Source organism: Engystomops pustulosus, chromosome 2, assembly GCF_040894005.1.
Source record: "Engystomops pustulosus chromosome 2, aEngPut4.maternal, whole genome shotgun sequence".
NCBI classification, from domain to species: Eukaryota; Metazoa; Chordata; class Amphibia; order Anura; family Leptodactylidae; genus Engystomops; species Engystomops pustulosus.
The window spans coordinates 213997952-214119330 of NC_092412.1; the positions used below are offsets into that span (position 1 = coordinate 213997952).

A 121379-nucleotide genomic window follows, 5' to 3' on the forward strand; every position below is an offset into this window, starting at 1 on the left:
TGGCATCTCGATCTCTGCTACTAATCAATCGTGCAAGCATCGGCCTTGGTCTGGAGCCCGGAGGAGGGGGGCGAGCCGGGACTCTGTGGGCACGCTCGATGGCATACAGTGTCGACACGGAGGCCTCCGGTAGGACTTCTTTGAGCCAGGATTCCATGAAGGCCACCGGATCTCTGCCCTCAGCGCGTTCCGGGAGGCCCAAAATTCTCAAGTTATTGCGCCTCAGCCGATTTTCGGTGTCCTCCGCTCTTTGCATCCACTGGTTAGCCAACTGTTCCAGCGCTCTTATGCGCCCAGGTACCGGGGCTGAAGCGTCCTCTATCTGGGAGATTCGGGTCTCCGTTTCTGTGACCCGCTCCCTTAACTTCTGCATATCATTCCTGATGAGTCCCACATCGATTTTAACCTCCTCGATTCTAGTTGTCAGGGCAGTTGTGGACTCCTGTATGGCTGTGAGGAGCTGTGCAGTGACCTCTCGCAGTGTGGGTTCTCTGTCACTGTCCTCCATGTCAGCGTCTTGTTCCTCTCGTGGAGGAGTGAAGGCGCGCCTTTCGGCGGGAACAGGGCCGCGTTGTGGGTCCGTGCGGGCGAACGCTTTCAGGCGCTCCGCTGCCGCTGGCGGGGTCAGATTTTTCGTACCGCCCGACGCCCCTCTCACCGGGGCCCCCTTGGATCTTGCTCCAGGCATGGCTGCAGGCAATTTCGGCAGGATAAATGAAGAAACCCCTAGGTTGCTGACGGAGCTCAGTTACATGCGTCCGCTCATGTCGGCTGCAGGCCACGCCCCCCCATATCTCTATTCTTATCAATTTGTGGACGCATCAAACAGATGTTTCAATCCACTGCTAAATTTTCAAATAAATTATGGTTGCAATGTTATGTTTTAGGTTGATCATCCATTTGCTGACTGCCGACATCATCGGTTTTTATTGGCCTTTTCCATTCCTTCCATTGGTTGCTAAAAAAAAATACCTGAGTATTAAAAGTATTCATTCCCATTGATATACTGTATGATCCATAGATCCATGTAAAAGCCCTATATGAAGTGTTAAAGAGGACCTGTCACCCTGAAAATGACCTCCACCAAATGTGCCCCCCCCATAATCCTCTCCACAGCCCCTTTCTCCCCAGCCAGTTTTAAAAAAAATTTATGTGTCCGGCCGGTCGGTCATAAGGGGGCCTGCCAACACACCCCCAGCACGCCCCTGTCATCGGAGACCTGTAGGAGAACCCGTCAGCATCGCATATATTGCGAAATTTCTGCTGCCAATGTGAAGAAGAAAGTCTGCGGGCGCAGCCGCTGTCAGTGTGGGGGTCATTTTTGGGGTGACAGGTCCTCTTTAAATACAAAATCTAATCTGCTCAACTTTGGAATTGGTTCATATTTTTGTGATAACGTTTTGAGCCTTCATACGGCTCAGTGAATGTATATTGTGATTATTATGTGACGACGACGACGACAACCGTATATTATTACATCTGACAATGAAGAAAGGAATCAGTGTTGTTTAATATCAGACAATAAGGAATAAGCAGTCATCTTCCCGTCATTACAGATCTCTCAATACACTGCTCAATGCACACATTTTTCATTAGTGTTACTTGCAAAAACAATAAAATCAAAAAGTCAGTGCATACACAAGAATACTACCACTAGGATGTGCCTAAAAGAAATGTGGTGGAGTGACCTTATTTCCAAGAACTACATGTACATGTGCAGGAATATAAAACAGGGCCTGATCACTTTCTGGTGGTTTCTACAGTAAAATAGTAGCGTCCCCTCTCCTGACCGGTCTCTTTTAGAATATACTTGTATTTCCCCAAAATAATAATCCCTGTACTGTAATGGGCTGTCCCTTGTCATTCCACCTAGAAATGTATGAAAGAATTAAAAACATAACACTGTACACTCACTGCTTTGGTAAGGGGATTAGTAAAACCCTGTTTTACACATTTCTAGGATGAGGTGTAGGTCCTCTTTAAACGAAATCTACCATCAAAATCAAGCATAGATAAACCAGGGGCACGTACCCATAGATCCAGCCACTGTGACTGTGGTAATCGTCTTATATTTATTATCCATTGATTTCTTCCTTCTAAAATCAACCTTTAAAATTATGCTATTAGTCTGTCAGACTGCTCTCAGCACTTCCCCTCCTTTATTAACCTGGGCTCTCAGCACTTCCCCTCCCTTATGTGATCTCACTTCAGCAGGGAAAGTTTTAGCACACCCTTGGAGAGGGGGAAGTGCTGTGAAGCTACAGCACGAAGATGCTCTGGTAGCGCCCCCAGAATCCTTCTGGCTAATTACCATAATTTTTAAAGTTGATTTTAGAAGGAAGGAGGCCATGGGTAGTAAATATAAGAAGATTATCCGTGCCTGGATAATCATGCTAGATTTTAATGGTAAATTCCCTTTAAAGATGCAAACCAGCAATGAATTAACAGTAAGTGTATTTGCACACATTGCTTTCCTGTGAATCCACAGCATAATACAGTAGTATTGTAGTATATGGGAATTATGACAATCCCATACAAACGCCTTTCCTCTGGAGATATCTCTCTCTGTGGCTCATAGTACACCCCTATGCCGAATTATATGCATCAGAAACCAGTCTACTTTGGCTGCGGACTCAACGTTGGGGTAAACCTTGCGGCCATTATGCTATGTGTGCCATTACCCTAAGAAGATCCCTGCTCAGTATGTTCATATATTAACTAGACATGACAAGAGACGTCCGGATGGGTGACAGAGTATGCTTCCACGCATCCATCGATGCAGAGTTCAACAGGTGTCAGCTCTATCATATTTTTGGGAGTTTTCTACAAATTACAGTTTTATATTTGTTGTGACAAAATAAAACATTACTTCATACGTCAAGTGGTGTATAACATTTGCTGCATCTATTAAAATCTTCCCAATATAACGGGAGTCAACAATAAAAGGATCCTGTATAAAAGCAGTCTATGTAGCCCTTAGGTCGGGTCGGGTGATGTGACATAGAGAAACCTTGAATAATAACCTGTAGGCACAGGGAAAAAAGAAAGGCTTTCTGTTCTATTCTTTGGCTCGTGCTCAAGATCTTTTTGTCCATACCATCATCTTCTATAAGTGATATTTTATGGAAATGCTATAAAACAGTTATCCAACTTGGGCTGAGCTTGAAATAAAAACTAACGTCTAAAGCCTAAAAATCCAAGAACAAAGGCGCATTCAGTCCATTAGCACCAGCCTGACATCACAGCATTGGCTCACTTCTGGAAATCGGAGTCTCTTGCTCATTTCCATGTCAGCGCCTTGCAGCACAGGTTCGGTAGGTTTCAGATGGCCAGACAATGAGCCACCGAGGTGTCATTCAGATAAGACTGCAGTCCAGAGGTGACAAAACCAACACACCCACCTTCTTCTCCGTCAGGCGTGAATGGTGAATGGTTTTGTAAAAATAGAGGATGTCCTGAGGACCCTGTGGACAATCCTGTGTCATCTGTCTCTCTGAAGGCAGGCTACAGGGTGTACGCTGCAGGAGAGATGGATGGAAAGACATGTCTGCTGTGATAAGAAGAGGCTGAATGTGCTGCTGCTGATGGGAAACCTTGACCCGAACACCAAGTGCCGTCATAGGAGATCACTCAAAGCGTCGCAGGTGGTTGTAGAGGGACTGAACATAGGTGAACACACACATAGGGTCCGGCTTCCTGCCCATCATCAGCATGTCTTCAACTTCAATGAGTCGGTCACAATGAGCCATTGTTCTGAAATAACAAAATAAAGGCAATTATTTGTTGGAAGTATGGAAGCAGCAGGTAGCAAGGGTGCAGTGTCAACTTATACTGAGACCATAAAGATATTTATTTTATCTTCCTTAAGCATATTAGAGATCTACTTAAAAATGTATATCAGGCCTGGGGAGGATATATATATATATATATATATATATATATATATATATATATATATATATATATAATCTTATAATTGCTGTCACTGCTTTGCAACAGGTCACAATGTGGTGAGTACTTTGAGACTCACCGAACTGCGACCTGGCTCAGCTTTTTATGGAGAGGAGAGGGGTGAGGAGTGCTCCTGTCTCCTGCACCCAGCCACATGCTCGAACAGACTGTAACGTACGTGTGGAAGAGCCTTATGAAGTAGTGCAACACAATGTAAAATAATATACAAATGTACACAAATTGACGGCATATTATCCACAGCATATCAGAAAAATGTGTTAGTCATGGCATTGGAGGATAAGGCTAGTCATATGAAGAACCAAGCGTAAGCTCTCACATGTCCTGGACATTTCGGCCACCTTTGAACCTGAATGCATATCAGTCTACTCAAGCCTTGCATTGAACTAATCCACAGTTCCTCTGCTCTGAATCACTGCTGTAGTTATCAACTAGAAGCCGGCTACAGCTTTTACTCACAGGGGAGAGGCTTTCAAGCTGTTCAATCCAGAGAGCCAACAGGACAGCTACAAACTTGGAATATAAATACATTTTCACAGTCCTGCTGCTTCTGATGATGCACAGAAAAGGCATAATAAAACAGGGCTGCTACCTTGTAATCCTGCAGCAGACGATTACAGGGATCAGCAACACAGAATCCCAATGAAAACCACAGAAAGTTGACTTCAATCCCATGTGAATTGTGAATCAGAATCTATGCCAAAATCCATATGGAAATCCCACTGACAAGGCAGACAAGTTTCTGCAATTAATATTCCTATGGTTCCCATAAATAACTACATATCATGATAGAAAACTACGATACCAGGTTTACAGCTTTGCCCGTGCAATCTGAATTTCTATTAAGTACATAAAACCATTATTTCCGCCATCCCTTTAATACCTTAGCTTAGAGATGGCAATTTGGTCCACAAGACTTAACTTAGTTAATCAGATCTTAGGATTTATCATCATTTTGGAAAGTGAAAAAACACTTAATGGTTCCTTTGAAATGCAGCCCCTCATTAGCCGAACTAGCGCCAACACACTGGTGTAGATTGTTTTATCCTGTGCCACATTGTTCATGCTTTATTATAAGCACAGTGACACAACCTCTGGCCCAAACTGTAGATTAATATTCAGACCAGCAGGATTTCTGACACCGGGTGCTCCCAAATCTCTGATTACATGCACAGGATTATGCTGAGGTTTGATGAAGCGTTGGTAACAACGCCGCTCGCATCCACCTGCTCTTCATGTGCTTGGATTTAGCAAGCGCTGACAAGTCTGCAAAAACTTTTTTTGTAGTCCTGTCATTTCAGATAAGAGCATGCATGTGATGCTACCTAAAATAAAATGCCAGCTTATTATATTAATAGATCAAAAAATAACAGTAATTAAAGGGGTTGCTATGGTGGACATGTAAAATGGGTCAATAGTGAGATGATCAGAGACCCTCAGCTGGGATACCATAAAGAATACCAGTAAGGCTACATTCATTTCACGTTTTTATAATATGCTCAGCGAATACCAGGAAAGCTCCTGACGTATATACCGGCAGACAGAGGCATCATTTCTGCCTTTAACTGCATAGTAGAAGTTATATACTGTGGGAAACAAAGGAGGGAAAGACGCAGCAAGCTACAGCTTTCTATTCATCCTGCTCAAAGTTAACACTCAGCAGAGGCCATTAGAGTTTATGAGGGACGGATTGCAACAGTATTGCATCCATCTCAGACTTCCTCTGAAAGTACATTATGGGGGGGGCCCAGTGATGTAACTGTCCATATGAGTACAGTGTATAAGGACAGACCTGGGGAGACAAACTCAAACTCAACTCAAACAAATTCTAGCAGGGACTTGTGTTTTTTTAATGTATAATCAGATTACACATAATGAATGGTTACTTGCTAGAGGCATGCTGACACCACCACTTCATTACAAAGCCATTCTCTGATAAACACTACAAAGCATTAACATGTCAATCCTGCTTTTTACCATGGAAATCCTGTTCCTTTCAGGTAAGTGGTAGTAAACAGAGGAGTAATGTTGTCTCACTGGTGGTGAGTGACACATAAGAGAGGACTTATACATTGGAATGCCACCATACTATGCTGGTTAAAGGGAACCTACCACTTTCAAATTGTACTTCTAAGCATTACATACCGTGCACCAGCTCAGGGTGAGCTGGTGCCGCAGCATATCTTCGTTATTTTCATAATGCGCTATAATGCTTTTAAACACTTTTTTAATCTTTATATTCGAAGCAGCTTCGGCGCACGGTGGGACACGCTCGGTGTGGGGTAATGCAAAAACTAGGAGCTGGAGCGGGGCACGTGTACTTTTTTTTCTTCCCTTGGCCCTCTGAGGGTTTTCCATATTTAAGGAACATAAAATGAATGGAAACTGATCTGCAGTAACCTGGTATGACCACTACAGGGAGAACAGAGCCGTCTACTTCCTGTTCCATTCTCTGTGTGGGTGCCAGATGTGGAACCCCCACCAATCTGATATTGGGGACCTTTTCTATATAAAAGCTACCAATATTTCTAGCCAGGAACACTTTTTACAATTCTCGGATACTTTGTCTCTTTCACTCAGTCACGGGTAGTTAATTCTCTGTAACTCATTCCCACTGTATTAAACAGAAAGATGTTCCCTTTTAGTAAACTGCAGGTTGATGTATAACCGCCTGTAAGTGACAAGATACAACAAGGCTGCATACACTGTATAGCAGAAGTGTGCGATAGCCCGAAATATTATACATAGAAATCTACGTATAGATCAGACTCTGCCACATGAAAGCTGAATCCAAATAAATGGTCTAACAGTCACTTGTCAGGTTTCTATTCCTGGTACAGTGTGAATGAAGACCTTATTGTACAAGTTGTTCAAAGTTTCAGTCCCACCACATCAAGAAGTTTATGTTATGTTGTAATGAAACTAAATGCGATGTAAAGGAAGGGTTAAGAATGGCTACAGACAGAGGTACACATAGCACACATATGATCTGTAACTCCTTTGGGGGAGTATGGGAGGGGGGCTAAGATAGGATGAAGTCATAATGAAAACATTCCTGAAACACAAACATAATAACTGTGCTCGGGGCATGTGTACTAAGGGCAAAAGTGAGTACATGTGTCCGCCAGGGTTCACACCGATACAGGACAGACTGGTGCCCCCAAGTGCGAAGTACGTGCAGACCCCTGCAACCTCAAATTACTGTGGATCACAAGCGGTCATAGGCATAACCCCAGTATTTCCTCTCCTCTATAGTCACCTGAAATACTAATTGGACATATTTTCTTGTGTTAAAGCATAATCTCTCTTTGAAGTAAATTCTGTAGCCCATATACCCTCTAATGAAGTTGACTACAGCTACAGTTACTTGTTGAGTGAATCAAAATCCCTAAGAATAGTACAAGGTAATGTAACATTTACGTGATCCACAATTTTTTTCTCATTAAAAATACTTTTTCTTTGTATCCTATACTAATGGGATCTCCTATAATCACAGCAGCAGTTGTCCCTTTTACCCCTGATGCTACAACCTAAGCAATCTATTCCCATCACGGAAGTCAATGAAGACTCCACGGATCGCATTTCCATCGGACTTTTCAGATTTGCGCCACTGGGACAAGTATCTAGAAGGGGATTGTGTTGCACGCGATTGGATTTTCAGACGATCCAAATGATTCGGACTCAACGCGGGATTTAACATTCAAATTGTGTCGCATACAATGCACTTACATGCACCAGGAAGAAGATGGTGAACTTCGGCAGACCTGAGTGGGGAAGAGACACATCCAGGATATTGGGCGCACGATCTTAGTGAATCGTGGCAAAGTTCATTCTCGGCGGACAACGCACATCAGGGAACTCGCCAGGGACGGGTAAGTAAATGTGCCCCACTGTGTTCCATCAGTAAACAAAACTGACTAAGGACTGAAGATAAAAACCGGCGCATGGAACTTGTCACCATAAAATAGTGTTATCTGCCAGCAGCATGTTACACAGCAGGAGGGGGTGGAGCAGATTCTACATACTGTCCTATCTGCACGCAGCATGTTACAGCACAGGAGGGGATGAGCAGATTGTACATACTGTCCTATCTGCAGGCAGCGTGTTACAGCACAGGAGGGGATGAGCAGATTGTACAGCGTCCTATCTGCAGGCAGCATGTTACAGAGCAGGAGTAGCAGAGCAGTTTGTACATAGTATCCTATATGCAGGCACCATATTATAGAGCGGGTGGAGCTGAGAAAATTGTACATGGTGTCCTATTTGCAAGCATGTTACTGAGCAGGAGGAGCAGAGGCGATTGTAGTGTCCTTTCTGCAGGCGGCATGTTATAAAGCAGAAAAAGCGGAGCGTCTGGGGTGCAGAATGTTACAGACCTAGAGTAGTCAAGCAGATTGTAGATAGTGTCAGCATGTTATAGAGCAGGAGGAACTGAGCAGATTGAACATAGTGGTCCATATTTATAAAATAAAAGTGCAAACTGCACTAGCTGCAGTTTGCCTGTGATGTGATGTGAATAGTGGTGCACGTTCTTCATAAATCTGGTGGAACGCGCCTTTCAGTGCAGAATTTTGTGTTGCATTGGGTAAAGTGCAGCCGTGACAAAACTGAGCAGATAGTACATAGTATTATGGGTGGTTTTCTTTGTATGTATACAAGTATGTTCCGATGGTATTGTTGTTGTTTAATTGGAAAATGTTAAGAAAGATAACTTTAAAAAAATCTCTACTTTCTCTAGGTTTAGAAACAGTATTTAATCTTTTCTCTGTTGTCAGCTTCTCCTGCTCTATAACATGCTACCGATAAATGACATTGCAATTTTATAGTGACATGTTCCTATCAAAAGTAAAGGCTTCTACATTTCAGACTATGAACTTCTGTACAGCTGAGAGTAAAGTGCAGCCTCTGGTCACTATTCTGTGTGCAGCTTTACTACATTCGATAGACATCAGGTCTTAAGTATGTAAGAGAAGATGCGTCAGGTTTCACTAGCTTTTATTTTTAATAAATGAAAGAATCTGTAAACCTAACGTATCTGTAACAGTGTGTGGTAAATGGATACCTAAGGTATTCAGGGACATGACAAAATGATGACAATGTAGGTCATGCAGATCAGGCTAGAAACGAAGTTCTAGAATCCGTGTTCATGGGAATTTCTGTACATGCCGTTAACATGTGTTTTCTATTGCTTGTCTTGTTAAAACAACCAGACTGATTGCATCAAGATTTGTTTAACCTGACCCTCCTTACCCGTAAAGAGCTGACATCGCTTTCTGCAAAATACAATGAATATACAATACAACTGTAAGTAAAAAGTTTTATATAGATTAAACTGCCCTATGGTGAAAATCTACCCCACCACACTATCACACAGTGTATATAGTGCAGGCTCGGACTGGGTCGGCGGGGGGCCGGGGAATTCCCCGGTGGGCCCCGGTCCCAGACACCGACAGTCCGACAAGCCACAAAGTTGCAGGGGCCTCCGTTTGTATCGGAGGCCCCTGCCATAGTATACAGATGCGGCCGCGAGTGGTGTGTCGCCGGCGGCACCTGCTGACAGCCGGCCCCAGGCATTGTCATCTGCATCTTTAAGATGTAGATGACATGTCTGGTCCGGATTGTCGCCAGCCATCGCGGACATTGGTGGCCAGTGGGAAGCAGGCGCAGCTGCAGTAAGACTCGCGGTACTAGTACCGCAAGTCTGTCTGTCATCCAGACCCCGGATGTGCGGCGCGTAATGATGTCATTACGCGCCGCACATCCCGTCACCGCTCTTCACTCCGGACCCGAAGAACTGAAGGAGGAAGAAGCACCGCCGACTGTACTTAGGTACGTTTTTTTCCCCACACCTTCAGGCCAAAGAATGGGGGGCCCCCGGGGGTGCAATGTTTATTAAAGCATGGAGGGCAAAGGGGGCCAGTGTTTATAAAATGAATTTAGGACAAATGGGGCCCTGGGGGAGGGGGGGCAGTATTCATTAAAAGGACTGAGGGCAAAGATTGTGTATATGGAAGGGGTATTATATATATAGACAAGAGTACCCCCCAGAGGGAAACCCCTTACATTTTATATAAACCCCTAGGGCTTGTTTATATGAACAGAAACCCCTTTAATTTCATGTAAACCCTCTGGAGGACCCCCCAGAGTGGGGTTTATATAACATGACAGAAGGGATATATATACATCGTATATGCCAGTCCCCAGTAGTATACAGCCAGCCTGTCCCCAGTAGTATACAGCCTGCCCCATGTAGTATACAGCCAGCCCCATGTAGTATACAGCCAGCCCCATGTAGTATATAGCCAGCCCCATATAGTATGTAGTATACAGCCAGCCCCCAGTAGTATACAGCCGGCCAGCCCCCAGGAGTATACAGCCGGCCAGCCCCCAGTAGTATACAGCCGGCCAGCCCCCAGTAGTATACAGCCGGCCAGCCCCCAGGAGTATACAGCCGGCCAGCCCCCAGGAGTATACAGCCGGCCAGCCCCCAGGAGTATACAGCCGGCCAGCCCCCAGGAGTATACAGCCGGCCAGCCCCCAGGAGTATACAGCCGGCCAGCCCCCAGGAGTATACAGCCGGCCAGCCCCCAGGAGTATACAGCCGGCCAGCCCCCAGGAGTATACAGCCGGCCAGCCCCCAGGAGTATACAGCCGGCCAGCCCCCAGGAGTATACAGCCGGCCAGCCCCCAGGAGTATACAGCCGGCCAGCCCCCAGGAGTATACAGCCGGCCAGCCCCCAGGGGTATACAGCCAGCCCTCAGTAGTATACAGCCAGCCCCCAGTAGTATACAGCCAGCCCCATGTAGTATACAGCCAGCCCCATGTAGTATACAGCCAACCAGTCCCCAGTAGTATACAGCCAGCCCGCAGTAGTATACAGCCAGCCCGCAGTAGTATACAGCCAGCCCCCAGTAGTACACAGCCAGCCCCCAGTAGTACACAGCCAGCCAGCCCCCAGTAGTACACAGCCAGCCAGCCCCCAGTAGTACACAGCCAGCCAGCCCCCAGTAGTACACAGCCAGCCAGCCCCCAGTAGTACACAGCCAGCCAGCCCCCAGTATTATACAGCCAGCCAGCCCCCAGTATTATACAGCCAGCCACCAATAGTATACAGCCAGCCTGCCCCCATGTAGTATACAGCCAGCCAGCCCCCAGTAGTATACAGCCAGCCCCCAGTAGTATACAGCCAGCCAGCACCCAGTATTACACAGCCAGCCAGCCCCCAGTAGTATACAGCCAGCCAGCCCCCAGTAGTATACAGCCAGCCCCCAGTGGTATACAGCCAGCCTTTACTATACTGTAGTGGCCAAGACAATTGTATTTATGAGATGCGCTATAATCCACATGTCCATATGCGGAGGCCTAAAATAAATATTTAATATTTCCATGTAACAGATTTCACTGGTGGGCCCTTAGCACTCCAGTCCGACCCTGATATAGTGTATACGTGCCTAGTGCCTATACGCCACTACAAGCAGGACATCAAAGCATGTCTGTTCATTTACAGCAGGAAACAAGAGTGTCAGAAAACAAGTTATTCTTGGTATTGCTACAGATGAGGAAATTCTGTATCCTTCACTGGGTGAAGTTATCCTGAGGGTAGGGTCAAGGTAACAATACTGTAACTGAAATATATAGAATGACTTCACCGAGAAATTAAGCAATAGGGGCCTAGACTTGCCTTAGGCACTTTCATATACCCAGTATTGTACATCAGGATAAAATCTAGGTTTAAAACCTACATAGAAGTACAAACTACAATGGAAATCTGTACAATCTGATTCTGTAGCAACATTGTGATGGTGAATGTGGCCTAAGAATGATTAAGATATGATTGACCTGCAGCAAATCACAGTCACCTTACAATATAAAGTGGTTATCCAGATGGGACAAGTTATTTAACACATTTATTTACGTACAAAGAAATGTAAAAATAAAAAAATGTGCACATTTCTGACTGCAACTTTAACAGTAGATATCTCCAGTAAGGTGGCACCTAGAAACACAATCCTAATACAACATTAAAGGGGAGACACTCCTCTTTAAAATTACCCCTGAACTGTGTTTCTATGGTACAATAAAAAATATATATAGCAATTTGAACTGTGCCATTAATGACGTCTATATAAGTGTTATCTGCATGGGGTATGTGCAATTAGGACATGTATGGCAAGCATCAAAGGGTTAATATCAACCTCCTACTAAAGGAATGTATGTTCCTAGATTACATAGACTAGATTACAGGCAGTCCTCAGGTATCATAGAAGATAGGTTCCCTGGGTTTGTACTTAAGTTGAATTTGTATGCAAGTCAGAATTGTATATTTTATTGTAAGTTCATATTTAATTGTAGCTCCAGAAAAAAATTTTTTGTCCCAGTGACAATTGGATTTTCTAAATTTTGTGCTGTAATGGGACCAAGGATTATCAATAAAGCTTCATTACAGACACCGTACAGCTGATCATTACAGCCTGGGACTAAAGTAACATCCAGAGAGCTTCACCAGAGGTCAGAGGGGTCTGTCTGTAACTAGGCGTCATCTGTAAGTCAGGTGTCCTTAGGTAGGGGGTGCTTTAAACCATACATTATAGTCGGGGGCCTGGCACAGACTTTACACTGGGGCCCATCAGCTTCTAGTTACACCACTGTTAATATCAGTACACAGTAATAAAGATATAGAAAGGACACTTACTCGGCTGTAGAGAACGCTTGTTCAAAATTCTGTTTGTGATTTGAAGGCACCAGAGCATCATAATCGAAAGCTTCTGGGAAGAAAGAGTGGACCAGGGCACAGAAAGCCATCCCATCATTCCAGCTGGATGAAAAGTTCTGCAGGTCAATATTCTGAAATAGCAATCATAAAAGCAGCACGTTATGACCCATATAAAAATACAATGTACTATATCTGATACATGTTTGTAATAAAAATTACTCACAAATATGCCATTCTAAAGAAAAACCATCTATCCTAAACAATATCACAAAAAACACGAATGCATCCATGCACAAGGATAAAGAGTAGATGGAGTGATCTGGACTCCTGGCCATGAGGACACCTTAATGTGCTTTATGCATTTTTGTTTGCATTCACTTTTTGCTTATCTAGGACAAAGGTCAGATGATCAAATTTTGAACAAGTGTGTGGACATCATCGTCTCTTGAGCTGCTATATGCAACATACACATAAGGGTGTGCATTAAAGGGCACCTACCACCACAAATCTACCTATAAAGGTAGATCGGGTGGTAGGTGAATCAATGGGACGTGAGGATAGCCCTTTTAAGGGCTAATCCTCGCGTACCCACACTTTTTTGGAAACTTTTATTACCCTAATATGTAAATTTTGTTATGCGCATACTGGGGCGTGGAGTAGCCGCATCTGAGGTTATACGAGGCGGCTACTCCACGCCCCGGTAGCCACTTTACCCCTCCTACTCACCATCTTCAGCGCGCAGCTGCTCGTAGCTGCGCGCCCTCGTCCGACGATCCTGCCGTCTGCGCATGTGCAGAACAGCAGGCCCGCGCCTGTGCAGCCCCGGCTTCGGAGCAGTGACCGCGCAGGCGCGGGCCTGCTGTTCTGCGCATGCGCAGACGGCATGAACGTCGGACGAGGGCGCGCAGCTACGAGCAGCTGCGCGCCGTAGATGGTGAGTAGGAGGGGTAAAGTGGCTACCGGGGCGTGGAGTAGCCGCCTCGTGTAACCTCAGATGCGACTACTCCACGCCCCAGTAGCCGCATAACAAAATTTACATATTAGGGTAATAAAAGTTTCCAAAAAAGTGCGGGGCCGCGAGGATTAGCCCTTAAAAGGGCTATCCTCACGTCCCATTGATTCACCTACCACCCGATCTACCTTTATAGGTAGATTTGTGGTGGTAGGTTTCCTTTAAGTACCTGCCATGTGTTCCGATCCGAACCCGGTACGGACAGGAAACAGTAAAACATAAGTTTCTCATGAAATTACATTTTCAACTGATTTGTTATACTGTAAATGACCAGGACTCACAGTGCTGGAATCTAGGACCACCACCAAATTGTTAAAGCAAATCTAGCATTAAAATCGGACATGATAACTTAAACAATTATGTCTTCTTGGGTTGCTACCTGAGGACGTCTGGTCTCACTAATATAGAATATTTGTGCAAGTCACTTTTAATGGTCAGAAAATGTATTGCCCTAAGATGGTAGGACTCACATACACATGGCAAATGCTGAAATGTGTTTATAACATTCTCTCATTCCTGGATGTACAATTTTTGCGTATCTCTCTGTGCTCTGTTCACAATGTACTTGTGAATCTTTTTCTTCAATAAACAGTTTAAAAGAAAAAAAATCCATCATGATAAACCAGGGACACTTACTCATACATCCAGGCACTGTGACTGTGGTTATATTTGTTATTCATGGTCTCCTTCTTTCTAAAATCAAATTTTAAAAGTATGTTAATGAGCCTGAGTGTTTTTTGGGGGTTCTACCAGAGCCCCTCAATTCTGTGGCTTCACAGGCTGTTACACTGTGAGCTATGTGAGCTGTTAACTTCCTCTGCTGTGTGAAACTACATGAGACAGGGAGAGGGAGAAGGGCTCAGGGAGCAGTGGGGAGGGGGAGACAGTGAACTGTGAAGATACAGTAGCACAGAGGACCTCTAGTAACCCTCACCCTTCTGGTTCATTAGCATAATTTTAAGCCATGGATAATAAATACAGGAAGATTACCACAGTTACAGTGTCTGGATCTATGAGTCAGTGTCCCTGGTTTATTATACTTGATTTTTGATGGTAGATTTCCTTTAAACTAAGTCAAGGTTCATATATGGCAGTCCTTTTCATGAAATGGGAGTTTCAAGTTATACAAAACACAGAAGTTTAAGCATTTATTTGCCCGGACCCTGTGCATATTACTTTCCGTGGTGGGGATTTGTCAAGGCTTGTGATAGCCCACAATCCAAAAAAAGTCAAATTGCCCCTTCCATTCCTTACGCCACCCCCAGGGTAAGTTGGCAGGGAGGTGCATGGACTATTTCAAGCTACTCACAGGCGCCACTTCCTGATGCAGGTTATAGCACAATTCAACCTCAAGGTTGTTCATTGGATATACGCATAGGCGATGGATATTCCCCGCAACTTGCTGGGAAGTTGGAACTTCGGGAGATGGCGCAAGATGCACCCGTTCTTTAGAAATCCTCCCAATGTCTACACATTAAGTATTAATTTGGGAATTTTTATGGAAGTATTATATGGGCACTCAAAGACAGAATCGTGAATATGGCTTATTATGTGGATACTGTATGGCAGTATTATGACTGCTGCATATCACTGTACATGAAATATTATAGACATTGCCTGCTGCCCATGGCTCTATGGCTTTAAATATCATCACTGTAATTTTTCTGTGCTACACATACGGATGTAGGGAAGATGCTGGAGACTGATGTCTCTTTTATATCAGAAGTCATGCTTTTCATCTCACGTTTACTTCCTTTTCCACAGCTGTACAGACAAGTATCTGGCACAGACAAAGGTTTTGCGGGGGAGTCCAAATTTTACCTTGTAGCCAATCGTTTTAGAGCGGCACCATTCCAGGAGGATCTGCTTAATGCTGCTGGCACTGGCGACTCCAAAACTCTGAGACCTTTTCAGCTTCACCTTGGATTCCCCTTTGCCTCTAAAAATAGCAAAAAGGGGAGATTAATAATCAAAGACCCTGCTTACACAGCACAGGAGAAATAGCCTTCTCACACAGGAAATTAAAAAGGAAAAATATTCTATAAAGAAATAAATCAAACAAACAATAAAAGGTTTCTACAGGGAAAATAATTAAATATAAAACCGTCCCATCACCAGTTAAAATGAAAATAGTAAATACAACTTCTAAGGGAACCTGTCAGCAACAGGCACCGTTCTGCAGGTGATAATATATTAGATATAACTCTGGATTTAATACAACTATTAGTCTATTTTATCCCTTCCCTTCATAGTCTGCATGACCATAAAGAGAAAACTAGACCCCATAAAAGGCTGCCAGCTCACCAGCCACTGGATAAGGATATTGGTCTGACTAAGACCTTGAATTTTATATAGTACGAAGCACTTTCTTATGTGCTTTGTTTTGATGGCTATTACTGTGCAGTCCAAATGACATATTTGGGTCAATAAGACAAAACAGATATAACATTCTTGTATACTTTAGTTCTTGGAACTGTGTCAGGGTGATACCACACGTGCCGCTTTGTCTGCGTTTGCAAAATTAACGCAAAACACCGGCGGCTCGTTCCCGATCGCAGGAGTTTCCATAGAAACCCCGATGTGATCAGGCTGCGGCCCGTCCCGGTGGGTGCGGCTTTGCCTGCGTTTGCAAACGCAGACAAAGCGGCACGTGTGACATCACCCTAAGGTTTCATTTTTGGTTATTTAGTTAAAGGGGTTGTCCACTTTCAGCAAATCTTTGATATGGTTTGTGTAAGGAAACATGTGATGTGATGGAGGTACAGGAGTAGGAGCCGTTATTATCACCCAGCTTTTATTACCCTCTGTGATAATAATGGCTCCTGCACCTGCATGTCCATCACATCACATGGACAGATTTCTATCCACTGGAAGTAAACAAAGAAGCTTTTTTAGCAGGACAGCAAGCAGAGATCTAGAAAAACGTGAGAATTGATACAGAAAGTATATTTGAAAACTGGATAACTTTTCCTTACACAAACCATATCAAATATTTGCTGAATGTGGACAACCCCTTTAACCCCTTCCCGACATGTGACGTAGTATTACGTCACATGCCGGGTGTGGGTGCATGGAGTGGGCTCACGGGCTGAGCCGTCTCCATAGCCGGTAAGTCTTTGCTGCATATTGCAGCAAAGGCTTACCGGTAACACCCGCGATTGGTGCCAGCACCGATCGCGGGTGTTTTACCGCTGATCGCCGCCGTCGGCTTCAAAAAGATGGCGGTGCATGGGCGCCACCATCTTTCCGAGGATCTCTCGCCGTGACGTCATCGGGGAGCGGCGATCCATCGCCATGGCAGCCTCGGGTCTGGTACTTTTTTGCAATTTAAAAATAAATTTTAAATTCTATAAAAAGTGATTAAAAGGTCGTACAGTCCTAAAAATAATAACATTGTAAACGATATCAAAAACCGCAAAAATGACACCTCCTAAAGCTCCGTACACCAAAGTATAAAAAAGTTATTTGCTCCAGAAGAATATTTTTGAAAGTAGGGAGTGAAAAATGAAAACGCAAAAACGAAAAAAAGCTGCGGCGGGAAGGGGTTAACTGTTGTTTAGTTAGTTGATATTTAGTTAACTATACTGCTTTTTGTTCAGTTTTTAATTAATATTTTTATTGGTGGCAAAATGAGCGGTGTACACGGATTGCTGCAGAGGCGGAGCAAAACTCTCCCGCTAATAGAGATCTGTGCATGTGCAGGATTTGGAGTTCCAGTTGCACATTCATAAACTCTTCACATTACATAAACTCATATGCCTCACTAGTAAAAAAAAATAATTCTATCAAACAGAGCATTCCGCAAACATTATAAAGGTATGTTTGATTTATAAGTTCTATGGGGCAGTACAAGTGGTTCATAAGGCATTCTGGTGGTGGAAGGCTACCTTTAAGTTTCATAGAAAACTCCTCAAAAGCCCCGATGTCTCTGAACAACATCACATGAAAAGTTCACACATCTTGTACAAATGTTAATTTGTAAAACAAATGTCTCTGGCATAAAACTATCATCAAGCAACTATATAGCAAACGGTAATAATGTAACTGCTCGAGGCCACGTGAGGTCTAAAAGAAACCAGACTCAAATGTTTGGATTCACTTGTAATTGCAGTCAGCAAAAAGAAAAAGCCACAACTTGTGTGGTGAACCTCAACTGCTGGCGATCCATCCCTCCAGCCAAAACAATGACGTGTCTAATGTGTGAACCTCTATCAGCGAGTAAGCTGGGAATTTATCTGGCATCAAGTTCATATTACACAACCATGAAACATTAAACTGGTGCATCTACATTTCTAGAGCTCAGAATCAGTTTCCTGAAAGTATCCAGTAATAATGTAACACAAAAACATCGCTCTCAATATTTATCCATCAGATAAAAAAGGAAAAATGTCACTTTTTGTAATTTCCAATTTAGTTTATTTTTATTTCCTAAATATCACTATGTGGGGCAATAACTGTGCTGGAGCTGCAGTCGACAGCATGTTGAGAACATCTTTCCAGCAGTCACATTTGTAAAAATTAAACTTTAAGAAATTACCAAAGTGTTACTATGACAGGTTTCTTAAAGGAAATCACCATCAAAATCATGCATGGATAACCCAGTGACACTTAAATCGAGCACTGTGACTGTGGTAATCTTCTTATATTAGTTATCCATGGCCCCCGTCCTTCTAAAATGTACCATATATACTCGAGTATAAGCCGACCCGAGTATTTTACCACAAAAACTGGGAAAGCTTATTGACTTGAGTATAAGCCGAGGGTGGGAAATGCATTGGTCACAGCCTCCCCAGTATATAGCCAGCCAGCCCCTGTGTATATAGCCTGCCAGCCCCTGCCCCAGTGTATATATCCTGCCAGCCGCTGCCCCAGTGTAAATAGCCACCCTCCCCCTGTCGTGCAGCACAACAATACCATTGCAGCGGCTGCTGTTGATGTCAGATGATGTGATGTTGCACGAACCTGCCGCCTCTGCCGGATGGATCGCACAGAAGATCTAGGGGGGGGGCGCCGGAAAGGGGAGTTTTGATTTATTTATTTTTTTGACTCGAGTATAAGCCGAGTTTGGGGTTTTTAACACATTTTTGTGCTGAAAAACTAGGCTTATACTCGAGTATATAAGGTACTTTTTAAATTATGCTAAAGAAGCTGAAAGGCTACTGGGGTGGTTCCCAGAGCCCCTCTCTGCGGCAAATTCACATGCCGTTACACTGTTTCACCCTGCCCCCTGCTTTGAACTCCCCCTGCCTCTGCCTGATGTAATGTCATTGCAGCACAGGCAGTTTTAGCACATATTGTGTGGGGTTGGTAGAGGAGGGCTCATGCACAGTGTAATAGCTTGTGAAGGCACAGCATAATGGGGCTCTGGGAACCGCCCTAGTAGCAGTTCAGGCTCAATAGCATAATTTTAAAAATTTATTTTTAGAAGGAAGGAATAAAATCCTGTCACGCCGATATAGATGCAAAAGTAAATCAATTTTTATTGCGGCACAAAAAATAAGTGTGAATATTTTCGTCTCTTACACAGCCTTTATCGAACACCAACAGCCGCTGGTTGGAGGAACAGGCGTGGAATGATTGGCACAGCTAAATTCTATGCCACCATAATACAGACAGAGGTGCGATTGGAATAGATACAAGAAGGTTACCACAGTCATGGTGCCTGGATCTATGAGAAAGTGCCCCTGGTTTATCATGATGGATTTTGATGGTAGATTATCTTTAAAATAGAAGTTTAACCTAAAAACATGATTTAAGGAAGAGTTTTTTTTAAAACTTGCATTCGCATTAAGACAACTGGCTGGAGCAAGAGACGTCTGCTGTATTCTGTATACAGTGGTACTAAAAGATACATTATCTTTATCATTTTTTGTCCACATTTAGCACTTACATCAGGAAATTTCCTGACTTACATGCTAAAGGGGTGTATAGATTTAGAGGCAAAAAGAATACCCCTATCTGCCAGTATTTCTAAACAGTATACGTTGTATCCAGCAGGAAACACTGGATAATTTTTACCCGCTGTAGAGCGCAGTATACACTCAGCGGACACCATCAGAGGCTATGGGGGGTCGGATCTTCTTCTGCTGAGCCCAGACTCTGGCAAATTCCCCAATGATGTGACTGTCTATATAAGGAGCCTTGATTACGATGTAACTACTAAAACATGTAGGCTCCTTCTGCCAAACATGCCTATTTTTAATATTGCCATTTCAACTTTGATGACTTTCTTTTTAACTTTGTTTTGGAATAAAGCTCATGAAAACCCATTTACAGGATTGATCCTAAATCTCAAAATGAAAGCATACCAAAATGTTAATAAAGACGGATTTCTATCAACTGAAAGGTTTTTTTATTCTCCTTTGTGACACACATAACAATACGTCTTCAGGTAAAAATAACCAAGCTGCATTTTGCACTATTGCCTAGTAGCCTGTATATATGGCATGCACCATCCATAAGGCGAGTGGATCCTTTTGCCTCAGGCAGCACCACCTGCAGGAAGATGGGCGGCAGCATCGGAGGTGCCTCGTCACACATGCTGTCAGCACAGGTGTGAGAAACTGCATGGAGCACTCATTTACTAAAAAAATAACCTCATATTACTTCTGGAAGAAGCAGAGGGGGTGCAATTCTATATTGCTTGCCTAAGGAAGCAGAGAGTTTAGGTTCATCCCTGTATATGGCACATCACTATTTGGTGGTGTAAACAATTGTAAAATGTACTTTTGGGATTAATGAAATGAAAACAAACATCTCTCAATGGCCCCATAGATCATAAGGTTATTACACCCAACCACACAACTTGCACTTTCCATAGGATTGAACACTCCCAAGTTTACGTTTAACTTGCTGTAAATGTCTCCATGCATAATATAGCAGCTTATCATTTAATATAAACATATATCCAAACATGGGTGGTTTATAATAATGAATAGGAAAAGGCCACCCATGGGGTTGAAGGTACAGATGGTTTACGTCATGTGGAGAAGATCGGACAGTGCAGGCAGCACTGCAAGGGGGGGGGGGTAATATACAGTATATAGAGTGATAACTTCAATTAAACCCACATTTCAGAAATGACTTGGTTAATTTCTTGATTATGTCAATTCAAATGGTGGGAGCAGATGTCAAAAATTGTTAAAATAAAATAAACTGTAAACTTTATAAAAAATAATAACTAAAGATTATTTCAGAGTATTCATTAAATTTCAGTGATTGTGCCGTGGCCATGGAGCGGAGGTCACTGCATTGCATTCCATGTCACTATACTGTATAAAATAACTTTATATGCAGCACCTCATTTACTAACAGTATGTAGCTTTGATGAAGAGTATGGTTATTTGAAACGGGTAGAAAACTTTGGAATTTAATCAATCAATCTGATGCATTTTAAAATTTTCATTGTGCCCTATGCACCTTCCTAGGTGGATATCACAGTGGATATCACAGTGAACATTACCGTTTTCCTGGCCAATCATAGCCATGGCTAGCTGCATCAATTTGCCGGATTGACTGTTCGGCCATCAATCCGGCAATATGTATAACTATTAATAATGCATTAATCCATTAATGCAGCATAAACACCCTAATGGGTTCCAATGTCTTATTTTAGGTAAGTGCAGGAGACAGGAAAACAGTAAACTATGGATGCAATAAATCAGTCACACAGAAATATTTTTTAAGAACGTAATAACCGCTGGTGTATGAAATGCTAAATAATATGCAGTCATCTGAAATTCTCTAAGCATGTACTCACAAGATTAATATCCAGCGCATATTTACCCAAGAGATAATCATCCTGTACCTGTCTCTAAAAAATGTAGAACCTAACTGAGCTTGAATTGTATTGCCAAAAGGTAAATCTCCTTATATTCTGTGTGCACTTCCATATAGGCAAGAGGCAATGTATCATTCTTTATTGTAAATTTATTGTGTAATTTACACACAGATAAGACACAATATAGGTAAATGCCATAAGCGCTAGATTGTATTTTTACATTTCTATTTCCATTATCCATTTGTTTGCATACAGTAACATCGTTTTTTATCTTTACCATTAAAATCCAGCATGATAAACCAGGGGCACTTACTCCTAGATCCAAGCAATGTGACTGTGTTACTCTTCTTAAATTTGTTATCCGTGGCCTCATTCCTTCTAAAATCAAGTTAAAAAATATGCTAAAAAGTGCTATGTGCTATCCAGAGCCCTCCATGGTGTAGCTTCACAGGCTGCTACACTGTCTCCCCCTCACCATGCTCTGTTGGCACTTCCCCTCTCTGCCTGCTGTAAGCTCACACAGTGGGAGGGGAAACATGTGACAGCCTGTGTAGCTACAGCACCTAGGGGCTCTGGCAACGCCTCCAGAGCCTTTCTGGCACATCAGAATAATTTCAAAAGTTAATTTTTGAAGGAAGGAGGCCATGGATAACACATATTATCAAAGTCATGGTGCCTGGATATAAGAGTAAGTGTTCCTGGTGAATCCTGCTTGATTTTGATGCTAGATTTCCTTTAATCCTTTTTACGTTTCTATCTTTTATTTGAAGGCACGCCAGGCTCTAGTTCCTCTTATCCACAATTGTGTTGTTAAGCGTTTTGTTACACCCGTGATCCAATTTGATCAGTCTAACATTTGCAGCGAGGCATATGGGTCATTCATATGTGCATTTTGAAGTTTATAATACACTTTTTGTAGGGGTTCTCTTTACTTGCAGATTAAATTTAATGTACTTTTCTTACCAAGATCTCTTCAGCGAAAAGAGCATAAAAATATGATGCAGAATTATGGCACATTTCAACAGACTAAGGCCGGCTGAACATAAACGTGTTCGACCCACAGAAACGGAACCGCAAGCTGGTCACTTGGACTAAAAGCGCAGTGGGTGGGAGTCCTTGCATCACACAGAAATATGATGCAAGGATTCTCTGTTTGCTGGTCATACTGAAGGACCGAAACTGTAATAGTTGTTACATTACCAGCGATCATAACTCCAGTCTATAACAACTTAGTGTTTATGTGTTACAGAACAGGGTGAATGCAAATGGTTTTCTTACTTGCCACTTTCTTGTTCAAACTTCTCAAAGAAAGCTTTGCGAACTTGAGTTCCCGATGATCTTGGCAATGTCTGTGACCTCATTAGCTCACGTTTCTTCTCCGGTTGACGACTCAGAGCTGGAGGCGGAGAGTGAGATTTGGGAGTAACATCGAAATATCTGTCTGTGCTGCAAAGAAAAAAAAACAAAGACAACATTGACTAATGGGCTACAAGAACATCACATTACAAATAATGGGTTGCAGTCTGTAATATGAACAATAAATCCTATAAAATCATGGAAAGCAGATGTACCACCTACGGTCACAACAGAGGTCTTTATTCTTTTTGTGAACTTTACATCACTCACTACTGAAAAAGGTCATTGTATTAGCCAGAGAATCATAAGAATTCATACGAATACATAACTTTTTCCAAAGAATGTAATCACACTATTGTCTGAGCTGCCAAAATAGCACAACACATTTTTGTAGCCTGTTAAAGGATGGAAACAAAGAATTGATTAAAAGAATGTACTATAGCTGAACAAGATGCATAGAATAAGATTCGTAACTAGTAACGGTACGGTGCAGCGTCTCACGCCCATTGCCATCTCTGGGGGACGTTTATACAGCGTATATACGCCGGCTATATATACGTCCCCCATACGGCCGTGTGAATGTAGCCTAACTTTGTAGAAACACCGAAAGCGGCCAACACTATACGCTTGGTGCTCTCATACAGTTGAGTAGGAAAGGACTTGGCACTGAAGTGTGTTCCCAAATAGCTGCATAAACGCAGAGCTAGGGATAATGTCATAAATAGTCTAGATAGGAAAATACTAAATCCACAAAAAATTATATATTATTCTGCTCATCTCCTCCTGCTCTACAACATGCTGCCTGCAGATCTTATATGATAACTTCTTGTGACTCCTTGTGGTGAAGTTCATCACTTGTCAAAGGATGTCACCTGGAATCCCTAGTAAAAAGCATCATAAGATCCCTGATACAGAAGATCTATAGGCCAGAGCCAAGAACATTAAGAACCACCTGTCCTAATTATTAAATAGACACCAGGTCCATAAATGTTGCGTATTAGTATTCCTACTAATATAACAAGCACATTCGTTGGGCGGGGGGGGACAAGATATCCAAACTACAGAAGCCTTTACTACTATTCTAATTAACAATTTCTTCTCCGAATACCTTGCATTTGGTTAACATGGGATTTACAAGGTTTATTTTAGTTCTTGACAAGTGTTTTACATTCACTGACAGTGTGTTTAGCTTTGTCAATGGTGGTGTAATTATTACAATTGTGTGCAGGTACATGTGACAGACTGACAGCTTTTCTTTCCTTTTTTCATATGCCTGAGAGGTAAATTAAACAAAGTATAAACCACCTAATGGAAAACGACACGACGCCTCTTGCCGCTTGACTTAAAGGTATTGTAACAATGACATGCAAGGAAATGCAGGCGCACGTACCATAAAACACACTGCAACTTTACAAGGAATTGTAGCCGAGTTAGTAAAGAAACATTCCAGCCTGCAATAACATTACTCATGGGCAGATTGCAGATGTCATAGATGACTCCATGTTTTTAAGCAGTTAACCCCAAGTTAAGAGAATATATCACCTAATGATATACAGAAATATATATATTTTTCAGCAACCATGTGGCACCTAAGAACCTATAGACTGGAGAGAACACATATAGGTTTTATAAAGGGATGCTCAGGAACCACTGCAAAGATTATTCTACAAAGGGGAGGCGGCAACTTGGTATCATAACTTATAGTAACTTGTATTCCATCCCTCCCCAACAAGAGTTTTGAATACTCCTTAGTTATGTGCCCCCCCCTGGAGTTTGCCTCTCCAATATGCATAGTGTTCCCTATTATTAAATTCTAGTGCACAGTCTTCATGAAACTGGCGTACCCTGCTCTGCTCGGGAAGTGGGCACCAAGTTTCTTTTGGTGCACCGTTAACATAGAGCGCGTGTCACAATTCTGTTGAGTCACGGTGCGACTCTGCAACACAACTCCCATATAATACAAAGCAAAGGGTTCCACTCGCTTACAGTTTCGGAGGCTGCAACATATGATCCAGCATTTTGAGATAATAGCAACAAACTGTGACTTTTCTGTATTCCATTAAAAATGATGATTCATCAGATAGCACACAAGGTAGACAGCAACACCCCTTTAGGTGCAGAATTTTGGGAGGAGGCAGACACAGTGTGCAAACGGACACTGACGCAGACACTTTATAAATACATGTACAAGCAGTTTGTACATTCTTTTCAGTCCAAAGTCAGACAGAAAACTGGTGCAAACAATTTAATAAATGTGGGCCTTTGAGTATAAAATTATCCCTTATGTTACTTAAAAAACAAAAATAACATTGGTCAAATGTTGGTCAAAAATAGTGCGGCAGTTATTATAGGGGTTTGCTATTTAGCTAAATCTTGGCAAGGTCTGTAGGCGCAACCTAAAAAAAAAAAAGTACATTTTTGCTACTTTTTGGTGCAATTCAATAGTAAATCAAATGACAGCATCTGGAAGCAGATTACAGGCAGTGAATACCAAGATAAACAAGGCGCAAACCAGGACACTCAAAAACAATTACACCCAACAAGCATAAATCTGCCATTATGTCGTTGTCCTCGAGGACCTCCCAAGAAACAAAAAAAATCAGTGGGCATATTTATCAGGACGTCTGTGCCACGTCAGTGGAGCAAATGGTAGCGTATTGCTAGCACTTGCAACTATTTGGCTCTCTCAGTCACCTTCACACAAGTGGGGCGCGAAGGGGGGGGGGCGTGCCGCCGGCTTAGCGGAAGGCACAAAGGGACTGGGCCGGCGTTACCGTCCCGCGCTGGCGCACTCGCTGCCGTCGGCGACATAGAAGTCGTCAGCTGTGCTTATTTCTACGTCAGGCACTGCCCGGATACATCAAGAGGCGTCAGTAAGAGACCCAGCACCAGGATCTCTATTTTACATCACCAAAAACCTGAGACAGATTCTTTTTTACCAAACCATTCAAATATACAATGCTCTTAATATCACATGCCACCCCTCATTTCAGCACATACTATATATATATATGTATGCAACTTCTGTTTTTTCTTTAAATTACAGTCTTCAGCAAAGCGTAAAATTTATTACATGTTCAAACAATTCCAAGAAGCTCTTGTAAAGGGACCATTTCTCCTAAATAAGACATGTCCTAATCTACCGGCCAAGTCATCAATCACTCATTGTCAGCGGCTGCATTACATATCAGGAGAGACAGAGAACCATGCGAATACTTGAACATCCAGAATAACAAGTTTTGGGGTGGGATCTCTCTTTTGTTTTCACCATTTTTTAAAGGTTTTATGAAATTTTTGCTTTATGATTTTGAAACTGCCATCTTTACAGTTGAAGAGAGATGAAAGATTTTTTTTCTTTTGTGACAGGAATCCAGACTGACTGGGTGCAGAGAATGTGCCAACACTTGTGATAACTGGTTCAGGGATTTACGCTGTTTTTTTATTTTACAGGTTTTACCGATTTTTGTCTAAAGGACGGGATTAGGTACAAATCCGCTGCTCAGCAGATAGAATTGATAATATAAGCAACCCATAAACTACTTATACATGTAGAACATCCCAAGAAAACAGTAGCACTATGGTTTCTGGATATATTATGCAGGTTTGTATACAGCTTTTTTTATTTGTTTTTTTGGTTTTCTCCTCTCATGCACTACACGGCTGAACGTTCATGTAAGGCCACTTTACAACTGACAGTATTTCATATCAGGATTTGTAAACCACATTCCGAAGTGAAACCTTCACAGAAAAAAAAGGGAAAATGCAATGATCTTTATCAGTTACATGTTTTGGACTCCTTTCTGATTTTGGCTTACAAATACTATTGCAAAATACTGAACAAAAACTGACTGTGAAAGAGTCCTTAATGCTTTTTTAAGTGTACGGATAGAATTATAAATAAGAAGATGACATCAACTATTTATGTGGAACATTAAAGGGGTTGTGCAAATAATTGATATTGTTTGTGTAATGGATAGCAGTTATACAATTTTCCAAATTACCTTCAATATCAATTCCTCATGGTTTAGAAATAGAAATCCATGGATGGTCATGTGATGTCACACAGGTGCACCGCTTGTTAGTATCACATAGTAATCAGAGCGGTGTGTTAAAATGAGCCGTGCACCTGTGTGACCACTGACTGATGTCTGTCCACTAGACGTAAACAACGAAGCTTCCTTTGGAATAACAGAGAATAAAAAAAACGTGAGGAAAATATACAGAATGTACTTTGGAAAATTGTATAACTTTTCATTACACAAATATTATCAAAAATTTGGTGAATGTGCAAAACCCCTTTTACTGCATTTCATGTCTCTTGAATATACACAAGTTCATTTTCATATTTAACCTGGTGTAATAGTATTGGCAATTATATTATTCTACCAGTTTCACCTGCTGACACCACTGATTTGGGACCAAAAATGGCATGATTCATGAAAACTTTGAAAAGCAACATTCACCCCTATGCTTCTTCATGGGCAGTGATGGCTAACCTTTTAGCGGACGAGTGTCCAAAACCCCCCTTATTTATCGCGAGGTGCCAACCAAAACTTAAAGCAGTAACTTATTGCTCCCTGTAATTCAACTTTCAATCATATTGACCTCCGGAGGACAGCAACACAGTAGAAAGGTGGAAAATTTGCATCATTTTAGCTTCTTTCCAGTGTGCCTCTGTACACAGAGAATCATGGGGCCAGCAGAAGGTCCTCCAAAGATAAATCGGCCCTGTCTATTCATGCTCACTCTTCCTACACTCCCAAGTAGCGAAGTCAGTATCAAAATATGACTGAAAGCAGTATCTCTTAAGTTGCTTGGAACTGCAGGAAGATTCTTTGAGTCCTGTCTGGTGTGCTGGGGCGATGGCCCGGGTGCCCATAGAAAGGGCTCTGAGTGCCGCCTCTGGCACCAGTGCCATAGGTTCGCCACCACTGTTCATGGGTATTGTTCCTTTACAGGATCTTTCTGCACAACAATTTACCAATGCTTCTGGGTGAAACATTCAAGTTTTCCCCTGCAACAACTGCAAACCACAAAACTGCTGCACAATTCCTGGACAATATTTTTTCTTTTCTCTTTTTTTTATATTAAGTTTGAACTTGATATTTTATGCCCTTCAGGATTCTTTTCTTGTAGGGATATTTTTACAAATATACTTTCAACCTGTCACTGGTGTATACAATTTTGTTTGTACCTGGATATGACTGTAAATCTTCTGACTATGGTCGGATTCCTCTCATGAATAGCTTCTCTTGTCTGCACGATGCAGTGCTCTCTGCCTCCTGCCCTTCCCCCACTGCAAGACCAGCTTAGACACGGCACTTCCTGCTAGCAAGCAGCAGAGTGCAGAGACTTACTCTACAGGTCTTTATAACAGAGCTGACAGTGTGTTTTATTGCTTGGGTAAGGGAGCAGAGCTGAGAGTGTCATTTTGTTATATATCCATCTCATTGATCTCATCATCTCTCATGTTTGATCTGTCTCATTTCTATTTTTCTATGAGTCAGATACTAGTAGAATGTTCAGAAGTGTACATAAACCCTATACTATGACAATCTAAGCACATTGTCAGCACACAGCATCTCAAAGCACAGAGGAATCATAAAGTTTCTTCTCAGCTGGTGCTTGTCCACATTCTGGATTCTTACACTGACCTGTCTAGGGAGTGATAGGACCAAAAACAGCAATAAAACTAACACTGAAAAATAAGGAGTTAAAAATTATGTTTATTGTGTAAACATCACTAGGGGATACAAATTTTAGAACTTTCTTTCATGGGAAAACCCCTTTAGAGACTATACCTAAATAAAATTGTTTTGTTTTTGATACATTAATCTCAGGAGCAACAATCCCTACCTTTCAGAGATGACTGAAGAGCTTGAAACACTGTAACTTTGTGCAGATTTTGTAGTAGATGTGCTTTTTTCTGGAAAACAGAAAAATATCATAAATCTATTACCGGTAATTGAATGTTGCATTAAATTAAGACAAATACAATTGAAATCGGGTTTTATGGAAATTTCTGATTTCTGAGTAGCTCAGAAGTGAAGTAAAGCTTCAGGTTAAACTAAAATACACAAGCTCTTGTCTGTAAGGGCAGCAATCCTTAAAGGAAACCTACCACTTGAAGTGGCAGGTTTCCGATGGCAATACCGGGCACCAGCTCAGGGTGAGCTGGTGCCGGAGCTTATTTTAGTTAGTGTTTTAAACCGCGGTATCGCCGTTTTAATACACTTTTTAAACTGTATAGCCGGCGCAGGCAGGTACGTGCTCGGCGCTTACCATGCGCGCGGCTCTCATTCACTTCCTATGTAGCCGCGCGCACGGTAAGCGCCGAGCGCGTACCTGCCTGCGCCGGCTATAAAGTTTAAAAAGTGTTTTAAACCGCGATACCGCGGTTTAAAACACTAACTAAAATAAGCTCCGGCACCAGCTCAGCCTGAGCTGGTGCCCGGTATTGCCATCGGAAACCTGCCACTTCAAGTGGTAGGTTTCCTTTAAAGTTATATATTGGAGGGTGGCAGTTTTTATGGAATTTAAAGAGAACTTGTCAATATATCAGTGGAGCATCATTATATTTTTTCCTTAAATATATATTTCACGAAAAGGACACTAAAGAAGCCACAAAAGGCCACTTTTTACATTACAATATGTTATTTACAAGGCCAGAAAATAAGGGGCCCTTAAATGTTATAAAAAAAATTCTCTCTCTATATTTATTCACTTGCACATGCTGTCAATGTTCTTTTCAGGCATGAATTACCACAGACACAAAACACACTATTACATCATAACTTACACCAGGTTTATACTGAAAGAGGAGAAGGTTACTAAATGACAAGCACATGTAGATAAATTCCACCTTGCTGGGATTATGTGTTATAACTGGTGCCTGCAGCACATTAAAATAAGGTATCAACTGTGTTCCTAATAGTTTCTATGTAATGGCTATATTTCACATGTCATCAGATAATCCTCTGCCTTACGGCACAGAGTTTGAGTAGTAACACAAGGAGATTCTCACCAGAGTTTGTCGTTACACCCATTGTCCTGACAACGCTGGCATTCCACGTCCTGACAGCACCTAGCAGATACACAAAGCAGAGAGAAAAGATGGAATAAAGTGTTTAGATTCCTAGATTTCATCTGAACAGCATCCAGGCCATCAGCAAGTATTCACAATGATGTCATCTAAACAACACCTGTTTTATTGGGAAGGTGCAAGACTGTACCAGCGCAGCCTGGGGAGGGAGGAAGGGCTTTTTTTTTAAATAAAATGTTATATCCCTTTTCAAACAAATATCAATGCATTCTGGGATCTCACGGGGTTATGGTTTATGACAGGATTTAGCTGTATATATATCACAATTCAAAAAATGAGGCTGCGCTCCATGAAAATATTAACTTGTCAGGGTGTTGGTCAGCCTATGCTGATGGCATCATTGAGGGGGGAGGGTTTATCCATGGCACTTAAAAGTAAAGTTGGACATGTGACCTGCCAGAAGCAGGACTTCCTGTCACATCCTGTGTCCTGCTGGTTTCCAGTAGATGAAGGGGGATATTAATGGTTGGAAGGGCATGCAGATGTCCTTGGCACCCCTCCGACCACTGATACAGGAGTGGTTTTGATGGATGGGGCATGCAGACAGTAATGACTGCATGGCCCCTTCCATCCACTGCAAGTCAGCAGAACACGGGAGGTTACAGGAAGTCCAGACTCATTCCTGTGGGTCACGTGACAGACTCCTCCCGTGGACTTTTATATTAAAAGGGTTGGCCACTGATAACAAAGAGGGACTGCTAAAAAAAATGATTTTATAATCTACCTGAGGGGATGTTAGCTTATTTGAGTAAAAGTTGGTGACTATATAAGCCAGTAATGACGAACCTTTTAACGACAGAGTACCCAACCAATTACTAAAACCAACGTATATATTGCAAAGTGCCAACATGGCAATTTAAGCAGTAACTTATTGCTCCTTGCTCTGTCTCAGCTTTCAATAGTTTTTTCCAGCTCTTACCACATCCTAACTCCTTCTGTAGTCCCAGGTAGCCAAGGATGTGTTACTTTAAAATGGTGCCGCGTGTGGCACGTCCTGAGTTCTGTCTAGTTAACTCTGTGATGGGGAGAAGGCCTGGGTGCCCACAGAGAGCGCTCCTAGTGCCACCTCTGGCACCCGTGCCATAGGTTCGCCACCACTTATATAAGCTATCAATATACAAGTTACAAAGTTAAACTTAGAGTTAACATTCAGCATCAGACGCTTTAATAGACCTATTGCAGTTTGAGACCATCGTTGAACTTTGGAGTGTCTATCTTTTAGACACTTTATACTTTTGCCCCGTAAAGTTATATTTTCCATAATCATCTATTAGCATTGCTTTATATTTATATTAATTCTTGTTAACAGGAAGCCAATCGTACAACGTAAGTTACTGATAATACTGGTGACTATTCAAATTCTATGCAGGTGGAAGGACTCATAACTGTTCATAACTCAATGCCGTAACATGAAGTATCGTGATATTCCAGGGTCTTATATAAAAAATATATTTCACCCCATCGCTTACTTGTACATGTGCCAGTATACTCTGCTTGCTTCCACTATGTTTACCCTTTGGTTCACCAGTCGGTCAGCAGCTGAAAAGTTCTATTTGTTAGCCAGATTGGGTTTTAAAGCAGATTGTACTAGCCTGTCATATACACATAGGAAAATGTCACATACTTTATTCAGAGAGCCAATGCTGCACTTGACAAGTCTGACATTTTAGCATAATAAACCATATGTCAGATACATGGTGAGCAAATACTTAACTAAAAAGATATATATTGTTGTGGGCAAATTCCTGAAAATTTTAAAAAGAAAATGCAAAATAAACTGATTTTTATAGAGCTCATAACCAAAAGCTGGTTCAACAAGCCAATCCTGACAGCAAAAAGTTCTGCATTTCCCCAAATACCTGCACTGACCTGCAACTCAGGTGAGAATATATGCACGTATCAGCACATATGTACATACGCAGGGCTGCCACTAAGTTTGGGGCCCCTGACTGGCAAATATTGTGGGCCCCCTGACCCCCACAAAAAAATAATGCAACCCCCCCTGATGGCAGCCCTGCACATGCGCACATACCATCTTTCTGTCATTCTATTGAAAGCTTCTAGGTTTACTTCCAGTGGACAGAAATCTGACCATGGTCACACAGGTGCACTGCTCGTTATAATCAGAGAATAATCAGAGCTGTGCGTTTTAACAAGCTGTGCACCTGTGTGACCATGGTGAGAATTCTGTCCACTAGTAGTAAACCTAGAAGCTTTGTATAGAATGACAGCAAGCAGAGATCTAGAAATCTGTTAGGAATTGATACATAAAGTATTTTGGAAAAATGTCTAACTTTTCATTATACAAAGAATAGCATTTATTTGCTGAAATGGGAATCTGCTGTGTGTTCTAACGAGCCGTGCATCTGTGTAACATCACAGAACCATGGACAGATTACAATCCACAGCTTCCTAGGACGGCAAGCAGAGATCTAGAAAACCATGAGGAATTGATACAGAAAGTATATTGTAAAACTCCATAACTCTTCATTACACAAACAATATAAATTATTTGCTGAAAGTGGAAACCCCTTTAATGCTCAAGGGCAGCAGCTTTTCTATATTAAAATTTGTATTAGTTCTTCAGTATAAAATAACCTGCCTCAGGGTACCAGCTATAAGATTAATCGGCTATATGTAAGTGCAGAACTGGTGGGGTTCCAACCACTGGGATCTTTAGCAATCACGACAACTAATGCCCAGCCCCCCCCCCCCCCCATATAAATGGAGTGCAGTCTAGTATGCGTGCTGCCGCAACCTTTATCTCTGTTGGGCTGCCTAAGATAAGCAAAAGCCTCACCTATCTCAGGAAGTCCTACAGAAATGAATACAACACCTGTGTGCATATTTGACCTCCATTCATGTGGGTGGACATGGGATCCTCATTCTCCTTTGAAGATTTGTGTCTAGATCCTGGAGAAAAGGCATTATATGTAAAATGTAGTCCAAGCCCTTTATTAAGATTTAGAGGGGAAAAAAATGTGCATGGCACAGCATGAACTGCACTATACAGTATATTACATCAATAATCTACTATACCTATCACTTTTTGTTAAGAACAGTTCCAATTAACCCTTAATAACCTATTATTTTCACCAAATTATCACTTACAGAAGCGTGATCTGACACTTTGATGGATAACTTAAGCAATTATGTAGGATTTACTTAACAATGTTTAACCAGCTCCAAAGAAAAAACAAAAGGCTGGTGCCAGCAGGCAAAAGTAAAATAACTAAAAGACAGTGGTAGAAGCTGCTATGGGGCCCACAATGTCAGGGAGCCGCAGCATCCAACCTGACATACTAAAGAATGAAGGATGTGAACCATTATAAAGCTAATTATACTGCACATTGGACTACAAATCTCTCAGCTCTATTTCCTCCCTTCTACTACTTCTAGCTACTAAACATTTACATGCACACCGCAACATAGGCACACACTTGCAATTGGGTCTTGATTTGCCCCAACCTACATGTATCCTTCCCCCCTGTTGCCTATTTGTGAACCTTGAAGCCTATTGATTCCAAGCCCAGGTGTTGACATATCACAAGGACCGGATTTGGACCAAAAAGACCTAATTGGATCAACACCTAAGCACTAACCGCATTGATAAGTTAAGTTAAGACCCCCAAATCTTGCCAGGTTAACTTGCTGTTAGCTGGTGTATTGTGTTTGTCCATCATCCTTTTGTGTGGTGTCTCCACAGGCACAAGACTGGTCTACAGCTGGGACAGTGGTCCAGCTGTTTTTTTAGCATTTACACGCTTGATCATTTATTTTTAAACAGATAAAGTAAAAGTTATGTTTAATACACACTTTTGGAGCATTATTCTTAGACTAGTTGAATCGTCAGCAAAGATGAACTTTATCTTTGATTGCTGAACTCATCATTCTTTTGGTAATGGGATATGGATCTATGTTCTCAGGAACTTCTTACCAGAGCAAGAGAATTCTGTGTATTTTTAAAATGTCGTAAAACAATGGAACTCAATAAAAACGTGAAACGTTGGCAAGTCTTTAGGTGAACGTATGATGTGATGAGAGACTTAACCCGGAATTTCCTTTTCCGTTTTTACCTTGGGTACTGCTTTGTTTTGATGGCATCTCCACTGGACTCTTTGGTTCGGAGGCCTGTAGACGGTTGCTACCATTGGAGGTGGTGGAGTGGTTTTCTCCACAAACTTTTTTCACTGCGGTGACCGGCAGGTGAGGCATTCGGACTGACATGGCTGGTAAGTGCTCGTGTGATGGAGCTGTGGGAGCCTCAGCGACAGAATCCAATGGGGCCTTGGCCTTCTCTGTTGAACATGTATGGGAAAAGAATTAGGCAAGAAGACTTCAATTGGCAAAGGGATTTCTAAATCAGACAACATCAGTATAACAAATAGCAAGGTTTCGCTTTAGAACATATACAGGGTTTACTTTGAATAAATATTATATAATTCTACATAAGAAGACACATAAGCTGTTCAGGAAGCCATTCTGTCTACCAATACTCTATATAGGCATCACACCAACTAAATACAAAGGCATCAAGGAAAACCTGTAGTGTTTATCCAAAAGAGCTACCTTTAAAAGTAAGTGATACTGTACTATTTTCCTCCATACTTACCAGTGTAAGATTGATGCCCATTTTCCACAACTGAATGTCCGGTCGGTTTCGCAGCATCAACATCGTTATGTGCCTCTGGCACAACGCTCTGCCAAGGAAATGAACCAAATATAACATGAATATGCCAGCTCATAGCCGATTAGCGATCACATTTAAGGCACAGGGTACAGATTATGTCAACTCGAATAATAGTAGGATTACAGGAGGCTTAGGCCCTAATACACTTTCACACTGGATGGCTAGCCAGGGCTTTAAGAGATTTTACTGGGGTTATGCTTAAGAGTGCAGGGATTACATTAATGCTATGCTCAGTCAGAGAAAGATTACTATTGCATCAATATCAGCTAATATAACATATCAGAGTGATACTGCCGATACTATATATTATCCCAAAGAAATAAAGTCAATAGTTATTTTATATATAATATCTAGTATATAGCATCCAACACCATACTGCATAAAGCATCTTAGCTATTCCATTCGTCATTGTGTAAACTATAGGAAACAAATAGTGATAGGGCAAGAAGACTATACTGCCTAGTGCAGGGTTGTGAAGGAGTGGGGAGGGGCAAATAGGACATCACCCAAGGGTGTTCTCTTTATTCAACAGCATGTAAAGCCATTTCAGATTGTATTTTTCCTGGCATACAGTATAATATCAATAGTTGATACAGAGATTGTGAAGTATTAGAAAAGCAAGACTGCTTTCATCTAAAATGTGCTATCCCTGTCTACAAGATGTGGGTCATATTGTGGCATTGCCATATTTAAACTGCTTGGCCACAAATAAAAAAATACTATACGTGGGTAAGTACTACATGGGTGACTAATATGGTATTTTACTTACCCTGGTAAATTTTATTTGTGGCTTTCCCACCTTTAAGTCAATGGTCACACAATCCAAAGACACGTGTGATGATGTTTTGGGAACATAGTTTTTAATCAACAACCATTTTACACACCAATTCTACACATGATCCCCAACACCGTTTTTAAGGAGCAGTATCTTTTTTAGCATCCAGTATAAGGGTGCGTTTTTTCCCCCGATTTGGAACACTGAAAAATGGCGCTAGTTTCCTCGTTGTTGCGTGGTAAAAAAACCCTTCAAATTCAATAAAACAATCCTTAAAAATCAAATAACGCGTTTCGTGCTTGTACCAAGCGCTTGCATCAGATTGAATTGCGTTTGAAACGCGTTTCGCGCTTGTACCAAGCACTACATCAGATTGAATCTGATGAAGTGCTTGGTACGAGCGCGAAACGCGTTATTTGATTTTTAAAGATTGGTTTATAACAAATAAAACGTTTTTTACCACGCAACCACGAGGAAGTTGGCGCCATTTTTCAGCGTTCCAAATCGGGGAAAAAATGCACCCTTATACTGGATGCTAAAAGACGCGGATTTGGGAACTGCATCTCCATCTGGAATCTACAGTGTTTCGCTTGTATAAATATCTGTCTTTGCATCTAGATCCCTTAGCTAACGGCTATCCTGCATAAGACAAACAGTGACTTAGTTATTTCTGTATTATTTGCCGTACAGCTTCCCCTCACAAGTTACCATTGTCGTAAGTTTTACAACACAAACGCTTACATTACAGAAACAAACTGTATACATAAAAAGATCAATGTTTTGAAACTAAGCAACATCAAGTAATGTGAATACATCTCAAGTAGGAGGTGGGATCCTTTGACTACATCTGTTTCCTGTAAAGAAAGTGATGTAGGATTGTATACAATGGGCTGGTAACAAGCACCTACTGGCACCATCATGCTGGACTCAAGTGCACTGGTTAATGAAAGATGAGGCTATCATAGAAATGCAATGTGTAACATACTCCAAGGAATGTGGGTGTTTACAGCAATGCCCTTGAAAAGGCTTCATGTATATATATGTATGTATATATATCAAATATACACTCTATGTAAAATAAAAGCACATACATATTTATGCCAATAACACTGGGTTCAATATGCTGCATCCGCTCTCCATAGGGTCATACTTGAGCATATACACAGGAGGGAGCAGGATGAAAAAAATGTAGCTTGCGACGTCTTTCAATCCTGCCTTTTTCCCTGGATACGACATATACCACTGCCACATCTGCCACTATATGTTAATGTATACAATGTATCTGTCCGGAGCTTTCCCGACATATACACTTAAGATATACATAAAACGTGATGTGAACCCGCCTTAATGTTATCCAAATGAACACGTGTAGGGGAAGATATTGTGCTCTTTCAATGATCACCATACCACCAACATCTGCATTCCAAGACTAAGAAATTTTACTGTGCCAACTCTTCAGGGTAGGGTGCAATTGCAGTTATACATGTATGTATATTTATGTATATCATCAAATAACCTGCAAGGCTCAGTAAAAAAAGGGCAACTCTCCCTTGTCCACCTTGTAAATATCAGTTTCTCCATCAGCCTTTTGTGGGTTTGTTACTTTCTCTAGCAAACCTGGAACAGGAGTTACCAAATACTTGTATAAAAATACATCAGAAAAACCCTTAGGCAAAAGAAATATATAAATATATATTTTGACTTTTGTACATACAAAAATAGCCCTTATATTTTATTACACGGCCGTCGGCAAAGTGGTTGCTTTATTGTTTCTGTGTCAAAGGAAACTTAATATTACACATTGGTTTATCTGCAGGTGACTTCCATCTTGTTATGGTCAGATCATATAAGAGTCCTGCTTAAAATAACACTGTATGACCGACCTTGTAAATCTTATGATATAAGAATATCATATCATAAAAATATACCAATACACCAATGAAGAAACAAAGTATCATTGTAATTCCTGAATGATTACCGTAGTTCCCTAAAACTGGCTTTATATTTGCCCATACACATAAGATCAAACTTGGCTTAACCCACCAAATTGGCAGGATGGGCCCATTACATGTTTGCGGGATGCAGACTATTCCCATGATGGCACATATAAGGAAATAAGGACCAAAAGTATTATACTGCATATTTCTTTTGTTTCGGCTAAAATTAATTGGGGTGTCTGACACAACCTTGTTCCTATTTTCGAGAAGCAAGCCTGGTCATGTGTGTAGTGTATATGGAGGGATCAGAAGGAAAAGCAACCTGTACACCACTATGGAAGGTACATGTCTACACTAAAAGAGTAACAGCAAATGTTGTAACTATCTACTTGCAACATTTCAGTTTGTGATTCCTTTCATGTTGTTTTGACAAAAACATTAGAAGGCATTGTTGACTGTACACTATAGTAAAAAAAAATGTAGAATTCGGGATTTTAACCCAATGTTTAGCATTTTCCCCCTTATTGCATCTTTGTGTCATCTTTTTTTATTCTTGTAGAACAATTTGCAGATTTTAAAGCAACCATTTTCTTAAAGGGAACCGGTCATCAGAAATTAGCCTAACAAACCACTACTAGTACGTTGTCAAGCAGTTGAACAGCTTCTAGATCATTTTTTTCTTTCATGGCCCAGGTCAGTGATATCATCTGAAAAAAAAAAAAAAAATCTACTTTCAAGTGAGAAGTAAATTGGATGTATAAAGTCAGGGAGGCAGAGAGTTTAACGCTGAAGTCAAGCTCTCCCAGCATCCTTCCATGTGATTGACATCATGTGCTGGGCTTAAGGAGATCAAATCAATGATGTCCCTAGACGCAGGACAATTACAGTGTAGAGGGCGTTTTAAGGCAGGGAAAGCTTGACTTCAGTGTTAAACTTTCTGCCTCCTTGACTTCATAAAACCAATTTACATCTCACTTCATAGTTGATTTTCTGGATGGTGCCACCACACTGGACCATGAAAGAAACATGATCTAAATGCTGCTCAGCTGTCTGACGACATACAGGTAGTAGTTTATTAGGCCAATTTATCATGACATGTTCCCTTTAACTATTTCATACAGAGAAATGATAACAATAATATCAATGGCTTTTAGAGTTAAACATTGCAGTATTCACTATGAGGCATAAATAATTTGTTTGTGTCTGTACCCTTCCAAGACCTAAATTGTTGATTTTCTGGCAATTGATCTGTGCAAGGGGTTGTTTTTTTTTGCTAAATGAGTTGTAAATTTGTAAATTTCCCAGACAACAGAATTGTATAATTCTTTTTTTAAATCAAAAAAACATTTTATTAACGCCGATATCTCAGAGTAAATTACAGCTTTACATTTTAAGCATATTACAAACTGCATCAAAAAGAACATATTGATAATACAATAAAACCCACCCTTTTACCTCCCCAGAACCCTTTCCCTCCCTGTGATCTGGTCCACCATTACAATCTTCCTAACCCGCTCCCTCCTGTCCCCTCCTCCACTAGGATACCCCACCATTTCTAAACTCCTACCACTCCCCCTGGTCTGGCCCGCATCCAGCTCCGCGACAATTCCTCCGATGCCATCCCTGGACACTCAAGCCACTTTCCCCACTGCTTCTCAAATTTATCCACCGCACCTCTTCTCACATACACCTTCAGCTCCAACCATATGGTATTATTCAAAAATTTCTGCACTTCCCTCACCCTCGGCGGGGCAGCATCCAACCAGTGCATGGCAATGGATTTGCGCACCTGATATAACACCTTAGCTATTGCCAGCTGTTGTTTTTTATTAACCTCAAGCTCTCCCACATACCCCAACATACACACTTTTGGATTCCTTGGCACCTCCACTTCAAACACCCTGTGTATCATTTCCAGCATTCTGTTCCACAGATCATCCAACTCTCTACATGTCCAGAACATATGTAGATCGTCTGCTTCCTCCTCTGAACATCTTGGACAGCAGGCATCCCCCCTCAAACCCATCCTTTGCAACACCTGTGGCGTCCTGTATACTCTATGGAGTAAGAACAGCTGCGATCGCCTCTGCGCCACATTTATAGACAGCGTACTTGGAGATGACAATACTTCCCCCCATTCCTCGTCCTCCATGCTCCCGACTCTCTCCTCCCACTTTCTTCTCACCCCTGACATTGGGTCCCCCAACACCTTATCCAGTAAGACCATATATACAAGAGATATTAACCCCCTCATATGCTTAGCAGACACTACCCCCTGCATCACTTTAATGGAGGAGAACATCACTTCCTCAGGGCCGAATTGAGCCTGCACAGCGTGGCGAATTTGAAGGTACTGAAAGAACAATGAACGGGGTAGCTCAAATTCATCCACCAATTGCTGAAATGATTTCAGTACAGACTGGTCATATAATTGTGCAAGCATTTTTATTCCCTGCTGTTTCCACCCTTGCATACCTTCCAGCATATATATTTCCCCCAGGTACGGGTTATCCCATAAAGAGGTATATTTTGTAATGGGTCCTATCTCCATTATCTTCTTATAAGTTCCCCATATTTTCTGAACCAAGAGCACTGTCGGGTGTCCCCTAGCTACTCTCCAGAATTGTATAATTCTAATCTACTTTAACATAATTACTACATTCAAAATGTCTCGCCGAGTACAAGGCACTGAGAAAACAGATCTTGCATCTCAACGATAAGCAAGATTCTTGTACAATTTATCTCCATCAAGACACTGAGCCAGGAACATTCTGTCCAATTTCTGCACATACTATTATGACAGTGTCCAGTTTGTTATCCTGTTATCTAAATGTTTTGCCATAAAATGTAAAAAGAGTCCTGGTTCATAGGAAAGACATACCTACATTACCTTCGCGAGCAATGGTCTCCACAAAGCAATCTGAAAAACTACTACCAAAGAGATGACTCTAAAGTGGTTGGCCACTCTTACTGCCTCGTGGATAATCCCTGAATGTTCGTCAAGTGATACAGTATTCCTGCTACTTACTTTTGTACTTTGTGCACACCCAATCTGCTGTTTAATTTAAATCTCTGATATCTGCTGAATAGGAGGAGCAGCAGAAGCAAAGTTATGGCTCCCTCTCCCTCCCCTCTCCCTGTTTCTGACAGACTATGAGAAGAGAGACACAGTGGGTGACACCATAAGGACAACCTAGAGCAGAGGAAGCTGTGTATATATGCAAACCTACCTGTTCTGTCATTACAAAGATCCCTATACAGGCGGTCCCCTACTTAAGGACACCCGACTTACAGACGACCCCTAGTTAAAGATGGACCCCTCTGCCCACTGTGACCTATGTTAAGCCCTCTGGATGCTTTACTATAGTCCTAGGCAGCAATATTAATCTGTAAAGTGTCTGTAATGAAGCTTTATTGATAATCATTGGTCCTATTACAGCCAAAAATTTTGAAACTCTGGGGCAAAAATTTTTTTGTCTGGATCTATGATTATAAAATATACAGTTACGACTTACATACAAATTCAACTTAACAACAAACCTATGAACTCTATCTTGTATGTAACCCGGGGACTGCCTGTACATGATTATCTGACCTTATGACATCTAGGTAAATTGTAAAGGTACTAAAGGTAAACTGTCACCAGGATCACACATTTTTACCTAATTATAATAATAAAAATGCTACGGAAACCTAATTGCCTAGAGTTTGAATAATATGAAATGTGAAATGCTGTATTTTTGTTAGTGAATTAGAGAATGTGTTATTTTGTTTTGCTAAGTATATTTATGAATCTTGTCTTCATGGGAATACCCCTTTAATTCAAGTTACCGGGCTCCCTGACAGCTAACTGCACCAAATCATGGGAGCGTTGGTGTCATCATCATCTACTCCTCTCTGCTCTGCAAGATCTTCTTCCCTTCCCCTTCCACCTGCAGACGTGAGTTGACAGAGATTTGCTTTAAACACAGGGTCAGCTAATGGCTACATTAAGGAGGGGAATGGTTGGAGGGAGTTTGGAAAAAAGAAGAACTAGCAGAGAGGAGATGATGATAACAGTCTTGTAACAACCTTTTGACTCCATGCAATTTTCTGGCTTGGACAATGAGAACAATGATAAGGCAAATCAAATATTTTGATTTGTAAAAAAATGGCATTCATAATTCCTGTCATCTTTTATATGCTGGGATGGTATTCAATAAAATCTACTTCATACAAGTTACATGGCTTATAAAAATGAAGCCTCCGCATAAAGAAACAAATATACAAATAGTGTTTGCTGCAAACACAGTTTCACACATATAACTGTGCTTGCTGCCTATGAGAATGCAATGAGGTACCGAGGATTTCTGAGTTCTGTCTCAATCCTTATTGAGGTCAGAGCTCTGATATAACATAAGAGTCCTGCCCACCTTTGCTAGGGTGTTAGCTTTAGAAGTTCTTAGTTGGTTTCATACTGCTCTTTAGATTCTGATAGCTGTCTCCTGGTAACCTGACTTTTGGCTTGGGTTCAGACTATTCCACTGTTTTGTGATTTTGAACTGAGTTTGCCTTCTTTGTTGTGACCTGGCTCTGGCAACTTTTCTTATCTGTTTATACTAGCTTGTCTTCGTCTACAAGTTTTGCACTCTGGCATAGGAAGGAATTGTCAATCAATTGCCCCTTATCATTAGGGTTTTCAATGCAATTCTGTGTAGTGGGCCAATTGTTAGGGCCTACTGTCTTTGTCCCCTTTCCTTGTCTTTTCCCAGAGTGTGCATTACAGTGTGTCTCTAAAACTTCTATCTTCTAAGGTGGTTGGATGACATCATCCAGGAATGAAGCTACCAGCTGCTTCACTTCACATCATCAACCTCCCACTCTGCACCAGGACACGGATAGGGCTGTAAATATGATTATTCTGCACAGAATGATCTGATATCCATTACCCTTTGGTGGTCTCTGTGAACATGAGATAAACCGTAAACTATTAAAATAAAAAAAAGAGTTAAAGAAAAACCCCAAACAAACAAACAGCATATTTCTGATTCATCATTCATAAAGAATGTAGTGGAATTTGTCAAACATCTATTTATTAAAGGAATAGCTATACGGATGGTATTTACCACCACATAGTACTATTTTCTCCTATGATTTTCTGTCCAAGTCTACATTGGATTGAACTCTGATTGATAGTCTATTGTGTCTGCTTACTCTGATCTAAGTGGTGCCATCCTTGTACGGTCATTGTTTTCAAATGAGAAAACCTGACACAATGAGGATGACACTAGGACTTCAAAAACAGATGGCTGGCTAGCACTAGGATTGAAATCAGAACAGACATATACAATTTTACCCTCAAATTACGTGCAGCTGACTTAAGGGTTCTTGCACATGAACATTGTTTCTGGACATGTGCTAGCCTATGTATACCAATGCATTTCTAAGGGTTCATTCACATGGCTGTGAGCCAATTACCCGAACCACAAATTTTGGATTAATATGTTAAACAAAATACTGCTACAGCTCACCCTTCCTCGCTATTATAGACCTTGTCACAGATCGAGCTGCCAATGTGCTTCAAAATGGATCTGCAGAGGAGTCCAAAAGGCCAAAGAAGAGAGGTTTCATTTAAAACATGCACATCTCCAGGACTTCTCCCAAGCTGCACTAATTCTCTGGAATGACCTTCCCCAGACTATCAGACTAATACCCAACCTCCAAAGTTTCAAAAGTACTCTTGAAACCATCTTTTTAGGCAAGCCTATCACACTCGCTAACTGCATGAAATGTCAACTCTCTCTTAAAGGAAATCTACCATTTGTTTTTAGGCACAGTGAACCAAACATGCCTTGAGAATGCTGTAGCTACACTGATGCAGAAGCATATCTTGTTTAACTGTGATCTGAGTTTTAACAATTATTGATTTATTATTTATTTATCTGGCAAACACCAGATACAGGCGGTTCCCTTACTTAAGAACATCCGACTTACAGATGACCCCTGGTTACAAACAGACCTCTGGATATTGGTAATTTACTGTTCTTTAGCCTTAGGCTACAATAAACAGCTATAACAGTTATCACAGGTGTCTGCATTTAAGCTTTATTGTTAATCCTGGTTCTTATGAGAATCTAACATTTTTTAAAATCCAATTGTTAGAGGCCAAAAAAAAATTTGGCTGGAGCTACAATTGTAGAGTATGCAGTTCCGGCTTGCATACAAATTCAACTGAAGGACAAACCTACAGAATCTTGTACGTAACCTTGGGGCTGCCTGTATATACCAAGCTTCAGGCTTCCCTGCAGTCACAATGACCTTGGACTTTGTACATAAGATGGCGGCTGATGGCTGGTACAAGCAGCAGAATTTTTATTCATTAAATTATTTCATATTGTTCCCCAATAAAAAAAAATGTCTGGACCATTATATAAGCTTTTATGCCTCTTGTGTCATCCCTCATCCTCAAAGACTGTAAGCTCTTGTGATCAGGGCCCTCACTCCTATTGTTCCATATGACTGTTTGCACTCTGTAATGTAATATTATATTTGTATATGTCCCCTATGATTTGTAAAGCTCTGTGGGATTTGATGGCGCTAAAGTAAGATTATTTTTATTATCATAAAAAGTTCAAAATTTTCATGTAATAATATCCATAAGCATTGTAAAATACATGGTTGGCTAACACGTTTTGAACCTAAATCTAAATGGCTGGAAACGTGTCAACCAATCATGTACTGTACAATTTGTACTTTGATGGATTAAAGAACAATGTTTTGATCCGGTCCTATTCCTGTCTCTGCTTGCAATAGGATCAACAGTCTTTTCTTCCGTTATCGGCCCACAAGCGGATATCACATACCAATGGCACATGGGCCATGGTTCTGTGAATGCTCGCATATGCATGATGGTTCCCTTAAGCTGGGTCCACATGGATCAAAATGCTACAGGTTAATCAGGGTGGGTTCATGGGTGGCTAACAAGTGATTTACAGAGACTGCCTAGTGGGTAAGATCTAAACAAGTCCCATCAAAAAAATTATATAAAAAAACCTGCAGCGAAGAGTGGTTTTGCAGTACATTATAAGTCAAACCAGTTGCACAGGAGTTATGGATGAACGCCAAGGCATATAATATTTTATAGTGGTTTTTGAATTTTGTGGAATCTGTTGAATGTCGTTTATAGAAATTATTCAACTGACCCAGCCAAAGGTCCTAATTCTTAGAGGTCAGAACTTCCATTGATTATGAAATGATATTGGTTATAAAGTGGAAATGTGATGCATCAATAGCAGAATTGCAATGCAAAGAGAAACTGTTGCCTCTTCTCTGCTTCAGGAATTATTCCCCATGATATACCAACTGTATGGAAATTGCCAACTTAATGTTAACAATAAGGGTCAAGGACATGAAAAATGAGTCTTGATCTTGGACCACACCTAATTGGTAATTAACTTATTTAAACTAGGAATAAACAATTTTTCAACCAACCCATAGAAATGACCTGAACCTCAGGTACATAAAGTTCAAGTCATACTATTCATAGTGGTCGGCCCATTTTAGAACTTGCACTTAAACTTCCGATCTGTTCAGGTTCTCAAATTCCTTGTATTCTCATAACATTAATGGTTTCCAGAATATTACATTCTGCTTTCTTTCAACAATCGAGCAAGAAATTTTTAATTAAAATAATGTATGAAATACGTCTCAGTTTCATTAATCTTACTTCATTGAATCTTTTCTCAATAATGACTCATTTGGAGGGAGTGAAGAGCATGCAATGGATGGAGGCCACGTATTTCAGTGAGCAGGTCCTTAACCTTTGAAACTTAATATGAAAATACTTCTCTGATTAGGTTTCAGACTCTATCGCAATGTGTCCTGTATCCAGCAAATAAATGTAACATTGTGGGTGTTATCAGGACAACACATACCACAGCGGCCCATCCTCCCACTTACACTTCTCTTTGGAAGACTGTCTAGTATCTGCACCAAGACACCAGCTTCCTTGTCATCACTTAGGAGTCTATGTTAAAGCAAACCTGCTGCCCTAAAAATTGGGCTCCATAAGCAGGCAAAGCTGAGCAGATTTATCATAGTGTCCAATCTGCAGGACACTGGGGAAAGATCTGGGGAAAGATAAGACATGTCCTATCCTTCTCCGGTTTTCAATGTGACAAACTGTTACCCCTTCACATTTGCAGAAATCAAGAAAATGACCCTTCAAATGCTTTTAGCAATTTAATGAACTCGTGATCACACGACGGGAAGGTTGATATTTGCACTGCAGAATGACTAGCGGTGGAACCGTCCAAAGCAAACTTGACCAAGTGATTGTGAGCCTTCACCTATGAGGTCTATATGTCCTTTCATGGTATCCAGCAAAGCTATTGTGATACAGAAAAACTGGTTGACCTTTCTCTATGCCCTTGGTACTACCCATGCATCAACCCACAAGCTGGGTATGTTGATATAAGCCCCAGTAAACATTTACTTGTGTAAAGTCATGCTGCGAGACTACGGCCACATTGATAAATACATCATGGAGGTTTTCGTTAGACTCACATTGCATTAATGAACAACAGCTGCAAAGATCAATGTTTTACTATGGCAAACAGATCACCGCTCCTATTGTACAAATACACAGCAGTGACATGTGCTGCGCTCACATTATGGATCCATCTATGAGCAGACGCAAATGTTTAAAAGGCAATAAACCACATGGCCGCTTGTATGTGATCTCTCACCAATGATTAACTGGACCATCTTCCTAAACTATACTATTTAGATACAGGACTCAGTAATTCACGGGCCGGCTCCAGCTTTGGCGTTCATGTCATAACATTCACAAGTGCTGCGATCATACTAGAAATGTGAGCCACAGTATATTAAGACTATCACGGAAAGCTCCTTATACTGTCGAGTATAAATAATCTTTGGATTAATGCTCCACCACAGGCTGACTTGAATACACATGAATGTTGTTTTCGCCTATGTGCTATCCATGTTTTTATCTGATGGCTAATCGTCATATTAATTTCAATAGACACATGCAGATGTTTTTCACGGATCTGTGTGGAGGACAACAAATTCTTGCACATGTTTAAAACTTTGGACTTCCCAAAAAATTGCTATGGGAATGCAGCCTGAGGCCGCATTCACAAGTGGCATTTGGCCCAGTTGCATACGAGTTTTCAAAATTTAATTCAAGCCCTTTCCAGGTGTATAACATAATCAATCATGTGGCATCCCCTGGATCATCAACTCAACTAAGGGTGATGCCACACGTGGTGTTTTGAATGCGTTTTTGGGCCGTTTTTAAGCAGTCCTTCAAAAAATGTATGCGTTTTTGACCATTTTTAATTAAGATAATTCAAAACACCACGTGTGCCCTGGCCCTAAAGGTTATTTGTGTTCCGAGCTATATAGACAGAGAAAATAATACACATAATAATGGGAACATTTATCCAAAAGTACATTTAAAAAATCACATAAGACCTCATGCACATGAACGAATGCTCATCACCCGTCCCCTCTCCATATAAAGCCTAGTGGACGGTGCAGTAATACGACAAAATATAGGACATGTCCTATGTTTTTCTGTCCACAGTCATGGTGCGGCGAGACAGCGTGTGCTCACTGCACCATGAAAGGGTGCCATAGCCTTTGGGGATGGTGATCCGGCCGCACAATTGGTGAACAGATCACAGTCCCCATAGATGGCCCATTATGTTTGTGTGCATCAGGCCTAAGGCTATATTCACAATAACGTGTGCTCGCCATACCCTATTATGGTGGGCAAATGTCAGTGCCGGGGAGAGGAGGAGAGCGCTGCTCACCCCTGCCCCTCTCCATAGTGATATATGGCGCCGTATTCTGGGGAAAGATAAGACATGTCCTATCCTTCTCCGGGCTACGGAACGGTTTGGTGCCGCACGTGTTGTGCAATGTACCGCTCACGTACTGCACCCTGCGCCCATTGCCGTCTATGGGGGACATATATACGGCCCCCATAAGGCAGCGTGAATGTAGCCTAACAGTGGAAATTGCTAAACAAATGTTACAAATCATGGCAGGAATGCATGCGGTTCCATACTCTCTTTATATAGTTTTGAGGGGCAACAAGATGCTTTTTTTTTTTAGAAAAGTATTAAAACTGGGAATTTAATTTAAAAAACAAATCTTAAAAAACTGTGTGTAGATTATGTCAGACAACGCACCACAGAAGTTGTTAAAAATAAAATCCTCTTAAGCTGCGCCCATAATGGTCAGGGCATCTTCATCTATACGGTATATAATCTTTGGTGCATATGGTATGATTGGTAAGATCCTGAATGGTAAGATCTGCATATCCCTCCACTGTCTATAGCAGTTAGTGATACATATATATGAATATATTATATGTAACTACTGTATAAAAGCACTAACACTCTTCTGCAAGAGTTTATGGGGAAGGGTTTTTAAAAAAAAAAAAAAAAGAATTTATTATGAAATATTGTGGGGAAAATAACTATACATGATAGAACTTCTTTAAATTCCTGCTTGTAACAGTAAAGGACAGATAAAAATAGGTAAACAATAAAAATGTGCCTGACCTCATTTCTATTTAGAATCCAGGCCCAGGAGACTCATTACCAATTCATTTTTCTAATGGAATGTATGAATATCTGTAGTCTGCATTTCTGATAAGATAAGAAACCTACCAGACCTTTATTTATTATTATTTCTGGAATGGTTAGTGTGGAAATGGAAAGTTAATCATTAATTTATGAAATCAGAGATAACACAGATAGAATCAGAGCTGAACCTGAGCATAGCTGTGCGACCTGAAACGTTGAGGACATCACACTGAGAACAGTGCCTTCTACTGTTTACAGACCCATCTACTTTTTGGGGAGGGATCAAGCACCAATATTATGCGAAGGGGTTGTTAGAGACCCTTCCTAAAAATTTTTTGCCATATATCAACAAGAAATGGCTTGAGCAGAAATCTGTATAGCTTAATTAACGTATATACTCGAGTATAAGCCGCCCTGAGCATATGCCGAGGCCCCTTATTTTACCACCAAAAACTGTGAAAACCTACTGACTCGAGTATAAGCCAAGGGTGGGAAATGCATTGGTCACAGCCCCCACCCCAGTATATAGCCAGCAAGCCCCCAGTAGTATATACCCATATACCCAGCCAGCCCCCTGTAGTATAGAGCCAGCCTGCCCCCTGTAGTATAGAGCCAGCCTGCCCCCTGTAGTATAGAGCCAGCCTGCCCCATGTAGTATAGAGCCAGCCTGCCCCCTGTAGTATACAGCCAGCCTGCCCCCTGTAGTATACAGCCAGCCTGCCCCCTGTATTATACAGCCAGCCTGCCCCCTGTAGTATAAGCCAACCTGCCCCCTGTAGTATACAGCCAGCCTGCCCCCTGTAGTATACAGCCAGCCTGCCCCCTGTAGTATACAGCCAGCCTGCCCCCTGTAGTATACAGCCAGCCTGCCCCCTGTAGTATACAGCCAGCCTGCCCCCTGTAGTATACAGCCAGCCTGCCCCCTGTAGTATACAGCCAGCCTGCCCCCTGTAGTATACAGCCAGCCTGCCCCCTGTAGTGTAATGCCAACCTGCCCCCTGTAGTGTAGAGCCAGCCTGCCCCCTGTAGTATACAGCCAGCCTGCCCCCTGTAGTGTAGAGCCAGCCTGCCCCCTGTAGTATACAGCCAGCCCACCCAGCACAGAGGTTTTTCAGCACATTTCTTGTGGTGAAAAACTTGGCTTATACACGAGTATATACAGTATTTAAAATGGGCCATTAAAAGGAAATCAACCATCAAAATAAAGTATGATAAACCAGGGACACTTTCTCATAGATCCAGTAGTGATCTTCTTAAATTAGTTATCCATGGCCTCTGTCCTTCTAAAAATCAACTTTTAAAATTTGCTAATAAGCCAGAAGAGCTCTGAGGGTGTTATCAGAGCCCCTTGATGTTGTGCTGTAGCTTCACAGGTTATTATGGTGTGCAAGGAGAACATCCCCGTCCTACTGTGTGAGATTAAAGAAGGCAGAGGGAGGGGAAGTCCCGAGGGAGCATGGGGGGGGGGGGGGGGGAGCGTGAGACAGTGTAGCAAACTGTCAAACTACAGAACATGCTACTGGTGTCATTTTAAAGACACGTTAAGGATCTTCCAGATCCCACCAGGATTATGGTTCTGTGAGCTATATAACTGGACATATACACAGTTAAGAAATAGGCAAGAACTGGATCTTTATTGGCAGCTTGTATTTCTATTATGTCTTTAGCTGCCTGCATTTCTGGTTATGTAGTTGACAAAGCCATGAGCCTGATCTGAAATATGAGTTCCTTATATTTAATATGACACAAAAAGCATGTTTCTAGGTACTGGGAAAGCAAAGATAGGGGCATTTGAAGGGACAATCCCCAGGTCACCACTAAACTTGACTCATCTAATGAAGAGATATATTTCCCTGACTATGGGGAAGGTTTTTTTTTTTTTTTTTAAAGGTAAAAAGGATAAGATTTCATGTTAAAGAGAGAATTCCAGAAAGGACATTTAATACACTACCTGACAGGGGCTAGTAGTTTAGTACGGTAAAACCTGGACACAGGTTTTATTTAACTATTCTGTAGGTTTGGAGAGTTGTTCTCACTGGATCAACAACCAGCAACTTCTATTTCTGAAATTTTATGTACCTATCTGTCAACTATTAATGCTTACCCAGCACAGTTCTGTTGGTCCTATTCCCAGTTAATAGAAAAAGAAAGGGTTAAATAGCTCCAGAATTGAAGGTTTATATGTTTCAAACTGTTCTGATGGAAATGTCCTTTAAAAACATCCAAAACAGGTTCATAATACAGAAAATGAAAGACCTTATGAGAAAAGTCACCACTTTTCCGTCGTACTTTGTATGATGGTGAGCGATTAGAGCCAGATGAAGGAACGTAGGCTAGACAAAAATGATTAAATGGCATGCTCGCCCCTGGAAAGTGTACACAAATGAGGCCGCTGTTCTGTCTCTTCTGGAGTGGGCATCCTGCTTCTTTCCTGTGCATTTTAATAAGATTCCTCCTTCAATGCCATTTTACAAGCCGCTCTGATACAAAGCCTCAGGCAATGACAGGTGCAAATTCAGAGAGGCCGAAACACAACACAGAAGGTCCTCTGAAAACACTAGGTTATTGAAAAGGATTTGGGCTGCAAAGCAAATGTAACCTTTCCCATAATAACAGGATTAACCCATCACTTACCAGCAAGTCCCCAACCTCTATACTCATTATTTAAGTATTTTAGAAGTCATAACTGCTGTACATCACCAGAAATTGGAATGCACTCAAATTACTGTGGTTCATGAGCCGTAAAATAAATGTGGTGAAAACATTATCCTTCTGGTAACTACTGAAGGTTATGGAAGGGGCAGACTACACATGAAACTCTGCAGAAGACATTGGGTACTACATAGCAGTGGTATTTGACCTTGTTACTGCAAGCTAGATATACCGATGCAGTCTACTTCCATTTTTTTGCAGAGGTTAAAACTTGGTTCATTAAAAAAGGTTTGGAAAGCTGTATGTAGTCCTTCCTTCTATGTCCAGGAGAAGTTGGCACTTTGTCCATGAGCTGAAAGTAACAAGCTGGAATACTTGGAAAAGTAAAAACAAAATCCAAGTGCAAAGTAAACTTAGGTTTAGTAACTTGTAATAAAACCACTAATGTAATGGATGCCATGAAATCACTCTGGCATATGTCCTGTATATATATCGGAGAAGCTGACATAGAGTAATTTTCATGGCATCTGTCCTTGTGCTATAATTGGATCAAAATGGCCCCCAATGGATCCCACTGAATACAGACGGTCCCCTACTTAAGAACACCCGACTTACAGATGACCCCTAGTTAAAGACAGACCCCTTGTTCCCACTATGACCTCTGGTGAAGTTCTCTGGATGTTACTTTAGTCCCAGACTGCAATGATCAGCTGTAAGATGTCTGTAATGAAGCTTTATTGATAATCTTTGCTCCCATTACAGCAAAAAACTGTTGAAACTCCAATTGTCACTGGGAAAAAAAACATTTTGTCTGGAACTACAATTATAAAATATACAGTTTCGACTTACATACAAATTCAACTTAATCTTGTACGTAACCCAGGGACTGCCTGTATAGTATTTTTTAAGAAATCTTCGGCGGAGGCTCCTCATAGATCCTCTAATCCAGCTGTGACCATTACTTCACCCAAGTTCTTCTAAATCAGAAAGATTTCCTTCTATAAACAAGAATCTGTTATAGGAATGATTTGTTAAATCATCTCAATGTGCAGGAGCTCATTGCAATAACCTCTGACAACTCAACTAACTGTACTCAATTTTGAGGCCATTGAGGAACAGAACAGCTACAGACAATAGATGCCTTGCTAAAATGAGGCCCAACGCCAAGTATAATAATCACAAACATCTTGAGCTGATAAAAGTTGCTCAGGTCAGAAAAACAGGTCTTTTCTGATGCATACGTATCATATACAATTTGGTGATACTTGACATCATTGACATTTATTTATGAAAATTAGGCTACATTCATATAAAGTTTTTGCAGTGTATTGTAGGGAAATGTTAGGCGGATTCCCAGCACATACTTACAATAGAGGCATAGGACGTATGGGCATACAGGTTACCCCTTCCCCCTGAAAGTGATTGGCTTCATATGAATGGTTACACTACCATACACTCAGCTGAGGCCGGGGATGGGTACAATACAGTTGCATCCATCCTCCAGTAGTGTATATGCTGCTCTGAAACAGGATGGAAAGACATAGCTTGCTGTGTTTTTCCATCCAGTGTTTTCTGCGGTAAGCGATGTATATTCAGCAGACGTAATAAAAAGCATACCTCCACCTGCCATTGTAGTCTTTGCATACGCTCAGCAAGTACGCCGGGAGATTTTCTCGCATATACACTAAACGTATCCAAAAAAATGTGATATGAATGTAGCCTCAGTGCAACATTTTTACTAGCTGATAATGACTGCCGTGTGTACGAGCCCATTGTAATTAATATGTCAGTGTGTTAATTGTGTAATCAACGAATAACACATAGATAAAATGAACATTTGTGTACAGAAAATTAACACTATAGCATTTCAACATGTGCCAGCTACCCTGGTGTAGAATGGTTGTCTAATTAAATAAATTTACTGTTCCACTATTGACCCATATCCAACCATATTTCCTTGTATCAACCATGCAGATATGAATAGCTGACCAAGACTTCCAATAACAAAAATCAGCCATTTTTTTAAGTAGGATCACTGACAATCAAATACAACCAGTTGAACTGTAAATGCAGCTCTAAACTACACTACAGGTTGGTATCATGATCAGTGCAATAAAATCAATGGCATCTTCACAGGAGGAGGCCACATCAACACGTCACAGGAAGCCACACTCTCTCACCAAGAGCAGCACTTAATTGTAAGTCAATACACAGCAAAACTGGTCTTCAGATTATAATAGTAATGGATCAAAAAGTGTAAAAAATTGGTTATTTTAAAAAATAGATCAACGCCACCTCTGGATTGCAAAATGCATTTTGGTTGTAAAAAGCACACATTTTACGGTTATACAGTTCTGGCTGTGCACCCTAATGCACAATAAAGGTCAGTTTTAATCACCCAGGACTAAACAAGGGGGGATTAAATGCTCCCACTGTCTATTAAGAAGGCATAAGCCATTAATCACACTAGCAGATCCAAAGCAGATATCACCTCCCATGCTGGAAGCAGTTCCAGCTGTGAGCGCGACCCCCGGGGACATGCACGGGGCCAGCTGTGGTGAAGTGATGTCACCGGGAACCAATCAGGACGCCCCAGCCAACAGCTGTCTGGACCCGCAGACTTATTGCAGGATGGAGTTTACATTTAAACCCATTTTCCTAGAACCAGACTTTGTATATCACAAGTGATTAAGAAAAAAAAAAAAAAAAGTTCCTGAATATTTGGCAAAAGCACCCAAAGTTAACCTTTTATTAGAACTACTCTTTCTTACCTTAAAGAAGAGTTACACAAATGCTGATCCTGCCTTGAGCTAATGCTTACTGTAAGTAATAATGGGTCACATCTAACTACGGCAGAATTGTTGTAGAAAACCCACCACATAAATTAGAATAGCAAAGGGTGAAATCTGCTGAAAGAAATCTGTGTATATTTAACAATATTAACCAAAATGACTTAATAAGACCCAAATTAATTGTACTATAATCTATATTTGGCATCATCTGAACTTGGCCTAAAGCGATCTCTGCAGACTCCCCCAAAGACTTGTATGCTTGGCTGAGCAGTACCCATCTCCTGAGGATAGAAAGCTTTGGATGAACTCCTCTGGCATCAGCTTAGAGCCCTGAAATCAGAAATCTGGGAAGGAGTCCGGAAGACACCCATAAATGTTAGGCGATCTACTGGTCACCACTCAACATTGTTGGATTTACTGCTACACATCTAATCTGTGTGGACCACATTTGAACTTATTTATTATTTTAACTGTTCATTATGTTTACTAGACTTATGGTGTTGAGAACTAAAGATGATGTATTGAACTACAGAGAGGTTTAATATCTGGTAATACCAAAATCACTAAATCACTAAAAATGGGTGCTGTCAAAAAGACTCCTATAACTTACCAATTTGCTGTGCTCTGAAAACATTTTTATTAAACTTTTTCTTCCATTATGACACTGTTCTAGGGTTTAATAAAAATGTTTTCAGAAAGAAGAGAACACAACGGATAGGTAAGTTATAGGAGTCTACCATCAGTATATATAATGGTAGATGTCCTTTAAAAACTTCTATGCATTATTCTCAGATTTGACATGTGTTATAAAAAAATACTAGTTAAAAGGGCGATTTAAAGAAAAAAAAAAAATCTGCAGCGTATTTTTATTGGAAGATTTCCTGCAGCACATAATGAACACCGAATATCCCATTTACAAAGGTCCAGGCTTTGAGTAAGTAAAAATGATAAGAACCTACAACTGTATTGTCACCAGAACTCCAGCAATCTATCAATAGCTGCCTATACAAATCCTTCATGTTTGTAGGCACTTTCCAAAAATAAACAATTGAAATCCTCTGCAACTTACGCTTGTACTTTCTTCACATTGCCAACTGCATTTGGCAGACAAGACAGAATAGAAACGCTGCACTTTCTAGGAGAGTTCTTAGTATGTGAAGCCTCGTGTAAACACAAAGTGACAGGACTAAACAAATGTTCCTGAGCCAGACAGACTCACTCCAAATGCTCCACATTCACCAAAACCCTTTCATATTCTCACCTTTTACAATTTTCTCGTTTTTAACTCCCTTCGCTCTCTCCTTTAGGCTGCAAATGGCCTTACTATGCTGACTTCTTATAAATCATTTGTATCCAGCATTTCTGGTTCTTTCTGTGTAATGCTGAATCTCCCAGGACATTATTGTGACCTGGGTATGGTCCTGTATAATGCAATGGGTACTGAAAGTATTTAGACCCCTTAAAATGTTTCACTCCGTTTCATTGCAGCCGAATGGCAAGATCAAAAAAGTTATTTTTTAGCTCACAAGTGTACACTCTGCATCCCATCTTGCGGAGAAAAACAGAAATGTAGATATTTTTGCAAATTAATGAAACTAGAAATATCATGTGGTCATAAGTATTCAAATCCTTTGCTGTGACACTCATATTTAACTCATATGCTGTCCATTTCTTTATGATCCTCCTTGAGATGGTTCTAATCCTTCACTGGAACCCAGCTGTGCTTAATTAAACTGATTGCACTTGATTAGGCACAAACCTGTCTATATAAGACCTCACAGCTCACAGTGCATGTCAGAGAGAACTGCCCACGGAGCTCGGAGACAGAATTGTGGCAATGCACAGTTTTGCCCAAGGTTACAAAAGACTTCCTGCAGTACTCAAGGTTCCTAAGAGCACAGTGGCCTCCATAATCCTTAAATAGAAGACGATTGGGATAACCACAACTCTTCTTTGACCTGGCTATCCAGACAAAATAAACAATAGTGGGAGAAGAGCCTTGGTTAGAGAGGTAAAGAAAGAACCCCAAGATCACTGTGGCTGAGTACCACAGATGCAGTAGGAAGAAAGTTCCACAAAATATCACTGCAGTCCTCCAGCAGTCGGGGATTTATGGCAGAGTGTGCAGACGGAAGCCTCTCCTCAGTGCAAGACTTATGAGAACCTGCATTCGTTTGCATAAAAAAAAAAAAAAACACACAAAGGACTGGAGAACTTCTTAACTAATTCACATTACTTGGCTTCTTGAAAGTTTGGTCAATTATACAGGAATGACCATGACTGTAGTGATAGTTTATTTTAATGAAGGAACATGAAAACGTGATAAAAGGAGGATAACGTCAGCGGGTTTAAATATTATAAGAAAACTTACAGAAAATTTCAAAACACAGACATTTTCCTTTTACAAAAGGGTGACAAGGACAAGGAGTTACATGTACACATCCATGCAGCTTATATAACATGCAGTTCTACAGTTGTCAGCTGTACATAAACACAAACTAAAATAACCTCTCACGACCACCATGGGTAAGCACTGGGCACATAACAACTACACCCTGGAAGGTGTTTATAGCTGGCGCTACGTAACCCTAGCACAGAATACATACACAAAGTGACATGTTTAGAGTCCCGTAACTTCAGACGAAGAAGCTCCTTAGTGTACAGGAAGACTAAGACAGCTGAAACACAATAAATAAGAAACATCTGCTTACATCTATTTTTGTCCTTGGAATGGAAATAGTTACTTTGTTGCTTTTTACAGTGTAATAAATACATAAATATTTTACTTGTGTTGAAGGCCATGGCTGGACTACATGTACAGTCACACGAATGAAATATATAACAGCGCCTGTAATTGATACAAAAAAGGTGAAAAAATTTGTGTATCACTGCAGAAGGAAAGCACAAAACTTAATCCAAATAAGAATATGTGGTTGCTCTAGTTCACACATTGATTCACATATAGAAAGTCTTCCCACTGATTCATCATACAGACAACTGAAACCTATATCAAATTTAGACCTCAAACACTTTGTGGCCTTCAGCGTTGCCCCTGTGTACACATTTCATTCTGTATCCCAGTATACGTATGAATTAATAGGGTAAGTAAACATTTCTTTATTTCAGAAATGAATAGAACAGGTGGTAATAGTTAATCCTGTAATATAGGTCATTAAATAAAGCAGCTTCTTTGTGTGTTTTTCTGCTTCTTTCTCCAGTAGTGAACAGTGTATATGAAAGAGTTCTGAGGACTGTCCACTTCAGACAGGTTAGGAGGCTGATGATTAAAAGAGGTTGTCTTGAGATTAAAAAAATAGCTCCGCACCTGACCATGGTTTGTGCCATTATTATAGCTCATCCATATAGAGATGAATGGAGCTTTGTTTCAATATCATATACAGGCAGTCCTGGGTTAGGTACAGGATAGGTTCTGTAGGTTTGTTCTTAAGTTGAATTTGTATGTAAGTTGGAACTGTATATTTTATAATTGTAACCCCAGCCAAATTTTTTGGGGTCTCTGCGACAATTGGATTTTAGAAATGTTGGATTCTCATAAGAACCAGGATTAACAATAAAGCTTCATTACAGAAACATGTGATAACAGATATAGCTGTTTATTATAGCCTAGGGCTGAAGTACAGTAAATTAGCAACATCCACCGGTCCGTTTGTAACTAGGGGTCATCTGTAAGTCAGGTGTTCTTAAGTAGGGGACTGCCTGTACTACCTATGGCCAGGTGTGGTGCTGTTTTTGGACAAAAGCAGCTAAGTTTTTCTACCTACGGACAACCCCTTTTAACTCTTTCCATTCATAGAGAATATTTCTGTTGATAATTCAGGCTTTATAGGAGATGACTTAATTAGTTTTCCCACAAATGAGCAATCACTCTATATATGTAGCATAGGAACAGGAACCAAGCCACCTTTATTAGGCGATGAATGGAGATCACCAGCGGCTTACCCACTGCAGATGGCATTGTAAAAAATCCAATCCAAATTCTGCATAGAAAATTTACACCGCTTAATGGCTTGTGATGCAATTATTAACACCTTTGGGATTTTTCTCTTGACCAACTCCTTTCCAGCAGATATAAAATGATGCACTATGGCATGCAGTATGGAAAAATATTGTCGTATGTATTAAACAGCTATAAAAGAGCAGGAATAATATACCATAATTTTGTCCTGACTGTATAGAATAATATGCTTCGATATGTAGATTCCCTTGTCGCCACTCTACCTAACATAATAGGATGGAAAATGTGACTGCAATATAAAAGCATCCGATGTGAATGGAAATTTATGCTGGCTTAGGACTTATATAAGAACCACTTTAGATTTTGCTTACTTGGAGCTAACAATAAAATGTAAAACAGTGACAGGTCTCCAAAATATCTGAAAATTAGGAATGAAAGTCTGTATGAAAAAAAAAAAGTATAGCTTCGGGTGTGGGTATTTATTGTAAATTCTGTAAATTTAAATTACGGGCCGTCCCCAGGCAGGGGAATTTTGAGTGCCGGTGTATGATAAATACCACGCCCCCTGTCAGCGTGGATACATCAATGTATCAGTCTGGCTGCCACGCAAAACTATGCCAAGCCAGTCCTTGCGTAGTTTTGCGTTCGGCCCACTTCCCCGTCAGCCATACCATTCTACACAGGTGGTATAGCAGCAAAAAAAAAATATCACAATTTCTTGAAAAAAAAAAATAAAATGCTCGCCTCTGGGTTTGTTCTTAGGTTGAATTTGAATGCAAGTTCGGAAGAGGTATATTTAACTCCAGACAGATTCATTTTTGGTGTCTGACAATTCGATTTAAAAAATTTTGGGTTGAAAAGGAACGAGGATTTGCAATAAAGCTTAATTGCAGACATCATTTAACAAGCAGAATCTTCAGTAGAACGGGGCATTCTCTGATGTGATCAGAGAGCAGTAAGGTCCTGGAATACAGTAGAGGGGAGCTCGAAGAAGAAAGCACAAAAGCTTAGGAACTTGTCTGTTAGTGAGGCTTCTGGCTCCAAAAGCAGCCAGAAGAATGAAATAAACTTAATGGTTCTGTATTCTGCATTCATATCTCATTTGTTGCCTCTGTTTTAAGGATACATCTAACACATCTTAAGGATTCCCAAGGTATCGTTACAAAGGAGGTCAGTAGCATATACCAATGTATGAACATACATCCTCTCTCGCTCAGCTCCTCACCCTGAAAGCGAAGAGTACTGATCATCATTAAAAGGCAGTGATGTGCTGCTGCCAATGTCCAGCAGTCTTTCTGGACCTTCCATGTCTTCCTGGACCTTCCATGTCCAAGGGGAAGGGGGACCCCATTAAAGAGTCTCCTATGGGGCACTGCCTCTCCTAGTAACGCCCCTGCCAGTAGCTATACTTCATATTCCCCACCCACAAAAAGCATACATGCTAGACTTCACAATGTTGTGGGAACATACTAAGGAGGATTATTATTTTTGCCGCTAGGTGTTGTTTTTTGCCCCCCACTTGCACGGCGATGTTATATTGTGGCTCACAGTCTTAATGTATTTGGCGCAATGCAACAAGAACAAATGAGCATCAGAAATGCCAAACCACATTCATGAAGGGGTTTAGAAGTTGGTAGACTTGCTTTTCGTTGGGAAGCTAGTGCAGAAAGTGTGTCTAAAGTGTCTATAGTGGTGCTGCCATGTAATAAATATGGTACACATAACGCAGCAACAGAACGCGGCCGCCAAAAAACTGGCACAAAGTGATTAAAATATGTCCCGTATTGTTTTCCATAAGCAATGCTACCTCCATACATCTGATGCCAACATTATTTTTTTTGTTGTATCCTCTGGTAAAGTAGGTAGAATAAGGTTATATCTAGTAGGTTAGAAGTCTATGGGTCTCATTCCTTTACTCCTAATGCTTCCAGACACTAAGCTTCTAATCAGTGACATCAAACTCTCCTTCTAGTATACATTATGCATAATTCTCTTGTCTAGCGGGAGGCTTTGTAAGACTAAGGGTCAGGATGCATTGAGTGGAGTAGAATTAAAGCACTAATAGAAATGGGCGCTATATTTAGAAACACAACAAGTTCCCAGGATCCCAGAAATAGATGGAACACTTAAAACAGGTTTTTACCTGCTGGTGAAACAGACTTTAATCCTAACATCCCCTGAAAATACACGAAATAATATAACTAGGGTAATTATTTATTAACCAATAATAAGTATACACAAGAACTTCTAGGTAATGCATAAACAGGAGGACAAGCTAATGCCATAAACCATATATGTATACATAGCTCAAACTGTAAGTTCAGTTGTTATAATTTAGAGGTACAGGCAGTCCCTGTGTTACATACAAGATAGGGTCTGTAGGGTTGTTCTTAAGTTGAATTTGTATGTAAGTCAGAACTGTATATTTTATCATTGTAATCCCAGACAGAACTTTTTTGGTCTCTGTGACAATTGGATTTTAAAAATGTTGGATTGTCATAAGAACCAGGATTGACACTAAAGCTTCATTACAGACACCTGTGATAACTGTTACAGCTGATCATTGTAGCCTAGGAATAAAGTACAATAAATTACCAATATCCAGAGGTCGGTTTGTAACTAGGAGTCGTATGTAAGTCGAGTGTTCTTAAGTAGGGGACCGCCTGTAACTGATTTAAATTTGTATTTTTTTGCATACAAGTCTTAGTACAAAAAAAAAATCTGCTTACATTGTGGTATATGCCACAGCCTTTTGAAGCTGTGAATTAATAAATGATCCAACAAACTACTGACGGAGTAATAAGATGATGTGAACAAGTTCTCATCTCGGTCTAATATTCCTAATTTAGTTGTAGAAGATGTTGAGGTAACTATCCCATCTGAGCCCTTGTGCACAAAAGGATACACATGATAGTCAAAAAACGATACAAGATAGTCAAGAGCCACAGGAGTTTGTTAATACAGTACATGACTGGAAATAGCATAAAACAAAGCATTAAAGAACAATTAATGTTTCAATTCTGAACATTAAAGGGGTTGTCCGACTTTATTAAAAACTGTAGATGTGGGTTGGGAAGAACCCATCCTTCCCCTGTGCCAGCTCCTGTAAACAAACTGGGGCGCGGCTTCAACAAATGGCGGTGTGGGAGACCAGGAGGAGAGTACGGGAGAGTAACAGCCCAACTCTAGAATTTTTAAACAAGTCGGACAACCCTTTTAACCAAACCAATTGCAAACAAAAATATAAAGGCTTGGGACTTTTCTAAACTGAACCAGAGCCATCAACTCTGACAAATTTATCTGGCTATTAGTAAAAAGCCAAGTGCACCACTGTTTTTCAAACTTTTTAAGGGTATCTTATATGAAGTGATTTTTAACTGAAATTTAAGGGATTAATCCATCTGGCAGTTTCTATAAAATCTATGTTAACATTTTATCACTATCTTATTGACACGTATTGCTGAATCTATCTTCTACCGGTTCTGATCTACTGTGATCAGTCGGTACAACCCAGACTATGGAGTGTACAGTTTCACACACCGACCACAGCACCAGAGGCGAGACTCCTAGCATCATAGCAGTATAAAAGGAGCTAGTTCATCCTCTCTAAACAGCAGTGCCAAACTGTAATCATGATTTTGCAGGGAAGAAGGGACTCCTTGCATCATACATCCCTATGACCGTTAAACAGTACACTGCATGGTCCATGAAAGTGCCTTATATTGTGTATCCAGCCGAAGGATGTATTCTGCTGGTTTTAATTGCATCGCAGATATCAGATCCCATTCTGAACAACAGAAAACTGTATCTCTCTTGCACAGTGGGTGGCACATTCTGCTCCAGCTCTGAACAATGTAGTTATAATTGTTATCCATTGCTGGCTCCTCATCTTCTTAAAGTCTACCCTCATTGGGAGAGATGGGAAGCTCCATACACACTTAAAGGTCAGTCAAACTTACAAAACTACTGTCTTCTGATAAATTTCATCCAATGTTTACGGGTGCCATCAGATTTCTGTTCAATCAGTAAAAAAAAAGCTATTCTTCTTCAAGATGAAAATTTCAGGCAGATCCGCTTATGGCCTGTGCGTCATTTGTGTGTGTGGTCCACTCAAACGCCTATGACAAGAGAATATGACTGCTCAGGCATTCATCTCATGAACGAGATCATTTAGCCAAAACAGCTAGAACACATCCAGAACACACGTACTTATGCACAAGACCTTCCTCTACAAATTCAACAAAGAAAAAAAAAATATCTCTGACCTTGATTTCACAAGAATATATCCACCATGGTAAAAAGTATGAGACTAAATTCCAGATTGCTAATTAAAATGACATGTAGTCAGCTAATAAACCAGCAATTTTAAGGCTTTGGTTCAGCAGACATCTCCATCTGTATGTAGCAAGAGTGTGCTGTGAAGTGAAGCCATCTGTTCGGATCATGTCTAGCCATATAATACAACATGTTCTTCTGCTCCTCTTGACTAACAATAAATAAAAGCTGGAAAGTTTTGCAAACTTGACAAATGCAACAAGCTACAGCAAAGGCAACGAAGGACAAGTCAAAGAGAACCATGTAAATCTGTGCATCACCAATGTTGTAAACTAGTTTTAATGGCACACTTTATTTTATAGTTACATAATACTATCTATTATTAATTAAAAAAATACTACATAATGTCATTTTTGATAAGCCTAAAAATGGACTGACCCTGGAATTACCAGGGAGGATGACTGGTCCCATTATGAAGCTATTTTCTTGAAGGAAGCTCTGTTTTTGGCCCATAAGGCCATTGCCATACGCTGGATGGCTGATCGCTCTCCTACTGTCTCTCAGTGGAAGAAACTAGTTAATCTGACTCTACCTTACGAGAATATAGTTTACAAACACCGCAGCTGCCCGGATAAGTTCCGAAAAGAGTGTGGGGCTCTTGGTGCTCTTCCCCAGATACCCTTTTTAATGATCGCAGTCTGAGAGAGTCTCTTGTCCCTTTTCAGTGAGTGCAATACTCGATGGAGGTTATATTACTATAATTTTACATATTACAGGTGGGCACCCTTCCTGCACTCCTCTGTGCACTGTCAACAGGAGGGATTCCTTGTTCTCCAGAAATAGGGTGGTGGGTTACCTTATTGCCTAACCATTGTTACTACCTTTTCTTTATCTCCATTTCTCTCTTGACACCTCTCGACCAGGTTGGTTACTATGTAAGGGTTGGGGAGGGGTTTACTGGATCGCTGTTTTTGTACTGATGTTACCACACATGACAAATGATTGTGTAAAGATATATGCTGTTATATCTGATGTACCTCAGCTAATAATCCTTGTTTTGTGATGTTGCACCATTTCATTTCTGTGCCAATAAAGCGATTTAAAAAAAAAAAAATGGACTGACCCTGATAGCCCTGAATAAAATTTGCAGCAGTTTCCTATTTTACATCACAGGATGTTTACAGAATAAAGAAAAAAAATCCCTTGAAGGAGTTTGCTAATTAAAGAATGATCTCAAATTTTGATCCACTAGTGATGTTTACACAATAAAGATCCTTTTTAACCCCCTTACTTTACAATTTTACTCAGTTTTAGTTTTATTGCTCTTTTAGCACCTACAACTCATTGTAAAATTCCAGAGTGTGTGTGAGTACTCTCTAAGCAGACACTTCATGATCCCTCTGTGCTAGGAGATGGTTTGTGTTGACTATGTGCTTAGATTATAAGGGTACAGGTTTATCTACACTAATTTAGCTTTTTAAGATTCTACTAGTCTCTGACACAGAAAAAGAGAGAGGAGACAGATCAGAGATGAAAGATTATGAGATCCATGTGATTGATATAAAACACAATGACATTCTCAGCTCTGCTAACTCACCTATGAGACACACAGAGTCAGCTCTGCTATATGCCTCTCTCCCCCTCCCCTGGATACAGACCTTATCTGTCTTGTAGAGGAAGTCTTTGAACACTGCTTACCAGCAGGAAGTGCATGTGTCTGAGCTGGTCCTGTAATTCAGGTGGGAGGGACAGGAGACAGAGAGTACTGCAGTGTGCAGACAAGAGAAGCTATTCCTTTAGAAATATAGGACCATAGTCAGAAGATTTATGGTTGTATCCAGGGACAACAAAAATTGAAAACACCAGGATTGATGGAGACAGGTTGGAATTATCTCTGTGAAATGCAGTATTTTTGTTAATAACAGTGAATTAGAGAATGTGTTATTTTGCTACCCTGCATCTACAACTGGCTGATGTAATTCCTTATTAACACCCTAGGCTGCATTCACATAATGCATTATGGTTACATTTTCACAGCATTTTTAAATGCACTGCAAATGCATTGGGCAAAATGTATCCCAAAATGCATTTTGTGAACACGGCCTGACTGTTTAGCAAACTCTCCCATTGACGGCTCCAATGTATTGCTGGCTGTGGCTTCTACAGAGTTCACGCAAGAAAAAAAAATCTGAAATCAAAACCAATATGGCATGTTTCACTAACTAGTTTTAATAAGTAAAAATCAAAATCAAATGCACCACTGGGGGAACAGAGTGGACTTGTGACTGCATTTGAAACTTCTCACTTCACAAATGTGTCTACATCATCTGTATATACAACATACGGTAAATCTGCAGTAACTTGTCTGAAGTTGAGTAGGTTGGCAAAAAGTCTCAAATTTGGCATAAATCTGAAGCCAATTTTCAAGATGCCTAAAACATTTTTGATATTTTGATAACTGATATAATTGCCCTGAAAATGTGTACACCTGTTCGATGCACAATATGAAGACAGGTGTACACATTTTCTGATCATAAGCTTGGGGGAAGATTATTTAAGTAGGGGTAATGGGCCCATTGAAACACATAGGGGGAATTTATTAAGACTGGCATTTTGAAAGTCATATTTAATTCTGGTGCTCCAGCGCTCGTCGCTAGTGAATATGGTCACAAACTTAGCCATTTCCGACCGGAAGACCAGAAAACTGGCAGAGAAGTCATAATGCATCTTCATAGGGTCTCAATTTTTTACTGGTCATTCCTATACTATTAATTTATCAGGTTTGTTATAGTTATTTTCTGTACAGAGATTCAGTATACCCCCACACTCACTTTTATGTGGGAATAATTGGGTAAGAACAGAAGTAGGACAGTATGTCCAGAGGGAAATAGGTCACATTGCTGGGTGTGCTGCTATCAACTTACTTTTGATACTTTTCATAGCAAGTCATTTAAATTTAGTACATAATCTGTGGATCTCTTTGTGCACCTTCTCATGACCTGTATACATTTCACAGCAGGTGGCTTCATCATCATTATTGCGAGAACAGTCCTAGTGACACAACCACCGACTTATCCACCTGTTTTACCATAATAAATCATGCAACCTGCGGTGCTGAAAGGGGGAAGGGAAAGAAGAATGGGAAAGGTTAGCCATAAACATAAAACAGCAGCGTCACTCAGCTATTTCAGCTGCACTCCATAGCGCACAGCAGGTGACTTTCAGGAAATCGTGAAACAGTGTTATGTATGGCAATGTCAAGATAGTAATACAAACTGATCACAACAGGAGCCGTGTGTGAATCAGCACAACGTATACATACTATGATACTCTGGGAGAGTCCCCCTGGCAAGACCTGTACAGATGATGACCCCCAGAAAACTCATTTACACACTGGGATGTTTTGCTAGGATGGGAACAATTTCACATGAAAAATGACTCTCATCAAAAATTCCTGCTATTCCAAAAGTTAGACCAACAGAGTGACTGTTTAAGGCTTTTACGCACATTGAAATAAAGTATAAAGAAACTTTATATTAGGTCTTATAGAGAGGTAAAGTAACACAAATCTTAAAAATAGGCTGTTAAACAATTGTTGGGCCAGTTAACGTATAATCACAGATTTTACGTGACGCGCCGCAAAACTATTGTATAAAAATGACAGTAAAAATACACATTTCTCTTGTAAAAGTAAGTCCCCCCCCCAATGCGGCAGCATTTATATCTTATAGAAGGTTAGTGCTTTATGAAAAACATGATGCGTCAATGTAAAAGTAAAATTACACAATAAATATACTATAAAGAAATAAAACACCACATAAACAACCAATGAATAATATAGAAACCTACAGTTTGTTCCGATTTTGCCGTGACCACCTTTTTTTTTTTTATAGATTTCAATTTTCTAGGATAGTTAGTAATTCTCTATATAAGAAATGCAATAACATAAAACTATAACTTTAACAAACAAAATATTTCCTAGAAAGATAAAATAGTCACAACAAACCTCAGCACTTGCTGAGCAGGGACTATGGGATTACCTGAAACGCACAGGACATGCTGAGGATAAAGCTTCTGCGTAGGCTCTCTGCGGGACAGTCTGACACAATGACTAGGCAAGGGGCTTCTTAAAGTGGTCAGCTATTTTTAACAATGGCATGAAAGGGGGAGGAAGGAAGGAATTCCACACCAAATGTCCAGCAGTGAAAGACACAAGTAGGGGAGTTCTAGATATAGCCACTTGATTACTAGAAATTGCCCTGCAATACTGAATTCTTTGAAGATATCAATTACAGAAACATTGACGCTAGCACTATCATCTGAAACTTCATACGTTTCAGAAAAATACTGATTAGCTTATACTTTTATATGGGGAAAAAAAACATACTGTAGAAAATTTCTGATGATTAATTTATGTGAAATGATCATAGATAAAACTTTATACTTTGCCACTATTCCAGCACTGTCGCTTGATTGGCTCCCCTTACGACATTGCATACATCCCATGTCACCGCTGCTATTACTGGTCTCCATGTATCCTGTAGGTCTCCTTCTATACTATGGAGGCCAAAAGTAGTCTGCAGTAATGACAGGCAGTATACAGCTGCCTCCCAACTATGGGACAGTCCTGGCTTTTGGGTGCTGTCCCACCTGACCAGAGGTATGTGCCCGGTCATTAGCTCTGACACAGAGTAATAACTTGAAGCTGATGGGCCCCAGTGCTTCCTGCACCATCACTGTGATTCTGCTTCTGTTGCATGTAGCAGAGCCGGGAGGCGTGATGTGATGGTGTCATCTGCCTGCCAGCCTCATAGCTACACACAGCAGGAGAGGAGAGAGAAACTGCTGTTTATTATTTTACTGTAGGGGAACAATATGAGGGGAGCTTTAATATCGTATGAGGGGGAGTTGGGGGCACAATATCAGAGGGAGCCACAAAGTGACAGGGAACTTGGGGAACCCAATGTGAGAGGGAGATGGAGGCACTGAGGGGTATATTATACTGAGTGTGACTAAGGGTGGAGCAAAAGGTGCTGTCCCCCTTTTCTTCTACAAAAGTTGGGAAGTATGAGTATACGGCGTATCATCACTGCAGCCATGTTAACAATGAATCGCAGGATGAGGAGTGCGATGGCGCCAGAAGCAGAGGGATAAAAGGAACAACTTAGGGTCTTTTATTTTACGATAATTTCTTGATATGGCCATGTTTATATCTCTGACAATCCCTCATAGTACCTTATATTGTAACTGAGAACAAACAGAAAAACAAGTGTATTAAAGTTGTCCAGTTGTCATTTGTATAGAGGTCGCAAGTGGCCGCTGGGTGACCTGCCCTGAATAGCATGTCACAGCAAGCGTCAAGCCATATAAGAGCTTAGAAGCCATTCCCTGGCCAAGTCTTCTGGGACAGATGGGGCAGGCGAGTTGATTGAAATGGTTTAAAACGCATACATGTATGGCGCACAGGTGCTGAGGCTGAGGCCTTCTTCTTATAGAGTTGGGGTCTGCTGCATATTGCCCTGTATTAACACTTTCGATACTGCCAGTGACATTTAAAAGTTTTTTACGATCGATGTGATGTGATGCCACACAGGTGCACGACTCATTACAGTAACCAGAGCTGAGTGTTATAACAAGTTGTGCACCTGTGTGACATCACATGACCATGGACCAGTAGTATGCAATGAAACTTTCTACAGAAAGGCAGCAAGCAGAGATCTAGAAAACAGTGATGAACCCATCACAAAAAGCAACGTATATTGGATAATTCTATAACTTTTCACTGTACAAAAACTAACACTTATGTCCCAAACTGGACAATCCCTATTAAAGTTGTACAGGTTCAGAATTGATACTTAAAAGGTTTGGAAATAATGCATAAATTATATAGTAAATTGTGTAACTTTTCATTATAGAAACAATAACATTGGTGGGAAAATGTACAACCCATGGATACGTCAATTATTTTATGATTTGCTTCAGATTCTCGGTGGATTTCAAATCTGCAGATCATTTTCATGTGCACAGTAACTTACAACTCTCATTAAATACAAGGTTACTGAAACCATACCATAAGTGGACTGCAAGCACACATACGCTGCAAAACTAAGTTTATACATATAAAAAATTAAGATACATTTCTTTCCTTAACAGAACTAAAATAAATAGTAGTAACTATAAATCTTTAACCTTTATATGACAAAGATATAGCACTAGATGTAAGCAATTTATTTAAGGCTCCAAGTCACCAACAGCAACTAACCGAAACACCATGGGAACTAAGAAATAGGAAAAACTGTCCAGTTCACCAAAAGGTGCAATTAAAGCTGAAAACGGCTGAACAAGATTATATAAAATTTACTGATGTAAAGGAAAATCTAGAAAACCAATACTTGTAACACATACCATGTACTGGCAGCTTTTCATTTGTGGTGTAGGTTATTATCAGGAAAGGGATCTGTAACTGTTTTGGTTTTCGTGGGTCATTTCTATGGTTTACCATTCTCTACAGGGATATGGGCTGATGGAGTCCTGAGCTATAATCACTACACGTGCCAAGCAATGAATCACTTCAACCACATAAAGATGCAGCAGAAATTTACAACCACAGACTTTACGAATCCATGATGCTAAGTGTGAAATCCACAGCCAAATTCCACAACATATCTACAATATACAATATAGAGGGCAGTGGATTTCAGTATCTGCACCTCACCAAATATATGCACAGATATTTTTTATTCTAATAATTATTTCAAGAGTAAAAAAAACATAACCTGGTTTTATCTCATTGAACAAGGGAACTTAACACTGTAACACCTGAAGAAGAGCAGACAAAGTGCTGTAGCTCAGAAGTGTTCTTCTTGGGTATGACCAGGGGTGCCATCAGGGGGGGTTTAGAGTGACTGTGTTCAGGGGGCCCCAAGGTGGTGAAGGGGCCCCAAGTCCCAGAAACCCCTCCTCCCTTCTCAGGAGCAGGTAACTCACTGTGCACATAGGGCCGGATAATTATTCATTGGGAGGACCCACAAATTTTGCCAGTTAGAAGCCGTAAACCTCCTAGTGACAGCCCTGTGTATGACTAAACACATCATCCCTCAACCTCTGCGTTTTTAGTCATTTTTCTTAAAGGGTTTATCCAGAGGTTGAAAAACATGACTGCTTTCTTCCAAAACTTCCATGACTTGTACTGGAATTACCCCTCCACTGCATAGGTTTTTGGAAGAAAGCAGTCATGTTTTTCAACCTCCAGACAACCCCTTTACATTGGAGGCTCAGCAGAAGTGATGCATCCAAGCCTTCTATGTTTTAGATTATGTAAGGTTATGTTTTATTTCCCTATTAACAATTCCTATGATGTTTTTTTTTAAAATCCAATTCACATTCATTATATTATTCTCATATGACTATGTATTTACTCTATATCGTCTTATTTTATTTTCATATGACCCCCATGATTTGTAAAGACCTGCAGAACATGACATAAATAAAGTATGTATTTTGTCTTGTTTCCAATAATGATAGTTATATATGTTGTATTTTGGGCCCTTTATAGCATACTTATTTGTCTTTGTTGTATTGAGCTATATAAACAAAGATTATTATTATTATTCAGAACATAAAATGCTGATTTTGCTTCAGTGTCTCACAAAGTGGTGGTTGCTTGTATCATAACTGAGATGTCAGAGCTTGCATGTAAGGCCTCACATAGGTCAATAGAGGGAAGTGCAGGCTGAGTACAGTTTTTATAAACGGAGTACACTTCCAGGTTCTGTGCACTGGCCAGCCCCAGAAATAAAGCTGATATTCTCCATTAGGGCTCATGCACAAGAATTTTTTTTAGCATGATACATGATTATTTAATGTGGATTTCTATGGGCTCATACGCATGGTATGAGTCCCTGTATGTGAGACGACTGCCTAAGGCACGGGTGTCAGAGGTGTCACTCAGAGCCCTCTATATGGCCACCCTTGCCATCTCCCCAGAGCAGGGTTCGCTAGACAGGACTCACACCTCCTGCAGTCCCAAGCAGCCATTGTAGAAGGAAGCTACAATGATAATCCAAACTACTTCTCCTTCTTTCTACTGTATTGTTGTCCTCAGGTGCCTATACAATTTAAACCTGTGACAGAGCAGGGAGTAATAAGTTACTGCTTAAATTGTCGTATTGGCACTTGGCAAAAAATATGTGGGTGTTGGTTGTAGTTTGGGCACTCTAACTAAATGCTTATCGCTAAATAAAACTATATATTATTTTTCTTCTATGGTGCAGCTTTATGACCATTCCCAAGTCAAGTTGTCATCATCACATAAAATACAGGGTTCTAGGTGAAAGGTATTCCCATAAAGTTATATGTAAGCGGAAGCTTTAGGTTCAGAATCTCATACAAGACACTGAAAAACAGCGGTGTATTTACCACTCCTCATGTATATGCATCTCTCCAATTCCTGCAGAAGATTCTCATGTTTTTCGGAAGGAAAATTAGGACGAAAATATGCTCTACTATTTTACGGACCAGTCACGCGGCCTATAAATTAATGGCCGCACTGATCTCAATGCATTGAGTGCAGCCATGTGCCACCCATTCTACAGGGCCGATTTTCCCCTTCGCATACCACTGTCCTTTCAGCTGATGCAAAGAGAATGGGATCATGCAAGTTAATAAGTCTGGTGAACAGTCATAAAACGCACCGGACACTGTCTGTAACAAAGCAGCATGAGATCCATGATCTGTTTACATTATTTTACATATACAATGATCAAAAATGGATGATCCCAGGCAGTGCAAAACATTCTAGCACAATTATTCGCATACACAGGCTGCAATGTGAACATGTATTAAAAGGCAAGCACAGCTCTGTCTACTATACTTTATTTTAGGACTTGGGGGATACAATTCCAGCCTTTATAATATTTCTTTTGTTTTTTCTCCCTATTTTCAAATTTGTAGTTTGCTGAATATAAACATTCTTGTTACATCTTAAAACTGAAACCCTGTCCTTAGCTAATGACGCGCCCAGTATAGGGGATTATTGTGTGACCACAGGGGGTCCAAGTCCCCCTTAGACTTCCAGAAGTCTTTGCAGCGCTGGACAAAACTTATCCTGAGCTACATTGACTTCTATAAAACTTTAAGGAATTTCTAAGTGACACTCTTTTTGGGATGAGAAAATCCCAGGCTGTATTAGTCAGCTCATAATGTGGGCTCTGCCAGTCACAGGAGGACCCCCTGCAGTCAAATATTTATAAAAACCCTTTCAACTGTAATAGATCCATCTATTCTCCTTGTGATATACATCAAGCACGTAACATCACTACTACACATCCGATCTCTGGTTTGTCACAATATAAGTAACATGTATCAGGTTTTCAGCCTCTGGATGTAAAATAGAATGTTTCCATCCACTGACAGCTAGCAGAGATCTTCACAATAAAGAACTCAAAGTCACAGAGCTTTTACTTTACAATGTTACAACTTTATCTACATCTAGTCCCCAAATGACTGTAATGAATGACTATGCTGATGTGGTTCTTGTGCTTATGTGGATCTCACCTCTGGGTGAATGCACTCATTTCTTACTACATGTAGAAGGCTTATTCACATACATGTTTCAATTGCACGTCCACAACAAGACGCGTCTGTCTTCAGTCTGTTTGGTGTCAGCATTGTAACTGCAACATTTTTTTTGCACGTCCATATGGCATCCGTTTCACATGCATAAAAAAATACTGGATGTTCTACAAAAATTATTTGCCAAAACACCTGGTTCCCAAACATTATCGAAAAAAAACAAAAAAAAAAACGGACCACATATGGCTGTAATCTTTTTTTCTTTTGCGGGCATTTATTAATTGTGCTGTTTTGGTGCACGAATTGTGCTATAATTTACATTGGGATGTTAGATTGTGGCACAAGGGGTTAATGAATTGTCTCCATATTCATGAAGGTGAAATAAAACTCTGTAGACCAGGGTGAGTGTCGAAAAAGACCAATATTTTAGTGCCGAAACTTGAATAAGGCGCAACAAGGCAAAGAAAAACACTAACAAAAAACAGTCGGGGGACGTCAATAATAAATGCTGCTCCATTGCATTCTACTGGATAGAAATATGCATGATCCAATTTTTTTTTCCCAATGGACCACAAGTTGTAGAAATAAATGGATTGGCACATAGACCATCAAGTGTCTATGTGGAAATGACAGATCTGGTACAGAAGAAAGTCACAGATGTGTATGAGCCCTAATACAGTAATATGTGTGGAATCTATGCAAAAAAAAATCTACCCCAATTTCTAAGTCTATGAACCATTGCACATTATTCCCCGCTGCTATGATGGAGAATCCCTCTAAGTGATGTAGAGACAGGCACTGACCTGGGCTTTGGCGGACACTGAGAGCAGGGCATGGCTGGAGTACCTGGCCTGGCCCTCCCCGCTCTGCCCCGCTGCCCGGCTCAGTGCTTCCACCTGGCGGCTGAGCTTCTCCACCTGCTCCCGTAGTCGGCGGTTCTCGCACTGCAGGTCGGTGACAGTCCGGGAGAGCGGCGCCGCCAGCCTGAGCACGTCCTGCAGCTGCCTCTCCACCCCGCGCCGGAACTCGTCCATCTCCGCCTGCAGCCCGTGCACGGCCCCGCGCAGCGGGCACACGTCCTCCTCCTTCTCCGGGAGACTCGTGCAGCGCACCGCCGGCCACACCGACACCTCCACACCCTGGTGATCCATAGCGTGTTCCCCTCCGTGCCGCTCACACAGTCATGTCCTGCTATCTACTACCTGCACTACTAGCGCTAGCTGCTACTACTACACTACACACAGCTCCACTACTACTCTGCAGGCTGCTACAAGGAGATGCTCAGCCAGGGGAGGGACAGAGGAGGAGGGGGAGGCACTGGCTGGGTTACCATGCTGTGCCAAAATAAACAGCCCCCTTATCTATCTCCACAGGAGGGGGAGAGGTGACACAGATGAGCACAGGCTGAGGAGGGAGATGACCAGGGCTCATCATGTCAGCTCTGCTCTCATGGGGACCACAAGTATCCTCAATATACACACTAATCTGCTGGGATATATAATATATTATATGTACATGTCACATGTCTTTCACTGTCTGCTCATCCCATTACACAAAATAACACCATGTACTACCTGGATGTGAGAAACTCACCCTATGAATGAAAAAGTACATGGATGAAACTCCGATGACGTCGCAGTGCGGTCAGTTTTCACGCTCGTGTTTCTAGGAAGAAGTCCATCGCTGTAAAAACCTGACACTAGGACAACAAAAGCCGATTGTTGGATAGCACTCGCCTGAAATCTGATCAAAATCATTTGACGTTCACTTTGTGGGCGTTTGGCCTTTGTACAAAAACCCTGAATATACTGGGTCCGAAGCAAAATCTGTACTGGGGCCTCTGGATATAACATTCAATGTACTGTTATCTTTGTACTGTATGTGGAAGAGACACATAATGGGCATGATACAAGGAAGAACTAATGTGCATTACTGGAGGGGAGGTCAGAGGACAGCTGTCCACATAGACATTAAGGGATATCTACCATCAGATTTACTACAGACTGACATGCTCGTTACCTTAGGGGGGTCTGGGCACCTCTTTTCTTTTGAACCCTTGTGTTCCAGAGAAATTAACTAAATTAAAAAATGTAAATCAGCCAGGGACATCACCCAGCTGTCTGCAAGCCTTGCGCATGCGCAGTAACACTTTGCTTGCGCAGCCATCTCCAGCCAGCCGCACAAAGAAACTGTTAGTGTGCATGCGCAAGACTTGCTGGGCGACATCAACCGCTGCCTACAGTGCCAGCAGGCGGTATGACCAGCCATAGCCAGAAGCTGCTGCAGTGATGTGCGCTGGAGCTCCTCTGGCTCATTTGCATATTTTTAGAGAGTTAAAGGGGTATTCTCGTCTGGGCATTGACATCCAGATTCATTAATCTGCCATATATAAACATTTCTTCAATTAAATGTTATTAAAAAAAATGTGTGAAGAAAATTTGACTCATAAATGTAGTGATATGGTCCCTTAGGCCCCTTTCACACTTGCGTTTTTCAAGCACGTTTTCTGCGCGTGCTTTTGACATGCAGAACTTGCATTGCATTCTGACCCATTGTAACCAATGGGTCTTTTCAGACTTGCATTTTTTTTCACGCACACACGCGCGTTTTTTTTAAACGCGCGTTTAAATCTCAGCATGCTCTACTTTTGCAAGTCACGTGCGTGAAAAACGCACCATACAAGTCTATGGAGATGCATCAAAAACGCATTGCACTCTGAGACACATGCAAGTCCAATGCAAGTGCAATGCGTTTTTCACGCATCAATTGCCATAGAAAAGATAGAGCTCAATCCTGAGTCCATTTCCCGTGCATTATCTGCGCAAGAAAAACGCATTGAAATTGCATAAAAAACGCACGTGAAAAACTGAGACACTGAACAAACTCTGACTGAAAACTGATTGCACTCTGATGCAAAATGTGCGTTTTTCACTGATCAAACCCTGATCGCACCCTGATCAAACTCTGACGTGAAATGCATTTCACGTCAGAGTTTGATCAGGGTGCGATCAGGGTTTGGTCAGTGAAAAACGCACATTTTGCATCAGATGTGTGCGTGAAAAAAAATGCAAGTCTGAAAAGACCCATTGGTTACAATGGGTCAGAGTGCAATGCAAGTTCTGCGCGTCAAAAGAACGCGCAGAAAACACGCGTGAAAAACGCAAGTGTGAAAGGGACCTAAATCTCGACATGCTCTACTTTTGCAAGTCCCGCGCGTGAAAAACGCACCATACAAGTCTATGGAGATGCATCAAAAACGCATCGCACTCTGAGACACATGCAAGTGCAATGCAAGTGCAATGCGTTTTTCACGCATCAATTGCCATAGGCCCCTTTCACACCTGCGTTTTTCACGCGCGTTTTCTGCGCGTGCTTTTGATGCGCAGAACTTGCATTGCACTCTGACCCATTGTAATCAATGGGTCTTTTCAGACTTGCATTTTTTTTCACGCACACACGTGTGTTTTTTTTAACGCGCGTTTTAGGCCCCTTCCACACTTGCGTTGCAGATCACGTCAGAGTTTGATCAGGGTGCGATCAGGGTTTGGTCAGTGAAAAAAGCGCATTTTGCATCAGAGTGCAATCAGTTTTCAGTCAGAGTTTGTTCAGTGTCTCAGTTTTTCAAGCGCATTTCAATGCAATTTCAATGCGTTTTTCACGCGCAGAAAATGCGCGTGAAATGGACTCAGGACTGAGCTCTATCTTTTCTATGGCAATTGATGCGTGAAAAACGCATTGCACTTGCATTGCACTTGCAAGTGTCTCAGAGTGCAATGCGTTTTTGATCCATCTCCATAGACTTGTATGGTGCGGTTTTTTTTGGCATTTCATGGCACAATTTATATATATATACCTACTGCCTGGTAAGTAGGTTTCATCAACATTCTCCCACAGTGACCAGAAGAGCTTTCAAAACACTGGAGCACATTTACTTACCCGGTCCGCGGAGTTCACCGAAAGTGCATTGTCCAACAATCATGCACTCTGCCGCAACTCCCGTGCGAAATTCGTATCAATCGGATCATCCGACGGCACGCCCCGCGATATCTGCCGCATGAAAGCCAGCGCAGCCGCGTCACAATCAGATCACGTTCAACACAATCCCGGACCGAGCCCTCTCCATAGCCGGTAAGTCTTTGCTGCATAATGCAGCAAAGGCTTTCCGGTAACACCTGCGATCGGTGCTACCCTGTTTCCCCTAAAATCGGACATCCCCCGAAAATAAGTCCTAGTAGAATTTAGTTCAAGCTTAGAAATATAAGGCCTCCCCTGAAAATAAGACCTAGCGGCAGTCATTGCTACAGCTCCCCCCATGCCATACATTAGTATTAGTAGATCATTTAGATACCACAAGAGATTGTGACATGCGTGAAGAAATCGTGGGATAAAATCCCTGACTGTTGTGCTGCAAATGTGATACAAGCAGCTACCAGGACAAGAAGGGGATCATTTAAGAAAACTGCTATTGCTAAATGTGAGAGATTGGAGCCAATGATTCCATTAGAAATGGAGTCACAATAAATTGTACATTAAATAAGTTTGGAGAGTTGTAAGGATGTTAGAGAAGTTTTTCTGTCCAACAATAAATGTGAAATATTTTTCATCGAAATACAAAACATCCCCTGAAAATAAGACCTAGCACCTGTTTAGGAGCAAAATTTAATATAAGACACTGTCTTATTTTCGGGGAAACAGGGTAGCACCGATCGCGGGTGCTTTCACGTCGATTGCCGCCGGAAATGTTGCCGGCGGCTTCAAAAAGATGGCGGCGCACTGGCACCGCCATCTTGCCGCGGATCGTCGCTCCCCGATGACGTCACGGGGAGCGGCGATCTGTTGCCATGACAGCTTCACGTCTCACGAAGGCCCGAAGCTGTCTCGTTTTAATCCATTCATTACAACGTGCTATCAGCACATTGTAATGTATAATGAATAAAATCCCCATATACTGCCATACTGTAGTACGGCAGTATATGGTAGGATCGATCAGACAACCTAGGGTTAAAGTACCACAGGGAGTCTGAAAAATAGTAAAAGTAAAAATAAAAAAAAAGTAAAAAAAAATTATAATAAAAAAACTAAAAATTCAAATCACCCCCCTTTCCCTAGAACTGATATAAATATTAATAAACAGTAAAAATAATAAACACATTAGGTATTGCCGGGCCCGAAAATGCCGATATATCAAAATATAATAACAAGTTTTCACTGCGTTTAACCCTGTAACGGAAAATAGCGTCCAAAGTCGAAAATGGCATTTTTTGCCATTTTGAAAAATATAAAAAAATGTATAAAAAGTGATCAAAAGGTTACACAGTCCTAAAAATTATAGCAATGAAAACACCATCAAAAGTCGCAAAAAATGACTCCACCCACAGCTCTGTACACCAAAGTAGGAAAAAGTTATTGGCGCCAGAAGATGGCAAAATCCCCCCAAAAAATTTTGTACAGGAGGTTTTAATTTTTTTAAATGTATGAAAACATTATAAAACCTGTACAAATTTGGTATCCACGTAATCGTAGTGACCCAAAGAATAAAGTACAAGAAGAAAACGTTGCAAATGCGTTTTTTCACCATTTTCACTGTATTTGGAATTTTTTTCCCGCTTTCCAGTACACGGCATGGAATATTAAATACCATCACTACAAAGTTGTGACGCAGAATATTAAATACCATCACTACAAATTTGTGACACAGAAAATAAGCCATCACAGAGCTCTTTATGTGGAAAAATAAAAAAGTTATAGATTTTTGAAGGTGGTGAGTGAAAAATGGAAGTGAAAAAACTAAAAAAGGCCAAGTCGTTAAGGGGTTAAATACCTGTCACAGAAGTGCAATACCTGAAAACGGTGCAAAGTCCAATGAAAGTGCGATCTGCGACCCTTAGTAAAAAAAGCCCCATTGTGTCAGCTGTTTCACAAATTCCGTAATAAGAACGACTTGTTTTTCATTGGCTAATAAAGTTTACAAGTCTTTTGTATGTGTCACCGGACTGATGAACCTCTGATATTCTGCGCTTACTCATTGCTTGAGTGGTCATAAATATTAAGAAAAATATAGACTAAAGTTATAACTACTGTGATCACTAGAAGTCACAATAAAACAATATATTCTACTGCTAAGTGTTTACACAGACGAGTAGAACACACAGTGCGGAGAAGTCATAATTTACTGGCTTTGTCATAGAGAACGTAATAGCTGAGAAGTGTACTTCATCATCTATAGCAGACTACTGCCGGGAAATGTTTATAGAAAGTATTAAGATTTATTAGATGAAAAGATTCTGACTAAACTTATCAAGACAAGATAATACTGTGTCAGAATAGATCAAAAACGTATGTTACATTATGTTCATAGATATTGATACATTATAACCTATAAGAATGACTGTTGAGGAGAATATCTTATTCCTAATGTACTTCCATACATATGTATCCTATAAGAAGAACAAAATATGCCACTGCCAGACCAACCCCTGGGGGTTAGCGTCTTAAGATTTAAGAAATAATGTGTATTGAAATTCAGCATGCCCAATCTTTTTTTCCCACTATATACCGGTAATACAATAAATAACACTGGCTCAGGGATCACCCCGATTCCAAGGGTTATGTACCTACAAGTGATACAAGCACAAAGGACTACTAAGCCCATAACTGCTCTCCTACTGTTATACCAGGATAAAAAAGTAACAAGTTGGTTTAAAAATCTCTTTAAGGGTTGTCCTGCTAGAAAAACAACTGTCCATATTCATTTGATGGAAGTTGAAGAAGTGGAGCTCCCCTACAAAATGTACACACTTTTATTACACGTGCCTTTTCTCTGGAAGAAAAGAACATGGCTGTCAAGAGTCTCATGATGATGACCCCCTGTTGTATCATTGGCTGATAAGGAGCAGAGTTAAATTTGTAGGCCAATAATATTCACATTATTTAAATATCTACAGTACAAGTTAAAACTATTTTATTTGGAATCTGTTCTCTTGCTGGACAATCATGCTGTGAAAAAGACTCAATCTACGATTTACTGAAGCTTTCTCTACTGGCCCACAATGGCCTTGTGTACTGTTCACTTGGACGTATTTTGTAGTGCGTGGTTGTCACTATCCTGGTAACACGGCCATGGCGCCTATTTTTTATCCTTGGCGATCTTATTCCAGTTCTAATGCAGCGCAATCTGCCTCGCTCAAATGTACTCCCCTCTCACAGCTGCATTAGCAACATGGCAGGGCCTGAACATCACTCACAACTGCTCCACAAATCAGTCAATGGAACATTTAAAGGAAATCTACTATTTGATTTGATGCATTATGAAGCAAACATACCTTGAGAAGCTGTAGCTACACTGATGTAGGATCATATCTTGGTTAATCCCTGTGCTGAGTGGTTTTGCTGATAAAACAGATATAACATTATGACAATGAAGCTCTGTGTCTTCTTTATCTGCTCTGGTGCTTGCTTTGCCGCTTCTCATAGCAGGAGAGTTTCTCTCTGATTGCATTATCATCTCATGCAGTTCTCTTCCTGCCAGACAGAATAATCAATTGCTGCACCATCCCCCAGCTGCTGTGTTTGAGTAATTCAGCTCAGGCTGATTAGTGCTTGACTGGTCATGCTTAGTCATTCTTTACATAGCAGCCATTTGCAATTCCAAGCTCCTGTGTAATGTGTAAGCCAGCTTTCCCAAGGTCCTGAATGGTATAATTGTTTTTTCAGCAAAACTGTTCAGCTCAGGGATTAACCAAGATATGATCCTGCATCAGTGTAGCTACAGCATTCTCAAGGTATGTTTGCTTCATAATGCATCAAATCAAATGGTAGGTTTCCTTTAAAGTGAACTAACATCCTAGGACAGAGTTGTTACATTGTGTGAAATTTGGACTCTAGAAGAACTAACTTAAAAATTCTTCTGCCGATTGAGGAACTTTTTATATTGTTCCAGAATATTAATATATATATTGGTGGTTCGAGTAAGTATGCATAGTCAGTAATTTAAGATATGCACTGTGCATGGTAGGACAGTCCTCACATAGGTGATAATGTTGGTCTGTTAATTAGGATTATTTTTCCTGGAGTATTTAGCGCAGAAGAACAAAAGTCCATTTTGTTTTCCAAGTAAGCCTCAACTTTGAGGGGTTTTCCTAGGATCTGTTGGTAATAGTAGAGATACCATCCAGTACAATAACAATAAGACCTTATGTATGTTTCTTTTTTCATGGAAAAAAAAATCATCTAAAAAAAAATCTGCATTGAGCACTGTGTACACAGTGATAAGAAAGGCAGAGATAGCGATAAACCATTTCTCTATGGGAAGCCTCTGTGGAAGGAGTGGTTGTCACTGTGCAAATGTAGACTTTTCAAGGACATATTAAAACATGGAGTAATATGTCGACCCTCTGAACATTTAGTCGTCTGGTGAATGACACGGGGTGAGCTGATATGTAAATGTACCAAACCATTTATAATAAATCTGCATGAAGTATTGCGCAAATTTATCTAATTCCACACTGTAGAATATTATAGATTGGTTGGGCATAATTAATAGACTCCTGATACAATATGCAAAAGATTTAAAATGTGATATCCATAAAAATATTTTTTTTTTTCATTTGATTCATTCAGTGATGCAGACAATATACAAAATACAGAAAAAAAAATTCAAATGGAATGTAACAGTGGGCAAAAGTTTCAGTTCAATAAAATATTTGGAGCAGGCGTACAGAATAAATAGTACATTGTGCCCGTTTAACTCAAGATTGTAGATATGGAAGCAGGTCAAAAATTCTTGATGAATGCTTTAGGATTGTAAACAGAGAAACACTTTTATCCGTACATGGCTGCCTTGTTCTAAGTTCTAAATTATGGAAACAAGTTGCAGCTATAATGAATTATTCTAGTGACTAATTGGCATGTTTAATGCCACACACTTTCTTCTTGTCTAGGCTGTCCATCACAGTCCATCTTTATACATTATCCTCCCTACCACTGCTTATGCATCGTGTTATACTTAACCAGGGATTCTGGTATTTTGTTATACAGCTTCATACCCTGCTGCCCAGTTTGTCAAATGGGTCATCAAGTTCCCTAATAAAATAACCGAGCTCCTGATAAAGCTTTAAAGGGCACCTGTCATCAGGTCTGTGTCACTAGTCCTGTCACTACTACCTAGAGCAGCTCACATGGATCCCACCCCAGCCTTTATCTAGTCAATTCATACATTAATCATTTTAAAATCATCTTTTCTTTATTATGTAAATGAGGCTGGTCACATGATCAGAGGCAGTGATGTCACCCCTGTTACCCCTCCCCTCTCCTCCTCTGTGTGTAATGTATAGTAAAGCATAGTTAGTGTCTGTGCTGCATCTGCTGACATGCTGCATCCTCCTAGTACACAGAGACACAGACATCAGCTACACAAGTACCTGACATGTTCTGCTATAACATGGCTGCATCCTGGAGCTGTTGTATCTTTCACATACACATGTACACACAGGCTGCAGGAGGCGTGGCCACCAGCAAGCACATGGAGCAGCCATTGCATGGAGCAGCTGTCAGTCAAGCACTGGGGGTGTGGCTGTACCTCCCACTCATGAATAAGCCAGACAGCTTGAATATGCTAATGACTCATTGGACATTTCACAGGTCATTTGCATACAGATTTAGGACCTCATTGCTTAAGTTTACAGGCAAGTAGAGGGACAATGAAGGGATAGAACTAAGAACTAATAAATCACTGAAAATGTCTGAGCTGAGTTTGGACCACAGAAATCTTTAAAGGAAACCTACCACTACGGATCTACCTATTAAGGAAGTTCTGGTGGTAGCTGAATCTAACAAATGTAAGGATAGCCCTTTTTAGGACTCCTTTACTCCTCTCGATCTTTTCTAATCTTTAATCAGGGAATATGCAAATTTTTTAAAGAGGCTACTGAGGCATGGAGTAGCCGGAGCTGAGGCTACTTGTCCCAGTAGCCTCTTTGATCCTCCTACCCAGACATCTTCAGTGCGCAGCTACAAGGAGCAGAACACAGGCCAGACACTGCGCGATCCCGGCTCCAAAGCTTGCAGAACTTCGGCTTCGCGGACGAGTGCGCACAATGAGCTGAAGATATCTGGGTAGGAGGATCAAAAAGGCTACTGGGGCGTGGAGTAGCTGCACCGTGTAACCTCAGCTCCGGCTACTCCATGCCCCAGTAGCCTCTTTAGAAAATTTGCCTATTACCCTGATTAAAGATTAGAAAAGGGCTATCCTTACATACGTTAGATGCATAGGTAGATCCGTAGTGGAAGGTTTCCTTTATGCTGGGGTTATCATTGGGATCCTTTCACACAGCGATTATTCTCACTCATTTTACATTTTCAGAATGTACATTTTGCACTTTTTGTAAATTTACTTTGCTGCTACTCCCATGGAGAAATTGGTATCCAACTTACCTGTACCCATCATAACATTTGGTGGATAAACCCTTTCAATAAGTGTATGAATAATCCCACAAGTTGCTCTTGATAATATATTGAGTAACCATTTCCAGCAACACATCTGTTCCAAACAAATTCTTTTTTTAGTAATGGAATGTGCTATGAGGTCATGATTTCAATAATTGATTACAAAATTATTTACAATTACATTTGCTTAAGACTCAAAAGAATATATTATTCCACAGGAACCAAGCTTTAGTTTGAAGCAGTCAATGAATTAAAACCGGATGGCCTAAAGGTAATCATTACCTTTAGGCCTAATTCTAAGTTCTTAAGTTGATATGTAGGACCGATACGTAATCCGTCCTTGTTTTATATGTTCTTTTCAGAATACATTTTTGTGTTTTTAGGTTTTATTTGTTCCTTCTCTCTGTAATTGATTTATAATTGACAGATACTCAAGTATTTACATGTCAGTCAAATGTAAATATAATAACTACACCACCGAGAATATATACATATGAACAGGAATGTATAAGCAAGAAATGTGTTGTCGGGAAATGCATGGGATTCAACACGCTTCCTGTCCATTTGTTAATGTATAGTTATAATATTGCCCACTGGGCATGTAAAGTCTGTCATTTTTTTTTTTTTTTTTTTTTTTTTTTACTTGTTGTAAAACAATAAAAACTGTTTTTAAAAAAAGAATTAAAACCGGATGCATTGGTTAGTACAGTGTGAGTTACACATGAGAGGAAAATAATTTATGTAAAAAAACTGGAACTATGCACCTATTTCATTATAATACCTATAGTACCACTTCCCTCTCCTGTACACTGTTTAAAAAACTAAGGCCACTAGAAAAGTAGATGGTGTAAAAAATGTAAGTGTTCAATCCAAAACAGAGGTCAGAAAAGAATGTCCTCACCTGTGTGCCACCTGTGTATTGATCTCTGCTCCAAATCAGATAATTATAATGTGTGCACAAGAAGAAAGACACACCCACGGTCTCTAGGATTCTCTAATTTATTATTAACCCTTTAAGGACCTGGCCCTTTTTTGTTTATTAATTTTTATTTTTCACTCCCCACAATCAAAAATCTATAACTTTTTTTTTTACACGTAAATAGCTCTGTGATGGCTTGTTTTCTGCGTAAAAAATTGCACTTCATAGTGATGGCATTGAATATTCCATGCCATGTATTGGGAAGCAGGAAAAAATTCAAAATGCTGTGAAATTGGTGAAGAAACGCATTTGCAGCATTTTCTTTTGGACTTGGAATTTACTGCTTTCACTGTGCGCTTCAAACAACATGTCTACTCTATTCTTAGGGTCAGTTCTATCACGGGGATACTAAATTTGTATAGGTTTTATAATGTTTTCATACTGGCGCTAATAACTTTTTTATACTTCGGTGTATGGAGCTGTGGGTAGTATCTTTTTTGCGACTTTTGATGAAGTTTTTAATGCTACCCTTATTAGGACTGTACCACTTTTGATCACTTTTTATAGATTTTTTATATTTTTCAAAATGGCAATAAAGTGCCATTTTCGACTTTGGGCGCTTTTTTCCGTTATGGGGTTAAACACAGTGAAAAAACGTTTTTATATTTTTATAGAACAGGCATTTTCAGATGCAGCGATACCTAATATGTTTGTGATTTTTACTGTTTATTTATATTTATATCAGTTCTAGGAAAAGCGGGTTGATTTGAATTTTTAGGTTTTTTTATTATAAATTTTTTTTTAAACTTTTTTTAATTTTTACTTTTACTATTTTTCAGACTCCCTCAGGTACTTTAACCCTAGGTTGTCCGATTGATCCTACCATATACTGCCATACTAATATGGGGATTTCCCTCCTCATTGATTACAGTGTGTAAATCGCACATTGTAATCAATGGATTGAAACGAGACAAGCATAAAGATTGGTCCTTGGAACGGCACTTCTCATGTCACAGACTGATCACAGACAAATGAGAATTCAGCCTAAGAGTGAGTAGCCCTCCTAGGTACTACATTTGCCTGTGATTGGCTTATCTTGATTTGATCGTACTTCTGTTTATGCGCAACTAGGCATAAACAATAAATAACATGCCTTATAAGGTATACCCATTTACTATACATGGTAAGTTACAAGAAGAGCCTCTGCAAGATCCTTGTAGATATTCGGTCTCACTGAAGTCATTACAAATTGTCACGGGTGCTCCTGCAACCGACGACCCGGGTCGCAGGTGCAACCGTGCTCCTGTCTGTGCCCCCGGACCACCGCCTGAGCTCTAATCTCTCCACGATCCCGATAATTGGGGCTGGCCCCCTGCAAATTCTGATAAATTCCCAGCCCTTTCCTGTGTTTCCTGACGGATCTTCATGCATTGTGCATTAGAGAAAGCTTTGTCTCATGCCTTGTGCTGTTATTGTGATTTCCTGTTGTGACCCTGGTTCCGTTTCTGACTACGCTCCTCTGCTGCCTGCCTTGACCTATTGCTACGTCCCCGACATCGATCCCGTGCTGCCCGTCTTGAACTTCTGCCTATCCCCGACTACGATTCTGCCTAATGTCTGTGTACCTCGCCTTGGCTGCCACTGCTGACAAAGTCACACCTGTGGAACGACCTGGTGGAACCACACCGCAGCAAGTCCAACCAGCTTTGCGGCCTGCTCTGGTGAAAACCGGGTGCTACTTAGATTCCGGTCCCAGGTGGCTTATGTCATTGTCATGGAGCGTTACACAAAGTTTACTCCTTCTTGAATAACTTCACTAAAAAATAAAGTCATATCCATAACACCTCCATAAACATGCACACTTAGCTCTGGGCCTCTAACTGGCTCTCCTTTAGAACAAGAAGATTTGGAAGCTCCCATACATAATAGTACCATAGTACCACCAAATGTGTCCCTGGTTCAAATTTTAATGCTGATTTCAAAAACTTTTAAATTTTTACCTAAACAAACTTTTTCATTAAGAATTTGGAACACACTGGGCGTTTCCAATTGCCTCAGAGCACAGTCCCTTCTAATTCAAGTACCGCGGCAGATTGTGTGCGTGGGAGCGGCCTCAGGTGCAGCTTAAGATGCAAGCCAACCAGTTCACTTACAGGAGACGTGTGGCTGAAGTATGCTGCCCTTGTGCCAGATCCAAGTGTTTGCCCCCTACATGATTTGATTCTGCTTTGAGAAACATCACATAGAAGGACTATACTTAAATGAAGAGGGAAGGTGGTTTTGGGCGAGAGGCAACTCTCCCAGTGACTCTGAATTATTACGGTTTTTACTTTTTTTATTTTCCTATTTTTTTTTTTTCATTTTTGCAGAAGGCAGGCAAATAATTTTGTCAGTAGCTTATCCCAAGTCTTTGGAGTATCGCATAATTGTGGTACCTAGCAAGTGATCCACAAATAGGCACACAGATGACACAGTTGCCTTGTTTCCATAGATTTCTATAGTAGTTCAGTTTTATCTTTTTTTTTTTTAGTAAATGGGGGATGGCTTATTTTAAAAGGAACCTGTCACCATGTTTTGCACATGAGGTATGGTATGAAATTACAGTATGAATTGAGTGTGTCATTCCAAAGATGCCCCTGCGTGTGATTATATAGTAGGGGCACTAGGCACAGCTGTGTGTATGAGCCCAAGCAAATACATGATGATGTGAGCTAGCCGCAAAAACTCTGGCTAGAACACATGAATATATGTTTGTGTGCATGAGGGCTTACTTAGAAGGACCTAAACTTTACTTTCTGAATGATCCTTATTGTCCTTTTCCTGTACTTCATTTAGGTTAATCCCTGGTGACAAAGACTTTGTCATTCATTTGTGTTATTAAACTCAGGTGGGGAATTACTGCTGGGAAAGGAAAAGGAAATTAACAAAACATTTAAACATTAACTAAGACGATCAATATCTTTAATGACTCACATCCTTGTTTATGTCCACTTGTAAATGTATATGCGAAATAATGATGGAGTGAAAATAAAGCTGGATATAAACATAACAGTCTCGGGTCAGATAAGAATCTTATGTGAATTGGCAATGTGGGATTACACTCCTATTGTTCATTCTAGTGAATATAAGTACCTGCTTCTTCCCTTCTCCACATTATAATAAACATGTATACTGAGCTACGCAATCTGATCTCACAGAACTAAGCTGTGTGCCACCTAACGAAATGTATGTACTAATATGTTCTTCCTTATCTTTCCTCTAGGCCGCTCATGTTCAGCGCCTGATGACCTCTTTTGTATCATGGCTCTGCCCCAAGATGTCTGTTTTGTATGTGTAGCCACCCAGTGGTTGTGTGAATTGCAGCCTGTCAAGGATTCTGTTACTTCTGTATTACAGCAATATCAGCAAATACACAAGGGTATTTATTATGGAATTAGTGCCAGTTTTATGATTTTAAAAAGCTGCAAATCACAGAGCATGCTACATTATATATACACATTAATTTGTGACTTTTAAAAGAGAGATCATCATCTGACTTTAAGATAGACCAGTCGACTTGTGCTTCTCTAAGTTGTCAGTTTTCTCTTTTTTTGAGGAAATGTGAAATGGCTTATTTTAAAGGGAACCTGTCACCAAATTTTACCACATTACACCACTACCCCCTTAAGGTGGGATATAAAATGTTTGATTATGCAGTACCTTGTAACACGTATTTATTATCATATTAAAGAAAATATATTATTATTTTTTATTATTATTATTATTATTATTATTATTATTATATTTGAGGTCACGTCAGTTTCTTTGAACTGGAAATATGTGCAGTTATAGAAATAGACAGGAACTAGATCTCTATCTGCAGATTCCTTTTCCAATTATGTATTTCACTGCCTGTATCACCAGTTCTGCAGTTCACAGAACCACAATCCTGATGTGATCTGATGAGATCCTTATCTTACCAAAAATTGGTTGCAGGTTCTATAAAACCGAATACAGATCATCTGAACTGACACTCCCATATAGTCTCTAAAATTGACTCATCTCAATCAAAATATGACTCTTCTGTACTTTGGAGAAGATTTATTATAGGTAAATAGGGTGAGATTTCACGTAAAAGAGAGAAATTCAACAGAGTAGCTGAGGGCGCTAGTAGTTTAATGGGATAAAAGCTAATGAAAGAGTTCATTTATGATACAGATTTCACATAAAAGAGAGAAAATTCATACAGTAGCTGAGGGGGTGAGTAATTTAATGGGATAACACCAAATGAAAGATTCCATTTATGATACTTTTATTATTGTAATCTTTGGAAAATCTTAAATTGTGCAACTTTTATGTGCAAAATCACCTGTTACTAGAGTGGCATTAAACAAGCCACACAAAAGTATGCAAACAGAAAAATATAAACCTGTCAACCATATAGAATTATCTGCACAAGACAAATGCAGAAGTAAAAAGTCTCAACTGATAAAAGCCCCCTAGAAATGTATCTTTATGCCCCCTTTTACAATCTCCCTGCACAAGATCTTAACTTTTAGTAACTTAATAAATGAAAACATAAAATCACTTTTTTATCATCTTACTTATCATGGAACATTCTTTTGATGATTTCTTTATGTATATCTTTTCCTATAACCATTTTGTAACCAGAGTACATTCAAATGATGACATTGAATCACTAACATCATCACATTACAAATTACTTTTATTTCAAGTGACAAGGTTTGTCCGCATTCTGAGAACATAACCTTCATGTATTACATTTAGTGAATTTTAGTTGCACATCTGTCATACCTGAGATCCTTTGTATGGAACTCCAAACTCTTTTCCGGGGAATCCAAGCGATAAAAAGATTTATTCCCTAGGCAACAAAACAAACACAATACCAGGAACTCATTTAGCTAAAATGTCAATGCATCAATCAAGATAAATAAAAGACAAACTGGACCTGATAAAAGTTACTTTCAGTTTTTGGCTGGATTCTCTTTTGTTGTATGAGTAGCATTCCTCTATGTAATTAAACACATTGAATGCTTTGCTAATTAGTTGCCGACATACCACCCAAGTGCTCAGAATTTTCTTTTTAATCTGCCGGTGGAGATTGGGATAAATAGCAGCCCTCAAGGGCTCTTAATTAACAATGCTATTCATCTGCAAGGTGCCCACACATTATGGAGTAGAAAACTTGTCAACAAGCTTTACAAAGGTATGCATCATTTCATGTCTCTATAAACTAGTGACAACTTTATGGAATAAGTGCATTGAGAGATTCTAAAAGTTCTAGCACTTTAATGTCTTTACAAGTGCAGTATGTGCCGATTTATTAATATTAACCCTCTTTGCTGTCACTTTTCAATCAGAAATAAATTTTATCAAAATTTAACTTAAACTATACCTAAACTGTTGACAAAATTGCATAAATGAATAGTGCAAGTGATAATAGTAAACTTTATAGTGTACTTTATTAAAGAAATATCTCCCTGTGTCCTTCTTTTTCCTCTGCCTTTCTTCCTTATTTAAGTAATTTGTGTAAGGACTCTTTCACATTGGCGTTGCTTTTCACATCCGTGGTTCAGTGATTTCCACGAATGCCTCATAAAGCCATTAATTTCATGTTTCAACAAGATTTTATTGAATTAGAAGTATAACAGTGCCTTACAATAGGTCCTGGCATAACATATGCCCCTCGCAGGGGGATCTCATAGAAGTGGTTTCAGAGTGATACATAACCAGCTTCTGTATTAAACAAACTGAACAAATGAATGGGGGAAAAGGGAGGGGGAGGGCAAAGGGTTGGGCAGGGTTGGATTAACCTGAGAATGGAGTTAGTACAAGATCAGTATTGGTGGTCGCTAAAGGCGAGAGTGGTAACAAGCATATGTATCGATGAGCCATGTGTAATCTATTAATGTCCTTAAGGGGACAAAGTCAGAGCCCTCTCAAGGGTAGGTGAACCCTGCGCAGTGATCCATGGGTTCCAAATACCTTCAAATACAGGAAGTGTGTCCGTCCCGGTCGCCTCTATCCTTCAATAGGGATACTCTGTTTTTAAATGAGAGATCCGGTGATTTCCATTCTCTTGCTATATGGATTCTAGTTTCCAACACTATAAATTGAGTCAATTGATGCTCTTTATTTTTGACCGTTGCTGGTTTATCCCCTAGAAGGAGTACAGCTGGGGTTACCGGGGTTTCATTGCCTAATACAGAGCGGATAAGGGTCTTAACGTTGTTCCAGAGAGGGGCAACCAGGGGGCAGTGCCACCAGATGTGTCACCCAGAGCATTACACCCTCTGAAGCAGGTATTGGATAGGTATAAAGCCATTGGTTACAATGGGTGATTTCATATTGGCTTATATTTCACTGATGTGAATCACATAATAGTCATAGGGTCCAGGTGTTATGTTTTCAAAGCACTGTTATACCTTCAGTTTTTTTTGTGGATGCATAGACAAAATGGAGACAAAATGCAGCAGATGTGCAATGGAAGCAGAGCACACACACCAATGTGAAACCACCCTAAATCATCTTTCTGTCCTGTAACCACTGAGAGCTGAGAGATAAAGTGATACAAGTGTCTAATGACTTAAGTCTTTACAGACTCAATAGACTAATTTCCTTAGGGAGCTGAATAATTCAAGGAAATATTCTGGTCCATGTGGTTGCATTCATCCATATATATGAATGTTGTTAAATGGAACATGACTTCCCCATGATAATATAGAGAAATGGAAGAAACAAATTAAATATAGTAATAAAATAAAAAAATTAGAAAAAGATTAGAAAAAAGAATATGGCCCATTTTGGTTAACCACTTTACACCAGTTTTTCTTTTATTTAAACAATCTTTTTTTAAGCCTGGCATATGAAGCTCTAGGTTATTAAATTACTCCTATGTATCTGGTTCTAATTAGAAAGAAAAAAAGCACCTGTAATTGTTCAACCTAATGTTATTTTAATGTGGTTTAAGATGTCATGTTGTAGAAAATATAGCACACACTGGCCCAATTTATCAAAAGTGACATCACATTTGGATGTGGTAAAGGTATGTGGTGACACTATGATAGTTCCCTTCAGGAGAAATTTTTCACAATGTGCATCACATTTTCATACTGGAGAAACTGCTTTCTATTCTACTGTGGAGTGGAGTGTTTTTTCTGATTTGGTAATTGATTTTTTAAAAAACTTCTTTAACCTTTGAAACCATAGAGATGCAGAACCCCTTTAACTCTGATATTAAAATCATTGTCAGGGTTCTTGGCATGAGGTTACACTGGCTTATGCTGTCTCTCATTCATTCAAACCTGACTTGCTTTATGCAAAGGAAAGGAGCTGCCATTAGTATTAGAAGTTGTTGCACAATATTGCCGCCAATAGGCCTGGTTTTGTTCTCTCTCTTGATACCTGTTAAAGGGAACCTACCACTACTATTCTACCTATAAAGGTAGAACGGGTGGTAGGTGAATGTATGGGACGTGAGGATAGCCATTTTTAGAGCTAATCCTCACGTCCCGGCTATCTTTTAGAAAACTTTAATCCACTGAAATGTAAATGTAAATTTTGTTAAGTGGCTACTGGGGCATGGAGTAGCCGGACGTGAGGCTACAAGTCACGGCTTCTCCACGCCCCAGCAGCCTCTTTTCTCCTCCTACCATTTAATCTGCGGCGCACAGCTCCTCGTAGCTGCGCACCCTCATCCGTGTACTCGGCGTTCTGCGGCATTCGCCGCATGCGCAGTAGCTCTGGCCTCGGAGCTATGGCCGCGCAGCCGCCATACGCCAGTATTAGTGGTGTTGTTAGGGGCAAAGTGTTTTTGCATGCAAAATAATAGATAATGGACTTTGTCTGCTTCCCTTTTGGACTTTATTGAGACATTCGGTTTGTTTGCTTGACTAGTTGTCAATTGGCCACATTGGGGGTCATTTACTAAGGGCCTGATTCGCGTTTTCCCGACGTGTTACCCGAATATTTCCGATTTGCGCCGATTTTCCCTGAATTGCCCCGGGTTTTTGGCTCACGTGATCGGATTGTGGTGCATCGGCGCCAGCGTGCATGCGACGGAAATCGGGGGCGTGGCCGAACGAAAACCCAAAGGATTTGGAGAAACCACCGCATTTTTAAAAAAAAAGTGTCGCTGGACACGCGCTTACCTTCACCAGGAATAGGATCGTGAATTCCTGCGGACCTCGGCGGACTTCAGCGCAGCGGCGACACCTGGTGGACGTCGGAGGAACTGCCTCAGTGAATCGCCGGAAGACCCAAATCCACCACAGAGAACGCTCCGCTGGATCGCGAATGGATCGGGTAAGTAAATCTGCCCCATTGTCTCCAGTGCTCCTTTAGTTCTTTTTTGGGTCCCTCTGTTCCATGCACACTTTATATACAGGGTAGTCCATGTCTCCCTTCAAGGAAATCTATCTTCAGGAATGCACTAACTGCGGTATACCTGATGATAGATTCCTTTCTCTCTATTAGTCTTTTTCTACTCTTTTTCTCCATTAACAAAATAAAAACTTTAGCTTTTGTTTATGTAAATGAACTCCAGAGGCTACTGGGGTGTGGAGTAGCCTGGCTGACCACCGAGAACTAAGGCTACTCCACGCCCCTGTAGCAATTGAAGTCTCACCTCAGGCATCCCCACAGTGCTCTACAACCCTTCAGACCGTGCTCACGCATGAGCGATAACTAGGGGCCCTTCTCTTGGGCTCTGGCAGTAAGCCGGAAGTTATCAGGCATGGGTGGGCATGGGCTAAAAAGCCAAAGAGTGCTGCGTGGAAGCACACAGGAGGTGTGACTGCATAGGTGACAGGGGCTTGGAGTAGTCTTAGCTCATTGCACCTACTCCACATCCCAGTAGACTCTGAAGTTCATTTATATAACCAAAAAAAAAAAAAATTTAGGGAAATATTAGGTAAAGTCAATGCAGGGCTTAGAAGAGAGAAAGGAATCTACCATCAGGAATACCTCAGTTAATGTATTCTTTATGTTAGGTTTCCTTTAAACCCTTGGTCTACCCAACACTCAATCTATACTCACTTCTACCTTCCATAAAGGTCCATAAACCTTCCTCTTTTGCAGGCCAAAAATTTATTACAATCAATGGGGCCTAGACCTTTTGACAGAGTATTCTTACTCTGATCTCACAACTAAAGAGTGGATGGAATGTGGTGAGTGTCAAATATATTTTATCCAATCTTTCACTGGAATAAAATTAACCATCATATTCTGTATTTAATATACCGTATGTTATAGTTGGGACCTATCTTATCTGTGTTTGGTCTTGTCCTAGAGAGCTTTCATTCTAGTCAGAGGTTCTTAAATTTCTCTGTGTGCATTCCGAGTTCCCAAGGGTTCTGACCCTTTGGTATCCTCAGACCTAGTTCACACAGAGAACTGATCCACACATTTTCTATGATATGTCTTATATTTTTAGTAGAACCTAACAGCCACCTAGTGCAGTCAGTGGGAGGGACATATTAGCATGTATGACCTCGAAGACATGCATAGCCCTATAAATAATTCCCATGGGACAGGATAGCCTAGGTACGAATTTATTACATTTGTGTTAATGATAATAATTATAATATTACAGCTCCAAGATACGGCATATTAATTGGGGCTTAAGCCAGCTGGGTGTAGATTTCAAGCCTACTCATTACCTATGTATCAATCTGCAGGGGAAACTTAACTGCTATTGGGGAATGTGTGCTTACAAAGCTTTCTATTGCTGTGTGTTGAGAAGAATGGTGCTCACTGGTGAGACATAAAATATCCTATCTGAGACTATCAGCTGTTGGTGGCTCTCTTCCCAGAATAGAGCTCTTTCCATGCACTTCGTGCGCATCTAGTTACACACAGTTAGAATGTCACGTGCCAGACGGAGTGGAAAAAGCACGCTGGGTTCATTTCACGGTAACTTAAAATAAGTACTTTGGAAACTAATGGGCCAGGTAGATCTAAATCCTTTTATAAAGCAAATATGTAACACTTAATCTCAGGGTCCCAAAGGGCACAACTGTAAATACATTCTAATTATAAAGATATTCTTATTGTTTTTTCTTTATTTAATAGTTTATTATTGGATACTTGCCAAATGTACTATTGTTATTAAAGGACATTACAAACTGAAGTGCAGAAGTAGCTCATTCTTTAAGATTGAAAATCCAGTTTAGCTGTAAATTCTGTAAAAGCCCTTAGATGGGTATTCCCATTGCCTGTATGTATAACATATCCACAGTCAGAAATACTTGATTAGGTGCAGGTGCCAGCTCTTTGGACCAGCACCATTTTCAAATATGGGCATCCTCTGACCCCTTTTCCACAGCATGGGCAAACTGAGAGATTTGCGCACATGCATGGTCACTCTCCATTCTCATCTATCTTAGAGTGTTTTATTAGTTTGCACCTAGTTTATCACTTGAAACTTTTTAAAAAGTCACAAAAGTCCACCCCAAAAAGGGTGGCTTCTTGTGTGTATTTTTTCTATTTTGCGAATGTTTAGCAGAAAAGTGGGGCAAATGTCTATACCTTTTGAACTCTGACTCTTAAACATAATTCTGGCGTCATTATAAAAAGGAGAATCTGTAATATTATAATACGTATACCTAAATTGTGGTACAGAACTGGAGACATCCATTGTTAAATATACAGCCAGGAATGCGATTTTCATGTACAGCTCCTACCACTACTGTAATTTTATCTGTGAATATCTCTGGGTCTGTGACAACATAATCCGTTTTCTATATTTTAAAGAAAACACCAGGAATGTGTTTTCACAGTTCAGAAGATAGAGGGGCATTTATTATTTTTGGCGCAGGATCATAGAACCATTCTATATTTTTCAGCGGGATATAAGTTTGTGGCACAAGGGATTAATGAATTGGCGCATGGACTAAAAGGTTTAGAACTCCCTAGCCCAGGAGTTTTAGCTGAGCTATTTTTGCACCACAAAACGTGCCAAATAATCTGTCGGAAAAATAGAAGCGCAAGAAAACTGGTGGATTCACATGCAGTGCCAAAGTGTTGTGGCCAAAAATAGAAAAAGTCGAGAGTGTCGGAAAACACCAATATTATGGCGCCGGCACTTTATAAATTCAGGTGCAAGAGGCACAGAGAGGAAAAAAGAAAACTACATGTCTTCTGTTTGAAAGGCCATAATAAATATACCCCATAGCCGTTTGAAGTGTGCCCCCTTTCTGCTTAAAAGTTGTAAGTTTTAGCTGTTAGATATGAAGGCAGCAAGAAGAAGGAGGAGGTAGCTGCAGGGAGCCTTCAGTTTGCAAAAGTACATGCACAGGATAAGATACATGCCACCTCTGGAACCCGCACCTATGTTAACAATTTGGGTTCTTTCTGCATAGGGAAATGGTGAACATTAGACTCTGTCACACCGATCAGTGTTTGATTATGCTATAGGCAGCCTGTTTTCTGCAAACTATAGCAATTCAATTACCTTTAAAGAAATGAAGTGAATGGGAGCTGGAGAACTGAAAAGAGCTTTTTTTTCCAAATTACATTAGTTCTGCGCATTCTGCATCAACTTGTGTGGCATTAAAGTAAAATTCCAAAATGATTTACTCTTTAAAGGTTTTCTTTAATGGTGAAATGAACTTAAGGCTTGTGCTTTGTGCAACAGTGTGTTCTCACATGTTTCAGATAAATCATCAGATTGTAAAAGTGTTTTTCTTATTACCATCAATAAGATCCGTAAATCAAAATTTCAATGCTTGTCATACAGTAAAAGTTTTGCTCTATAGTTAACAATAGCAGAATGATACATGTACGTAAGTGCTTTTTACACTGGACAGTATGACAAATGAGTACACAAGCAATTACAAGAGCTCTTCTCTGAACCTGGTAAATAATCCAAATACATCAGAAACACATAAGTGGTGCTTAAGTCACAAGAATGACAAACTCAAGTACACTTAGTAATCACGCACTGATATACACAAGGATGGATGCTGTGAGGTTGGCTAACACCTGAACAAGGTCATGCTAGACTATATGTAACCGAAAGTTAAAAGATTGTTTGAAGTTGACAACATGTAGTCAGATTATGAGCATCAAATGACATTTTTTAAAGGAGTTCTCTACTTTGGACAACTTTTCTCATTAGGGCCTTCTTATTTTGTATGTCTACAAAAATACACCCGTTTTTAGTCCATTTTGTGTTAGTTATTGTTTTGTGTTAGTATTGTATCTGCATGTTTTTTTACACATCTGTATCCCTTGATCTGTAAACTATGATTTTAAAAATAGATGGCAAAACACCATCATCTGAGAAAAAAAAACCCATCAACAGACAGAAATGATTTGTGTGCCTTCGGTTATTATATGCAGACCCATTGGGGCACATTTACTTACCCGGTTCGTTCGCGATCCCGCAGTGCGTTGTCCGACAAGGATTCGGGTCTGCCGCGATTCACTAAGCTCGTGAGCTCGAGTTCCTGCATCCGTCGCTTACGCGCTGAGGTCCGCCGGAGTTCATCTTCTTCTTCCTGGTGCATGTGAGTGCTTGATCTTACGACACAAATCCTTTTTTAAATTCTGCAGTTTGTCTGAATCCGTCGGGTTGCCGGACGGCCACACTCCCTGATTTCTGCCGGCGCTGATGCGCCAAAATCCAATCGTTTGCGCCCAAAATCCCGGGGCAATTCGGCGCAAAACGGAAATCATCAGGAAAGACGACAAAAATGCGTCCGACGGACCCTTAGTAAATGAGCCCCATTGACTTCTATTGAAATCTGTGGTCTGCAAATGTGAGAAAAATAGTCCATGCTCCAAGTGAAAAAAAAAGAACATGCGAATAGCCACAATAATGATTCAGTATTCTGTACTTGGAAATCACAGATAGCATACTGTAGAAAATAATAGACATGAGAATGAGCGTAGTCTGATATTGGAACTCATGGTACATATAAAGAATTTCAGCAGATTTGAAAGCATTGGACTATTTATGAACTTTTTGAACTTGTTTTGTGATTAAAACACTTAAAGGGAATTTGTCACCTCAACTGTACACAAAAAACCCCAAACAGTACCTTATACAAAACTGTAATTGTATTTCAATGGCGGGAAAGCTCATAGATCCAGTGAAGCTCCCCCGCCTCTTCTCGGCTGCTCTGCTGGGGAAACCCACCCCTCTGCACCCCCATAAGCACTTCCAAAAGCTCCACTTCAATACAATCCTGTTTGACATTTCCGTGCATGCGCTGTGCGCCTCTCAGTTCAGCAGCGGTCTGCTTGTTCCTGGCAGCCTCCCCCAGTGCACCAGGGGTTCACCAGTATTGTGCACAGTGCGAGTGTAAGTGATTGTTAGCCTATCCAGTGCTTGTCATCAACATGCACATAGGATCTGGGACATGTACTCAAGTGGTGCTACGTTCAGTGCGGATGGGGTTTTAGTGGGGCAGGTTTATGTGGCAGAGTGGCCATAAAAAGGGTTGGGGGAGCTTGACATAATCCAAGAGCTCTCATGATCCCTTAAAGAAAAGAGGGTGAACAGCACTGTATAGGAGCCACACTAGAACCATTGAGACACAATGACAGTCTTGTATAAGGTACTGTTTGGGGTTTATTGTGTAGGTTTAAGGTCACAGGTTCCTTTTAAGCTCATTTTAGGCCTGGGGAGAACCAGGTGTAAACTCTATTGCACATAGCGATTTTTATTGCAGATTTTAAGTTATGCAATGTGATATTTCAAAACCAGCTGAGAATATAACTTTTAAAAACCAGACATTTGGGGTTTTTTTTGCATGTGCAGAAGAATGTCCACTGTGGATATTCCGCAGCTAACTCAACCCACGCCTTAGGGTCTATTGATGACTAGTCAGTAGTCCGATGAATCTTGACCCATAATGCTCCAGCTTCACAACTTCCATACCCTTACACCACTTTTACCCCTAGAGCCAGATAGTGCATATCAGTTTCCAAATCTCAAGTATAATAATCCATACAAATCTGCAGTGTTCCAGAATATTGGGTAACTTTATAAATACTAATAATCTTAATCAGTCTACCTCATACAGCTATCTGCGGATGTGCTTCTAGCAAACGCTGTTATGTTTGGAAATGCACACACAGCTTTCTGTTGGCAAGTAAAAGTTATACACTGTAGGAACAAAGCTTCCCTTATAACGTTGGTCTTTTATTTCTTCATTATAAAAGGAAACCATACACTATGTACAATAATAAAATGATCTTGTGTTCTGGGCAGGGAAGTGATACCACTGCAGGTCTCCAGAGCTTTGTTATAAAGTTCTATCCCCTGGTTTCATGTTCATTGAAATGCAGCTGAGAATGATATTAAACATGAAGGATGATATCGAGGGTTTGCATTCAAACACAATGGACTAGTCAGCTTTTCTTGTGCTAAATCTTGTCCTGAATGCAAAACCTTCTCCTTGGTGCCTATTCTGTTAAACACTCAGTATCCTGATTTCATGGTAATTATATTATTCAGCAAAGTTTAGCATTTCCTCTGTCCATTCAGAGCCCCGCTGTACTGTCCAAATAAATACACTCTATTATTCAATTATTCTTTGTTTTGATTGCATTTCCAAGAAGTAACTGAGACAAATCATTGGAAGATAACGATACTGATTGTCATATAATTGTAGTAAATATAGCAATTTAGATTATGTTTCCTTGTTTTTATTATTTTATGTTTTTTTTATTGGCTGACAGATTAGTTTATCAAAATGCAGTTGCTCTATTCTCTGAGGTCAGTGGAAGTTATTTCTAACACCGTAATACTCAGCAAAAGCTTATTTTTAGAATAATTGTCTAACAACCAGCCATCAGGTAAGAATAATCGGGGGCATTTACTATGTGTCATACGTGACTTTTCTGGCGCCAGAATCCTTTCTTGTTCTCTCTGCGTCATGTGCACCAGATTTATGTGTCGCCACCACAAAAACATCATCTATCCGACACTCACTCCATTTTTTGTTTTTGGTGCTCACTTTTTTTGTTTGCAGCTTTTGAATCCCAACACTGCTCCTGCAATTTTAGTCTCCTCACACTTTTGGTGCAATTTCTGGTGTATAACAAGACCAACAAAAAGCAATTCTACCAACTTCTAAACCACTTCAAAAATATGGTTTGTCATTTGTGACACATTTGTTTTTATGGGGCAACAAAATATCAAATCCCACTGCAACAGACCACTAAAATCAGGTGCCAAAAATAGCATCTTGTGCCAAAAAGTAATAAGTGTACATTTTATACTTGCTTCAATGTATTTTAACTGATGACTATTTCATTACCCAGTATCATCTAATTTCACCTCCATCTCCTAGCTTTGTAAAGTGTTTTGCATACTATATAAATAAATCTATATTAGTGTATTATTAGTCACCTGATGATTCAGTTCTCTGAGTAGATTAGAGTGACAATCTATTAAGAGTTAAGTCATTAGAAACTTTATCATGGTTCCTTTATCTGTGAGCTGTCAGTGGAGAACAGGACAGAAAGATGATTTACACAAATTGGCTAAATAGGGAAGAAAGGAAGGGAATAGAAGGACAAAGGAACATATTATTTCAATACAGTATATTACAAAAGCTTACTTTTATCATCTGTAGTATCGATGTAGGGAATTTCATTTCAACCAATGCGCCTCATGGTTCAAAACAATGGCTGTAATATTTGACTAATATCTACTAAAAAGCTCTGGTCTCATGGAAGATCCAGGAGCCATCTCTGCCAGTTCTCATCTGTTTATTCCCAATCTGGCTTAGCAGAGATTTTAGCTACTATGCCCATCCCATTTCCGCCTTCCATGTGCAAAATGCTGTGTATGGTGGAAAAACCTTTAAAAAGGTGGAGATGGGACTTTGTAAATGGCATTATACATCCCCCCACCACTGGGTAGAATAGGCCACAGAATTGTACCAAAAATACTGAACAGAGTAGAATCATAATAAAACACTTTTGGCCAAGACTCTTAGTAGGTAGAGAAACTTCTTAAATGATGTCTTCGACTTCTGGCTGTGGCCTTCCCTCTTGGCTTGCACAAAGTCATAAAGAAGGGTGACGCTTTTATGAAAAAATAAAATAAACCTGCCTTTTAAGAAAACTTTTCAGATCCTACATTATCTACTATGCAGCTACATAATCCCCAATATAAAATATAATATATAATCCCAAAAATATGATAACTCAGCACTCTAGATTTGGATTGCTGTGCAGATTTTGATAATGGGGAATACTGCTGGGTTTCTCCATATTCATTATATGGTAGGAAATTACAGGATTTGGTTTCAGTCATCATCTGGCTTCTTCTTCCGTAACATATAGCCAGCCAGCCCCCTGTAGCATATAGCTACCCCCTGTAGCATATAGTCAGCCCCCTGTAATATATAGCCAGCCAGCCCACTGTTGTATTTAGCCAGCCAGCCCCCAGTAGTATGTAGCCAGCCAGCCCCTTATAGTATATAGCCAGCACCCTGTACTATATAGCTAGCCCCCTGTAGTATATAGCCAGCCCTCTGTAGTGTATAGTCAGCCAGCAATTTGTAGTATATAGCCAGCCCTCTGTAGTATATAGCCAGACAGCCCCCTGTAGTATATAGCCAGCCCCCTGTAATGTATAGCCTGCCAGCCCCCTGTAGTATATAGCCTGCCAGCCCCCGTTTGTTTAAAGGGCTTTTCCCATGAACACAAATTAGGCCCTATCCCTATAAAAATATTATAAAATATAATATATAATTTCCAAAATATGATAACTCAGCACTCTAGATTTGGATCACAGTGCAGATTTTGATAATGGGGAATACTGCTGAGTTTCTCCATATTCATTATATGGTAGGAAATTACAGGATTTGGTTTCACTCATCAACTATCTGGCTTCTTCTTCCGTGACATAAAGAAAGATAATTACTTTTGCAGGACAGTCAATAAATGTATTATGTCTGAACATTTTGGCCCAGGGCTGAGAAATATATTCTGTTCCTAATGTGCAGAAGACAAGATGCACAAGATGTGCCTGCAGCCTGACTAAATAACTCTAATCCAAATCTACTAAGCCAAGTGAAAAATGACTTAGGGGATATTACTACAGTTTCCAAAGGATCTTATTCTTACATTATATTACTTAAATCCAGGGAGTAAGAAAGAGAAGTTTCTGACCTAATCTTAGGACAATGCCAAGATCTAGTTCACTGCCAAGTGCTCGTGTATATTTAGATAATCATTCTTAATTAATAATTGATCCTATTAGTTTCTTTAAACTGAGAGTTATTGTTAAGTTCTACTGACAACATAAGAAGGTCCATAAGTCATGGTCTCTCCAAGTGTACCTCTTTCCAAATCTGGGTGAAGCTCCAGCTGACAGAATGGAATACAAAGACATTTGCCTTTATTCACTAAACTTAGACTAAAAATCCCCAGCCTATTGTAAGTTCAGCAATAAACATATTTTCCGATATGCAGTTCATCCTCATAAATTCCCTGTTCATTTCACTTTCCAGACTCTCTGCCAACGTATTGTCAGGCCTATTGTTAGCTTTTCTATAACCCAAATTTTATATTTTCTATTTTTATGCAATTTGGAATTATAATAGACTGTTGAAATGCTCCGAATAATCTGGCCCCTACTTTACCAAAATGGCAATTGGTCCAACCTTGTAGACATACTAATAGTAATAATAGCAATAATAATCATAGCAATCAGAGTAAAAAGAATCATAATGAAGGTGTGTTAACGCAAGCTCCTTCACAATGTTTCTGCATTTTCCAATATTATTGGGAAAAAAGTCATTTCTACAAAAAACACCATGATGAAAGTCAAATGGACACTCTTGGGCCTTCTTTAGATCTGGAGTTGGAAGGTTTTTTGGGTGTTTTCCCTAAACACAAGACTCTGAAATCATGTGCCTTAATGTAAACTACAAAAGATTTTTAGTTTATGCTTATAAAAGCCTCTAGGGTGATGTCACCTTTCTAGTTACTTCTCCGCTTTATCATTTCCTGCCAGAACGTTAGCAGTCACAAAACTAAACTCTGATAGGTGTGATATCTCAGGGTGAGACCTGAAAGTGTCAAAAGTTACTGGATTTTTGAAGATATGGGTGGTGCAAGGCGTATTTTACAAAAGATTTCATACAATTGATTGAAAATAATTTCCCAGGCTAACACAGAAGACAGACGGTTTGGGAAAATTTACTACTAATTGTTACAGAGAATCTCCTATAGTCTAGATGGAAACAATTTGTATGCATATCCATCAATATGGACTAAAGTTAGTGGAATTATTGTTGAACAAATCATGTATATACTTGAGTATAAGCCGACCCGAGTATAAGCCGAGGCTCCGAATTTTACCATCAATAACTGTGAAAACCTATTAACTCGATAAGCTGAGAGTGGGAAATGCATTGATCAGAGCCTCCCCAGTATATAGCCGGCCAGACCCTTGTATATAGTCAGCAGGCCATGCCCCCCCTGTATATAGCCAGTAAGGCCCCAGTAGTTTATAGCCAGCCCCCAGTAATATACAGCCGGCCCCCTGTAGTAAATAGCCAGCCCCCTGTAGTATATAGCCAGCACCCTGTAGTACATAGCCAGCCCACTGTAGTACATAGCCAGACCCCTGTAGCATATAGCTAGCCCCCTGTGGTATATAGCCAGCCCCCTGTAGTATATAGCTATCCCCCTGTAGTATATAGCCAGCCCCCTATAGTAAATAGCCAGCCAGACCCCTGTAGTATATAGCCTGCCCCCTGTAGCATACAGCTAGCCCCCTGTAATATAAAGCTAGTCCCCTGTAGTATATGGCCAGCCTGCTGTAGTATATAGCCAGCCCCCTGTAGCATATAGCTATCCCCCTGTAGTATATGTCCAGCCAGCCCCCTGTAGTATATAGCCAGACAGCCCCCTATAGTATATAGCCATCCTCCAGTAGTACATAGCTAGCCCCCTGTAGTATATAGCATCCCTCTGTAGTATATAGCCAGCCAGCTCTCTGTAGTATATAGCCAGCCAGCTCCCTGTAGTATATAGCTAGCCCCCTGTAGTATATAGCCTGCCAGCCCCCTTAGTATATAGCCAGCCCCCTTAATTATGTAGCCTGCCAGCCAGCCCCTTTAGTTTATATCCTGCCAGCTCCCGTTTGTTTAAAGGGCTTTTCCCACGAACGCAAATTAGGCCCTATCCACGGGATAAGGCCTAACTTGCTGATCAGTGGGGTCTCAGCGCTGCGCTGGGTGATCTCCGTCAACTCCATAGAGATTAATGGAGCAGAACGGTCATGCGCGGTCATTAGTCTGACGGAGCAACGAAGGGTCCGAGAGGTCCTCGTTTTCGTGATCTGTGGGGGTCTCATCACTGAGACCCCCACTGATCAGCAAATTAAAACCCATGGTAAAACCCCTTTAAAGGAAATCTACCATCAAAATCCATCATGATAAACCAAGGACACTAATTTGTAGATCCAGGCCCCAATCCTTCTAAAATCTACTTTTATAATTATGCTAATGATCAATTCAAAGTTGATTTCTTAGATGATGCTTGTTATCATACAGTTGGTGATTTATTTGGTCATTGTCTGTTCCTTGTACAGATCTGTGTGAGGGCTTATTTTACTTCTCAGTGACGTTATTTAAAATGCATTTGCTTCACTTTTTTGTGAGCTCAGTTTTTACAACTGTGTGCGCTGCAACACCTCTGCTTTATTCTCTGGTTCGGTATGATCACGGTGATACCAAATTTATATAAGCTTTATTATCTTTTAACCCCTTCACGACCAGGCCTTTTTTTGTTTTTGCATTTCCATTTTTCACTCCCCACCTTCACAAATCTATAACTTTTTAATTTTTCCATGTAAAGAGCTGAGTGGCAGCTTGTTGTCTGTGTAACAAATTGCACTTCATAGTGACGGTATTTAGTATTCCATGTCGTGTACTGGGCAGCGGGAAAAAATTCCAAATGCAATGAAATTGGTGAAAAAACATGTTAACGCCATTTTCTTGTTGGCTTAGATTTAAAGGCTTTCACTGTGTGCCCCAAATGACATGTCTACTTTACTATTTGGGTCGGTATGATCATAGGGATACCAAATTTGTTTAGGTTTTATCATGTTTTCATACATTTACAAATTTATTTTTTTTTTTTAACTTTTTTGCCATTTTCTGGCGCTAATTACCTATTTATACATCAGTGTACAGAGCTGTGGATGGTGTCAGTTTTTGCAGCTTTTGATGAAGTTTTCTATGCTTCTATTTTTAGGACTATGCGACCTCTTGATCACTTTTTATTGAATTTTTCTATATTTTATAAAATGGCAAAAAAGTGTAATTTTCGACTTTGGGCGCTATTTTCATTACGGGGTTAAACGCTGTGAAAAACCATTATTATATTTTGATAGATTGGTCATTTTCAGACACAGCGATACCTAATGGGGGTCATTTACTAAGGGCCCGATTCGCGTTTTCCCGACGTGTTACCCGAATATTTCCGATTTGCGCCGATTGTACCTGAATTGCCCCAGGATTTTGGCGCACGCAATCGGATTGTGGCGCATCGCCGCTGGCATGCACGCGACGGAAATCGGAGGGTGTGGCCGAACGAAAACCCGACGGATTCGGAAAAACCGCCGCATTTAAGAAAAAAAATGTGTATACCTTCACCAGGTATAGGCCGGTGAATTTCAGGGCATTCCAGCGCGCCTCCGGGGAACTTCAGCGCAGCAGCGCCACCTGGTGGACGGCGGAGGAACTACCTTAGTGAATCCCGGCCGGACCCGAATCCACCGCAGAGAACGCGACGCTGGATCGCGAACGGACCGGGTAAGTAAATCTGCCCCAATGTGTTTATGATTTTTATTGTTTATTTATATTTATATGACTTCTAGGGGAAGGGGGGTGATTTGAATTTTTAGGGTTTTTTATTATAATTTTTTTTTACTATTTTTCATACCCCCTATGGTATTTTAACCCTAGGTTGTCTGATTGATCCTACCATATACTGCCATACTACAGTATGGCAGTATATGCGGATTTTCCTCCTCATTCATTACAATGTGCAAATCGCACATTGTAATGAATAAGTTAAAACGAGACAGCCTCGGGTCTTCTGAAGACTGAAAGCTGTCATGGCAACCGATCGCCGCGCCCCGATGACGTCACGTCACGTTTATTTATCTTTAGATCAGTACTAGTGAAAGGGGTGGGCTGATTTGTATTTTTAGGTTTATTCATTTTTTATTTTTACTATTTTTCAGACTCCCTAGGGGACTTTAACTTGTCTGATTGATGCAACCATATACTGCCATACTACAATATGGCAATATATGGGGATTTCTGCACAGCAGATTTGCAGAAGAACTGGGTGTAATGCAATTAGACTCAAAACATCCAGCAACAAAAACTACAGTTCACACTTGTAATTAAAAGCAAAAAGAGAAAATCAACACCTCCTAAGCTGCATGTGAGCATAATTTTGTATTTGTTAAAATTGTACAATTTGGGAGAAATGAGAGAAAACAATGATGGCAAAATGGATTATACCTTTATATTATAATTAGTAAACATATGGAAACCCTGATGATTTCAAGAATTTGGGGCAGCAGAAATTGAAAAGCAGACCCAGACTGCCATGTAAGGAACAGCCTGAAAGTAGCCATATGCTATCATTAGATGGGAAGACAACTTTAAAGCTTTACAAGTGATTCCATTAAAAGATATCATAACTGCAACACCATTGTATCTATTATTGTGAGCAATAAGAGATGTATTATCTGCTGTTATTCTTGTCTGTATTATTGTAATCTATTGTGTGCACAGAAAAACTGTTTGTCCTCCTACTAGTTCTATGCTGAATTATTTGCATTGTATATATTTTAATGTAGTGTATGAATGTATGGTACACAGATAACATTATGTGCCAATTTCAATATTTGAGCAGCTAAGGACTGGAACAATAACACTTATCAGAGGACATAAAAAGCTGTGTAGATTGAAGGCTGCTAAATCCAGCAACATATAGTGAGGAACCAGAAGAAACTGCAGTAGAAGGTAAGGCAAGCAGCAGGGGCGTAACTTGCGGGGGTGCAGAGGGTGCGGTCGCTACCGGGCCAAGGGGCTCAGGGAGCCCTTAAGGTGTCACTTTTTCATATTAGAAGATTAGTACCATAAACCATACATTATAGTCAGGGGTCTGGCACAAACTGTGCGCTGGGGCTCAACAGCTTCAGCTTACACCACTGGCAAGCAGGCAGCTATAAGTAAATATATGTATGGAATAGTGACACAGAGGTGACATATCATAATAATGGCTTTCTGTTTGATAGTTATATGACCAAATTAAACATTATTTCACCTTATAACACAGGGTGATATTGGCATAAACACTGAAATTGCTATATATTTGGCCAATCCCAAGAAGATCTACATTTCTCCAAATATTTACATACTCTGCCCAATTGGCAGTCAGCAAAGGATATGAAACAATGACTAAGTGCCAATATATAGACATGGTCTACACAACTGCAGCTAAGGCCTTGCATGGGAAAGCAGAGGGAGCAATGGGGTGTCAAAATTCAGGTAAGTGAAATGGTCTGAAGTATTGTGGCCCATCTTTGCAACATATCTCAATATTTATAGGAAACCTACCACTGGAAATCGTACTCCTAAGCTTCAAATACCGAGCCGGAGCATATTTTCGTTATTCTCATAAACCAATGTATTGTGGTTTAAACACTTTTGTAATCTTTATAGGTGAAGCAGCTTCGGTGCCGGGTGGTACGCGCTCGGTGCACCATGAGCGCGACCGTTTGTGCGCCTAAATAGGAAGTGCCGGAGAGCCGTTGATGTCACGCGTGTACTACCGTGTGCTGAAGCTGCTTCACATATGAAGATTACAAAAGTGTTTAAACCGCAAAACATCGGTTTATGAGAATAACGAAAATATGCTCCGGCACCAGCTCACCCTGAGCTGATGCTCGGTATTTGAAGCTTAGAAGGACAATTTCATGTGGTAGGTTTTCTTTAAATATGTAATATATCACAGGGCATTAAAGGGGCCAGCTTTACTTATAGTCACAATAGAGATAATTAACATGACTTAATTTATCCTAAAAGGTATATAGAAAAGATATTTCATGTTTTCTGAAATTTAGCCACAACAAATAAAGAGCCGGATTGAGATGCAGCTTGGACCATGATTACAGCACACAAACGGACCATGATCACAAGGATGATGTTTACAACAGAAGATAGGTTCAGCATCCTTGATTTCTTCTGACATTTTATAATGCACTTTGAGTTACTTTAATAGTTCAACCGAACTCTGTACCTGTATGTTTTATGTGTTCATAGGCTGTGCCTGGAATTGTGAGCCAACTCCATTCACCTGAAAAAAGTTTATCTACTGCTTCAAACACTGCCAACAAACAAGGGCGGTAAGGTTTCCAGTATCTAATTCCAGATTTTTTTAAATTTTGTTTACAAATGTATTAGGTTTTGCCTATAATTAACCAACCATGTTGCCAGAAACTTCGTAACATCACTGGCACCTCTGGAAGAAATGGCGCTATGAAGAGATGACCCAGGCAACACCACTTATAGGTAAAGAAAACCAGTATCTAATTGAGATTGAGATCTGTTTGCTAGTGTTCCTTTCCATATATTTTAGAATAAAGTTAATGCTATATGGAATGAAAATGGATATAACGGGTTAATTCATTGTTTATTAAAGAATAATATCTTGTCTTGTCTCATCATAAGGTTCCAATAGCTCCTGCCTGTATGTTGGCGATTCATCTTTAAATGTTCCTTCCTAAATTGTCATATAAAAAAAAACATTCATCACTGGGAACATTGCAAATCTAATTTCATTAAAACCATTTTCTGCAAAAATGTAATTTCTTTAAAATACACCCATAATTTTTCTCTATTACACATCCCCATTCATCAGCCCTTTGATCATACTCCTAGAATAACATGAGCAATTTTAGTTGTTTGCTATCTATAATCTTAAAGATTAGAGGGACAGAAGAAATTGACTTCTTAGAGAAGATACTCCAAATAATGTGGGTATTGAGGTCAGACTTATTACAAAGTAATGGGATTTTCCATAAACCATGTATTTTAGTCACAGATCACATAATTTCTGGTAACCAAACGCTGGGACCCAAGACGGCATATAACAAAAACAAACATTTTATTTTAATGGAAATATGTTTTTTAATAAAAATCTACAATTCACCAGAATCCATAATGATGACTTGCCGAAAATGTATAATTTTTAGATTTTTTTTCTATCCTTGAAAATATTTTAGAATTCATTGACACATATAGGGGCTCATTTACTAAGGGTCTGCGAAACGCATTTTTGTGGGGTTTCCCGCCGATTTCCGTTCTGCGCCGCATCGCGCCGGGGATTGCGTCGCACGGGATCAGATTTAACATTTAGAATTGTGTTGCAAGACACCCACTTACAAGCACCGGAAATAAGAAGGTAAACTACGGCAGACCTCGGTGGGGAAGCGACGGTGCAGGAACTCGGGCGCACGATCTTCACGAATCGCGACCGGACTTCATCCTTGTCAGACCGTCCGAATCGGGGATCGCGGCTGGACCGGGTAAGTAAATTTGCCCCATAGTATCCATATAAGACATTATAAATCCTAAGCAGGGGAAAAGAGCAATGCTGATATGCCACTTAGTGCAGCAAACCAGATTCAGCAATTGTAAATGGATGGATAAGGGGAATAAGAAGGGATATTAGTAGATATAAGAATAAAAATGATTTCCTAAAAAAATGACAAATGTCTCATGCTTTAAAAGAACCACATCATCTACAAAACCTATGTTCTTATATTGGCCCTAGGAGCCAATTTTAATCGGCACAGTCGTCATGTAGAATTCAGGAATTACTATGAGGTTCCGATTAATGAACCTAGAACCCATAGCTGAGAACCCAGCTCAGAATTCAGCTATAACTCCAGTGGGCCAGTTTTTTAGCACATGTTATAGTAAATATGGCTGGACAGGACGTCCCCTCTCTGGTCCACCTTTCTTCCCGTCCTGCCAAACCTACTGTAAGAGAAGCTTCCGTCAGAGCTACAAATCAGCAATTCAACTAACATATACACTCACCGGCCACTTTATTAGGTACACCATGCTAGTAACGGATTGGACCCCTTTTGCCTTCAGAACTGCCGCAATTCTTTGTGGCATAGATTCAACAAGGTGTTGGAAGCATTCCTCAGAGATTTTGGTCCATATTGACATGATGGCATCACACAGTTGCCGCAGATTTGTCGGCTGCACATCCATGATGCGAATCTCCCATTCCACCACATCCCAAAGATGCTCTATTGGATTGAGATCCGGTGACTGTGGAGGCCATTTGAGTACAGTGAACTCATTGTCATGTTCAAGAAACCAGTCTGAGATGATTCCAGCTTTATGACATGGCGCATTATCCTGCTGAAAGTAGCCATCAGATGTTGGGTACATTGTGGTCATAAAGGGATGGACATGGTCAGCAACAATACTCAGGTAGGCTGTGGCGTTGTAACGATGCTCAATTGGTACCAAGGGGCCCAAAGAGTGCCAAGAAAATACAAGGCAGGATGGATCCCTGCTTTCATGTTGTTGACGCCAAATTCTGACCCTACCATCCGAATGTCGCAGCAGAAATCGAGACTCATCAGACCAGGAAACGTTTTTCCAATCTTCTACTGTCCAATTTCGATGAGCTTGTGCAAATTGTAGCCTCAGTTTCCTGTTCTTAGCTTAAAGGAGTGGCACCCGGTGTGGTCTTCTGCTGCTGTAGCCCATCTGCCTCAAAGTTCGACGTACTGTGCGTTCAGAGATGCTCTTCTGCCTACCTCGGTTGTATTGGGTGGCGATTTGAGTCACTGTTGCCTTTCTATCAGCTCGAACCAGTCTGCCCATTCTCCTCTGACCTCTGGCATCAACAAGGCATTTCCGCCCACAGAACTGCCGCTCACTGGATGTTTTTTCTTTTTCGGACCATTCTCTGTAAACCCTAGAGATGGTTGTGCGTGAAAATCCCAGTAGATCAGCAGTTTCTGAAATACTCAGACCAGCCCTTCTGGCACCAACAACCATGCCACGTTCAAAGGCACTCAAATCACCTTTCTTCCCGATACTTATGCTCGGTTTGAACTGCAGGAGATTGTCTTGACCATGTCCACATGCCTAAATGCACTGAGTTGCCGCCATGTGATTGGCTGATTAGAAATTAAGTGTTAACGAGCAGTTGGACAGGTGTACCTAATAAAGTGGCCGGTGAGTGTACTTGGAAATGTAAACATTACATATAGGAATGTAACAAAACCCCTGCAAATTCTATATAACATAGTTGTAGTGCTGTGAACAGTAGGAATTCATATAGGTATTCATTTATTTTGTGTTAAATTGTAGGAAGAAAGATTCTCCACTTTCTAGATCTTTGTCTTACAAAAAGACAGAATAGTCAGCATCTATTTAACCATTGGTCCAATAAGCCTAATTTTATGCAACGTGTGAGTCAACGTTATTACACAACAAAAATAAGGACATACATTGTCTGTATTGTGAGTAAAGCTGTGTTATGTCTATAACATTTTGCATGCTCATTGCTATTTACCTATCACACCCGAATAGTGATTATAGTAAGTACAGCTACACACTACAAACATTGTTAGGGCATTATCAAGGATCAATGATCTTTCTCAATGCTCTCATACAATGTCAGGTGGTCAGCGATCACTGATGTAGGAAAACAAAGGCATTTTAGACTTTAATAAATGAAATGATAAGTGGCAAGAGCAGATCAACCTAACCTAATTTTGTAGCTTAAGGGTGATATAGATGACTAAACTGCCTGACTAATTGCTGTCTATTACCGTGTTATATATGGGCAGAACTTGATATGTGTCAAAGAGTTGACAGAGAGATGGGGTGGTATAAACTACATGTAACAATCTGAGAAATGCTATTGTAAACCAATGATTTAAGGAGTTTTCCCAGCGAAGAAAAAATATGCTGGAAAAAGGTCTGCTTTAAGTTGGTAACCTCATAAAATTATACTGCCCGGATGCTTTAGGACAGTGGTGGCGAACCTATGGCACGGGTGCCAGAGGTGGCACTCAGAGCCCTTTCTGTGGGCACCCAGGCCTTCACACCAACACCAGCTGCCAGGACCACACAAGAAGGTGTGGATAGAGATGGATTATCGTTGGAGCTCCTTCTCTGGGTGCCCTGATGCTCCCTCTTCAGGGGACCCTGGAAGAAAGCTTTAATTAAAATTTCTCCATCTTCTTTCTATTGTATTGTTGTTCTTAGGAATATAAATATGATTGAAACTTGTGAAACAGCTGGGATCAATAGGTTACTACCGAAATTGTCATGTTGGCACTTTGCGACATAAAAGTAGGCTTTGTTTGTAGGTTGGGCACTCTTTCTGTAAAAGGTTCGCCATCACTGCTTTAGGAGCTCCACTCCAGGTCCTGCTGCACTCCACTTCCTGTGTGTCTTACAACCCCACAGGAAAGAATAAAGGAGGCAACAGAGCCAATCAGTGGCTGAGGCAGGTCGCCTCTACGAAGACTGATTGGCTGAGAGATTCCCCAGGACACACACAAGGAGCAGATTTATCAAGCTCTCTAAAAGTAAACCAGCAAACAAGAAAAACTAAGGTTCCCTCACAACCAGGTGCACTCGTCCAAGAAGAAGGACTTTGTCTTCTTGATATGTAAGCAGTAGGTAAAACAAATAGTACAGCACTCACGTGAATCCGGTTAAAATTGTCAAGAATGCTTTATTCATCCAAAGGCAGGAACAATACAGGCAAATTAGAAACTGCCATTAGAAAGCATTGCCTCTATCTCTTCATTGTCCCTCTACATGCCTGTAAACTTAAGCAATGAGGTCCTAAAGCTGTATGCAAATGACCTGTGAAATGTCCAATGAGTCATTATCATATTCAAGCTGTCCAGCTTATTCATTAGTGGGAGGCACAGCCACACCCCCAGTGCTTGACTGACAGCCTGTATAATGGTGTAATGTCTCCTCCATGTGCTTCCTGGTACTGGCGCCCCCTGCAGCCTGTGTGTATGAGATACTCCTATACACATGACTGACAGCCTGTATAATGATGTCAGGTACAATGGTGTAATGGCTCCTCCATGTGCTTCCTGGTGCTGCCTGCCCCTGCAGCCTGTGTGTATGAGATACTCCTATACACATGACTGACAGCCTGTATAATGGTGTGAGGTATAATGGTGTAATGGCTCCTCCATGTGCTTCCTGGTGCTGGCTGCCCCTGCAGCCTGTGTGTGTATAAAGGAGAGATACAACAGCTCCAGGCAGCCATGTTGCAGCAGAACATGTCAGCTACATGTTTAGCTGATGTCTATGTCTCACACGTGTATTAGGAGGGAGAGCATGTCAGCAGGTAAAGCACAGACATTAGCAATGCTTTATTAGCACAGACACTAGCAATGTGTACATTACACACAGACATGAGAATTGACTAGATAGAGGCTGTGATGGAAACCTTGTGAGCCGCTCCAACAGGTAGTGGTGACAGGTGGTGACTGATGTCATAGCTGAAATGGAAACAGGCTCCCTGGAAGCTTAGCAATGCCACCCCAGGTGCTTGGCAGTCAGCCATTCCACTCACATGGTATACAAAAATACAAAAAGACACAAAAATAAATAAAATCAACAATAAATGGATATATCAATAGTTTAAAATCAAATCATTCCTTACATTAAGACCTTTAGGGAAAATGCAATCTTTAGTAAGTATCCATAAACCTTCTTGATTAAGTAGCTTTCTTCTGAGATAGCCTCCCCTGGTATTTGGCTTAACCCTCTCTTTACCACTAAATTGAAGTCCAATGAGGTCTCCACCATGCTTGTAAAAGAAATGTTTAGCTCCATTAGAAGAATTTTTAACATCAGGACTGACTCTATTGAGGTGCTTCCAAACCGTTTCAAACTTCAGTTAGTGCACCCTATGTAATCCAAACAGCAAAATGTACAAGTAACACAATAAACCACATAACGCTTGTTGCAGTTTATAAAATCCCTAATAGGATGTATCGATTTATCAATTTTACTAGTGACAGTTTTAATGGGTTGTGCAAAGGAACAACATTTGCATATATTTGCCCCACATTTATAAAAGCCTTTTAAGGCTAACCAAGTGGCTGAAGGCGTGGATTTGGTAGTGGTGACAGAACTAGGAGACAGTATACTGTCCAGGGTGGGGGCTCTTCTGGTAGAAAAATGACATCCACCCGACAGTATAGTGTGCAGATCATCATCCTGAAATAACATAGTTAAATACTTCTTAATTAAATTCTGTATCATTATAACTTCTGTACTGTAGGTGGTAACAAAAGTAGGTTTACTCTGAAAATTATTTTTATTATTTTTGTTATTGCATGGAGATTTACTATGATTTGACCAATTTGACATGCTGTGTGCAGCGCTGCGTAATAAATAAAGAATTATTATTATTTGACAAAAGTTCAATTCTGGTTTCATCTAACTGATAGTAATGGCCCTATTCAGTTTCCTTTTCAGGTAACCCCGGGAAGAAAGTCTATTAACAATGTTGGAGACCTCACTGTTAAAGGCTAATTCTGTAAAGCAATTTCATCCTGCTCTCAGCATTTAAACCCCTGGGATACCTTTGGTTGTATGTGCAGGATGGCAAGAGGAGCCATGTAAAATGGTATTCCTAGCTTTATCTTTACTATACGTGGATGTATGTATTCATTGTGACACTACGTCTGAACTGAGTTCTAGATCTAGAAATGTGACATTGGTAGGATGCCAATAATGGGTGAAAAATAAATGAAAAGGGTTACTATTCAGATAAGACAAAGTTCAATATGGACGCCTCATCGGAATTCCAGATGATGATGACATCATCGATGAAGCGGACATATCGAACCACCTTTTTCATAAACGGGTAAGTGTCAGAAAAAAGGTAAACCCCCTCCCACCAGGCTATAAAAAGGTTGGCAAGTGATGGGGAAAATTTAGCCCCCATCACTGCGCCTGATTTGTGAAAAAGAAACTACCATCATACTGAAAATAATTAGAGGTAAGAAGAAAATGTGTGACCTGCTGTATATACAATTTCAGATGAGAGGAATAATTAGAGTATTTATCCATATGGTAAGATAAAGCTATAGGTACAAGTGAAGGGGGTATGCTGGTATATAGGGCTTCAATATCACAAGTAAGCCAGGAAAAATTTGGGCATCACACAATTTGTTGTAATATAAAGAGGACATGTTTGCCATCTCTAAGATATCTGAAACACAGAGTAACCAGTGGCTGGAGTAATGTATCCAACCAGGCTCCAAGGTGTTCGAATAAAGGGCCAATGTGAGCTACTATCGGGTGCAGGGGTGGAGGGAACTTGTTTTTATGTACCTTGGGTACTGTATGAAATATAGGAACAACAGGATTAGAAACCATAAGGTGTTCTGCCTCTTTAAGGGACAAAATGCCCGAGGAAATGCCATCTTGTAAGATCGTAAAAAGATGTGAGCTGAATTGTGCTGTTGGATTGGAGATTAAAGGAATATAATTAGTAGGATCATTAAGAAGAGTTCTAGTCATTTTATCATGCAGACCACAATCCAAGAGCATAACAGCCCCTCCCTTGTCTGCCTTACACACCACCAGGTCTGAACTAGACCTTGGAGATGATATAGCAAGTTTTTCGTTGGTCGATAAATTAGACATAAAGGTGAAATTCGTATGCATTTATAGATCTATTAACTCGGTTTGTATAACCTCCTGAAATCTGTCTAAGACGGGTGGTTTTGAATTAACAGGATAAAAGTATGGACTGGTAATAGAGAAATGTTCAGCATGGGTAACCAAAGAGTTAAGTTCTTCCTGACTAGAATAAGTTAGTTCAGACAAGTGATCAAATACAATAACATCCTGAATAGAAGGAAAATCAAGGTTAGTTAACCCCTTATCACCGACACTAGTTTTCAGCTCAATGACCAGACTTGATTTTTCAAATCTGACATGTCTCACAATAATTGGTTATAACTTCGGAACGCTTTAACATATCCGGGTGATTTTGAGAATGTTTTCTCGTGACACATTGTACTTCATGTTAGTTGTAAAATTTAAGTGATAAGTTTTGAGTTTCGGTCTGAAAAAAGTGAAAATTTGGCAAAAGTTCTTAAAATTCTTTATTTTCCAAGTTTGAAATGTTCTGCTTTCCAGACAGGAAGTAAAACTACCCAAAAAGCTTGATAATTAACATTTATGGAATGTCTTCTTTATGTTGGGATGATATTTTATGCATCCTCTCATTTTTCTAAGATGTTAGGAGGCGCAGAACTTTTAGGTGCGATTTTTCTCGTTTTCATGAAAATCCCCCAAACTCACATTTTGAGGGACAACTCTGCTTCCAATTGACTTTGAAAAGCCTAAATAATAGTAAAACCCCATAAATTACCCAACTATAGAAACTTCACCCCTCAACGTATGTAAAACAAGTTCTGGTAAGTCTATTAACCCTTTAAGTGTTTCACATGGGTTAAAACAATATGGACCTGCGATTTAGAAACTTTGGAATTTTTTTGGAAAATACATTCATTTAGGCCAAAACTGACAAATTCATAATAAATTAAATGTTGAAACGCTCTGCAACTTTTGATGCCCAATTTCTCCCGAGTGTACTGATACCCCATATGTGGTGGTAAACTGCTGTACAGGCACACGGGTTAGAATGAAAGCAGCGCTATTCACAGCAGATTTGTATTGTCACATTGTACAAGCTATAAATTAAAATTTTTTTGGTAATGTGAACATATGAGGCTTATTATTTAGGGGATGAGATACAATGTATAGGTAATTATTTTTGGGGGTCTTAAGCTTATTCGTGAGATTTTATCAACTATTTCAAGGGGGACACAAACAAAATCATCAATTTACTGTAACATAAAAACAATATTTTATTTTTATTCTCTGGATCACTATGATTACGGTGTTACCTCATTTATATAGTTTTTCTTATCTTTGCTCAATTTTAGTGAGCAAAACCAATATTGGAGAAAATCGCATTTTTTTGCGTTGAGTTGTTCTTTTCAGTTGTATCATATTAGGGAAAGTAACTTTTTTGATCACTTCTTAGAACATTTTTTGTGATGGTGTTTAATGAAAAATTGTATATTACGGGTGTCAGGCTTGCAGGTGTGGATCCTCTGGACCACTGCCGACGATGACACAAGCCACTACCTGGGACCGGATTTCACCAGAGCCCGCCGCAAGACGGGTTAGACAAGCTGCGGCGTGGTACCACCAGGTCGTTCCTCAGGCGTGACTTTTCTGCAGTGGCGGCCAAGGTAGAAGTACAAAAACAGCAGACAATCTCGTGGTCGAAGTCCAGGCACAAGGTCAGGGCAGGCGGCAGAGGTGCAATGTCAGAGTCTGGTCCAGAGTCAGCAACAGGAGGTCCAAGCAGAAGGGTACGGGAATACAGCACACAGGACAGCAGCATGGAGGAACACTGGTACACGGGAACACGGAGGAGCTCCGGTAACACAGGAACATGGAGGAGGTCAGGTAACACTGGAACACGGAGGAGTTCAGGTACACAGGAGACACAGGAACGCAGAAGACACAGGAACGCAGGAATTGCAGGCAAATAGCAGAATAGCTTTCTCTCAGGCTGTGAGGCACAAAGATCCGGCAAGGGCTTGCAGGAAGAGGCAGGCTTATATAGAATAAGCTAAATGGGCAGTGACAATTAATGGCGCACTGACCCTTTAAATCCTAGCGAGCTGGCGCGCGCGCGCCCTAGGGGACGGGGACGTGCGCGCCGAGCCGCTGGAGCAGCAGAGGACGCCACGGGAGCCGGGGAAGGTGAGAGAAGCCGGCCACCTGACCCCGGGGAGGCATGGGTGCACCCGCGATCCGAGACAGGGATCGCGGGAGCACCCGTGACAATGGGAAGTTTTTCGTGTTTTTTTTTTTTTACGTCATTCACCGAGCGGGTTCAATATTGATTTAGATTTATTGTACAGAATAATACGGACGCAGAGATGTGTTTTTGTGTTTTATATACTTTATTTGCATTTTATGTGTAACTGGGGATATTATGGGATTTTTATTTCAATTATTTATTTAACTATAATTATAAAATGACTAAATGACTAAATGATCTTTTTTTTAAACTTTTCTACATTTTCTACTTCTTTGCTTGAACAAGCGTTCATCCGATCGCTTGTTCAAGCCTTTACACTGCAATACACTTGTATTGCTGTGTACGGTGCATGCTGCACATGCTCAGTTACACACAGCCGAGTCCTGCCAGGAGGCGGAACCCGGCGGGGAGAGAAGCCGATGGCCTCGGGGGAACTCGCCAGAACCCGGGACTGCAGCAGGAAGGATTGGATACCCCGGTTAGCACACCGGGGGGGGGGGGGGAAGGTACGATCCACGGTGGGGACACCAAATGCAGGTTTCTTTAGTAAGGGATTTCTCTAATTACCAAAAAAATGTTTGCAAATCCATGTTACGTGCTGTGTTTCCCGTTAAGGTGTTATAAATATCATCCAGCAAGTTATGTCTCTGGGTAGAATCAGTAGAATTGCATGGACACCAAATTTGTATTTTTGTATACCATGTGAGTGGAATAGCTGACTGCCGAGCACCTGGGGTGGCATTTCTCAGCTTCCGGGGAGTTCGATTTATTACCGTTTCCATTTCAGCTATGACATTAATGATTAAGGACCTGACGGTCTGAAACGTGTCAGATGTGTATGGCATCCTTTTCTTTCATTGTAATCTGCCTGTATTGTTCCTGCCTTTGGATGAATAAAGCTTTCTTTACAATTTCAACCGCATTCAAGTGAGTGCCGTACTACTTGTTTTACCCACTGTCTAAAAGCAAAAATGTACCCAATTACAGCTCCCCTGTAAAATATTAATGAGCGCTGTTAAAATGAAAGCTGAGCTGTAATTGGTTGCCATGGGCTTACTTTTGGACAGTTTGATAAATCTGCCCCATGATGTGGAGTTTGTTGGGGACCATGAATGATACTACCAGAGCAGTGGGGGAGCGTTAAGTAATTTTTTTTTATTTCACCAGCCTTCAGCATACCTCTTTCCAAAATAATTTTACTTGTCAATAAACCACTATGGCCATGACTGTTGCAAACACCACAAGAAATCAAATTTTATTTCTTGGCATGCAGGTTACACCAAAGTCCCCCCACTACAGGGTGTCAGGGTCGCTAGGGAGAATGCTGGGACTTCTGGTTCTTCTGCTGGTGCCAGCAGCGTTCTCCGACCCCCGGCGCGTATCCGCGCAAACTCCACCTCTCGCCCCGGGCAGCGGCTGCTAAGATCTCGCGCTGTCTAGGAGTTGTGTTCAGAACTGCTGGGACTTGTGGTACCTCTGCATGATGCCTGGTTGTTCTGCACCATGAGGGGTTAATTCCCAGAAGCTGTCCAGCTCCTATCAGGTTCTGGAGGTGGAGTTATGGCTGCATAAATTGCAGCTTCACAAGTCACCTGTGCCAGTGTTTGAAAACCCTTCAGCACTTGCTCGCTGCATTAGGTGTGACTCGCTCTGTATCTGTATCGTTGTTGACCTCGGCTAGTTTTTGACATTGACTCTTTGCTTACTGATATTGCTCTTGACGTACCCTCTCGTTGTGAATCCGGCTAGTTTACCATTCTTTTGTGTTTTATGTTTGTCAGTCTGTTTGTGTTTCCCTTCCCACACTTATCCAGTGTATTTCGAGTCTTCAAGTAGTTGCCCCACGGTTTAGCGTGGGAGGGCTATAGGAAGGGACAGAGGTTGGGGCAAGCTCAGGGCACACTATCCCCTGTCTTCTGTTACCCAACCCTAACACAGGGTCATTCTCTTTGGAAAGATAGAAATCTGTGGTTATTTGACTGCTTCCAGTGGTTTTATTCCCATTGAATGGAAGCAAGGACATCTGGGAAACCTCATGGTCATAATAATAGGGATAACTGAGGTCAAAATAAAACAATGGCTATAAAAGGAAAAAAAATGTGTTTTTTAATTCTCTCCTGACCTTAAGGAATAACATTGCTAATGGAAGTAAGCACAAAACAAAACCATTTATTAATAATTTCTTTATATTTTGAAAATGTATAAAAGTTTTCATAATGAGCTCGTCTTTTTTTGCCCTAACGAAGTTATCAATTGTTTCATTCCTCAGCCCAGGTAATAAAGTACTGCCTTGCAAATATAGAGTCATTGACTTCTATGTAATATTTCCCCTGATGTGACCCCACTTGCACTGAGTCAATTGTCAGAACAGTGCAGTCATGTTGGAAATCTGAGAAGGGGATTAATCGCTGGACACAAATAGGCTTTGAGGAGCCTTTGCCAAAAGTACAGTTGCCAACATAAAAAAAAAAATTCCTGTGCCTCTCGCCTCACTCAGCATGTTACATGTACCATTTGATGCCACCTCACAGATTTATTGCTGTATTTGTGTCTAACACATCCGTTATTGGAATAATACAAATAGTTCAAGGGGAAATATTGCTGGTATGAATCTGCTATTTTTATGTTTACTTTTTCTCCTTCTCTTTCTCTGTTATCTAGATTGAGTGACCTTCCATAAAGTATATATCAGGGCCGGGTGGAAAACTGGGCATTTGCCAAGGGCCCCCTGTCCTAAAGGGGTCCTCTGCATGTGGACTTTTGTGGGCAGAGGATGTATTGCTCTTTTAACCCCTTGGTTGAATGTCCGCGTGAAGATGCTTATCAACGATCTCCTGTTTATATATCTATCAACGATCCTTCTAGTTATCCATCTCCTATAATTTGTCTATTTCCTATCTATATATCTGTCAAACCATTTATTTATCAGGCTTATTGTCTATCTATTTATCTTTATATCTTCTATATCTATATATTCTATATCTCCTATCTATTATCTATCAGATCTCTCTCATATCTAGCTATCTATCCATCTACCGATCTTCTATCTCTTTTATACTGTCTATCTTCTATCTAACTATCTATATATAAAAGGCCAGATGTATCACTGTTCTGCGCTTAAGTGTAGTTATTGCATCTTAATTCTGCCGCATAGTTGAATAAGAATTATCAATAGCTACAACCAATGTGATTAATCACTTTACATTAGGCGCAATTTAGGTGTAGTTTAGGCGCAATAAGATTCGGGCTCTTACATGTGATTCTCCTCTCTGCTTCTCTTCCACAAGATTTCATATTATTTTAACAACTTCATAAGGATTTAACAAGCTGACTGTAAGGCCTGTGGCATTCTTGTTAATGCTAACCCCCCCCCCCCTACAGGTGCAGCCCAGTACATTTTGCATGGTTTATTGCATCGAGGAGACACTGATGAATAGCTAAGGCAAGTGGTGTATTGAGAAAAAATATATTCTTTTGAATGTGACTGAGCCATGACCATGAAATTGAAGTGTTCTTTCACTCATTAGTAAATTGTCATAGATGTGAATTCTAATTTCATACCTGAAACCTTAGAATAGCATTACACTTGTGTGTACATTGTGATATCATTGTGCCCCTGTGTGCACCATCCACAACCTGTCTATTCATGCATAGTTCTGCGCTGATTACTCTATGAAATCATGTTTTGCTACATCACTTGAAAAAACAGAAAATTGATGTTTCAAAGCAGCTGCATGTGACAAATGACAAGTCAGAAAAAAGTGCAAATACCATGACAAATGTACAAATAAAGTTATACAGTATTTATATATGGTATATGACTGACACCAACAATTCACATAGTAACAGAAAAGTTCGCACAGAGCATTTAAATCTTTGCTGAAGTTGATTTATTTTCAAAAGTGACTTTTGGGCACAAAATGCTTAACCCCTTCCTGCCCTTCAAAAACTGAAGTGGCTCCTTATACCTACAAATTTTAGACAGAAATTTGTTTTGTTGGAGTACAAATAGAAGTATATACTGAGCGCACTACTGAACACATAAATTTAGGGTTGTTTTGCAGTGTCAGAGTTGTATTGGTTGTGTGCAAAGCCTTGCAGGAGTCGGTGGTGCTCTAATTCCATAAGAATAGCAGCAGGTAACAATGTGAAAAACAGTAGAATGGCACTCACCACGGCTTCTCCTTAGTCCAGTTTATTGAAACATACTCACAAAAACACGATGAAGGGTAACATCTTCAAAGAGGGAGGGAAGATGCCAAATGCACACAGGTGTAAGTTTTGGCATCTTCCCTCCCTATTTGAAGATGTTACCCTTCACCGTGTTTTTGTGAGTATGTTTCAATAAACTGGACTAAAGGAAAAACCATGGTGAGTGCCACTCTACTGTTTTTCACAGAAATTTGTTTTGTGCAAGATTCTTTAAATATCTGACACATATGTAAACAAAAAATACATTATCTGTTAGATGTTATATAATGGTGAAATTGGGGGGATGTATTAAGACTGGCAATTTGCATACCAGTATTAATCCCCCCACCACCACACACACACACACGCACACACACCAGCGCACAGGGTGTTTGATCTACTAGGTTTGGAGCTACAATTATAAAATATACAGTTCCAACTTACATACAAATTCAACTTAAGAACAAACCTATGGACCCTATCTTGTCCATTACCCGGGCACAAAATTAATTATTGTAATTATAATAACAGTGATCTACCCTAATATTAAATACAGTGGCTACGGTTAAATGATAGTATATGCAGCGCTATATGCCTGGGCTAACAATTATAAATGCTTTCTTTTCCACCCAATTTTTTCTATTGCCGTTGTTGGAAAATTATGTTAAACCTGACCTTTGAGTAAGCTTTGAGTCCTATTTGAGAGAATTTTTATTTCACATTTTTTGTGACTTTCACGCCTTCTCTTTTGTGACTCACTGGTTTTCCTGCTTTGCACCTAATTCATCTTTGAACTGTGCCTCTTGGAAGATGTTGGCACATGATATAGCACAGATTTGTGCCTAAAAAGTTGCAAGCAAATGTGTAAATACACTCCAGACCCCACTAGGTGTAGGCAGCTGTATAGGTTGTTGTATAAAAGAAATCAGCCCATAGATACATTAATGAGAAGAAGTGCTAAAAAATTGTAAGGCCGGTTCCACACTTGCGAGTGTGATCCGATGAACTCGCAACGCATGCTGCTCGGGTCTGAACTGACATGCTGAGTTTAGTCCCGGTTTGTAGTGTTTGGACTGGGAGTTCATCGCATCACACTCGCAAGTATGGAACGGGCCTTACAATTTGCACCTGTTTTTATTTTATTTTTTTAGCACTTCTTCTCATTGATGTATCTAAGGGCTGATTTCTTTTATACAACAACCGATACAGCTACCTACACCCAGTGGGGTCCGGAGTGTATTTACACATTTGTCTTAAAGATACATCTACCCCAATATTTCATATGTGGTCTGACTACTAATCTGTATAAGAGAACAACTATGGAGGTGATTTATTGCATTTTTTGTTCCTTTTTTCTCTTCTACTTTTTGGGGCATTGGTGGTTTTACAGGGCTATTTGCGCTTAAGACACTCTTCATGGAAAGTTCACACACCCAAGTCTTCCTGTGTTATGACTGATTTATCACTCTAATTTTAGAAGGAAGGAGGCCATGGATCTATGAGTAAGTGTCCCTGGTTTATCATGATGGATTTTGATGGTAGATTTCATTTAAAATCATGTGAAAATGTCTGATGTAGTAAATTTGTTGTTGTATCTTGTGGACAAGGCTTCATAAAATAATACCTGAGTTTGATATATGTATATTCTAAGGGGAGTTATTTCTGCATACTAGTTCTGCTAACTCTTTTTAAAAAAT

General features: G+C 40.5%; 1 protein-coding gene across 1 annotated transcript; it reads right to left on the reverse strand.

The window, feature by feature from the left end:
* Positions 1 to 1486: 1486 nt before the first annotated feature.
* SMTNL2 (smoothelin like 2) lies at positions 1487 to 72488 on the reverse strand. The gene is made up of 9 exons (XM_072138089.1): positions 72005 to 72488; positions 34546 to 34633; positions 34010 to 34231; positions 29856 to 29915; positions 28688 to 28757; positions 22754 to 22921; positions 15517 to 15634; positions 12663 to 12814; positions 1487 to 3753 (listed from the first exon to the last, which is right to left on the reverse strand). Exons 1-9 carry the CDS (start codon positions 72350 to 72352, stop codon positions 3627 to 3629), a joined length of 1353 nt encoding a protein of 450 aa, XP_071994190.1. The 5' UTR covers positions 72353 to 72488; the 3' UTR covers positions 1487 to 3626.
* Positions 72489 to 121379: the final 48891 nt, after the last annotated feature.

Coding starts and splice junctions, on each gene's coding strand:
- SMTNL2 (XM_072138089.1), bottom strand. CDS start 72,352: ATGGATCACCAGGGTGTGGAGGTGTCGGTGTGGCCGGCGGTGCGCTGC. Junction 34,232..34,545: donor TGGGCATCAATCTTACACTG/GTAAGTATGGAG, acceptor CATGTTCAACAG/AGAAGGCCAAGGCCCCATTG. Junction 3,754..12,662: donor CAAGCGTTCTCTACAGCCGA/GTAAGTGTCCTT, acceptor TTGTTATTTCAG/AACAATGGCTCATTGTGACC.